Source organism: Acomys russatus, chromosome 11, assembly GCF_903995435.1.
Source record: "Acomys russatus chromosome 11, mAcoRus1.1, whole genome shotgun sequence".
Classification (NCBI taxonomy): Eukaryota; Metazoa; Chordata; class Mammalia; order Rodentia; family Muridae; genus Acomys; species Acomys russatus.
The window spans coordinates 38,456,325-38,599,174 of NC_067147.1; the positions used below are offsets into that span (position 1 = coordinate 38,456,325).

Below are 142,850 nucleotides of genomic sequence, written 5' to 3' on the forward strand. Positions count from 1 at the left end.
GAGAGAGAGAGAGAGAGAGAGAGAGAGAGAGAGAGAGCCTCAGACACAGAGGATGCCTATAAAGGACCCTGATGGCCAGGGATCAGGAGCGGAGCCCAAGGGCAGAGGTCAGGTCTCCTGAGCCTCACAGGTCAGAAGCGAAGGCAACCTGGTCACACGCCCACAGCAGCCTTCTACCCAGCACTCTCAGGGCATATCCAGTTCTGTGGTCATTCACCCACCCAAATCTCCCATTGCAATTCTGTCAAGCCCTGCCTTGCTGCGTGACCTTGGGCAGGTTGCTTAACCTGTCAGAGCCTCTGGCTTTCTGTCTCAAAAGAGGTCACTCAGATCTTTCAGGGCTGTAAGAGAAAGTCTGTGTCACCTGGGCTTGCTTGTTGGGCCTAGGAAGCTGAAGCCCCTCATAGCATCACCACCACCACCAACAACCCTGAGCTCTCCTTTCACGTCAATTTGTCTATTTGTGTTTTGATGGGTTTGGTCCAGGTTGGCTGCCCTGAACTCCCCCAAACCCGATTCCTCCAACCCATTGGCTCTATCTGGGGTTCTTCTTCCAGAGAACAAAGAGAAGAGGGCAGGGAAGGCAGTAACAGTTTCTAAACTGTCTCCAGACCTGCTGTAGGCAGAAGAAAATGAGCCTGGGATGGGAGATAGACCTGAAGGTGACACAATGGGGAGGGCTGTCAACATTCCTATTGGGCCAAATGCCTCCATCCCAGCAACACACTGGAGGAAGGCTGGAGAAGAACCAAGCTGTCTGCCATCCTTTCTCAGTGGCCCTCAGGACACAGGGCAGAGTAGAGCTATCAGCAAGATGGGGAGAGAGCAGGAGGGAGATGGGTGGCAACGGGTGGCACAGATGAAGAGGCAAAGAAAAACAACCCCCGCCAAATGCTGAAAGGCCCCCAGCACGCTTGCTTCCCAAGCCTGGCCCATGAATCGAGGGGTGACAGGCCTCTCATCTCTGATGCCAAGAGCCAGGAGCTGCAGGGAGCAGGCAGGTACTACGCCTGCACCTGCCAGTGCTTGAGAGCAGCGATAAAGCATCATAGCAGGGCCTGGAACACTAAGTGCCTGCAGCTGGCAAACAGGCCTGAGGATGGACGGAGGAGGGTGGGGCAGGGGCACACGCGGCCTAGCCCTGGCCTGGGGAGACAGACAGATGGACAGACAGGCAGAGCGATTCTGGAGAAAGCCCACTGGGCTGTCTCGGTCACTGAGGCCTGCAGAAAGCAGGGTGGTTTGCGTCACTAGTCCATAAAAAGAGTGGGGCCAGCCTCAAATGATGGCAGCAATGCCGTTTACACAACACCCGGGATGGCGGTGCCAGGCTATTTATCCTGAGTGTGTAAGAATGGGCCTCACTGCCACAGCCACCCTAAGAAGGTAGGATAACCAGTATACACATGAGAACACAGAGAAGGTACAGGGTCCAGAGCCAACAGGGGCCACGTCCAGGGGGAGCTTCCTAAAGTTCACTACGCCCATCAGCCACCCATGTGAAGATGTAGGCCCTGACTCCAGGATCTGGGTGGAATAGGGCCTGTCACCAATAAGTTCTCAGGCTGCTCCTAGTCCCACAGTCCCACATGGGGCCAGTAGGACTCTAAGCCACTGTGGTCGCTCCCTAGAAGCCCTTCAAGGGACCATGTGCAATGACAGCCTTTGTTTCAGTTCCTGGAGCCCCGTCCCACGTATCAAAACCGTGTGGGTGGGGTGCGGGGGTATGCAGTACTCATGTGACATCTTAGAGAAGGCCAGTGTGCCCTGGATTTTAGCTACATCAGTCAGAATCCCTGGGCTAGGTGTCATGGTAGTCCTGGAAGCGGCTGCCAGTGATTCAGGCATGGGCTGGGTGGAGCCCTGGGGGTGATGCTCACAGACAGACCCATTCACTATGTGACTTTCAGCACACAAAACTAAGCCAATCAGGCTGGAGAGATGGCTCAGCGGTTAAGAGCACTGGTTGTTCATCCAAAGGTCCTGAGTTCAATTCCCAGCAACCACATGGTAGCTCACAACCATCTGCAATGAGATCTGGCCCGCTGGCATACATGCAGGCAGGATAGTGTATAAGTAATAAATATACAAACAAATCCTAAACAAAACAAACAAACAAACAAACAAAAAAACTAAGCCAATCAAGGACCCAGAGGGACTCCAAAAGAAAGATAAGTGGCACGAACAAGAAAGCCATCACCAGACAGAGCCTCTCAACCTAGGGCTATCACCAAGAGCCAAAACAATCTTTCTTCAGGATGATGATCATCACTCACCTGACCTGTGGTACTTTGCTCCCAACCAGAGTGAATAGACTGGTACACTCTGCCTCCCCTACCTGTAGGGCCTCCAGTTTATTACGGATGTTACAAAACTCTGCTTAAATGTCTATCTTTGACAGCTCTGTGTGTGTGTGTGTATGTGTGTGTGTGTGTAAGTGTGTGTGTGTGTATGTGAGGAGGTGTGTGATATATGGAGTGTGTTTGTGGTATGTATGTGTGTGGTATATATGTGCATAGTGTGTGTGGTATATGTATGTGTGTGTACGTGTGTGTGATGTATGTGTGTGTGTGTGCATGTGTGCATGATGCATGTTAACATGTGTAAAGCCTTGGTTCTAAGCGCTAGGATACACAAAAAGACTACATTTCCCAGCTTTCTCTGTAGCTGATAGAGTCATGTGATTGATCTGGGACCAATACAATATAAAGAGAAGGCAGGTACAACTTCTAGGAAGTGTTCTTACAAGCAACAGGCATTTCCTCCTTTTTTTTTTTTTCTTTAGATTTATTTATTTATTATGTATACAATGTTGTGCCTGCATGTACACCTGCACTACTACAGAGGAGGGCATCAGATCTCATTATCGATGGCTGTAAGCCACCATGTGGTTGCTGAGAATTGAACTCAGGACCTCTGGAAGAGCAGCCAATGCTCTTAACCTCTGAGCCATCTCTCCAGCCCATCATTCCCTCCTTTCTGTCTTCCTACAGAAGCCACAGTGGCTGGAGCGTCAACAGACATCTTGGACTATGAGGTGACCCTGGACATGAGAACTACATGTGCTGAAGCAATCCACCTGCCCGAAGTTGAATAGGACGGAAAAATTAGCTTCCCTTGAGTCAGCTACTGCTGTTTGGAGTTTTCTGTAATTTATAGCTGCCTTAATGCTGTAAGAGTCATACCTTCACATAACTGGGGGCAAGGATTCTGGGTTCTTGCATGTACCATCACACAATGTACAGAACCACCATGCCCATCCTCTTCCCACAGGTAACAGCAGGCAATCTGAAGTATGGATTGGGTCTGCCCATCTCTGATCCCTTAGCCTGAGGAGGTATGAGATGAGGCCAGGGTACCACACAGATGCAGGGCGTCTGCATCAATACCCACATTCTCAGCATGTATCCCGCCCCCTCGAGCACCCCTAAGTATGGCCTGGCTGCAGCGTCCCTGTTCCTGTGAGGGAAACAGCTCTTACCAGGATGTCTGTGTCCTCGGAGTCCTCTCCCGAGGCCAGGTTGGAACAGTTGCGGAGTTTGAATGCCCAGTATTCCTTGGCAGTGACAAAAAAATTCCAGGGCAACAGGCCCCCAATCCCCAGGCTGAAGAAGATGATGTAGGCGCCATTGAACCGATCCTCCGGCCTCTGCAGGCCAGGGGCTGGGTAGTCTAGTACTTTCCCCAGCAAAGCTTCCCGGTCAGCCTCATGAGGGTTGCTTGAGGCTCTGTAGGCAGCATCTGAGCTGTGGTACACCTTGTCCTCAGAGGCGAGGGCCACTGTGGGAACAGAGAGAAACACAGACAGAGCAAGTGAGCAGGCATTGAGGCTGCAGACTGACCTATGCTGAGAGACATCTTCTGGTCTAACCTGGCCTTGATGTCTGGTTGGAGAGTTTCAAGTTTCAGAATCAGGAAGAAAAAAGATCAAACTAGAGCAGGTTATCAGAACTGTAGTGACCTCAGAGGTCATCCAGCTACACGAAGACAACACAAGGCAGGGCATAAGTATGGGGCAGGCAGTGGGTGTGGATTAAAGCTACTGGTGCAGGACAAGCCTGGGCTAATGCGTTCACATGGGAATCAGAACCGTTGATGGGTAAAGAAGAAGCCCCCACCTCTACGCAAAAAAGCGTAGAACACACTATTTGCATAAGGTAAGAGGAAACACACGTACATGTGCTCGTCACACGTTAGAAGACACACAGGGGCCTTCTGGCAGTGGGTGTCTTTGGAGGGAGCCAGGGCCCCCGCAAAGAAGCTTCACTGCTAATTTTTATCTTTTGAGCCTTTTGAATGTGAACAAAGTGCTTTAGATGGTCAATCAAGTTGGGCCAGTTAGGCGAGCGTGTCCCTGTAACCCAGTAGCACTCTGGCAGCGGAGGCAGGAAGATCAGGATTCAAGGTCATAGAGAGTGACCTCTGTTACACAGACTAACCTAGACTAAGAACTGCAGTACTTCAGAATACCACCACAGTGGTCACACCCAGGGCGTGAGCCGTGACCGGTGGGTGTTAGGTACTGAACACAGATGAGAAAACACAGATCTTTCTGAGGCTCAGAAAGATCAAGCCACAAAATAAATCAAGCTGGGTGGTAGTGGTGGCGGCGGCACATGCCTTTAATCCAGGGAGGCAGAGGCAGAGGCAGGCAGATCTCTATGAGTTCAAGGACAGCCTGGTCTACAAAATGAGTTCCCGGACAGCCAGGGCTACACACAGAGACTCTGTCTCGAAACAAACAAACAAATAAATAACAACAACAACAAAGATAAAGCCACTTGTCCAGGTCACAGTGGCATGAGATAATATAGTCAAGAGGAATGGAGAGACGACTCAGCCATTACAGGCTAGGCTCCCAATAAAAAATATAAGAGTTTGGTTCCCAGCACCCACGGCTGTCTATACACACACACACACACACACACACACACACACACACACACACAAATAATAATATAGTCAAGCTGTCTGGGTGCCTCGTGGGAATTCTCCACACTATCCTCCAGGGACAGTCTGGGAATGTGACTCTGTCTGCTGGTTCCAAGTCCCTTCAGACCTCCTTCCTGAAGCAAGAAGCCATAAGCAGAGATGGCCCAAGGGGACTGACCCTCACCAACACTGCTGAATGGAGTTTGCCGGGTCAGACATCACCCCCAGACTACTGTGGCTATGCCATGGAGCAGGCAGGCAGAAGTTCTAGTGTTCTGGCTGGCTGAGCAGGGCCTCTCTCTAAACTTAATTCACATGGAGAACAAAGATGGCCATCTGACCGGACAGGGCAGGCATGGAGCCAAACACACCTTTAATCCCAGCACTCAGGAGGCAGAGGCAGGTGGATGGCTGTGAATTTGAGATCAGCCTGGTCTACAAAGTGAGTCCATGACAGCCAAGGCTACACAAAGAAACCCAGTCTCAGTGGGGAAAAAAAAAAAAAAAGAAAAAAGAAAAAAGAAAGAAAAGTAAACAGGAACTAGAGCAATGTCTGTTAAGAACACTTGCTGTTATTTCAAAGGACCTGAGTTCGGTTCCCAGCGCTCAGGGCAGGTAGTTCAACTACTTGTAACTCCAACTCTATAGCATTCAATGCTCTTTTGTAGCATTTGTGGGCATCTGGGGGCCGGGGGGGGGGCGGCACATACCTGCACAAAGACAGACATATAAACAAATTTTTTAAAAAAAATGTAACCACAGAGGCCACCAGAGAACTGGCAAGGAGCCGTTCCTACAAGTTCAGCCTAGGAGAGTAGCTGCAGGGCCCAGCGTGAGTCACCCAGACCCACACAGGGCGGGAGGCCCTTCTCAGCTGCGGAGGCGGCTATTCATCAAAGACCACCCAGCCTTGACCAAGCACCTGAAGTTGCCAGGGATCCTCTCTAACTGGGTCACGGGCGGTGCAACAGACTGAGCAAAGCCTTATTACTCTTTATAAAAGGTGGCTGCGGCTTTGGATGACTAGAGAAAGACAAAGAAAGGAGGGGAGGCCACGAAAGCTTCCCCAAGCCAGGCTGCCCCTGCCTAGAGTCCTGGGGAAATCGCCAGTCAGAGCTGGAAAGGATAGGAGTCTGGGGACTGAGAAGATGCCTAGCCAGTCCGTGTGTGCCCCGATGGCTCCTGAGGACCCAGGCTGGGGACAAAGCGAGAATCCAACTGGGACATGTCCTCTCCACAGAAACAGCTGTGGAGCCCGATCTGGACCCGGAAAGTCTTCTGGATCCTTCGGGCTGACCTGTCCCCACACGCAGGACCAGAGAGTGAGGCGGGGAGGCCAGGTTCAGCCTCGGGAAGGGGAGACCCAGCCAAACATGGGGGCCGCCGCACCCGCACTTACTGTCGCTGCAGCTGCTACCTCCACCAAGTCCGAGACTCGAGCCACTGCGACCTGGGCTCAGCCAGGCCGGGCTCCGCCCTTGTCCTCCCAGCCCCGCCCAGCACTTCCGTGTTTTCTGACTCCTCCCACCAGGTCCCGCCCCACACGCGCGCCCCCACCTGGCCCATGGCAGAACTGCAGCGTCCATTCGCAAAGTGCGGACTGTGAGGCTCCCCAGCCAGGTCCTGCCCTGCCTCCCTGTCAGTAGCCGCCACCTGAGCCCTGGGAGAATCCCTTCCCCTACCCCGCCTCGTCCCCTGGGGTGCCACACCACTATCTGAGCCTCTACTTCCAGAGCAGGATGCACCCCCAACCCCCCAGGATGAACTTGACCTCCCAACTTAGGGGGCAGAGACTCAGAGCTTGAAGTTATTTGGTGGCAGTGAGCAAGGCCAACTCGCCCACTCACAGCAAGTGTGTGTGTGTGTGTGTGTGTGTGTGTGTGTGTGTGTGTGTGTGTGTGTGTGTGTGTGTGTGTGTGTGTGTGGAGAGGCAATCCAGATGCTAACTCTGCAGAAAAGAAACGTTTGTGAGGCTTTGAGATCATAGTTCAGGAAAGAGCTGAAGATGGCTCCAGCGCTTTGAAGAGCACGGCAGAATCGGGGCTAAGCAGCAGGCCTGCTTTGCTTTGTTTTGCTTGTTTGTTTTTGGTTTGTTTTTTGAGAAAAAAAAAAAAAAGTGGAGAACCGAAGGAAACACCCAAGAGTGACAGAAGTAGCTGGGCGGTGGTGGCGCACGCCTTTAAGTCCCAGGCAGAGGCAGGCGGATTGCTGTGAGTTTGAGTCCAGCCTGACCTACAAAGTGAGTCCAAGACAGTCAAGGCTACACAGAGAAACCCTGTCTCAAAAAAAAAAAGTGTGACAGAAGTCTGGGAGCTCTTTCTACCCATGCCCTTAAAGCTGGGTGACCTACAGCAAGACTCTTCCCCCACTGCCCTGACAGGGGTGTGGGGTGGAGATGGGAGGATCTGGGACCCTCGCTGGGGGTGGGGGGTTGGTGTGGGACACATACCTGTGCTCTCCCTCCGAGGAAAGGAGGCAGGGACAGGAGGGGCAGAGCAGGAGGTGGGTGCCTTCCTGGCCTAGACCAGAGAAAGGGTAGGCTCAAGCAAGGCTGGTATGAGACAGTCCCAGGGGACTTACTGGTGCCTGATTTAGCCAAGCCCCTTTTAATAAGTGTGGAGGGGAGAAAAAAAAAATTAGAATTTTCTCTATCCTTCATGGTTCCTATTTGGCAAAGGATCCCTAACACCGAAGACAAAAGTAAAACAACAGGCTTTTCAATAACGTGCAACACAGACAGACACATATACATACACATGCATACTTACAAACACACATACACACTCATCTATATATATATATGCACCCTGGACACACACATACACACATATACACAGACATGCACACGCACATACTCACATACTCACATACTCACATACATACATGCACACTTACAAACACACACACACACATACGCAACCATGCACACACATAGGCACACATGCACACTCACATACACACATAAAACGTAGTCCATCCTCCTGGCTCCACCAGCCTGTGCCCCACCCACGCCCTTCTCCTCAGGTGAGGGAGTACCTTCTTTGAAGTCAGCCTGGCTGGCTCAAGTGCATCCATCGGGGTTTACCGGTAGATGCTGCCATCTTGTGGTCATATTCGTCGACTGCAACACTCCTGTTTTAGGCTCACCATTCTTTCTTCGGGGTTCCAGCCCCACCCCACCCCACCCGCCAGTGTACTTCTAATATTCCTGCAATAACTACTTCTAATCCAAGTCCCTCCCCAAAGTTGACTCCTGTCACCACTCATTGATGTGTGCTGGTTCATCGGCTCCCTCAGGAAGTTCTGGCCTTTAAAAGGGGACTCCTGCCCTTGAGCCCTCAATCCACATGTAGGACAGTCCTTTACTTTCGTCCTGAGTCTGTTTAGAGCCAGGGTCTTAATAACGCCCTGAACACCCATGTCTCTGTTTTCCTGTTGACCTGGGCGGCTTACTTCAACCCAGTTTATGAGTGTCCCTGGAGAGCCACTAGCAGTCCGGTGGGTCCGCTGGCATCCATACCCACCAGGGCTTCCCAGCACTTCCACACACTGAGGCTTCTCCCTCACCTGCTTCGCACTCCAGGGGCACACCCTACCGGCAAGGTCTGCCCTCCTGTCCCCACTACCCCATTTCTGCATTTACATTGAGGAAGTCCCTCTCCCAATGCCTTCTTAGTTTTGTCCCCTTTCTGCTGCCCCCCCCCCCCACACTCCTGCTTCCCTATCCTGCTCCAGAATACACTCCCCTTTCCTGCTCAAGAGCCTCCTGGACTCACGGACCCATCTCTTTCTCACACTCTCCATCCCATCCCACCCTCTGCGCTGCTCTCTTTCTTTGCTTTCTGATCTCTCATGTTCCGGCTTCCTATGGAATTCTAACTCACATAGACATCTGTATGCAAAGCTCATATGTGAATAAGTGCGCATGATAATGACGATATCACCGCCCACATCCCAGCCAAGAAGCCCGCGTTAGTTACCTTTCTTATTGCTGTGATAAGATACTGGGCAGGGGCTGGAGGGATGGCTCAGTGGTTAAGGGCACTGACAGCACTGACTGCTCTTTCAGAGGACCGGAGTTCAAATCCCAGCACCCACAATGGCAGTTCACCACTGTCTGTAACTCCAAGATCTGACATTCTCACATAAAACATATATGTAATGCAAGATACCAATGCACATAAATAAAGGTAAAAAATAAAAAATAAAAATAAAAAGATAAAAGAAATACTGGGCAGAAGGAACTTAATGGGAGGCTTTTCTTGGCTCACAGTTTGATGGCTCACAGTCCATCATGGTGGGGAAGTCCTGGCAGGAAGGTCTTCTCTTCTGTTCACTATAGCTTAAAATAAATGCCCTTTACAAGCTTCAGTGTAAAGCGGTTATTATACCATGAGGGTGGGGGGTGAGGGTGGGGAGGTGGTGTGTAGGAGGAACAGTCGTCTCTGCCCTGTGGTTTCTGCAGCATCAGTAGGGAGGTTCAAAGGCTGAGGCTCCCACTGCCTTCCTCACCTGTTTGTGTGTCCGGCGGTGCTGACAGTCGCTGGGACCTAAGCTGGAGTCCCTGACCACAGTCCAGCACCTTCTGGCTGTGACTTCTTAGGCTTTGTTGCATTGTGGTGATGGTCTCTGAGGTTGATCATCCTTTTGTGACCCAGAAATTATCCAAGCAGGATTACCTCAAAGCTGACCTCTGTGACCCTCCCTTAAACTGGTCCACAAGGGTAAGGGGGAGGCTGGTGGGGGGGGGGGCGGGGAGGGTGGGAGGGAGCAGGGTTCAGATGACTGTGAGTAACCTTCCAGGACCAGCTTCACTGAGGCTAAAGTGCTTGGGGGTGTATCAAGGATTATTTAGTTCTTGGGGGTGGGTGAGGGGGTTCCCTGGGTAGGTGTATACTATTGGCTGGGGCTTCAGGTGCTAGGAATGCTTTATTTACATACCAAGAATTCCAGATTCCTGTCAGGCAGGTCCTTACCTCAAGACAGGAACAGTTGAAAGTGCATTTTAGCCAAGGGCTACAAGACTTCCTTCAGGGATGCGGGGTCATCCTTAAAGACACTTTCCAGAGAGTTGTCTGGACACGGCAGGACTTTGACCTTAAATAACAGGGTCTTCTGAGAGACATCCAATTCACTACGTAGAACGGCATTGAACTCTAGATCCTCCTGTGCTGGGATTTCGGATGCCCACGACCACACCTGCCTGATCGCCATCTCCAGCTGGAGGAGTGCCCATTTTGGAAGGAAATTACAGCCGATGGGGAAACTGTGTCAGAGACCCCAAGACACTTTAGTGCTGCAGCCCATGCCAGGTCTTGTGTAGCTGCTTAATTTCTACAGTATTTGAGGACTCCCTTGATGCTCTTTTTCTAGTCACAGCTGCTTCTATTTCTGTCCAGGTGCATTTTCCACTGCCCCCCCCCCCCACCCCTTTCCCATGCTTGCCTCCACCTGCAATTACTTCTGTTTTGCGGAGTTTGTTGTTGTTTTGTTTGCTGCTGTTGTTGTTTTGGATTTGTTTGTTTTTTTGACCCAGGGTTTCTCTGTGTAGCCTTGGCTATCCTGGACTCACTTTGTAGACCAGGCTGCTGGCCTGGAACTCACAGCTATCCTCCTGCCTCTGCCTTCCGAGTGCAGGAATTAAAGACAAGTGCCACCACGCCTGGCTCACTTCTGTTTCTATCAAGATTAGCCTGTTGGCCTGTGGAAAGACAGCTTCAGGGTGGCCAGATAACTCAGTGAAAACCAGCTCCAAAAAATTGTCCTCTGTGGTAAATGTGTGCTCCCTCTTATACACATTAATAATAAATACATACTTTTGTTTTGTTGTGGTTTTTTTGTTTTTGTTGTTTTTGTTTTGCTTTGCTTTTTTAGTTTTTCGAGACAAGGTTTCTCTGTGTAGCCTTGGCTGGCTGCAGTCATTTTGTAGACCAGGCTGGCCTTGAACTCACAGCGATCTGCCTGCCTCTGCCTCCCGAGTGCTGGTATTAAAGGTGTGCGCCACCACCGCTCGGCAATTTTTTTTTTTTTTTTTTAAAGGATCTCTTTCTAGAGTCTGGAATTCTAAGTTGGTTTTCTTTTCATTTTATCGATATTAATTCACCACCCCGTTCTAAGTCTCGCTGCTATTCTCATTCCAGACCAGAGGAGGGCGCGCCTGAGCTGCCTGAAAACAAAAGCAGTAGAGGTTCCCTAGGTGATCATCCTAAACAAGAGGGACTGTGGAGCTTTGGGGCTCCAGATCCTTCCTGGTTCTAACTACATCAGTTTCGGGCGCCATCTAGCGGCTAGTTTCTTATTGTTCCTGTGGCGCGTTGGCAGGTGTGTGGCTTAGCCGCAGTACCCACTGCCAGGTGTTCCAGCTCTCCTTTTACACCAAAGTCCATACGAAGCCCTACGGCCCCTGTTCTGCTGTGGCTTGGGGGGAGAGACCGTAGAGCATTTGTGCAGTTTTGTCAAAGTGGAGACCTGCTGCTTCCTCCGGAAGTGCTACAGCTGCTTCTCTTGCTCCCAGAAGAGCCTCGGCTTTGACTTCAGTCTAGATACCTAGTTCTGAGGCTGGCTTCTGTAACCTAGAGTTAATGGTGGGTTGGGAGACACCTCCGTCATCTATAAGTCTGTCATCCCTGCTCTCTCATGCTGCCAGCCGCTGGACTTCACTGGCCTCTCTACCCCCTACTAACTCAAAGACAACCACTTTCTCTCAAGACATGAAGGAACCATTCTTCCTGTTCTCACCCTGCCCTTGGTGTATCACCTGAAGATTTCATTTTTTCATACTCTGAATTGTCCAGCCCATGGATGTCTGTATCCATAACTTCTCACCTTAGACCTGCCTCGCTTGCTCTCCGAGTCACAGGTGCTGGGGAGTCAGAGCTGGCAAGAGCCATATTAAATACCTCACACTTGATTTCATCAGCATGAACCACCTGCTGGGAGACTCTTGCGGAGCACAGTGCTGTCTGTCATCTGTGTGGGACTGCTGCCACCCTCCTCTCTAGATGGGGCATTTGCAGTGTAAACCATTTGTGCCTGGTATCCAACCCACCCCCCCACCCCCCGCCCAATGTGCTCATGTCTTTCTGGCCCTGGCTGTGTGGCACCCAAATGGCCACTCAGTTGGGGCACATTCTACTGAATGAAAAGACAAATGCGTGCCTTATTCCATAGTTCCTCCCACCTATGCTCTGTGTTTTAAGCCTTGGCTGGTGAGCAAGGCATGATCCAGGGGCCTGACCTGCTGGGCAACTCTCAGGAAGCCCATTTCCCTCTTGACCCATTTTCTCTTCCATGGGATGAGGCCGTTGAGCTGGGTCAAGGGCTGGATCTCTGAACTGCTGTGGAAACATGAGCAGAACAGGACAGTCCCTCCGAACTGCCATTCAGATACCAAAATGACATCAGACCAGGACCTGGATTTTTTTTTATTAGACTAGGAAATATAATTTATTTCATAAAAATTAATCTCATTACAAGAAGAATGCTAAAGGCTATTTACAGGTTGTTTACAGAATGAATGGGTAAGGCTGGGACCATCCCCAGCGTATTGGAACCCTTGGACACAGAGCCATGTTCACACCCCTGTATCCAAGCTCCCAGCCACCTTCCCTCTGAGGATGGGTGGAAGGGGCTGACTCAGATGCCTGGGAGCTTCAAGATGGGGACCAGAGGGCCCTGAAAGATTCAGGGATGAGGAGGGTCTCCATCCTTCAGGAGGCGTCTGACCAGAGCTCAGGAACCTGGGCCCCATTGAGAGAGGGCAGGAGAGGCACATAGGAGATACACTGACTGACCCTGTGACTTGGGGACAAAAAACAGGCATGCCCACCTCCAGTGGCACAAGCCTGGGTACAGAGACCATGTCCACATGTGGGGACAGGTGTGTGCATTCTGGGAGGGGTGCCCTGATGTGTCCAAGCTGAAAAGCACAGGCATGCACGCATACATATGCACACACACACACACACACACACACACACACACACACACCCCACATATGCACACACTCACCCATACACTGGCAAACATACATACACCCAAGAAGACACACAAATACCCTGCAGAACCGGGCAACACCAAGCTGGTCAGGAGTGGGAAGGAGAGGCTCCATCTTATTGGAGGCAGGAGTTAAAAAACCCAACCCAAACAGCCCTGGCTCGGCCCAGAGTTGGCAGACATTACCTAGGCTGTTGCTACAAAACTGTCCAGTTGGAGCCCAAGCGTGGGCTCCATTTAGACCCTCTACTCCCCAGATGCTGGGCACCTTCTAAAAGTTAGATTGTAAACCGGGACCTACTCACTAAGTGCTCCGCCATCAGGCCCAGCCAGGCAGGTTTCTGAGGATGGGCAGAGGAGAGCATGCACACCTCAATCAACTTCTCTCTACTCCATTCCCCTCTGAAGCCCCCCAAAAGTCTGGGAACCCAAGGGGCCTCATGGAGCTTCCCAGGATATAAAGGACACCGGTGGCCATAGAAAGCAGTCATGTGCCCCAAAGTCACGCAGCACAGCTACAACTTGGCTCCTGGTCTTCCCTCTTCTGTACATGGGCTAACAGTGACCAGTAAATCTATGCTGCAGGGTTGGGCATCTTTGGCAGGAAGAGCTGGGCCCCACCTCTGGAGCCACGGCAGGTAAACCAGAGCAGGAGTTTGTTGGGTCTGTGACCATGACACCTGCTCCCTTTCAGAGGCCCCAACTTTCAAAGTCTATCACATGCCCAGGCTGGTCTCAATGGCAGTTCAGGGAAGTTTTAGGGCAAGCCCTGACTCTGGGGTTCGTACCCTTCAACAGGACATCTGTGCCTACAATGTGGTTCTGGTCACCCCCTGTGGGCTAAAGGGACAAGGATCCATCTCTTCCACTTGTGAGACATCCCAGAATGGGCCTTCTATTTAGAAAGGCTACCTTACCTATCTCCTGATGCCAGCAGGAGGATGAGAGGGTAAATCGAGGTGCAGGAGCACAGGCTGGTCAGTGCCAGCCTAGACACAAAGCCACCCAGCCTGGGAGAAAGCGGTCTCCAGAGGACCCCCTCCCTCTCAACCACTGGGCCATATCATCAGACCAAGAATCACCAGAGTACAGTAGACCTTAACGGTCGCCCTGGGTTACAGATGGCCTAGGCTTCCATGGAAACTCTCAGAAACCCAAGGAGGCCACAGAAGAGCATCTGCCTGGGGGCTCCGGAGGGTGGGAGGACTGCCAGGCCCCAGGCTCTGCTTGTGAATTTAGAACTCTGCCATGGTTAAAACACAACCTCAGCACAGCTGGGGAAACTGAGGTCTTGTCGTAGCAAAGCACTCCCACGTGTTGTCCATCCCATGCACTCAAGCCCATGGACACACTCCCCTAAGGCCCAAACCACAAGCATATCCACTCTAGACCACATTCAAGAATAAAAGTTTCCTTTTTTTTTTTTTTTTTTTACCCTTTTCTTACTTTTTTTTTTCTTAAAAAGGATCTATCCAAGTATCTGGATAATAAATCATTTGCGTTTCCTAGGAAACTGGGTTTTTTTCCTCTTCCCTTATGGTTTTTGCACTCTCATTGACTGAGTCTCAGACTTCTGATGCTTGTGTGCTTTCTTTCTTTCTTTTCTCTTCTTTCTTCCTTTCTTTCTCTTTTTGCTTATGGACAGGAGAAAGCAGTTTGTCTGCTCTGAACATGACCTATCAAAGAGCATGAGGGATAGAAGTCCCTAGCCGAGGACAATGTGAACACAGAACTGAAACCTGTGGGCCCCCAAAGTCACACGGCTAAAGGTGGTATGTTGTGTGTGTGTGGGGGGAGTAGGGTGGGGAAGCCTCTGGCCTTCAGCTGCCCCAGAGACCTCAGCCTACCCCAGTGTGAGCTGGGGAGACGGTGGGGCAGAGGATCCCGGCCTCTCGGCAGTAGAGCACAGAGATTTTCTAAGGCTGGTGGTGGTCTGAAGGTTGCAGCAGGGAGGGGAATCGGTAAGGGACCATTCCTGTGAGCCAGGGATGGCCGAGGCTGGACAACCCCACGGAGAGGCTACCAGGCCTCCCTGCACTGTCTCCTACTGGTCTGGTCCCCGCAGGCCTGTGGTCACAGGCACTCAGCAGTCCCCATCAGTGGCCATGGCCACCAGCATCTCGCTCTTGCCCATCTCCTCCAAGGCACTGGCCAGGCTGTTGAGGTCCCCGTCATCTTGCTGCTGAGCTTCCCAGAGGTCCAGGATTACCCCTGTGGGACTAGCTTTGGTGGCGAAGTAATTCAGGTACCTGATGGAAGGAAAAAGGAACGTTGGCTTCCTGGAGGTGATCGGCCCATGGGGTAGGAAGATCCAGGTGGTGGGAAGACTGTGGGTTCCAGAGTCCTACAGACTTGCGTCTGAATCCCATGTCCCCTAGTTATAGGCTATGCGGCCCTACGCAAGTCAGTGTATCCTTAAGACTCACCCCACCCCACTCCATCTTCTCCAGGCAGGGGTTTAGAGGCGGGACTCTGAGCAGGTGCCTGTATCCTGAGCATCCTGAGCATCTGCCTTCATCAATAGATTAAACCCCCGGAGGGATCAGAATCTGAGTAAGGGCTGGCAAGACACTTCTGTGGGTAAAAGTGAGTTCACATTCCTGGAGCCAACACGAAAGTCAAATGCACAGCACAAATGTCTCTCATCCCAGTGTTCCATGAGTGAGGTGGGAGGGAGCACAGGGGAGCCCCTAGAAGCTCCTGGGCTAGCTAGCCTGGCACACAGGGCAGAAGATTAAAGAGACCCTCTCAAACAAGGTGGAAGGTGAAGCCTCGCACCCGAGCTTATCCTCTGACCTCCACACATGCTCCATGCAGCGCGTACTACATACACACACATCCTAAGCACACGCAGGTGACATCTAAATAGACTGTTGGCTAAGGGTGGGCCTGTGGGAAGGTAGGCCATGGTGGGAGGAGAAGTCTACTTCTGAAGGGACTCTGCTCCATCCTAGCCTCCCGCCACAATGGTCAGCTTTGCTTTAGTGCACAGCAGTGGTGAAAGCTCTGCAGGACCAAAGCCTCTTAAACTGCAGCCCGAGCTCCATCTTTGTTCCTCTAAACTGCTAGATGAAACTTTACAGTGAGGAAGCGCTGACTCCCGTGTCTCCTCACACCGCTGATAAGGTCCAGGCTCACCCAAGGCACCCTCTCATCTTGCTCACCACCATCACTAACAGATGCGCCCCACCCCCCACCCCCAGAGACCTTCCAAGCTGGCATGCCATGGTCTTCGTTGACGTTCGTTTTCATTCTGGGCCTGATCCTGTTGCACAAGCTCCTCTAGGGTCGGAGCAGAGCTTTAGCCACCGATGCAAGCTCCTCCCATTTCTAGTAACTAGACGTCTTATTAAAAATTAATTTCTAGGGCTAGAGAGATGGCTCAGAGGTTAAGCGTACTGGCTGCTCTTCTTTACAACCATCTACAAGATCCGGTGCCCTCTTCTGGCATACAGGAGTACATGCAGGCAAAAACACTGCTGTATACGTAAGAAATAAATATATCTTAAAAAAAAAAATGAATTTCATGTGTGTGTATGTGTAGGTCGTCTCAGGAATACCACACCACCTCATCTGAGACACGGTTCCTCATTGGCCTGGAGCTCACTTATTCAGCTGGACTGGCTGGCTAAACAAATCCCAGAGATCTTCCTGTCTCTCTCTCCCCAGTGCTGGGACTGCCAATGAGTGTCAGCATGCCTGGCATTGTCACATGGGTTCTGGGGCCTGGACTTGGGCCCCCATGTTTATGAAGCAAGCAATTCGCTGACTGAGCCATCTATATACCTGCTCAAGGTTGGTGGAGAAGAACTTCTAGCAAGTGGCCACTTAGCAGGGTCACCATGTACCTCTGGCATTCAGCGCCGATGATGACATCTACCTGGCGTCAGGGCTGGGTCTGCCCTTGGTAGAGGCAAGGAAGAGCCTGGCTTAGGGAGTGGTGACAGTGTCACTTAAAGCCCACCTGGCTCCCAGGCCAGATCTCTGAGAGGGACACTGGGAGGAGGGACAGTGATCTCAGACTCAGTGCATACAAACCCAGCTGTGGATCTGTCACAGATGATGGCACAAGGAACATTGAGTTGGGAACTAGCCTTGCTCTGCCAGGATATGCACCCCACTGCCCTGCCAGATCTTGAGGACGAGGGCTGTGGGGGGTGATTGTGGCTTGGGATACTCACCGGTCCATGGATAGCTTCTGTGCCAACAAGCGCCAGTCGTTGCCCCGTGAGTTAGGGGCGTCGAGGCTGTTACAGATCTTCTGGCGGATGGACAGGGGTATCTTGAAGGCATAGGGTCCTAGTTGGGTGGTGACAGCATTGCCGGGGGCAGAGCAGAGCGCGTCCAGGGAGCCAGCAGGCGTCTGGAAGGGTAGAAATGAGAGTGAAACAGCCACCGTGCTGGAAGGGAGCTCATCCAGTCTTTCTGCCTGAGTAGTGCTTAAGAGCTTATACGTATTTGACAGAGTGCTTGCCCAGCACCCAGGATGCTCTGGGTCCTACACTCATCTGCATCTCCTCTCGGTTCTTTCTAGCTGCCCACTTCTGGAGGGCAAGGGTTGTCCAGTGTCCCAGGTCAGCTGTGATCTTGCTTGGGATCAGTCACAGCCACATGATGACTTAGCCTTGGGACCAGGGAGCCCCACGAGTCATAGCCATGGCTTAGCCCATGAAGACCAACTGTGATATAAGTGGCAAACAGTCTAGAGAGGACAGGTAACCTTCCTGGGGCAGAGCTGGCCAGAAACCTGTGTCGGGTGTTTTCTACTACACTGGTCACCTTAGGGGGCTGGGCTTTATCTGCGGCTCAGTTTGGATTTAGTGGTTGGGAGCCACAGGCCAGGTTCAAAGCCAGCCTTGCCTAGTGGCCATGCATAATATTTTTTGAGGTAGGGTCTCATGGAGGCCAGGCGGTCCCTCACAATGTAACTAGGGACTATCTGAATTTCTTATTCTCCTGCCTCAGCATCCCAAGTGCTGGGATTATTAGGTGGTGGAGTCCAAGGCACCATGCGTGGTACACAAGTACTCTACCAAGAAAGCTATAGCCCCAAGTCCTCAAGGCTCTCATCTTCCACATGGGGACCATTATAGGGGACCATCATAACTCTCTCTCCAAGGGCGTGACAACTATATGTCATGCGAACAGTGCTCACTCAAAGTGACCTGGCCCCTGCTGTTACTTGGGAAGTGAGGTCCTCGTGTACCAGGGCCTCAGCTCCCTGGCATTATCACCGGCCCTCACCTCGGCCAGCGTGGTGTGCAGCTGGAAAATCTGGCCTTCCCCTTCTACCTGCCGCACGCAGACCTTACAGGTGAACTCAGTGGAAGCCAGGCTGTGCCTCTCCAGGGTGAAAGTGCAGTGCAGGGCTTTCTGGCTGCCGTTCCAGACATGGTAGAAGGGAATCTCCTGTAGGAGAGGTGGTCAGGGCTACAGGTGAGACTGGGCATGTGAGAGAAGTGGGTGGGTGGGGACCAGTCTTAGGGAAGGGCTGGGCCTCTCGGGGGGCAGGTTCAAATCTCTCTCTATGAGAGTAGCGAAGGCTGGCTAACTCAGTGGTGCTGATGTCTGGGTGCTGGAAGGGAGTTAAGAAGCAGGCCTGTGTGGAAGGGGAAGACAGAAGCTTGACTGTGGGTGCATACGCAAGCTGGAACACGTAGGGCCTCAATGGTGGCATACAGCGAAAGATGGAACAGAGGAACCTGAGTACCGGTGACGAGCAGAATCAGTCTGCAGGTTTGCATTTGTTCACACGGCACTGGCTCCAGACCAGCAACTGGCAGTATAAAGAGTCTGCAGGGGGATGTGGAGGCGATGAGCATGTATTGGGGAGGTGTGAGAGAGGCTGAGAACATGGGGAATGGTAGAGTGCAGAGACCAGGCAGGCATAAGAGAGCTGGGAAAGAGGGATTCACCCCAAAGGATAGAGTAGTGGTTCCCCCCGGCCCAGCACTCACCTGGTACTTGGCCAGCAGCTTGCTCCTCCAGTGGGCATGGGGGATGTCGTGGAGGGAGAGGCGCAGGTTGTGGTAACTATCCTTAAAGAGCAAAGGCTTGGGCTCCTCCACCAAGTAGCCACCCAGAGTCCGCTCCAGCTCTAGCACCTCCTGTGGGTGGGGCAGTGGGAGGGACTTGTCGTCCTTGGCCCTGACAGTCTACAAGTTGCTGGTCTGGGGCCAGACCTGCACTGATCCAGTTAAGAAGGTGTTTCATGAATGGATAGGAAGATATGTAAGTGGGTGAGTGAAAAATTGGTGGGTGGATGACAGACAGACAGACAGTCGGACAGACCGACCAAGCAACCAACTGACCAACTAATGGGATAAATAAGTGGACAGACAGACAGATGAACAACCAGATGGATGGATGGATGGATGGATGGATGGATGGATGGATGGACGGACGGACGGACGGATAGACGGATAAAGGTTGGATGATCCCATTAATGGATTTATAGATAGCTGGATAGATAGATGAACTGATGAGGTGTATAAGTAGATAAACAGATAATCAATAAACTGGATAGATACATAGGTGGACAGAGAGATAGACAGATACACATAGAGACCATATGTTGGAAGGAGAATAAGATACATGTATAGATGGATTGGATGTGCAGGTAGGATACTGACTGACGATATGGATAGGCGAACACAAAGATGATGGGTGTGTGGGTGGGTGGAGGGATCACTGGATGGATGTGTGGGTTAGGTGGGTAAACAGAAAAATAGATGGATATACAGATGAGTAGGTGTATGAATAGAAGAATATTTGAAGGTTAGATAAGTGAGTGGAGAGACGGATAATAGCTGGGTGGACACATAGGCTGTTTACTGAGCAAGTGTATCACCATACTGAGTAAAAAGGTAGTGAGCAGGTGGATGGGTGAATAGATGGGGCTTGAACAAGCAAAGAACGTAATCGGGCCAGAACGTGACAACTCCCCTGTTCACCTTCACACCACCCTCTGGCCAAGATGAACACTAGCCGACACCAGTGCCACCAGATCCAGCTGCAGGGAGTTCCCAGCAGTGCCTGCCCGCCCCCCTTTTGGAGGCCTCTTGGAATGTCAGGGTAGCACAGTCCCCACAGGGAATGCTTCTCCTCCCACAGGGGCCTTTTCATCTATGTTGTATCAGTCCCCAGCATGTAGCCCAAGAAAGCCACATGAGACTCGGGGACAGAGAGACCAGGAGAGTCCACAACTCGGTGCCGGGAGGAGGCACTGGTGTGTTGGAAAGAACCGTGAGAGCCACTGGGAGGACGGCAAAGAGAGGCGGCTCTCCAAACCCTCTTAGTATTGTGCTAGGATGAGACTGGGAACGGGACAGCGTTTGGGAGGAAGGGACAGTGGCTTTGAGGCACTTAGAACAGGTGGTGCCTACACTAGGCTCCACATCAGCCAATGTTAGCTCCTTCCATCTCTGCCCATCATCTCTTCACTCCCCCACCCCCACCTCACTTCTGGTCTTCTTGGCATTTCTTTTGTGTCTGCTAGAAGTTTCTTTTGTGTCTGCTAGAAGCCTGGGCTAGCCTTGTTCATCCCATGTGTTCCTGGTCTGTCCATCCTTCTGACCAACCTCAAGGTCCAGCCTCATCTCCTGGTCTGCTGTCTGGAGCTTAGCTTAGCCCCAGCTTCCCAATGACAAGGCATGACCCGTGCTTACTAACAAGCTGCGGCCCTCTCTCACTTACATGGTTACACATACATGCGCCCTACATTGTTTACAATGCTGAAGTGCACAGAAAGTGGTTCTGTTGGTCTCGAATGTCCTTCCTCCTCTCTACCCAGAGTGACAACTTGCCATCCAGAGCTTAGGTATGAGGTTCACCTTCTCAGTCTCCTCATTTCCCTGTCTCCCACTTCTACCCTAGAGCCAGGCGCTGGGGCCCCCCATCCCTCCCTGACTGAGGGTCCAGTGCTCTTCTGATATTTGATGAAAGTAAGAGCAGCTGTCTGATGGAGGCTGGTGTCAGAGAGAAGCCCGGCAGGGACCATGCACCTGCAGAGGGGTGCTAGCAACTGATGGGCTGAGTTGATAGCCCTTTAGCGCCTCGGCATGCTCTCACCTTCAATGCTACAGGCGTATCCTCCAGACAGTAGACCCTGAGGCTGTATTCCAGGGAGGTGCAGAGGGCTGGGGCAAAGATGGCCAGCTGGAGTCTCTTGACTGCAGAGCGGGAGTAGGATTCGCCCGTGAACACGTAGGTGCCCAGCTGGTCCAGCAGGATGTGGCAGGACTTTGCCTCCAGCTGGCAGTAGCAAGGGGTGTTCAGGGTCTCCTCATCTAAGGTCACCACCTCCTGCAGGGGACAAAGAGGATGTTGTCATCCGGGCTGGGACCCATCAAGAGAGGGACAGTAATGAGAGCCTGTTACTCCACTTAGCACCTCACCTCCCAGTGGCCCTGATGGGCCTGGGTCTTGAGCTGGAAGACCCAGCCTCCGGCGATGACTTCAGCACAGTGGGGCACAGTGAGGATGACAGGGCGGCACAGGAGGAGGCCCGTGGGTCCACATGTCACCGACGGGCTCAATACTGTCTGGGTCCCTTCCGAAAGTGGGCTGGGTTTGGGGGGCAGAGGGAGACAGTGAACAAAGGCTGGAAGTACTCATTCAGCAGGGACCCACTCGACTCCTGAAGAACCCCAACTCCACCCAGGGCCTATGCCGAGGAGGCAAGCCTCTGCCCCTCATGCACTGGGACTGCCAGACCTCTGGGGACCGGAAGGGGAGATATAGCATGAATCAGGAAGTACATTCTAGGTTTTTGCTGTCACAATATTAAAACAGACTTAACCAAAGCTTTGCACAGTCTCAAAGGCCTGAGATTTTATAGAACATTGGTTTCTTTCTTTTCCTTCTTTAAAACAAAACAAAACACACACACAAAAATTCAAGGGTGTGGTGGTGTGCGCCTTTAATTCCAGCACTTGTACACGCAGAGGCAGGTGGATCTCTAAGTTTGAGGCCAGCCTGGTCTACAGAGTGGGTCCCAGGATAGGCCAGAGCTAGAGGAGATCTTGTCTCAAGAAAACAATAAAACCATTTGGGGGTGGTGTGTGTGTGTGTGTGTGTGTGTGTGTGTGTGTGTGTGTGTGTGTGTGTGTGTCTGATTTAGGGTCACCGAGGAGCCACACCCCTGACATGCCTGTCTATGAGGGTATTCCCAGAGAAGTCTAAGTAGGAGCGAAACCCACTCTGAATGTGGGCACCATAACCTGTGGGGTTCCTGACTCTGGATGCCTCATGCTCCTGTACCCACAGCTGGGGGTGGGGTACTCTCACCACGGGGAGCCAAATTAACCCCACCTCCTTAAGTTCTTACCGAGCATTGGCCACAGCAACGGGACATAAGCAATATCATCACTTACAAATCCCCTTTACATAAGGAGGGTTTGCCGTGGCTAGGTTTTACCCATCAGAACATGCTTTCTCTGAGGGACCCTGGGCATTGGGACCAAGCTCCGAGGGGCAAATGGAAACATCTGTGCCCAGTGTGGGCAGAGTAGGAGGGGGCGCTGCCTGGTCAGGGATGGAGTGTCTACTCACAGAGTGCTTTCAGCCTTGTTGATAAGTAGATACATCTCATAGAACTTGCCCTGGGGAATGGCTCCATTTGGTACCAACAGGCTGACCCCTAGGGAGAAAGGGACGTCATCAGAAAGCAGGAAGAGGAGGTAGGGCCTGGCTCCAGCTTAGGGAAGGGAAAGGTCTGCCCAGGAATACAGGGGTCTATAACATTGATGGGGGCTCAGGAGGCCCCAGTGTTATTCATGCTGGCTCAGAACAGAACCCTGAAAGGCTGCCAGCTGCTACTTTTTTTTTTTCAAAAAAAGATTATGTATACAATGTTCCACCTGCATGTGTGCCTGCCCACCAGTAGAGGGCACCAGATCTCATTATAGATGGCTGTGAGCCACCCTGTGGTTGCTGGGAATTGAACTTAGGACCTCTGGAAGAGTAGCCAGTGCTCTTAACCTCTGAGCCATCTCTCCAGCCCACCGGCTGCTACTTTTACAAGTTGGGATGGGCACCCTGGCCCTTCTACCACTCAAAATAGGGAAGAGCCAGTGTCCCAATCTGGCAAGGGAAGTGAGGCCCCTCCAAGTGGTTGACCCAAGGCTTCCCTGGACTAGACAGGCCCAGGCAGGCCTGATCTCGGGTCTTCTACCAGACTTCTCTATGTATAATCTCCTGAAAGCTTCACTTTCCCATCTGAGCAGTGGAACCAGGGACCTACCTGTGCCGGGAATGCTCAGCCTCCCACCCAAGCAACCAAAGGTGCCGCTGACGCTGCTGCTGGGGTCTCGGGGTAGGCCCAGGAGCTGTTGGGAACCAAGGCTGGCGCTGCGCAGGTGCAGGAAGTGGGTGTCCCTGGAGAAATCGCCTGGGTACGTGCCGGGTGGTAGGACACCCAGCAGGTCCGCTCCATCAGCCAGGCCAGATCCCGAGCCGGTGGTGCTGGAGTTATAGACCTTGATCTTGAGGCTGGGCAGCGGATCCAGGAGGGGTGAATTAGTCATAGGGATCTTGTCGGCCGAGTCCTGCAGGGCATACACGGGCCCTCGGTAGATGCCAGCGCTGGCGGTCAGGTCTGGAGGGGCGGATGGGTGCAGGAGCTGCGGGTTGCCTGCAGGGGTGAGTGTGACGGTCTGAGTCCCTTTCCCCACTCCTCACTATACTGGCCCTGCCCACTCTGTTCTCTCCAGGCCTTCTGTCCCACCCACGTGTCTAGCTACAGAAGACTCAGCTGCCGTCTGTCACAGGGAACTTTGGGGGGCTGACAGGACTCCGGCTCTGGTGATAGCTATATTACACCCCCCACCCAACCACTCCTGCTACCCCAGGCTTCTCCAGGTCCTTACTAGGCCTTGCAGTTTTGAAGTTGACAGGGTGGAAACCACCAGTGAGGGCAGCAGAGGAATCGGTGATGTCTGTGTCAAAGTCCCGGCAGTTCCTTCGGTACACGACCACGCCCACGGCCATGAGAATCGCCACAACCACAAAGATGGCCACCACGAGGCCTGCGTACAGCGCCACATCTCCGGAAGGTTCCAGGACTGTAGGGGCAGGAAGGTTAAGTGAGGGGTGGGCCCAAGGAAAAAAAACCTAGATAGATTCTAAGCTTAGCCTGCCAAGACTAACCCTCTGAGACCATCTCTTCCTCAATAAATTGCCAAAAACACCCCCACCCCCCACCCCGCCCCACACCACCTCCCACCCTCCTGGTATAGTGTTGAAGGTAACAGGACCAACAGGTCTGATTCACAAACTCTGATTCACAAACTCAGTTGTGGCTCATTGCTGAGGAGCCAGGGGTGTGAGGCTCGGAAACGTGAGGGTCCACCTAAACGGCAAAGCCTCGCTCCATGCCTACAACTTCCATATGACCAAGGGCCTCGGCTATGAAGTGAATAGGAGGTGCAGAGGGTGGAAGGAGTGGTGTACAAGGTGAAGCAATGGATGGAAAGGTGGTGAGCAGGTGGGTGAAAGGAAAGAGGGGACCCAGGGAGGCCACACCATGGCTACACCTCCTTCCTCCAGCAGGGGGCGTCAGTTGCAAATGAGTACTCATTGTCAGCATGGAATGTGTGGGAAGGGCAGAGGCAGGGTCCACAGACCATTCTAGAAGGATGGGAATATCCTGTCCGCACCATCCCTTGTGTGCCCAAGTAGACGTATGTGGCTACTGAAAACTAAAATGCGACTGGTGCAACTGAGCTGGGCTTTTTTTTTTTTTTTTTTTAAATGAATTTAGTTTTAATTAAGTGAAATGTGAATTTTAAAGGCCACCTGTGGTGAGTGACTGTAACACTATCCATCTCAGGTGCAGCCAAAATAGAGGCTGTCAGATAGCTGCTCTTTGACCTCATTTCTTTGGGGAGCTCCAAGAAGCACCTGTGCCTCATTAAAAACCGGGAACCCTGGGAGAAGTAGCCTGAGTTCCAGCTGACCTTCTGTATTTTTGGGTGAGCCCACACCCATGCCTCGTAGCATGGAAGGCCATGACTTCCTGCCCTGAGAACCCGCTCATTTTCAACACTGCCTTCCTACCTCACTAGGGTTCCCCTAGAGCATCCTGGGATACTGGGAGCCGCTACAGACTCTTCCTCAGGGCTGGCCTCCCACCTCTCCGGAGGCTCCTGTCCCAGCAGGAACAGGTTGTTCTCCAAGCTTGGCTCTGCACTAATGTCCTCACTCACACTGGGGGCCACTTGCTTGGTGATTTACATCCTCTAAATCAGCCACGGGCCTTGGCCTCCCAGTGAGCTGGGTTGAAGACTTCCCTGCAGATTTTATGATTCCAGAATGATCTGAAATTGTTCTTTAATTACCACAGGCTGGCTTGAAGAAGAGGCTGTGTTACTCTGATATTGCTGTCACAGCAGCAAGGGCCCTTGGGGCAGGAGAGGGGTCCTCTGGGAGCTGAGTCAGGGCAGCAGCACTGGTACCATGGGTAACTTGGGCAGTGTGGCCCAGCTGCTAGAGGTACAGTGTGGGGCACAGAGGTAGACAGGCATGACACTGTCTCCTGGCATGTCCCAGAGAGGAGGGACAAAGATTAAGACTATCTGCTTTGGCCACAAAAATATTTGGGTTCACCGGGCAGTGATGGCACATGCCTTTAATCCCAGCACTCAGGAGGCAGAGGCAGGCAGATCTCTGTGAGTTCAAGGCCAGCCTGGTCTACAGAGAGAAACCCTGTCTCAAAGATCCAAAAAATAAAATAAAAAAATATTTGGGTTCAAGTCCTGGCTCTGCTACTTCCTGGTTTGTTCCTTGGACAAAATTTCTTCCTCCTTTTGAGACAGTTTCTTGTTCCGTATCAGGGGTGTAAGGGGGAGTCCTGGGTCTTTCTGTCAGCCAAGAGTCGGCTGTGACAAAAGTGTGGCAACATGCATGAAATGCAGGAATTCCATGGAGCTGTACTAGGAGGAAATAACAGCAACTCTTCCTGCCTTGCACCCCACACCATGGAAAGCCAGCCAAGGAGAGCCAGGGATCCCCAGAAAACAGAGGACAGTCATGAAATAGGACTTACAGTGGCTTTTAGGGTCGTTTAGAGTTCTCTTATCTGTCAAGGGAAATAAAGGGAAAGACAATGACACAGGTGACAGGAAAAGGATGGCAGAGAAGGTAATGGGGGCATGGTATGGGTGAGATGACGGAAGTGGGGGCCAGCCAGAGGCCCTATGGGCTTGCTCTGCACAGGGTGGGCACAGTGGCCCAAGGCTGGGCAGGATCAGAGGGGTCTGTCACCTGACTCAAGAGCACTCACTCTGCACGCACAGCCCGTCGGTGCAGTTCTTGGAGTCAAGTAGTGTTCCACTGCAGTCACGGCCTCCGTTTTGGGGTGGGGGCGCCATGCATTCCCGGCTGCGCCAGTGCGCACACTCTGTGCTGCAGGCCGACCACTTGCTCCACTCAGTCCACGCTCCATCCACTGTGGGAGCACAGCACAGGCATGTACACAGAGTTATGCATTCAAATGGCAACACAGACACAGTGACAATAACAACAACACACAGCGATGATAACAACAACAACACCACACACACACACACACACACACACACACACACACACACACACACAGGCTACGTACATGTTCATCAGTAAAACAACACCACGTCTACACAGTTCCAGGCTAGGGGCAGTTAGATGCATTCAGTGGATAAACACAAAGCCACTCAAGGTTACTGGCACAAAGAGAGACCAAATCCCAGTTGAGAAAGCAGCACGCAGTCACATATGAACGACCAAAAGACAAGCACAAAGGAGCAGATAAATCCAGAGAAGAGGTAGGCAAGACAGTCAGCAAGGAGCCTAACAGGATGAGGGTCTGTGACCAACAGGCATCTCAACAGATACATGGAGAGAGCTCTCTGAGACCCCAGCAGCTCTGGAAGCCAGACTCAGCTCTAGCCAGCTGCAGCTCACCACCTCTGATTCCAGCTTCCTAGTGGCCTGGGACGGAGTCCGAAACTAGAGATCACAGAGGATGCTGCAGACCTGGGTTCTGCACGCTCTGCTGCTCAAGGGAAGATACGGCCCCCAAGTCTACACACATCCCATAGGCAGAAGAGCCTGGGTTGGCTTGTGGCACCTACCTGGGCACACAGTGGTGCAGGCTGTCTTCTGGAAAGCCTGTCCCTCGCAGAAGGCACCCCCATTGAGCGGGGCTGGGTTGGTGCAGGTCCGTGTACGCTTCTGCCAGCCTCGGCCACAGCGGTTAGAGCAGGGTGACCACTCTGCCCAGCTGGACCAGCCGCCATTCACTGCGGGGGGTGGGGGGCAATCATACAGTCAGCATGGATCTGACTTCCTTCAGGTATTTCCTGCCCATCACCCACCTATACCAGCCCAGCCACCTCATTGGAACCATTCACCTGTGGGGCTGGGCACTGACAGGCCACCATCAGCACCTGAGAGGGCCTAGGAAGTCACTGTCTAATCCTGGCCTATTGTACAGTGACCCAGGAAAGTTGCGAGAGGGGTGACACTTAACCACGGCCACCCGGTGTGTGATGGGGTACCCTAGGATTTGGCCTGCAACGGAATCTCAGGGTAGGACTCCCTACTACATTCTAGCCACCTCCGCTGAGATTCTTCCCTCCATCCTTGGGCCCAGGGAAATAGCAGAGAGCAGTATGCAGAACTGGATAGCACCTCTGTGGACAAATGTCTTAGGTGCATGGCTGTGAGCCTTCACTGGGCCTCACTCAGGAGAATCACATCTTTTTTTTATTTTAGAGGGGCCAAAGGGTCTTGAGATACAGGGAGTACTCCTGACTGGGGACCCAGAGTACCTGACTCGGCCACTTAGCTTTCCGGATGGCCTCTCCATACAGGTCAGGGGCCCATCGACCTCCTAGAGGTCAGGGTAGGTGGGATGTATTGTTTTAGGCCTCCCCACAGCACCCAAGAGCTCCCACCAGAGAGGACACCCGTCATAAACCACTGCACATCCCTGCAAGCACCTCCCCACCTCGCAACCCCACCCGCCATACCATAGACGATGACTGTGGCCGTAGTGCTCCGGCGCTTGGCTACAATATTCTTGGCCACGCAGGTGTAGTTGGCTGTGTCTGACAGGCGAGCCTGGCGGATGATGAGGTTGTGGTCAATAGTGAGCAGGAAGTTGGTGTCCTGAGTGGGGTCGATGACATCTTCATTCTTGAGCCATTCCACCTGTGGAGGAAGTTGGGGGGGGGTGATGGTGAGGACTCATTGTCTGCCTGCTAACACTGGGAATGGGCTTCCTGCAGAGGGAGGCATGTGGGGGGGGGCAGGGGGCATGGGTCGGAGGTGGGATGTCCAAGCATAACTAGGATAGCTGGCTCTGCCTGTGTCTATTCATTTACCAGCTGAGTGAAAGACCCAGGGCCTCAGCTTTACCGACTGTAAGATGGAACCTGAACGGCACCCACTCTATGGGGCTGGGGCGACTGTGACATGCTGGGCTCAGGCAAGCATAGGCTGCTAGTATCAGCTGCACCGCACCCTAAGTTCCTAAAGGCTGCAGCTCCCGCAGCAGGAGCCCCAGATCTTCTACTCACCAGCAGGCATAACCTAGGTGGTCACCCCATCCCTCCCATCTCTAAAGGGTGGCCTTGTCCACACTTCAGGGCTGCTGAGGAGACCAAAGCCCAACAGGCGGCGACCACTACCTAGGAGCCCACTGTACCCACTGCCCAGGAAGGCACAAGTAGAAGAGCCCAGTCCTTTGTTTCAAGGCCACATGTTCCCCTTGAACTCCTAGACCAGGGTAGGTGTGAGTGGGGAAACAGAGGAGGTGGTCTCTAGCTGATGGAGGGGGCACCCGGACATGCGCACTGAAACCTGGTGGTATCTATAAGTGTAGTTTCTTGGGCCTACATTGAGCGGGAGTGTCAAAGACTAGAGCTGGGGTCTTCCCACAGAGCCCTGGGGTCCCCTTCCTGTGAGGCTGGAGAGCTGGGTGGGGTCTGGTATGAGTGGGGTTCAGAAGGCAGAACCACAGGCAGTCTGAAGGCTGCTATATCCCAGCTGCTGGTAAATGCCCTGGCTGGCCGACTTGCTGGCTGGCCGACTTGCTGGCTGGCCTTGCCCCCCTCACCTCAGCCACAGGCACCCCCTCTGGTGGACGGCACTGCAGGAGGACTTCATGATCCAAGGGTACCTCCTTTGCCAGAGGCTCCTGGTCAAAGTTCTTGCGCAGGTCTGAGGAGAAGAATTCCAAGGATATCAAGTGAATGTTGGATGGGAGTGTGCAGTGCCCACTATGGCCACCAAGGGGCAGGGCATACCCAAGGAACTGTTTACAGGATGCCTTCACCTGGGAAACAGGGTCTCTACCCTGTCTCTGGGACCTTGCCTGGAAGCTTCCAGCTTCCTTTTGCAGGTGGCATGAGCTACTGGAAACCCTGGAGCCTGAGGAGGCCTGGCCTCTAGGTCTAGGAGCTCGTGTGGTCTTGCATGCACATGCTGTGGAGGGCATTTCTCTGACATCACTAAAGAGATGGGGTCGGGTAACATACAGGCAATTCGGATGTAGGCTCTGCGACTCTTGGTGGTTCCTGAAGAGCTCCAAGCCACGCACTGGCACCAGTAGTCCTCCAACCCGAAGAGTTCCTCCACCTGCTGCCGTGACACCTCGATCTGCACCTCTCGTACCCGCAAGCCTGGGAGGGAGAGGACTGGTCCTCAGTGGCGAGGGAAGACACCAACCACCTCATTTCTCAAGCCGTTGGCTCTCCTGCAGAATCCCACAGCCGTTCCATAGGCCAACAGTCTATCATACTTGCTTTGGTTTTTGTTTGTTTGTTTTTCCTAATTCTTCTATTTCTCAGAATTTAGATGAGAATGGGATTTCAAGTCTTTTATTTTAGAAGCCCTCAGTATTGAACCTCGGGAGCAGAGGCTCAGCGGTGGTTGAATCTGGGATGTGGCTTCACTTCTAGCCGGGTGGGCCTGAAATCAGGGCTTTTCAAGGCAAAGCCGAAAATGAAGGAGAGAAAAGGTCGAGGGTGATCAGAAGAAAAGAAAGTAGGAGAGACACAGACTGAGAAGGGAGCAACAGGCATGACTAAGGGAAAGAAATGGGAAAGGGAGAGGAAGGAAGAGCCAGGCTGGCTGACAGGGCTGGAGCAGCCCTGGCTTCAGGCTGATGGGCTCTCCTACGTCAAGGACAGGGGCATCTGTACTCCAGCTCTTTCTAGCCCTAACACCTTCTGGGAAAGGCAGTTTACCCAGGGCTCCCACACAGACAGGGCCTGGTGACAGGGCCCCTCACTGAGGCAGGGGCACTGGTGCTTGCCAGCCTGTGGGCCATGTCAGAGCTGAACCTCTGCCACGCAGCAGGGTGAGCCCTTCTGCCTCCTCCCACGCCAAGGTTCAAGTCACCGTCCTTCCTCCCTTAGGGTCTGGGCTCCGCTCTGGTACCACTTGCTTGACCATTCACGGAATATTTACAGGACAGAGCACCCTCAATCTGCAATCCAAAACATTTCCCCCAAATGAAATTTTACTATTTATTTATGTTTCATTTGTTTGTTTTGTCGAGACAGTGTTCTCTGTGTAGCCCTGGCTGTTCTGGAACTCATTATGTAGAGACCAGGCTGCCCTCGAACTCAGAGATCTACCTGCCCCTGCCTCCCCCGTGCTATGATCAAAGGTGTGTACCACCACTGCCCAGTGAAATGTTATTTAGAATATTTTTTTACATTTAATTATTGTGTGTGTGTGCGTGCACATGCATGTGTATACGCACGTACACCTGCAGGTGTGGGCGCATGTGTGCCACAGCACCTCTGGAAGTCAGAGGACAGTGTTTTGGAGTTAGTTTCCTACTGTGTAGGTACAGAGACTTGAACTGAGGTTAGACAGGCGCCTTTACCCACCGAGCCATCTTGCCAGCCAACTTGATATTTTATTTTCCTTTCTATTTTATTTATTTTTTTGCCATGTAGGGGACTGAACCCAGTGCCCTGTTAATACTGGCAAGCACCCTACCACTGACCTACAACCTCAGCCACTCATCTCAATTTTTGTTTTGTTTTTGTTTTTTCTTAAAGATTTATTTTATTATTATGTATACAGTGGTATGCCAACACATACACCTGCAGGCCAGAAGAAGGCATCAGATCACATTACAGATGGTTGTGAGCCACCATGCGGTTGCTGGGAATTGAACTCAGGACCTCTGGAGGAGCAGTCAGTGCCCTTAATCTCTGAGCCATCTCTCCAGCCCATTGTTTTTGTTTTTTCAAGACAGGGTTTCTCTGTGTATCCTTGACTGTCCTGGACTCGCTTTGTAAACCAGGCTGGCCTCGAACTCACAGCGATCCACTTTTTCTTAGCTGGGGGAGAGGTACTATCTGACTCATAATCTGAGCAAGTTAAAAGTCTAAAATATTCTGAAGTCTGAAACACTTCTGGTCCCATGTGTCTTGACAAGGGTCACACAACACATGTGAATCTTTTCTTTAATGCAAAGAACAACTTCTGCCTGCCGAGGAAACACAACATGAACGGAACTGGGAAACGATGCCATTTTCCCCTAACAGGAAGCTATGACAGGACACCAGCAGTATCGAAATCTTTTGTTAGTCTGTTTGTTTGTTTTTTGTTTTTTTGAGATAGGGTTTCTCTGTGTAGCCTTGGCTGTCCTGGACTCACTTTATAGATCAGGCTGGCCTCAAACTCACAGTGATCCGCCTGTCTCTGTCTCCCAAATGCTAGGATTAAAGGTGTACGCCGCCGCCGCCGCCACCACCACCCGGCTGCAGTGTCTAATCTTGCCTGGTGCGCAACTGCAAGACGGTCACTGTATGAGAGGGTGGGGGAGCCCCTCCTGGCAATTTGAGGGACACTGATGCCCAGAGGGGCATCCTGGCTGTGTGGCATCTCTGAGGAGCCCAGGCAGGGTTGGCCTCACCTGTGGCCTCATCCAGGCTCTCCTGTGTGACATGGTCATTCTGGCTGACCCACTCGCCGTTGCACTTGAAGTAGATCTGTGTGGCGGGGAAGGCGCGGCAGCGCAGTTCCACAGGCTTGTTCTTTACAATGTAGGCGTCCTGTGGCTCCTGCAGGAAGTGAGGCAGCTGCTCTGCAGGGGCTGATGGGAGGGAGTCTGGGAGCACCTGGCCACCTGAGTCAATGCCTGTGGGGGGCAGACGGAGAGTACCATGAAGTTTAGGCTAGACACCTCTCACCCTGGGGACCCGCACCATCACCCATACAAGATCTCCTAAGCCGGAAGCTTCCCCATCCCACCTCTGTAAGGGGCCTGGCCAGCTCTGGGATGTTAGTGGTCCTTTTCCCTTCTATCTGGAGAAGTCAGGGAGGCCAGAGGTGAGGACACACCCATTTGGGCCTGCCCAAGTCTCCTGCCCTGGCTCTGCCTGGCTTCAGTCATCCCTGACGGTGAAACCTGAAGCACAAACCAGACCAGGTCTGCACTAAAGCCACCACCGCCCTCTCCATCCCCTGACACAGAGGCATCCTGGACCTCCTGGGATGGGGTAGTAGTGCCAAGCCCAGAGCTCTGAGCATCCTGCAGCCTCTTTCCAGGCTCACACCCTTAGCAGGACAGAGGAGAACCTTCAGAGCTAGGCGGGTGGCCACCTCCTCCCCTACAGGACCTGGTGGAAAAGCCTGTGTCCCTGGAAAGAACAGCACCTTGGGAGGTGAGACAAACAGGAAGAAAGAAAAGCAGGCCAGGCCCATGATTGGTCACAATTCACTTAGAAAAATTGGCTCTACATCACAAATGCAGAACAATCAGGCGGCAGCTCGGGACAAGCAGTGGGGGGCCTGTGCTCTGTGCTTACTACTCCTGGGAAAGCAGAATCAGGTGCAGGGTGGCGTGTGTGTGTGTGTGTGTGTGTGTGTGTGTGTGTGTGTGTGTGTGTGTGTGTGTGTGTGTGTGTGTGTGTGTGTGTGTGTGTTTGTGTGTGTGTCCCCTCCCACCAGCCATGTGTTTGTAGAGGCAGCGGGGGTCCTGGGAAACCTAGACAGGGATCATGCACTTGTCCTTCAGGCCAAAGGCTTTGTGTGACCCTAAGGACTCCCCCTGTAGGCAGAGGGGCAGGTGACACACAGTTCTTTAAGACCAGATTTTAAAGTATGTCTGTTCTTTCTCTCTGTACACCAGGAGATTCTCCTAAGACTGGGGTATTTTGGGAGAGAAGACCTGGACAAAAGATACCGGCTTTAGTGGGCAAAGAAGCCAGGCAGTGGGATGTAAATCCATCTTCTATGTGACCCTGACAGTGTGCCTGATGGGTGTTCTGTTCTTTTGTTGCTGAGGAAAGTTGAGAAGGGAACACCAGCCTCCTGTCAGACTGCAATGAAGATCACATGATGGTCTGGAAGGGGGCCTGGCACTTGGTAAGTACTCATGGCCAAATGCCTACACAAGCAGTTACCGCATTCTTTTTTTTTTTTTTTTTTTTTTTTTTTTAAGATTTATTTATTATGTATACAATGTTTGGCCTGCACGTACACCCTCAGGCCAGAAGAGGGCATCAGATCTCATTATTGATGGTTGTGAGCCACCATGTGGTTGCCGGGAATTGAACTCAGGACCTCTGGAAGAGCAGTCAGTGCTCTTAACCTCTGAGCCATCTCTCCAGCCCAGGTACTGCATTCTTGCAGCAACCATTTAGGTGTGTTCTGTTGTCCTCATTTTAAAGAGAAGGAATTGAGGCTCAGAGACGTTGATCAAGTTGCTCAAGATCACACAGCAGAGCTAAAGTTTCAAGGAATTGAGGCTCAGAGACGTTGATCAAGTTGCTCAAGATCACACAGCAGAGCTAAAGTTTGAACCCAAGAAACAGAACATGCAGGCTGCGCCCCTCCCCTGCCCCAGGTCTTGGTGCAGCAGGAGTCCAGGTGTGGTAGCCTCAACCAGGTACCAGCCAAGGATGAAGTACTTAGGGTTCCTGGGAGCTACTTTGCCTCCCCTGCTAAGAGAATATTTCCTAGCCCCCCTGATATACACCTTGAGATCACCTCAACAGGGCCACCTATAGGTTCTAGTAGTTAGCAGATCAGTCAGTTTAGCAGATCAGTCCATTTTAATGGTATCACAAGACCACAAAGAATTCCAGCAAGCAAGGAATTATATACTCAGACTCAAGGAATTTGGTATGAATTTATTCCTAAAAGCTTAGTCGCCACTTGGAAAAGCACCTAGAATCTCACATCCATGTTCACCAGCACTTTACTCACAATAGTGAGGAAACAAATGGAATCAGCACAGGTGCCCATCAACAGTTGGATAGTGAGAACGTGGTACACACTGGTACACACACACAAGTAGAACTGCATCCATCCACAAAGAAAAGGAAATGCGGAGGGAAAAGGCAAGATCTGGACAGTATTATCTTAAGTATGGTAACCTAGGCTCAGAGAAACAAACTCTTCACATCATTTCTCATATGTGGGTCTACGGATCCTCACTTCCAACACACGCACACGCACACACACACACACACACACACACACACACACTTTTTTTTTTCAAGACAGGGTTTCTCTGTGTAGCCTTGGCTGTCCTCGAACTCACAGCGATCCACCTGCCTCTGCCTCCCGAGGGCTGGGATTAAATGCGTGCGCCACCATGCCCGGCACACACACACTTTTTAATCTCACTTCCACAACTTACTAACTGGGACGGCATGTGTGCACCTGTTGAGTAGAGAGCAGAGTATGCACTGTCCCCCTCACTATTTGTCACAGAGTCCTTACTTCTTGGTATCCAAAACCCAGCTTTGCAGTGACACAGTCAATTAAAGGAGAGCCAGGGAATGCTAGTGTTGAAACAGTGAGCTGGCTGATGGCTTCTGCTGCTACCGTTTCCCCATGATTTATATATATATTTGGGAATTTTTACCCATATATTTATATAAAAATATATACACACACATATATATGTATGTATACATACATATATACACACATATACATATATGTACACACACACACACACACACACACACACACACACACACACACACACAGGAATTGTACCCCCAAGTCAGGGTCCTAGTCTCCCTGTCTTACAGGGGCTTTTATGCCCAATGGATATGATCTGGTGTCAAGCACAGGCTAGGCTCACAGAAAGTAGGTGAGGCTGATCCCAGGCTCCTGCTGGGCAGAAGTGGACAGGTTGCCCAGAGGCCCCTGACCTGGTTCAAATCCTCAGTCTGAACCAGGAGATCTGAGAAGGTGGTTTGTCTCTCGGGCCTCAGTTCTTGCCTGCTAACTTCAGGGTGCTGCCAGGAAGCTCACCCAAGGGACTACATGAGAAATGTGCCTTGAACTCTAGGTCCCTCTGAGGTCCACCTTCCAGGTGCTGGGATCACAGATGGGCACCATCCAAGCCTCTCTCCTACGGGAGATGAGAGCTCTGTGGGGGTAGCTCTGTGCCACCCTTCCCCCGACTCCTCAACCAATTTTAACTCACACACATACTCCCAAGGACCCTGGGGAGACCCTCCTCTCCTGGGCTGCTTTGACGGACTAAGAGTTCCCCACAGATGCCACTGGCTGGCTGTTGTAGTCACGACACTAACCTTGGAGGTCACATAACCTCATGACATTAATCTTGGAGGTCCCATAGCTGCCCCACCTCCGGAGATCTCAGCCCCCCCCAGATTCTCACCTCTCTTTTGTCTCCTATCTCTAAGGCCAGGGTTGAGTCCTCCCACCACCCTGTTGTTCCCCTGTTGACAAGGTCTTTATTCTCTTGGTCACAGACACACAGGCAGGTGTGGGGCCAGTGGGCCTTGCAGGCACTATCTATTGGAGATCCGAGGCGCCTTAGCAGTTTAGTGACTGTTCTGGAGGAAAGGGATGTCCCTAGCTCTTCCGAGGGACCTCAGTGCTCATGTCAGGGTACCTGTTGGAGAAGGACAGTGGGGTTGGCAAGATTTTTTTTTAGTCCACAGACTTCTCCCCGGGAGCTGGGACTGGGCTGTGCCAGCAGTAAAGACATGGGCTCCAACTATGCCAGGACCTAAGACACTAGGGGCCAGCTTCCCAGAGGTCCCAGACTAAGCACTCTATTCTTCTTTTCTTCCTTCCTTTTTTATTTTTTTCCTTTTGGGTTTTTTAAAACAGGGTTTCTCTGTATAGCCCTAGCTATCCTGGAACCCACTCTGTAGACCAGGCTGGCCTTGAATTCACAAGAGAGATGCATCTGCCTCCGCTGGGATTAATGGTGTGCGCCACCACCGCCAGGCTGCCTCTCCTCCTTCCTTTAAAAGGATCTCGCTCTGTAGACCAGGCTACCCTCAAATCTGTGATCCTTTTGCCTCAGCCTCCTGAGTGCCACCGACCCTGGTTGCTCAAGCTTGCTTGTCACTTTTATGTCCCAGCCTCCTGAGTGCTTGAATTACAGGCACACCCACCTACCCAGTTGCTCAAGAATACTTAATTGCTTTGCTGAAGGGAGAATAGCTTTGCTTCTCCTGTAGTGACCTTGACCCCAGGCTCTGGCTGGGCAGTAATGGGCAGGTTGTCCATAGGCCCCTGACTTGGTTCAAATCCTCAGTCTGAACCAGGAGATCAGAGAAGGTGGTTTGCCACTCGGGCCTGCTAACTTCAGAGTGCTGCCATAAAACTTACCCAAGGAACTAGATGAAAACTTGCCTTGAAAACAATGGTGCTGCTCCTGGCCTGGGGGGGGGAGGGAGGATCTGGAGACCTGAGCTCCAGGCTCCTTGGTCCACCGTCACCCGAATCCCTTAAAGGAGTCCTGCATGTTACCAGCTCAGAAAAGGGGCACAACTAACAATATCACACAGCGAATTAACCCAGCCAGACCAGAGTTCTGTGTCTAGCTCAGGAAAGACGATTCAGAAAGACGATTCAGAAAGACGCCCAGCTGTGGCAGGATGCAGGTACTTGCCCACTGTCCCACATTGCAATATAAACACCCACCAATCCATTTCGAGCTCAGACTTTGCTCCCAGGATGGAGGTCCCAGTACAAAGCTGCACTTGGTGGGAGGGTCTTGGCACCTCCATTGCCGGCCTTTGTCCCTGGGGCCGAGGGACCCTGGCACAGTTCTAGGCATCTACAGCAGAGCAGGACCATGTGTCCAGGGCTGCCTGGCACAGGACAGGGAGGGGAGGAGGGGGTAAGGGAGGTGTGCACAGAGCTGCCCCACGCTGGGCACAGTTTATCATCAGTAATCACAGTGGCTCTTCGGTTTCTGGATACTGGCTAATTCTCACAGCCCTGCTTCCCACTGCATGGAAAATCTCTCCCATTCACTGCGGCCACTGTGCTCGGTGGGGAGCGGGCAGAGCTGGAGGAGACGAGCCAACTTATTATTATGTTTTAAAAACACAAACCCCACAGGCTAGCCCCTCCTTGGACACAAAGCCCTGCCTCCATCTGGCCCTGGCTTCTGTGGGGTTCAGGCTGCAGTCCCCCTCAGAGGCCATTATAATGTCCATTACTGATGACAAATGGGGGCTGGCTAGTTTGGAGGACACCAAGTTACTCCTAACAAAGAAGGCTTCTCACTCAGCCCTGTTCCTACACCCTCCACAGACCCATCTGTGGTCATGATATCATTTCCTGTGGTGCCCACAGGAAGTAGCCTTGCCAAACGGGCCAATGGGGCAGGAACTTGCAACCTGATTGGGGGGCTGGGGGGTAGTTCAGATGCTCCTCTGAGGGCTCCCTCCAAGGCTCATGCTACTCACAGAGTAGGGGGTGACACACAATCCTTGGGTCACAAGAGGAAGCTATGCTGCCTGCCCCTCCCCCCACTCCAAACCCTATCCATGAACCCTGGTCTCCCTGGACACCTCTACAGTCAACTTCAGTGTCAGATTTGGTAGGGCAGAGCCCTGAAGACAGTTCTACTTCCTTCTGTGTTGGATAAGGGAACCAAGGCCCCTCAGGCAACCTCTTCCAGAAAATGACCTTTGATCCCACTGACAGCATTTCAAAACCTTTGTGGTACCACACACAGCAGCCATGCAACAATCGTGCCTTGGTGCTCCATTTTACAGGGCCAGAAAATGAGGCTCAAAAAGTCAAGGGATGCAACCAAGATCACAGGGGACAGGGGGACAGGGGGACAGCGGGACAGCTGTGTCCGACTCCTCAGAAGCCTCAGTCTCAAGCCCAGCTCCCTTCCTCTTGGCCTGACCTTCCCATGCTCCAGACCTGTTTGTGGATATTTCAGCCAAATAGGCTCTGACCATTACCATCTCCCCAGTCATCAGAACCCTAGCCTGGCTGGGACAGAGAATTCATCCTTGGGGTCACTATGCTAATTCTGCTATTCCTTCTCAGGCGATGGCAGCTCCCCCACCAATCACTCAGCTGCTCACAGGGTGGGAAGTGTATTTCTGGTACTCTCTTCTTTCACCCCCACGGCCCCTCCCCCACACTGGATGGACCCAAATGATGTGGATAACCACCTGATGCTTCAGACAGTATGGCAAAGATCCATCCTTCCTGCCGCCTCCCAACCTGCAGGCCCTGCCAGACCTAATCCCATTGCACTTGAGGCTTTTGCTCTGACCCCTGGAGGCGCTCTACTCCCACCTCAGATGTTCACTCGCCTTCCAGCTCTAGAGCCATCAGGCTGTTTCCAGTCCCTGGGACACCCCTCCCAGACCTCTACCTCAGGGCCTCTTTGGAATGCAGCCCTTCCCCTGGTTCCTGGCTCTTGGGAAGCCACCTCAGCCCCAATGCTGTGAATTCAGGGCATTCAGAGCCAAACCCCCCTTCACCAGCCATTCTCAAACTCACACTACTGTGTCCTTGGTATACGGGGCCCTAAAGCTAGGTAGCTAGGTTACTATAAAGCAAACTCTATCTGTGTAGCTGGGCCCACTGGGGGGGGGGGGGTGTAGGCTTTTCCCTGGCTATGCTAGCCAGCTTCTTTGGAATCAGGGTGGCAGTTGGGGTACAGGGGAGTGCCTGGGCCACAGGAACAGGATTCTCAGAACTTATCTGATCATTGGCCTTGGAAACAGGGACCAGAGAGGGTGTGTTTTGGCCTTAGATCACATCGCACAGGAACAGTAGAGCCCCAGGGCCATAGCAGGGAGTTTGTTTTAACAATTTCTCCTTTGGGCGCTCTTGAGTGCAAGTGCATGTGTGCGTGCGTGTGCGTGCACACAAGAGCAAAGTTCATCAGTGGAGCATGCGTTGCCTAGCATGTATAAGGTCCTGGATTCAATCCCTGACACCATAGAAATAGGTAAATTAAAACCTTTCATTTGCTTCTAATGAAACTTTTCTGGGTCCATTCTGACTATAAAGGTAATCACACCCTTGACATTAAGAATGGTTTGGGGAAAACAAATATGAAAATAAAAACAACTCCATTCCCACCATTGCAGTTGATAACTTGTTTTTTTTGTTTGTTTTTTTTTTTTTTTTTTTTTTCTGTTTTGTTTTGATTTTTGTATGTTTGGTTGGTTGTTGATTGGTTTGGTTTTTACTGTTTTTAAATAGTTTTCATTATTTGAGAATGTCATACATGTGTGGGCATGGCCTCTTCCTCCTCCTCCTCCGTGAAGCAGGCATCGGCTTCTTATGCCTTACAAATGTAGAAATTTCTCATCTCCAGGCTCCCACCATCCTATGTCCTTCTTGGTCTGGAAGCCATTGGTGCTGTCTGGATCATGGCTGTCTCAGAGTCCACTTCTCACAGAGCCTTGACTTTCCCAGCTGGGAAACGGGATCATTTTAATTTGCTCTGTCAATTTCAAGATGTTGGGCTTATTGAATTCAGAAGTTGGAAGCTTTTTCTCATCTGGGCTGCCCTGTCAGCTGCCGATTTTACTTGTTGCCTCTAGAAGATAGAGAAGTGGCCCTCAAAGGGGTGCCAGGGTGCTGGTTAACAGCATTTGTTTTTTTGTTTTTGAGAGAGGGATCTTGCTATGTAGGCCAAGGTGGCTTTGAACTTGCAGCAATCCTCCTGCCTTCTGAGTGCTGGGATTTCAGGCATGCAATCATGCCTGCCTTGGGCTAACATATTGATAGACAGCCTAAGGGTTGCCAGGGTCCCAAGGCAGACTCCCGCCTCTACTGGGCCTGCTCTGTGATGACACGGAGCTGTAAAAGGCTGATGCAAGCTGGAAGGAGGGAATGAAACAGACTCCATGGGGCAGATGGAACTGTTGCCAGCCCCCGTGGGACGTGGGTCCCTGTTCCGCCTGCCTGTTTGCGCCTGCTGATGTAATCACCAGGCCTCCTTGGCTCAGGGCTGGGCCTGCTCACCTGGTTTTCCAGATGAGCTGCAGCTGGAGGGTGAGAGGACAACAGGGCCAGAGCAAGAGTCTAAGAACTGCCTGAGGTGCATTCCAGGTCACCGGGCTCACTGTCACTTCAGAGGAGCTGGCCCCATCTCTGATGTCCCCATGGCATAAACATGAGGCTCTTGATTAGTTCCCACCCATAGAGTTCTTGGGTGAAAGAAGGAAGGAAGGAAGGAAGGAGGGAGGGAGGGTGGGAGGGAGGGAGGGAGGGAAGGGAGGGAAGGGAAGGGAAGTGAAATACTTGAACAGTCTGACCACCTGCTAGCCCACTGGGTGACCCTGGGCCAGCTGCCTTATCTCCCAAGGACTCAGTGTTACTTATCTGTAAAGTGGATGTGATGGCAGCACTGTACCCACCTTTGAGGCAGTTGGGGGCCAGAGAGTGAAAGCATGACAGGTCACTAGGGCACTTGGGGACAGCAGTAGGGGTGGAGGAGTGCTTGAGTCCCAGGGAGCTCACAGGCTGGGCAGAGATGGAGCCCGAGAGCCCCACCCCCGACCCCATGGGGAGGAAAGCATGAAAGAGGAGAGCCAACTCCCCAGGGTCTTGGAGGAGCCACCAGAAACATGCTGGGACAGAGACCTACTAGGAACCCCAAGGGCAATGGCAACAGTAGGGCTTTGGCTTCATGGCGAGAGCTGGACCCTCGGGGAGTCTATGCCTCTGATTGCTGCTCTAGATGCTGGCCTTCTAGAACTTTCTCTGCCCTTCCCTGCAAAGGGGGAAACAGGGGCCTCAGATCATGGCTCTCTGCTTGGCCCTATATGGCCTCAGGGGACAGGAAGTCACTGGATACTGCCAGCAAAGTTGGTGCTGGGAGGTGGAGAATCCCTTACTTCCCATTCCTCTCAGCTGGGGGTGGCAGTAGGAGGGTAACAATGCCACTGGGATCAGTGGCTTCCCAGGCCACAGAGTTTGGGAAGCAGAGCTGTTCCCAGGCTCCACGCCCAGAGTCCTCTCACCAGTCCTTGCAGGTGGAAACTGGGCACGGGGAGGTACAGTGATTTGCACCAGTCCATAGAGGAGCCCCAAACCCGATTCCCTCTACCACATGCATTTTACGCCTGTTGGTGTTGTGTCAGAGTAACACAGATCAATTATGGTCAGCTCCTGTGCCGGTTGGCAGGAGACTTTTCAGAAGGAACCAAAGGAATGGGATGCCCACATGGTGCCAGCTCCGTTCCCTATGCTCACGCACACATTCCTTGTCCTCCCTGGGAAAAACATCTCCCACACTGTGGGACGTCCGGTGATGATGCAACCGGGGCACACAGGAGGACGGCACTCAGAGCGGCACCAGGCAACATCAGAAGGTCCAAGTCTCGAAGCCCCACATCTCTACTTCCATCCTCATTAATGTCTAAGTCTTATGCATAGTATCTCAATCGTTTCCATAACTTGGCAATGTGAACTAGCACAGCTGTTTACCTAAAGTCGTGTAAAGTCACATGGTTACTAGATGGCGGACTTGAGGGTCAAAGCCAGGCGTCCATGCCCCGGCAGTTGAAGTGCCACCAGCAAAAAGCAATCGTGACCCTCAGGCTGCTTCCCCTGGAAGGAACAGAGAGCTGTATGTATTTTTAAAATGTCCTTAACTTCCTTCCAGTTCAACACCTGCCCCTCATTAAGCGCAGGGCACAGTTGGTGTCACTGGGGAAGGGAGTCAAATAAGGGGCCTGGAGGCAGTGGACTTGGGTAGCCCAGCACATTCACTCAGGTAGTCCATCATCTGGTTCCGTCCTGGATACTTGCAAGGCTCAAGAGTGGCTCATGTCATCCGGGAGAGGTACAACCACCAGCTTCCCCAAGACCCCTGGGATCCAAAGTTCAAAACAATAGAAGCGTTGGATTGCCCTTGATACAGAGGTTTTGTAGGTGGCTAATTTTAGCTGAGAACTTCCAGCAGTTTCCCAGCCACGTCACTGGTCACTGTCTCAGCCCTGGCCCTGGACAAAAAGGCCTTGCTTTTCCTCCTCAATTGTTCTCAGCTGGGAGCCGAGAACTGCCTGGGGCTCAGGACAATTCCCTTTGTGCCTGTTTCCTCCAGGCAGCTCTTAAAACTCATAGAATGGTCAGCCTTGAGCTCCCAGTCTTTAGTTCTCTGGCCCCTCTAATGTCTTTCCTGCTTCAAGGTCATCCTGGTGGGTGCAAGGTCAGGGCAGAGTGAGGGACTGATGTGGTTGCCACAGTTCAGAGAGGGTATGAGTGGCCTGAGGTTGCACAGCACTGTGGCAAAGCTGATCCCGGACAATGCGTCCGTCTATAGATTCCTGGGCCAACGCTGTATGAAGGATGTGCCGAAATTCTACCGTTTCCAGCAGGAGTGCCAGAGTCTGACCTTGACACCATCTAGGGGTGAGAGGCTGCCTTACGGCTTTGCAGTCCTTTACAGCTGGTGACTCCTGCTTCCTTCTTCAAGCCTCACCTGAAAGTCTCCTCCTTAGAGCCCTGTTCTGCCTGCAATCCCTATACCACCACCGCCCTGCCATTGCCACCAGGGTCCTGCCCTTCCTCTGGCTTGTCTTTCTCAAGTGCACTGGCATGCTTCCCTGTTCACATCCAGGCCCCTCCAGACCGTAGGGTTCCAGAGGACAGAGTGCATTCAACACATAGCACATCAGAGGCTCTTAAGGCTTGGGACAGGGATGTCTTCAGATACATCAGAGGCAGCATGACCTCACAATGCTTTCATTTTGAAAGTCCCATAGCATGAAGGCACTTCTTTGTCTACTGCTATGCCTCTGGGTTAGCCTGGCACACAGTAGAATCTACCCACCTTTCTTTCTTTCTTTCTTTCTTTCTTTCTTTCTTTCTTTCTTTCTTTCTTTTTTTAAGGCAAGGTCTCAAGTAGCCCAGGCTGGCCTTGAATTCACTATGCAGACAAGGATGACCAGGAATTTTTTTTCTTTTCTTTTTTTTTTTTTTAAAAAGAAAGATTTATTATGTATACAGTGTTCTGCCTGCATGCCAGAAAAGGGCCCAGATCTCATTATAGATGGTTGTGAGCCACCATGTGATTGCTGGAAATTGAACTCAGGACCTTTGGAAGAGCGGCCAGTGCTCCTAACCTCTGAGCCATCGCTCCAGCCCCTGACCAGGTGTTTCTAAGCATTCTGCCTCTTCCTCCTGAGTGTTAGGATTATCAGCCTGCACCCACCACACCTGTTTATGTGGTCCAGGGAATTGACCCCAGGTCTTCGTATATGCCAGGCAAGAACTCTATCAACTGAGCCACATCCCCAGACACACACACACACACACACACACACACACACACACACACACACACACACACACACACACACACACACATATATATATATATATATATATATATATACTTAAGAAGTGCGAAGTACTGAAGTCCCTGAACTCTTTGCTCTGGAGGCCTCCTCACCTTACCACACAGACAAGAGGAATAGTGAGCCTTGGGGAGGGTACCCAAGGCCAAGGATAGCCCCCCATGCCCTAGCTAGTTCAGGGCACCTCTCTGTAGAGGCAGGCCATTTCTGTGGCCTGCCCCTGCAGCCACTCCAGCCGGGCCTGCACGCTGTAATTAGAGTGCTCCTTGCAAGCCCTGGTAATGAGGGGGTGTCTGGTGCCAGCCGTAATTACAGCCTGGTTGGAAGGCACAGGGGCCGCCTCCAAGCCACATTACAAAGTCTGCAGCAGGACTCCCCGCCCGACTGCTCCCTTTTTATGGGGATGGTTAAAGGGAGGGACAAGGAGTTGATGGAGAAGCCAGCTCAGGCTGGGGGCTGCGGTCTCAGAAGAGTTGAGAGCTGAGAGTCCAGGCCTGTACTGCTTTGAAATTATGCTCCTGCCTCACCCCTACCCACCCACGCCAACATTCCCATCCAAGGTAGAGGTCAGACAAGCAAGGACACCAGCTGAGACATCCATGTGACCCTCAGCTAGGCCCAGGGTCATAGGCCTTTGAGAACAATGTCAAGAGGACACAGCACACCTATTTACTTAATTAACTGTCAGGGCTCAGACAACTTGGTCTCCATCACATAGCTACTAAGGGCATATACTTGGCTGGGGCCTCTAGACCCTGTCCCCGTGTCCCTGATGGCAGTGGTACAGGGCAAAGTACAGGTGAGGCTCAGCCAAGCCCAAGAGCCTTACAGTTTGCAGCTGGTTCTCTGGGAGGCCCACTGGAATCTCCCTCTTTCTTTAGGAGATGAAGAACTTGGGCCAGGGTGTTGCTAGGTGACGGGGTGGCTTGTTTAGCATGTTCAAGACCAGATGCGGAGTTTGTTCACCAGGACTGGGTTCAGGGATTGGAATCCCAACCTCAGGTTTCTGCTGGCATCTCAAGATTTATCTCCGATTTAATTGGTCCCCACCCCACCCTCCTGCAACCCAGGGAACACCAACTGGATTTGGGTGACTTGACTTCCTTAATGACCAGTCTCCAAGGTAGGTTAGCCTGCTACCCTTATGGAACTGCCTAAGTAGGCTCCTGTTAAACCATAGTATAGACCAGGGGCCATTCTGATGTACAGACCCAAGGGCAGCTTCTGCAAGGAACATCGCGTATCAAACGCAGCAGCAGGCATCTCTGCACTCGGTTCCCATGGCCCCTCCCTTCCATAGCTTCTTCCTGGACTTCTCCCCCAGCTCAAATATCTGGCTCCAAAGACCACTGCCAACTTCCCACAGGTAACCCACAGTGATGCAGTTTCTAAGATGCCTCCCCTCCCCCACTCTACCTGGAACTCCCAGAGCCTCTTCAATAGCACCTCTAATCCCAGAGAGAGAAAGTGCCTGTTGCCCTGGGCTTCAAGGGCATGTAAATGCTGTCCTAGAGGATGGGACGGAACTGGACAGGCTGGACACAGCTCTGCCAACCCCAGCCTCACTTTCACATCTTGGGTCTTGAGCCTACAGGCACTGCATGGAAGACAAGGAGCCCCTGAAAGTAGGGGAGGTAACCGCTTCATCTGCTTGGCTGAGCCAGGACTGGAGGGCATTTTTCAGAAGGACACTTTAATTAGGAAACAGGGCAGCCAGCCACAGGGACTTACGAGCCACACCCTGTGCAATCAGAGGCCTATATAGTCTAGGCCTGGCCTGCTCTCTGACCTCAGGCAGCTTCTACCTCCTCTGTGAGGCTTGGGCAGCCCCCTCTGGGCCTTCCCTCCCCCCCACCCATGTCTCCTCAGACTGTGGCCTCTGGCATAGAGCACTGGATGCTATGACATGTTTTTCTCACAGAGCTCTGGATCTTGGAGGTGGGTCCAGTGTTGATGAGGTTAGTGGAGGCCCTCATGACAGAGGTAAGGGCAGTGAAATTCCTGCTCCTGCATGTCTCCACCAGCAGAGACAATGACAAAAGTCCCTTTTGGCCACTGCTTTGTTTCTCAGAGGTCTCAAGCATTGCTGTTCTAGGCCAGCAGGCAATGGCTTCCACCTCAGAAACTGCCTGCCCTGCTGTCTGTCCCAAATGAGTGGTGGGGACCCCTCACCTTGCCCCATCCACCTGCGTCATCAGCCTTTTCTTTCTTTCTTTTTTAAGATTTATTTATTTATTATGCATACAGTGTTCTGCCTGCATGTAAGGCCTGCAGGCCAGAAGAGGATACCAGATCTCATGATAGATGGTTGTAAGCCACTATGTGGTTGCTAGGAATTGAACACATGACCTTTGGAAGAGCAGCCACTGCTCTTAACCCCTGAGCCATCTCTCCAGCCCCTGTGTCATCAGTCTTAGGTCTCTGTGTCCTTATTTCCTCTCTGAGACTCCCAGGCCACTACTAAGGTAAACAGAGTCACAGTATGACAGCAACCAGGACAGGGCTGAGCAGGAAACTGGAGCTCAAGTCTTGTCCACAGACTCTTATCTGTCTGGCCGTGGGGAAGAGTTTTTTTTTAGTCCCCTAGTCTCCTCCATGGTCCTGGATAGGCAAACACCACATTCTCATGGATGCAAAAGTACTTTACAAGCTGTAAAGGGCTGTCCAAGCCTAGGATTAGTCATTTTAATATTTCTAATTATCTCTTTTACAGCACTGACTCACCTCCATCCTGCCCATGATGGCTACTTCTTATCCCAGCTCCCCTAGCAGGACTCCAGTGGCATCTGGTTTACAGGACACCCCACAGGCCTGCACCTTAAGGCCCAAGCTCCTCCTTAGATTGGGGAGGTGACAGTCATCCTTGAGCAGAGTGAAGGGAGAGGGGCTTTGAATGCTCCATTTTTTGGTAGGAGGATCTTTGCCCATCACTCGGGTGCTCTGCAGGCCCCGAAAGGAACAACCACATAGGTGTGAGAAAGACCCTGGTGACTGGGAGGCGGGAGGGAATATGGTAAGAGCTCCCTTCTGCCTTTTCTTTAGTTCTTTCTTTCTTTTTTGGTGTTTTGTTTTGTTTTGTTTTTGTTTGGTTTGCTTGTTTGTTTGAGGCAGGATTTCTCTGTGTGGCCTTGGCTGTCCTGGACTAGCTTTGTAGACCAGGCTGGCCTTGAACTCACAGCAATCCACCTGCCTCTGCCTCCTGAGTGCTGGGATTAAAGGCGTGTGCCACCACCGCCCCAGCTGCCTCTTCCTTATAGACATCCTGGAAGGATTCTCTGGGAGACCCATGCTACTTAACTTCTGGCAAAGTTTTGCCCATTGCGGACCTCCTTCTTCAAAAAATGAAGTGTTACGGTCATGGCTTGTCCTAAGACCTAGGTGCTACAAGGAGAGTTTCTAGGAAAAATGTACCAGCTGCTGGGGAAAACGCCAGGCTGCCTTGCTATGTGTGTGTTGTGAGGGAAGCTATAGCCCTGACCCTTTAAGAACAAGACTGAGAGGACCAGGCTCTGACCGGATTCCTTATCATGTGTGGCAGCAGGTGGACAGAGACAAGCACAAAGCAGTTAATGTGGATGCCTCCAGCCTCACCAAGAGGTGGGAGCCTGGCTCTGCTCTGTCCAGATTTAGGGACACCTATCTCACCCAGACACTATGGCCTTGTCCTTAGTGTAAATGGACCAACACACAGGACAGGAACTTGGTTTCAATAGCTGTGGGATTTTAGGTGAGTGACTTCCCCTCTCTGGGCCCTAGACAGTGAAGTAGAATAAACCCAATCACACTTGGTATTACTAGCTAAATGGCTGGCATGAAGAGGATGTTCAAAAAAGCGTTCCCAACCAATTCTTGTCAAAGACGGTGGCCTTTATTTCCCTGTCTACAAAATGGGTATATCTCTATGGGACCATCAGCAAGGCACTGATATAGAGCGGGGACTCAGTGTTTGTGGGAGCCACCGATACCAGGTGGCCTGGCAGAGTTCCCTGCACATCTGGCCATAGTCACCTCTCAGCCTTACAACAGGCACACGTTGTTGTCATGTCCCAGGTGGCTGCTGGGCCCCCTGCCAGAAGCAACACCATCCCAACCCACACACACACACACCTCGAGGAGCACCTGGTGTGAAAAGGAGGGAGCTTGCCGCCCAGCAGTGGGATGGCCAAGGAAGAGGGAAACTCAGCAGGAGGCCCTGGGTGCTCCCCACTTCTCAATGGGGTCCAGCATAGAGCACTGGCCACCTAGGTGACTGGTTCTGAGGCCGGGAACGCCTCCGGACCTTAGAACCTGGACCGCAGTCAGCATTAGTTCACTTAGAAAGCTCAGCTCCAGCCTCCTACCTTTCCCATGAGGTAATATTATCATCCCATTTAGCAGGTAGGGGTGGGGTGGGGGCAGAGGTGAGTGGCAGGCAGCTCACACACTGAGCTAGGGAGCAACTGTGTGGGACTCAAGGTGAGCAGTGTCATGGGGGGGGGGGGTTACAGTCTCTTCCTGCTTGTTCCTCAGTGCCTGACAGAGAGAAACCACAGGCTGCTCCAGCTAATGAGGGACTCACTTGGTTATAGGAGTGCAGTGTTCACCTCAACTAGCCTCCGCAGGACACTATCCTGGGTACTGGCTTTTCCCAAACCCTCTTATCCTTTGTCACCTCTGACCCTTCCTGAACATTCCTTACACAACTGTCCAATGTTCTCTTGGCTTCCCCAAGCTTATCTTCTCTGCTCCCTCACACCATGCTGGCTGGAGTGCTCCTGGGACTCAGCAGAGAGGCCTGGGCCTGGGGCTCTGGCCTGAGCCTGGGTAGCAGTGTGTGACTGGATGAGTCCTGACCTAACCCTCTCTCAGCCTTGCCTTCCCACCCGTCAAGGAAGGGTCAGATGAGACACTTAGTCTAGGATCACCGAAGCTCGCTTCCTAGACACATAAGGCTGGGGTGCCGCTGAGCACCTGGGACTTCAAGTCTTAGTTCACCTCTTGGCTCTGCACTGAGGAAGCTTGGTCTGAGGAATGAAAGACAAGGCCACTCTCCACAGAGGCCTCCTCCCTAGTCTCCATCTGCTCTCTTGCTCTCCCCCCCCCCCCTCCCCCAAGCTTTCTGGACTGGGATCGGGCCTCTGTCTGAGTCCCGTATGCTCCCCTATTCCACTCTTAACCTGCGGTAGCTGCCCCTGTCACTAGATCCATTCCTGGCAGAGTTATTTCCCTCTGCATGAGCTTCCATTAGGCAGGAAGTACACCAGTTGCAGGCAGGGCACAGGGGGGGGGATAAGGTGGCCATAAATCTCTCCCCGCACCACCACCACCACCACCAATGCTGCTGGCTCTGCAGCACCTCCCTTCCCGGAGCAGCTGCAGCTGGGTTGCATGCGGTTCTGTGGGGGAGCAGTTGTGTGGGTGCTGCTGGCACGCGCCACTCACAGAGTCACTTCTGAGTAGGCCCTTGTGGTTACAATAGTTCAACTCAACAGTGACACCTGGCTGTCCAGAGGGAAGGGCCAAGGTTGCAGACAGATCAAGTCACTGAGGGTGATGATTACCGCAAGCTCACAGACTAAAAATCTACCTCTGTCTCCTAGGAGCATGGAAAGAATGGGACTCAGGAAATGTGGGCAATTGCATCAAAGAGTGGGTGCAGGTTTGTCCCTTTTTCCAGCTACCTCTCTCACAATCCCCTTTCCCTTTTGGAGCATGGAAGGGAGAGTTCTTTTGTTTTGGGGTACAGGCTGCCAGGAGTGAAGGAAGCCTCAGCAGATCTTCTGGAAGTCAAACAGTGCTGGGAAGGGTGAGAGTCAGCCTGCTAGTTGGGCCCAGAGCCTCTGGCCTCCTCCGTGGACCAAGTTTGGTTGAGGAAATTAAACGAGATCACAGGGGTGATAGTAAAAGAGCAAATTACTTTAAAGGGCTTCCTCTTGGTCCAGATCTGACTGCAGATGGAGGACGCTAATTAGCAAATGAGGAGTGGCCTGCTCAATGAAGCTGGTCCTCACATGAAGCTGGTGTTTCTAGGGGCGCTAGAAGGGAGAGCCCCCAGTTTCTCCTTTACTCTCCTCGCCCAATTGGAGAGGTGCGGGTAAAGTATTGCTGTCTGTGTCCATCTGCTGGGACTTCTGGGAATAAAGGTGGGAGGTGGCCCTTATCCCTAATCCACAAAGCAACCTGACGGGGGCGTATAAAGTAGGGCACAACTTTTCACCTACACTTCCACTTCAGAGAAACTCTCCCAAGGGACTCCACTAACTGTGAGCAGAGCAAAATGCCCCTCTGGCTGAGTGAGGAACACCTATGATGTTAAATGCACGCACTCGGGTATGACATTGCGAGCTAAGAAGTCTTCGCAATTACTCAAGGACAGTGGGGGGTAGGGGTGGGGGAGGGGAGTTACATGAGGAGATCAGAGCGATGCTAAGTACATGATTAAACCATAAAACAAACCTGGGCATGTGCCTGAGAGGAAATGTATGAACAGGCAAGGAGGAGTCAGGTCAGGGTGGGATTATGAGTGATTGTGTTTCAGAACTTTTCCCCAGCGTTTAGGGGAAATGTGGGCCGCAGTTATCTGAACAATGTAAACAAACAAGCAAATAAACCTCTTCCTAGACTCCCAGATTGTGAGGACAGCAGAGCCTGGTGTTGTTTCAAAGGACCTGGAGATTCTGGGAAGTGACTGCCCCCCCCCCCCCCGCCCCGCAGACATACAGTCTAAGCATAGCTTTCCAGTGAGTGGCAGTCTGTGAAGCTGCCTCGGGGCAGGAGCTCAGGGGCTGCGGCTATCCACCTACCTGTTCCCACAGGAAAGTACCTCTGGTGACCCACATTGTTCTCTGTCAGTGAGGGGCAAGAAACAGAGCTCACTCCAAAGCCAGGAAGTCAATCTCCCCTTCATACAGGTCAGCTTATTTGATGGGGACCTAGGGGGTCTGTGGACCCGTGAGAAAAATCTCCCTAGGCTGGGCCCACACCATTGAGTAGACTCCAGGGGCCCATCCCAGAGGCTTCCTCTGGCTATTTCCTGGCATTGTTGACCCCATAATCCCAGCAGCATCAGCACATGCCACCTAGTAGTCCTCCCTGATCAGCAGACTGGTGGGACCCAGGTCTTCACAGACCGTGTAAGATCTGATTATCTGTGAGAGAGGAAATCCCGCTCCCCTCCATCAGCTCCTCTAGGACACTCCAGTCCCCTGGTGTTGGGTATAAGAAGCCATTTGAATTTGCATAAAATTTGCATCAATTTGCATAGCCACCTGCTACAGTGGAGAGAGCATTGAACCAAGACTCACACTTTGGAGCCCAGTCCCAAAGATATGATTAACAGGCTGTATGACCTTGAGCAAATCACTGTCCTCTCTCAGCATCGGTTTCCCTATCTACTGAACTGGGGAACTGCATTGCCAGGAAGTGTGGACCTGGCTGGAGGATGGATGGAGCAGCTGTGACATGACAGCAGGAAGACAGACATGCAAACAGCTGGGAGTGGGTCCCTGCTGTAATCTGTACTTTGGGCAGGTGCTTCCTGAACACTTCCTGGGAGACACCAATGAGACAGCCTCTCTCACATCCTGACTGCTACGCTTCTGCTCACTGTACCCCCACCCAGGCTGTGGGGATACCTAGGGAAAGACACACACCCCTGCTCTACCCAGCTGCTCCATCTCTCCTCCCTTACGCAGTCCCTGGGGGAAACAGTCACTCTGGCATCCTGCAAATGCTTTCAGCCAGGTGCCAGGGAGCTTGGTGGGGCCCCGGGGAGTAGGAGGTGAGGCCCCGGGTTGTCCTGGAACCATCTGGACATAGCACATGCACACAAGTACACATATTCATGCACACCCACCGCCTCCCTAGTTTAGACCACAACTATGATGGAGAGCAGTGACATCTGTTTGTCCCAGCCTTCCCTGCAGAATCCCTGGGCCTCCTGCAAGTTATTTCCGGGGCGATAGAAGGGGAGGGGTGGAAAGAAAGCTTCATTCCTGGGGAGCTGCTCTTACTGGCTCCTTGCGTCAGGATCTCTTGGGCATAGTGTTGAGGGGAAGGGCAGGGCAGGGCAGCAAACTCTGGAGAAGGTAGGCCCTGGCACCAGCTTCTCTGTGGGGTCACCAGCATAGGGCATCCATCAAGTGCAGCTGGGACCAGGAGCTGGTGAAAGAGGCAGGAGAGCTTTGGCAGCTGTGGCGTGGCACTTCTCAGCCTCAAGCTGGCGTGAGCCAGGCTTTGGACTGTCCCAAGGAATCTGCCGTGAGCTGTGTGGGCATGAGAAGCAGGGAGCACAGGCTGAGCTGCGGAGGAACGCGCAGCTGCAGTTCAGTTGACAGAACTCTTGCCTCACATGCACCAAGTCCTGGGATTCCTTCCCCAGTGTCCCATAACCTAGGAGTGGTGGTACAGGCCCAGCGTCCAGGACTAGGGAGATAGAGGCAGGAAGATGAGATGTTTGAGATCACTTTTGGGATATATGAGACCCTGTCTCAAAAATAAAGACAAAGAGCTAGGTGGGATAGTGAGGCAAGTTGCTTTACACCTTGAGGTCCTCTGCTGTCTGGTAACCCTCCTCTCCTCTCCACCTCACCCTCCTACTACCTCATGCCACATTCACAACCAGAAGATGGTAATGAATGAATGCATGCCAGTGCTTAGCTTTACCCTCTCCATTTTATACAACCCAAGGTCTCCTCTGCCAGGGAACGGTCCTACCCACCATTAAGATGGGTCTTCCTTTATCACTTCATGTAATCCAGAGAGTCCCTCACTAACATTCTCAGAGGCTAACTCCTTACTCTAACGATCCCTAAAATCCCTAACAGGTGCACCTGGAGACCTGCCTCCTGGTGTGGCAGCTGACACTGCCGTGTCACCTAGGTTGGATGTGCGAGGAAATGTGTAAGGCTTTTTAAGGTGAAAAGGTGGAAGTTCTCCACTTAATAAGGAGCCAGGGGATAACCCCATAAGAACCACTATCAAGTGGTAACAAGACTTGGTAATTTGGTCCTGGATCTATGACAGCCAATACCCAGCATGTCCCCACCCAAAAGTAGACATCACTAAAGGATGCTGGCCTTCACAAACAGGTCTAGATGTGGCCCTGGGACTCTCGGCTCAACACACCAGGCAACAGACAACACACTACCAGTCTCGGGCTTTCTGACATGAGCCGTTTCAGCAGGAGCTAAGCTGGGACTCCAGGAAACATGCTTCACTCAGGAGTGGGGGAAGAGGGCGGGGAGGTTTTGAGGGGGGCAATAATTGGGGCCTCTCAGGAGGGCTCGAGCATGCAGCCAAGGAAGGGGATACTGTTTGGGTCCAGTTGAATAGCTGGAAGCTTAGGGTCATTCCTGAAGGTCCCAGGGGGCTCTGATATATGCCTGGCTGGGACTGCCCCTCCAAAGGCATCTTGAGGACCAGTGACTGGGGCTCTGGTGTGGTTAAGAGGTCTTTAGCAAGCTGCTGGCTCAGACCCAGCAGACTCAACCCTGGACTTCCATACTCTGCTTTATAAAGGGGGACTGCCTGGCACCGTAGCAGACACCCCAGGGGGTAGGGGATTGGGCACCCTGTAGCCCCCACACTTTGTATCTGGCTGTGACGGAACTTAGAATGCTTCAGCACTCAGTCTAAGCAGCAGGACCAAAGCCACGTGTGCACTGGGATCCATGGCTAGATTCCCAAGGATGCAACCCTCCAGCCCGAGTGCTTTATCTCTGTGATGAGGAATACTCACTCCGCAGATGACTGCACAGCCGTTAGCTTGCAGCCTTCACCCTCCTTGCTGACTATGAGGGAGGCAGAAGGAGCCACAGATCCTGCCAGAGTACAGAACAAGAGCTGGGAAGCCACTCCATGGAGTCAGATCCAGGCCAAGCGCAGAGAGTATAAAATCAGGGTGGCCACCTACAGGGCCAGGGAAAAGTCTCAAGCAGGCGCAGGTGAGGTCATCGCTCTCTGTCACTATTGTCCTTAAGCCTGGAAAGTCAAGGGCCCTTGCACGCTGGTGCAGGGGAAGCTGGGCCAGGATTCTGGAGGCAGCCGGGAACCAAAGGTCCCAAATGTGGTCCCTTTGACAGCACTGTTATGTCAGGGCAAGAGCTCAGGCTGTGCCAGGCTCTAGTGCCAAGGTCTAAGCTGGCAGCATGCCTGAGAAGCCTAGTTGGAGCTCACATGTGGTGTCAGACCATGCCAAGTGAGCAAGCTGGACATGTGGCCGCCATCCTATATTTATGATATATTCAGTCCTACGGTCAGGTTGTCCATGCAGCAGAGATCTACGAGGAGGGACCGAATGCCTGGTCACCTGTGAATAGATAACTCCCAGAGGCCCAGTGGCCCCCCATCAGCAGTGGTAAAGCTGGGACAACAGGTGCCAAAGACAAACGTGTGTACTCATCACCTGCGGGAATAAAGACGGGCGGCGCACAGGTGCGTGTGTGCAGATGGTGTATCCGATGGGGTGAGCATGTATGTCTTTCTGTGAGAGTATTTGCCAGGAGGGACCCTGAAACCCTTGTCTCTGTGTACCTGCCTGCAATGAGTGTGAGCCAGCATTCACCATGATTACAGACAGCCTCCCTGTGCACGGGTGAAGAGTGCCACCGGCTCCAGCTCATGTCAATATGCATGTAAGGGAGCCACTTTTAAAACAAAGACCTGAGGCTGCAGAGGGGGGAAGAAAAACCGCTAAGATTCTTGGGACCACGGAGCTCAGCGGATCTTCACGGGTCTACTGGGGGCTATTACATGAAGCGAGTGTCCATTCTACCTAATGCATAAATTACTAATGTAAATTAAAGGATAATTGAAGCCCTTCAGGCCCCAAATTTAAATTATTTAGCAGGTAGTCAGGAATAGGAGAAAAAGGGAGGAAGAGCTGAGTTTAACACCCAGAGGGGGGGGGGGAAAAAGTGCCAGCTCAGAGGGAACAGGAAAAAGGCCCCTCCTCCCATCCTCTCACCAGCTTCCAGCCTTCTGCTCTGGGACTTCTCTGGGCTCTGTCTACACAGCCTTCCTCCAGGTCATGCAGCCTCCCAGGAGAGCATTCCTGCTTGGGTAAGCATTGCTGGGCCAGAAGCAAGCCTGCCTCCCCTAGGGGTGCGCACAGACTCCAGTTCCTTAGATGCAATATCTGCATCCTCCTGGGGGTGGGGGGAAGAGGTGACCCCCCCCCCCCGGGAGCTGAGAGCTGGAGCCAGAAGCTGGGGCCCTGGATCACTCCAGGAGAGAAGACAGCTGGAAGGGCTGGCCAACACACTGAAGAGTTCCCCATACTTTTCCGGAAGGCTTAAGATGGGCCTCCCAGGGGTCTGTAGGACACTGGGGATTGGGGGGGGGGGGTGGTCCTCCTTCACCAGAGCCCTGCATTCCAAGTACACCTAGGGAGGAAGAGTGACTTTCCCTGGACCTGCTGTGTATGAAGTATGGAACATTCCAGTTTGGGGATACAGCCGTTCTTTGCTCAAGCCTTGACCAAGGCTCCGGGGCATAATGATGGGAAAAAGCCCACACTCAGGCTCTGGAGTCAGCGTGGGTTTGGTTGAGGAGTAAATGCCAGGTAGAGTACAGAGAGTTCCGGGGACAGTGCGAGGCCACTGGACAGCTTAGCCAACAGCGGAGCCCTCAGTGAGTGAGAAGGACATGAGCCAGGGCTGTTGATACCTTCCCCCTCCAGTTCATCCCCTGGCTGAGAACTCCTCTTCATGAGTGCCCTTTGCTCACTCAGCTTCCATGATGCCCTGCCACCCACACCGCCATTTCCCCCAATGTCTGGGGTGTTTCCTCTTTGGCACTCCTGCCATCTCTGTGACTTCTCTGCTTTGGGACAGGGGATGTCCCTTAACTACCCTGATTGTCTCCGGGAACTTGTGCCAAATGGCTGGGGCTCAATTACTGGTCCAGTGACCGGCTTTCGGGACAACCTGCACCAGGCCTGAGCATGCCACTGGTGGATGGTCAAGGCCAATGATGCTCGCCATTGGCTTCATGCAGGAATCTAAACAGAGGCTCAGCCCAGACGGGTCGGGTCGCTGGCGCCAGTGCTCTCGGAGCAGCAGAGGCAGGATCAGGCAGGTCCCTGGTCAGGCGGGGGATGGGCTAGAGGGAAGCTGCAGAGCACGCATCACTGCTCCCCTGTCGGCCTAACTCAGTGAGAAGGACATGAGCCAGTACTGTTGACACCTTCCCCCCTCCAGCTCGTGCCACCATGGGCACTGCTGTGGCTCCAGGATCCGAGAGGGAGAGCGAGGGTGGGGTGGGGGGTTGAGGGGGAGTGGTCAAACAGGAGGTGGCTCTGACAGGCTCTGACCATCATTCACAGCTATCCACACAGCTCCCCACCTCAGCTGATTCCTAATCATTCACCCAGTGACTCCTGAAAGACAGTGTGTATTATGTCCCTTGGCTGCCCTTCAGTGTAGTCTGCCCCTCTTAGGAAGGCTCTCTTGCCAACCCCAACAGGCCAGATTCCAACACAGCCCACCCCCACCCCCAATCCTACTCTGAACTCACTTGCCCCTGTGTTAGACAGCCACCAGGCCACCCGGCTCCCTGAGGAAGGCTCACTGATAGATACTCTACCCTGGGGCCCTCCAGCTTGTTGGGACCTCTCCACGCCCCTTCACTCCCCTCTGCAGGGCACAGAGCACCCTTATATCTCCAAGACCCTAATCAGGACACTTAGTCTCTGTTTCTACCTTTCTTGTTTTATTTTTTGTACCCCAGTCTTGTCTCCAACTCCTGGTCCTCCTGCATCAGTCTCCCAAGTGCTGAGATAACTGGTACACAGCACCACGGCCACTTAGAGTCCAGGTTTTTGCCTAACTTTTCTCAGGTGGGAGTCTGGTCCCCCCAGCTAAGCTGTCAGTTAGTAGAGGGTCAGACTTTGGGTCTATCCTTAAGACACTTGTTATCTCACCTAAGCCAGTTGCACAACTCACTGAGAGCCAGGGGACAAGTCCCAGGCATACACGGGGCATCAGATCATTTACAGAATAGCCCTAGAGGCTACACGATTTGTTCTATGTATTAGGAGCCAGGACCGCCATCCAGGCCACATAGGGACAGAAGACAATTCCATGGCACCCCTGTAGAGCCAAGGACCCCTCAGCTGAGAAGAATCTAAGCAGAGGCCTTTCTTAGAGGACAGCTGAGGATGGGCAGACAACTAGAAGAGCCCAAATCTTCTTCACCAGGTCGTGTGGTCAGGCTGGTATGGTACCCAGCCTGCTGTCTTGATCAGAGCTAGGAAGGCATCAACTCCGGATATGTATACCCAATACACCCCTCTTGTCTCTCATCATCAGTGGCAGCTAGGCTGCCTCCTTCCTCCAGACCACCCAGAAGGGCAACTGAAACCCCCAAGCGTCTGTGTTCTCAGGACCTGCCTACGCCCAGGCTGGTGATGCAGGGCTCTATCCCACTGGACTCCACAAGGCAGAGCTGAGCACCAAAGTTGAAGAGGGAGCTCCAGGGAGCTTCTAGCTTGATCCTGAGTAGCACTGGGACTTTATACTGTTGAGCAAGCTTCCAGGTGACAATGACAGAGATGCTCTAAGGAGGTCCCAGCTGAACCTCAGCTTCCCTCCGCTTCTCCAGGCACCAGCTCCAGCTTCCCAGAGAGCCGGAGTCACGGACAACACATACACCATGCAGTATAAAAAGAACTCTTTTCAAAAAGTGATCCCCAGGGGTAGGGGTGGGGGGTTGGGGGAGAGGGAGGTCGATGAGAAAGGAGCCAGGAGGACAATAGTGAATAGAGTTAGGATTATTTCCTGAACTCTGACTCCTCGTGGGAACAAGGTTATGAAAAGCTTTTCTTAAAATGGTTATTATTTAGTGGGCTGCCCAAAATAAACATGCACATCCATTGCACGGAGCCAAGCAGGAAGTGAAAAACATCTGGGAGACATCTGGCTGCTGGAGAACAGGGAAGTGGTGGGAAGCTGGTTGGGGAGGGGCTGGCCGGAGCCGGACGGCTGCGTGCAGTGGTCACCCATAGCTACACACTGCCACACCAGCTAGCCTGTGGCCCAGCTCGCAACATAATAAACACACGCACAGAAGCACATGAGAACAGTCCCAGGAATCTGGTAAGACTCATGGCAGGCTGGAGAAGGTACACTCAGAAGGAAACACCTTTGTGCTCAGCATCCTTCTGCTCTGTTTATGACTTAAATGTTTGCCCGTTACCTGATTCCTCTATTATTCTAGGAAAGTAGAGTCTGCAGGTGACGGGCAAGCTGGAACTACCCAGTTCTGTTCAAAGCACAGGGAGACCTAGGGCAAGTTCTTCAGGCTTCCCTTAATACCAGCTGTGAGCAATGCTCCTGAATGGGTCCCCAAAAGGGAGAGCACATGAAAACACGCTGGGGAGGCTAGGTCCATACCCCAGCCTCCAGGACTAGGATGTTGCCATATACTTAAGAGGTCCCAGAGTAGGAAGCCAGCCTCTTGCAGCAAGGCACATGCTCAGGCTGGAGACAGGGGCATCACACTGGTCTATAGAGACCAGAGGCAGCCTGGATTCTACACCAGGAACCCTGCACCATTTCTGTGTGGTGAAGTGCATCATGTGTAGGGGTGTAATGAGATACTTCCTGCACCTGGGAGACTCTGAACGCCACTCACCCCACACCCAAACCTAGGGGTCCATCCAGAGAACAGGTTGCTGATGATGTTTCTGGTCTGCGGGGACATAGCCCCAACCCCTTTGAGGGGGCATGATGGTCTAGCACCATACCAGACCCTTTGAACCCCAGGGCTACCATCTTCCAGCTGCAAAGAACTTCTGCCATGAGCTGTGTCCACCCACACACACTGGCCTGTCTCAGAGGGCAGATGATAAAGCGGCTGGACGCTCTCTACCCTCCCAAAGAGGAAGTCCTGCCAGGTAGTTGTGATGCCTCCCCATCCCCAACCCTGGAAGCAGATGGGTTTCCCTCTGGGTAGAACTAGCCTGTAGGATTCCAAAGTGCTTCAGCTTCCTCATCGGCACAGATGAGACTGTCACACCCTGGTGACACAGAGTATGGTATACAGCAAGCAGGAGCTTATTACCTGCTCTAGAAGGCAAAGCCCCTCACAATTCTACTGGAGGCACTAGGGTAGCTAACTATGAGCTTCAGCCAAGCAGACCATCGGAGGTGCGGGGGGTAGGGGTGGGAATGCAGTTTCTGAGTGCCAATGGGGTCGCATCCACTGTGCTGCCGAAGGTAAAGGGCACAGTGGCCTAACTCAGGAGTTTGAAATCACTACAAACCCGGCCTTGCCACCACCTAGTAGCCCGGAGACACCACTGTGATCCTGTACCCTTGGGTGGCCCTGAACTTATAGAACTGCCCCTGGACTGCTAACAAGGAGGTTCCCTCCCCGCCCCCCCGTCTCCCCACCTCCCTTCTTGCCCCAGCTCTACCAGCCTGTGGATTTAGAGATGTCCTAGGGATGGGTCAGGCTAAGAAGACCTGCTGTCTCCCTGCCAGCGATGACTGCTAGTTTAAGTCCAGACCATCCCTGCACAGGAACAAAGGGAGATAAGCCTGAAACGGCACACCGAGTTCTAAGACGCAAAAGCTGGCGGCTCTCAGACCCACAGGGCTGAGCCGCACATGAGAGCACCCCATTATCTGAGGCCTTCAAAGCCTCCGTGACAGGTGGGGCTTAAGCAGTCCCCTGCAGGGGCTGCCTTGGCCTAGGTGACCCACTGGGGTTCTTGGACCTGCTTGGACTACCTGTCCTTCAATGGAAGAGAATCTCAGCTCCACAAGAGCTCAGAGGGTCAGGAAGGCAAGACGCACCACCCTCGCTGTTTGCTCATTTGGAGCGTGAGGACCTAGTTGTTGCTTCTATGCGGGCAGAGTGCTCAGAACAGGAGTCACCCAAGAAGCCTTTTGATGGACTCAGAGACAAACCAAGCCTAAAATTAAACAAAACCACAGAGCTAGCTTCGAGGGTCATCCAAACCTGCCCTCTAGGCCGATTCCTCACAAAAGACACCTTCTTGACTCCTGGAGAGTCTGCCTAAACCACAGGCACGCTCACCGACAGAAAGAAAGAGGAAGCCAGGCATGGTGGAGCACACCTTTAATCCCAGCACTCGGGAGGCCATGAGTTTGAGGCCAGCCTGGTCTACAGAATGAGTCCAGGACAGTTAGGACTATACAGAGAAACCCTGTCTCACTAAACAACAAACAACCCTCCCTGCTACCCCCCAAAAGAGGTCTCTGCATGGGCCTGTGTGAGGCCAAAGTCTAAGGGGTGCAGAAAGGATGAGAGGAGACTAGACCTACCAGGCCCTACCACTCACACCTTCCTGACCTGTTGGCCCTATGCCACAGCTTGGGCCTACCACAGGAAGACCATGGTACCAACTTCCATGGCTGGGCTACCAGCTACCCTCCCTCTGGGACCTACCTTCCTCTATGCAGCCTTAAAGCAGCAAGTGGCTGCTGGCCCAGAGCTGGGGAGGGGTAGGTCAGAAGATGGCGGTTTGAACATGACACGGAAAGCCAGCTTCCTGTCAGGACAGCAAGGCTGCATTGGGCTGCCTGTGAGGAATATGGCACTTGATTTCCAGGGCTACTGCTCTGAGCAGAACTGAGGAAAACACAAGGGTGCAGGGTTGGGGAAGGAGGGAGAGAACCCACCATTCCTTCCCTCACTTGCCTAAAGCACCTTTTACTGCCTCTGTTCTCACTGGAGCTCAAGGCCAGTCTTCCCACAGACCAGCAGCTGCCAGTGGCAGGCCTAGTAGCTTACACATGTATGGCTCATATTGAGCATTCATCCCAGACCTACAATCCTATTTATAATCAATTATTATCATTATCATTATTATTATTATTTTATGCACATGAGGGTTTTGCCTGCATGTGAGTCTGTGCACCACCTGAGGAGGTGGTGAGCCTCCATGTCGGTGCTAGGAATCGAACCTGGGTCTTTCACAATAACAAGTGCTCTTCTTAACCACCTAGCCAACTGTGTAGCTCCCAGACCTACACTTTATCACACGGAGGCCACAGGACAGACATTTAAGAAAATGACCCAGGGAACCTGTGCTTCAAGTTAGCCAGGAGCCATCTGGCACCAACTACCACACACACCCACTACATACCCTCTCATGGCCCTCTCACTGATCGTGGTGGCAGCAAGTAGGGCTGGAAAAAACATGTCTACGAGGTTAAGGGACCTGCCAGTGGCCTGCACGTGGAGCCCTTAACTGCTCAGACCTGATGCCTCACAACTCTCTTGTCCACTTAGCTCTTCATTTCCATGCTAGTCTCTAGGCCGCTTCTGAGTAGCTAGGGTGGAGCCATTGTCTCACGCAGATTCTTGTATGGGAAATGCTTTCCCCTGGAACCCAGCCACTAGTCCTAGAGGGGCCTGCTCCCCTCAACCAGCCTCCAGGAACTACTAGGGAAGAAGAAGCTGGGTACTTTGGCCAGCCTTCCCTGAGTTGCAGGTAGTCTGGGGGTAGGGGGGTGTGCTCAGGGTGACTTGCAGAGGGCCCCTCAGGCCTGACTTTGCTCTTCCTCCACCTGGGTCAGTACCTGAGAGTAGCACCAAGGCTGCTAGCCTCCATTTGCAACTCTTCCCCCGAGGGGGTCCAGACACTCCCCTTCAAAGCCTGGGAGGAGGCATGGAAGAGCCTGAACATCCAGAAAGAAAGGCCTGACTGCCATGAGCCTGCCCCAGCCCTGTGGGCAATAACAAGCTGAAATGATAGGATATTCACCATCGAGGGAAGGAAGGAGACCAAAGCCTGTGATCCACACAGACCAGCTCTGCCCTCACCCTCAGGGAAGCCCTGGGAAAATCCTGGCAGGTCCTGGTGGATTTTTCCTGGCTCCCCTGATCCCTTCTCTGAAACAGTCTACTCATGGGTTGTACAAACGACCAGTGCCTGGTGCTCCACCTTACAGAAAAAGGCTGGGGTCGGGTCCCTAACAGGAAGCAAAGGCCTCACCCATTCAGCCATCCATCCGGGACTGGGCCTGGGCCCACTGGCTTTCCTGACTCTACACACATTCACTCAGATGTTCCAGATTCCTTATCTGGGAGTAGGGGAGGTGGGGGAGGTGGGGGAAGTTGATGGCAGTGGCACCTGCACCTGTGGGATGATAGGAGAGGACACACACACACACAAACACACACACACACACACACACACACACACACACACACACACACACAGTTACCTGCACAGAAGGCCTCTCCCCACCTCCTCAGCTCAGGTTACAGCCAGCTCCCTCTGCCCCGCCCCCACTCCGACCCTCTGTCTGGCCACTGATAAAAATGAACTCAAGGTAAGTATTGGCATACCAGCTCACACCATTCCTCCCCGGTAAAGACACTTCTAGCTTCCAGACAGGGTGTGACACCACATAGCACAGGATGTATAAACATGTCTGGGAAGGCCGCGGCCCTTGCACTAACTGGTGCTCAGGACCTCCAGTGAAGTCATTCCAACCCATGTGAGGGCCCATCTACCCACTTTACAGACCAGAGAACTGAGGGCGCTTCAGATCCAGGCTCCAGCAGGAACACCGGGCCACAGTTTGTGGCAGTGTTACATGGCAGAATGCTATGGATTCCGTTGAAGGCTGGAAATCGAGGCTCAGATGGGCCCAGTAACTTGTCTTAAGGACTAAGAAATGAGAGGGGCGACTTGAAGCCAATCAGTTGTCAGAGCGTGTGACAATAAAGAGGGACCTCTGGCAGAACATGCATTTGATCCCAAGGCGGCCTCTGCTCATACCACCTAGTGTCCATCTCATACTAGGCTCCTAGCCTTCCTCCACTCCGGGCAGGTCCCTCAACCAGCCTGCACATACCCACTCCCATCCTTCCCCTAACATCCATCCCAATATCCCTCCCCCTACCTCCATAACGCTTCAGCTCTGGGTCATAAAGACCACAACTTCTGAGCTGTTGAGATAGAAGAGATGCTCTCTCTCTTTCTCTTTCTCTTCTCTTCTCTTCTCTCTCTCTCTCTCTCTCTCTCTCTCTCTCACACACACACACACACACACACACACAGAGAGAGAGAGAGAGAGAGAGAGAGAGAGAGAGAGAGAGATATTTTTCTCTGTGTAGTCCTGGCTGTACTAGAATTCACTCTGTAGATGAGGCTGGTTTCGAACTCAGAGATCTGCCTGCCTTGGCTTCCCAAGTGCTGAGATTAAAGGCGTGCGCTGCTACCACCACTTGGCTATAGATGAACTCTTTCTCTTAGGAGGAATTCTGGCAGCTCCTTGGATATGGTTTGGGTAGTTTGGGCACAGAGAAAAATACAATGAAAACAGGGGCTCACTACTGTCAGCCTTGTGGTCTTTGCCTCAAACTTGAGGAGACCCTGAGCCTAGATTTCCTCTTTCATCTCCCCAAAGAAGACAGCAGCGGTCTTCCTTTGCACAGAAGTCAAAACAAATCTGGGAGACCCAGAGCGTATAGCAAAGAGCCCATGGCCAGGGCGGGGCGGGGCAACCTGGCTCCCAGAAGCTCCAAGAGGTATGTTACTAAGTGGGTGCTTTGCTGTCGGCTTAAGGGCAGTTCCGCCTGGCCCTAGACTTTATGAGCTGAAAGTGGGGGAGGGCGGCACTCAGGAGAAACCCAGCCCCATACCGCCAGATTCTAAGCCTTCTGGCTTCAGGTCCAGGAAGCCATAAAAGATGATCTCGCTGTGCTTCCCCCTCCTCCAGCGGGTGTTTTAGGGGCTAGGGAGGGGCTGGGCAGGGAGGCTGGGGGCAGGGAAGGTAAGGAGTCTTGGGGAAAGCCTGCACAAGCATGGAGTGGAACGGCCTTCGCTTCCTCATAGGCTTTGCCCTGTACCAGGGGGTTCCTGGCCTGAGTTGTACCATGGACTGGACTTATAATTATGGGTGTCTCCTCTAGCTACTCTGGGAAGTTGGAAGGGTAGGAAAAAGTGGTATCTGTTTCCCAGTGAGGCAGGGCTTGTGATTCAGGTACTGGGAGACAGAAGACCAGACTGCTAGCTTGCTAGTGGGCTTGGTGTTCCTTTCTGTCCTGAATGGGTCACCCTCTCTGTAGACTGCATGTGAGGCTAGACGCTCTGGGGCTAGGGGATGGGATTCTAAGGGTTGGAGCTCTGGCTGAAGCCAGAAGCCAGGGCATCTATCTCGGGAGACTACTCCTCAAGAGTCTCTGGCTGGGCTCTGGGAGACCTCTGGCACCCCCTCTCCCCATTTCCAAGTGTCCTGAGCCCTTGCCAGGCCAGCTGCTCCCACAGGATGTGGATGTCTGGCTCACTGCAATTTCTACCACATCCCCTCTGGGCACTATCCAGGCCCAGTCCTAAGGAGTGCTTGACCACAGAAGTGACCCCACCCTCCGTCTCCATCTTGGCCTGTTCAGGCCCAGACTCTAGTATATATAAGCTTCTCCCTGTGAAACCTAGTCAGTCCTACCCTTAGGAAACTAGTCCTAAGCTTGGGGCTAAACCTCCTGTGGAGTGAGCTCCACAGGGAAGCAAAGACACAGATGGTTGAGGGGCTAGGGGAACGGGGAGGGGTGATGGTAGCTGCCAACTGGTCCCACCTCTGTCTTGCTCTGAGCTCTCAGCACAGTCCCTGGTGGCCCCCCGGAGAGGGGGCTGTCTGCAGATAATCAGGGGACAGATTTGGAAAGAAGGAGGAAAAAAAGCACCCAGGCGCCAGACAGGATCCTTATCTGCTGGGGCGGAATGTCAGAAACAGCACAGGCAGTGCAAGAGGCCGGTAGGAGTCCGCGGCTACATCTGCAGCTTGGGAGGGCAGAGGGGACCTGCCTGGGTCCTAGGGGACAGACGTGGGGTGTGGGGAGGGAAAGCTTTCTGGCCCAGACAGGCAGGAATGTGGCCTACCGGGAAAGGACTAGATGCCACATCCTGCAACCTCCTCTAGCCGCAAACTCTCACCTCCCCCAACCAAGAAAGGAGAGGCATCAAGGCTCCCTACGGCAACCAGACCACGATGTCCCTGACTGGCAACAAGGGACTGTGTGAGTCACAAGACTAGCTGGGTCCTCTGGCTAGCTGTACTTCTGTTCCCCAGAAACCCCATGCAAGTCCTGTCCAAATTTCTAGGACCCTCACCCCGCCCCACCCCCACCCCACTACATGCAGACCGCGAGGAAAATGCCTCACAACAGGCAGGACCCAGCAGTCCCAAGAAGGCCACAGAAGTGTATTAGAGTCCGTGGATTGCTGTCCGTGAAACCCCAGGTGCAGGAAGGCAGGTTTCTGCTGGGCACTGTTTCTCGGTGATGGATTCCCAGGCCAAGACTTCCCTGAGCCTTTTCCTGTGTCAGGATCAAGGGCTCAGGCCCCAGGTCCTTGCTTAAATCCAAGACCTGCCACGGTGAACCTTGAACAAGTAGTCTAAAGCACCCACTCGCTGCCCCAGGTTTCGGTATCCTTATCGATACAATGGGCTTTCCAGCTGTAACATTCCATGGCTCGCCACTGGACCTAACAGCCCCTAAGAACCCGAACTAACTAACAGAAAAGCTATGAGAAACACAGCTAACTCTTAAACACAGGTCACAGAACATCAAACAGTGCCCATGTGTCCTGGGACATCCTTGCGCTTACCTGTGGGCCCTGGTTCTACCTTTCTGGTGACCCCAGCCAGGGGCAGTTAGCCGGCCTATGTCACTGGGAGGGAACCACAGGAGGAAACAACAGGAAAGGTTCTACAATAGGTGGCTGAGCTAGAGGGCATCGCCTCCGTGCCACACCGCCAGCCCCAGGAGGACTCTGCCTGGCCTGTCCCTCAGCTGTCAGCTGCAGAGCTTGTCCCCATTCGCTGCTCTGGAGGCAGCCGAAGGAGCAAGGAGCAATGGAAAGACTACAAAGCCATGAACAAAAAACCAGGCCAGGGCAGTGGCTGCCCTTGGGCTTGAAATGATGGACCGGGAGCTGGGGACTCATAGGGGAGGTGAAACAATAGGAGTGGGTGGGAGTCCAGGCAAACAGGTTTGGCCAGTGGAAGGGACATTGAGAGAGCTAGCAGGAACCTCCAGCATTTTCCGGGCTGTTATTCTAGGCAGCTTTTTATTTATTCAGAGGTTGGGGATGCAGCTTAACAACTGTCAGCTCGATATTTATTACAGGTGCATCAGCCTGGACCGCGACCCTATGATGGGGCAACCACAGGACCCTCCCCGCACACACACTCCACCCCACCCAACCACCATCTCCTTACTGTGGAACATACTTGAAAACCTTCAAGGAAAGGGCCTTACTTTTCTGAAAGTAAAGCTGGCAATCCAAGCCAGCTCTTGGATTGCTTGGGGGCGGGGGGGAACTGAGGTACTATCCTAGCTCAAGGTCATAGAGCATACTGGACATTGTAATAAACTAACACACTGGGAGAGAAAAAGATTCCAGACCACATTCAGAGATGTGGGAGCAACCTGCCTGCCAGCCCAGGCAGGGGTAGGCTGAGATAGCCCAAATCCTGGTGCAAGATTGCAGCCTTGCCTCCAAGGGGCCCAAACCCCCAATGCCTCCATTTCCTCCTCCACACATCCAGGGTTATGCCACCCACCTCATATCCTGGCTGGAAGACTACAGGAAACTGAAAGATGCCCTGGAACTGGAATTTGTTTATTTACTTCTATGTGATCCGGGATGTGCCCAGAAGAGACTTGGGGTGGGGGCTTATGTCTGTCTATAGTCACCAAGTGCCCCAGGTTTCTATCAAAGGCTTCTAAGGAAGGCAGCAGCAACCAATAAATCCTCACCGAGTCCCTTCCTAGCTGACTGAAGACATGTAAATGACCCAGTGCATCGCTGGGAGTGCCAACTGGCGGAAGTGGTGGTGACATCATGCACCCATCCGGCTCCAAGCTTTCCAGAAGCCTGAGGCCAGCTCGCAGAACCATGGCACCTCCCCCAGCAGCCCCACGCTGAGCCAAGAGGAGCCTGGCACTGCTGGGCCTGGGCTGGGCTGCCAGCTCAGATTCCACGAGTCCCTCCTTCTTCACGTACCCGCTCTGTGATGGCTTCTCTTCACGTCCCGGTCCGTCCCATCCCTCCCCCTCCATTTCCATCACATCCCTGAACAGCATCTCCCCCCCACACACACCCCACACCCGACAAACAGAGAGATCGCTGCTTCTCATATAACACATGAGCTGTGGTGTGAACTCTTCTGGTAAATGAAGATCTTATTTAAACTGCATGCTATCAGGGGAAAGGAGACAGGTTCCAACATAGCTCAGCTGTCTTGCCAGAAAATGGAGGTGCGAGGGGTGCTGGTGCCCAGAGCCAGTGTTTCTGAGAAGTGCTGGGAGAAGGGCAACGGGAACCTGGGCCGCACTCTGCCATTTATTTGGGAAAGACAAACAGGGTACCAGTTTCCCAGTTGGGTTTGGCTAGGAGGTTATCCCACCAGGGAACTGTTTGCTGTGTGGGGCAAAAGAGTAGCCTAAGGTCACAGAAAGCAAAACTTGGGTGGGATGTGAGAGCCCAGAGCAAACCTGATCCCAGCCCTCTGCCTTCTTTGCACAATATAACTTACAAAGGAGTTCTGACAGCTCCAGCACCCAGGGCCAAGGCTACAGCCGCTGAAGCTGCAACCTCTGAATGGATCTGGGTGCCCCAGGATCCCACTGTTCAGCTAAGGTCAGGGAATCAGGCTAGAAGAATCACCTGGGGCCTTGCCAAGACCCAGTGTCTAAGCCAGACCTAGATCCGCAAACCCGAGTGGAGACAGCCAGGTGTGTGAACTTGGGCAAACTCCAGCTGACACTTCCATGACACATTTAGCAAGTACCTGTTCACTGTGGCCCGCTCTGTGTGGGATGCTGTGCTGGGCAGCATTGGGACACAGCCCTGCCCTGTGCTGGGACAACCAGAGAACTTCTGTGTACACACACACACACACACACACACACACACACACACACACACACACACGGTAGTTTCAGATGGTAGCAAGTGCGGACAGGTGGTTAAGAAGGAGCTTTTTGAGAGGGGACATCTGAGCTTACACATGACAAAAACGTCAAACTTGGGGTCCCAGGGCTCCACACTGGAGCAGGTTTCCTTCTGTGGAAACAGGGGCTCTTCTCTATGAACTGTGGAATCCACACTCCTGTGGAATCCACACTCCTGTGGGCACCATTCATATTCACAGGGCACCCGTGGTGATTCCCTGCCATGTTCAAATAGCATCTAACCGGGCAGGAACTACTTGAGGCCAATGGGCACGACAGTTGCTCTCTACCCCTCAGGCTCCTGGACTACGGGGACATTTGAAAGTGTTTAACAGGAAGAAGGGAGGAAGGAAGGGACTTGCGTCTATTAAGCTAACCCTCCATCTACACAGGTGGGGAAACTGAGGCCCAGAGAGAAGTGAGTGGACTGATCGAATGTGGCACCTCTATTTTGAAAGGGTTAAGGGCAACAATGCTGCCCTGTGCTGTCCCCCGCCATGCGAGCTTGCTGCCTTCTCAAGAGTTTTCACCACCACCAACCCGCACCCTTGCACCAAATTTGCACCACGTCTCTGTCATGTGGTTGCTCTCTGTGCAGACAACCTGATCTGGCCATGGTATACGCCTGGGATACACTCAGGGCACCTCCATGGCTCCCCCAGTTTTGAAAGTGGATAGCCTTTCCTCTCATACTATCAAACCCACCAAAGCCCAGATGGAAAGGTACCCCAAGATAAGGCTAAGCAGTTTCAAGTTTGGTGGAATCTGGAGTCTCCCTTGTAGGAAACGTAGGTCCCAGCTGTCCACCCCTCAGTTACATCAAGAAAGGGAACAGAACATAGTCACGTACCCAGGAAGAAGGCAGATGGATGTCTTCAGACATTCCTGCTCAAGAAAAGCAGGTTGGGTCACTGGTCACTCAGTGGACAGGCAAGTGAAATTCATTTCTAGCTTGGCAACTGGCTTATGGAGAGGCATTCCTGTTTCCTACCTTTGGGGTCAGGCCTGAAAGCTGGCTTCTGTGGCCTTGGCTCTGCTGGACACGTGGGGACCAGTGAGAAAGGCGTGAGTTCTGCTCAATCAGTCAAATGCTTGCCTTGAGTTTGCTCTCCAAAACTCAAGTAAAAAAGCTAGGTGTGGTGGCGCATGCTTGCAATCCCAGCACTGGGGAGGCAGAGGCAGGCGGATTCCTAGGTGACTTCTGTCGACTAAGTGAGTACCACGCCAGTGGGAGACCCTGTCTCCAACAGAGAAGGTCCCTGAGGAATGACACCCCACATTGTCCTCTGGCTTCCCAACACATGTGCAGCTTCACACACGGGAATCCATACACCCACAAAGCAGAGAAACACTGGATAGTGAAAACACAAGGCTTGGGAGGTGTGCAGCAGGCCCACCTCTCCACATCTCAGGACATATGTGGACACCATGAAGTGATTCTCACACTGGCTCACTCAAGTCCAGGGGACACCCTTATGAGCTCTGTGGTAAGTCTGTTGTCCCTAAGAAGATATGAGGACAGTTCCTTCTGCAAGGCCTGCTAAACACAAGAATTCTCAAGAAAGAGCCTTGGAAAGGAAGTCGGGGGGAAGTGACATGAGAGAGCCCTGGGGATTTTGTTTGGTTTCCTTTTCCAGCAGACACCAGGGTGTCCTGGCAGTGGGCAAGTGCTTTGGCACAATGGCCAAGGCGGGAAGTGGGGAGGCTGGCTTACCAGACTCTGCCACTGCCAGTGGCCCTCTCAGAAGAGGCAGACTCTCAGCCCCGCCCCTTCCTCTGTAAAGCCACGGGATCCAGGGCAGGGTGGTCTGCACCATCAAGGTGTTATAAACACTCACTGACCACCAAACAGGGTCCTCCAGCCTCAGCATGCTCGTCCAGTCACTGGCTCTGGGGCCCCGTGGCTTGCCAGGCCCTGCTCCACAGGCACATGAGGTTGTTCCGCCTTGTACCTCCTGGACGATGCTGGCATATTCCTATGGCTACTACGCCCTAGTAAACATGCTTTCCCTGGCCAAGGCCTGCCTGAGGCTGGTGGAGAGTCTGCACTTCAGAGGACAGAGCACCCATCACTCTACAAGTAAGCACCAAGCATTCAACATCTTCCTCTGGCCTCCGCATGTATACCCACATGCATGTTCGCAACTGCAACTGTACACACTTACATGCTCATATGTCACACACACACATACACCATACGCAAATAAGGAATAAGAGAGGGTGGATGGGCTGGAAAGCTGGGTCAGTGGTTAAGAGCACTGTGTGTTCTTCCAAAGGTCCCAGGTTCAATTCCCAGCACCCACATGGCAGCTCACAACTGTCTATAACTCCAAGATCTGACGAATGCACATCAATTAAAATTAAATAAAAAGAAAAAGAAAAAGAAAAGAAAAGAGAGGGTGGAACTGGACAGTGATTGATCGTAAGCACAGCTATGGGATGTCTTCTCTGACCTCCATATGAGTGATCTGGTTCAGTCCTTTGAGGGCTGTATGAAAGCAGGCTACATTATTCCCGAATCTCAGATGAGGAACCAGGCCAAATGGCAAAACCACCTGGCCAACAGTAGGGTGCTGGCAACTGAAGGATCTTGGGGGATCCCAGAGGCTCCTCCCCAGCCCCCAAGGAAATGCATTCTTTGTCTGAGATTTTGAATCATTTACAAATGCTTTGCATCTGACCCAAGATAGGAAGCTGGATGGTCTCAGAAACTGGAGGGGGGGGGGGCCCGCCCTGTGTCACCGCCTATAGGCTCAGCCCTGGGGTGGTGCGGTGATACCCAGCAGCCAGGCATGCAGTCAGCAGGCACTCTGTGTATCTCCTGGAGTCCACATGGCAAGACCCTCCCCATACACCTTCCAATCTCAACGTTCTCCACCCTGACCTCTCTATCTCAGGCTCTGGACAGCCTGCGATTGGCTGTCTGATGGACCAGAAGGGAACAAAATGCATAGGCTTGCCTGTCCGTTTTCTAAGAACGGGTGGCCGGGAGAAGCTTACATAACTCTACAGGGCACAGCAGATGGTGTGCTGGCTCACGTGCCATCCAAGCCGGAGCTGACACTAACCTGCCCTGACATGGTACCCAGTCTCCTCTGCTCATGAGCACAGAGAACACACCAGGGCATGGGGGCATGGAGAGGTGTGGAAAGTGGCCCAAACATTCGTCATCCAGATCAGTATCCATGGCCCAGCCAGGCCAGCGAGAAGCCAGGGCCCACTCACTAGCAGGCAGGTTCTAGCCATACAAGAAGGAAACATGGTCATGTCCCCACCATCGTTGTCCCCCAGGCCCCCTTAACTCCCGTGTCCTTCTATCCTTGGGTCCCATCCTGTCCAGTGCCCCCCCCCTGCCCCCTCCCACTTTTTGGGCTACGCAATCCCTGGGTCACAGCCTCTGGAGGTTCAGACAAGTTTCCAAAGCAAGGGGCCTCTGGGAGTTGCAGAAGCTGTTTGCTTGCTTGGCTTTGCCCAACTAGGTTACTTTTGTTTCTTTTTCTGGTGGGTTGACTGAGAGCGCTGGAGTTCTGTTATCAGAGACTCTGTCACACAGAGACCTGGCCTTTGAGCCAAAGCTTCCAAGCTCCTGGAAATTACTCAGCTACTGCAGCCCCCCCCCCCCCACCCACTCCCTCCCCCCCCCCCCCCCCACCCACCCACTCCCTCCCCACCCCCCCACCCCCCACCCCCGCTGATAACCCTTGGGATTTACAAGTCACTTTGTGGGCCAACTTGGGTCTTATCCAAGATAGCTCCAAGAACTCCCTAGGGTGCTCCTTCCCCCTTAGGTCTAATACGGCCTGTCAAGAAGTACTTTCTAGGAAGAAGAAAGGCAAGCTGGGCTTTTATGAGTGGGCTCCCGACGTTCGATGGCGCTGTCTATACCACTCTACCTTCCCAACAACGTCCAGGCCCACCGCTTTAAGACAAGAAAACCCCAAGGTCAGGGAACTGCACTTGGACACGGGGCCAGGACTTGAACCTGTGGTTTCAGATTCCAGCCAGGGTGAACCCTGCTTATTTGACTAGAGAAAGCACAGAGAGGGAAAGAGGCTGCCTAATGCTAGGCCGCAAATCAGCTTTGAGAGTGAGATTAGAATCAGGCTTCCAGTTTCTCCCAAGGTTTTTTGTTTTTGTTTTTGTTTTCCTACTGCTCCTCTGAGTGTGGGAGAGGGGAACATGGGAAAGAGAAAAGAGAGAAAAAGAGAGGATGGAGGGGAGACCAGACCAAGCAAAACTGGCAAGCCAGGAAATGTGAGGCCAGATGAAATTTTTAGCAGGGGTCAACATGCCCAACAGCCCTGGCTGCTTAAGCTTCCAGACAGTAGTTCAGATCAGCCTGTGACTCCTGGCAAGGGCTAGTGGGTACCCAGCTGTGAGGGTGGTAGCTGAGCCAGGCATCTTGCTGCCTCAGCCAAGGGCCTGGGGATATTTATCTCCTAGGAATGTTCTTGACTATTAGTGCTGGATGCGCCATGGACAGCCTTGAACAGCCTGACCCTGCAGCCAAATCTGCTATCCTCACCAGGCCCCAGTCATGCCAAGAAGCTAGGGGCAGTTACTGTGGAGGGATGGGGCTGGGGCTGGCCCTGTGCCTCCCCACATGCTGCCTAGACTGCACCTGCTGCAGGCGGCAGGGCCAATGTCCATGTGAGGGGCACTCTGTACGGCTTGCTACAAGCAGTAATCAGTGGGGCCTGGGCATGCAAATCAGATACAAGCTTTTTTTTTTTTTTAGATATTCGCGTCTCACTAGGCAGCCCTTGGTGGCCTGGAACTGGCTATGTAGACCAATTGGCCTTGAACTTATGATGCTCCCGGAGTTTCAGGTGTGTGTCACTATGCCTGACCACATGCAAACGTTTCACAGGCCAGCATTTGTCTAGTGTGCTCCCTCTACTCCCTGCACTGCATGGACCAGGATACCTTGAAGCAAAACTTGGTTAATTCTTTGTGGCAACAAATTGTTTCTTAGCCAAGAGCCCTGGCCACTGAGTACTTAACACTTACTGCACCTGATTTTGGTAAGCGCTTAGTGAATGAAGAAAGACTAGAGGAAAAAAGAGACTCCAGCAAGGCAGAAGGGAAGCCAGGAGCAAAGGACCAGGAACCTCCCACCCTCCAGTTATTCATCCAGGCAGACAGGCACCAGTTAGAGCTCCCTCCTGGCCAGTGGCGCCTGCCATAGCTTTCTCGCTGTCTCGTTTTGCAGCTACTGAACACCTGACACTGTGTGGTCCTAGAACATAGCAGAGAGTAAAACCAGACCCAGGCTCCACAGACACTTAAGTGTCACTGCGGACAGCCCTGCCCCCATCTCCTGGTCATTTCAACCCATCACATTACACCTCCCAGTCCCCAAGACAGGTGTGATGTTCCTCCTGTGAACTCAACTCCTGGTCACTGTCGGCTCTGCCTCTGCCCTTCGGTGTCACAAAGGGACTTGCAGGGGCTTGGAGCAACTTTCCTGGCATTTCTGACTCAACTTCCTATTAGCTCTGCATCTCCAGCTAGGTGCCGAGGCCCCAAGCAGGGGCAGCCAGGCGCCTCTGATAGCATTACCAGCCGCTTTACTTCAGCTCCATCTCTTGACGCCAGTAATGCCTCCAGGCGCCACACAGGGCCTCTGGGGATTGCTGACTAGTGGGTGATCAGAGCTGGAGATGCCTCTGAGCGACCAGGCAGCAGGGTGGCCACCAGAAGCAGAAAAGACATTCCCTTCCTCAGCACTCCCACTAAGGGAGTGGCTGCCACTATGGGGAAGGGGGTAGCGCAGGGGGGGGGGCAGAGGACTCAGCCCCTTGTGCTCCCAAGAGTCCACACAGGAGAGCAAGGCCTAACCCCATCCCCCCTTAGCCAAAGGAGTAGGGGCAAGGCAGAGAGAAAGCCAAGGACTTCAAAGGACCAGATGTCAGATGATGCCACAAGGCTCACCAGGCAACCCAGAGCAAGCACCAAGAGGCTAAGCTACCTGGCCCAGGAACTGGACAAAATCACATCCTCTTAGCTCCAAAGCCCTGGGGCTCTTCCCTCAGTGCTGAGCAGGGACCCCCAAGGCCCCTGAAGTCTTCTCCTGGGTCAGACATGAATCTACAGCATAACCAGAGCCTTTCCTAACCGTGATAGACTGTAGAGGTGTCCTTCCCTCCATGCCCAAACACAAACAACCCCTCCCAGACATTCCCTCTTTTCCATAGCCCAAATCACTGATCCTTCACAGGGCAGTCAAGAGCTACCCTTGCCTCCTCCAGGATGCCTTTCCTGACCCCAGGCCCTTAACACACATGCCCCAGGCCCTTAACACACATGTCCCAGGCCCTTAACACACATGCCCCAGGTTCCTAATTCTGATGGTAATGAGGACAGTGGCAATGAAGAGCTTAGCACCTGTATCAAGCATAGGGCCGGGCTGGGGTTCCTATATCCAGTGTGTGTGCCAGGAATCCTCACCTCTACCCCGAATCAGCTCCCCTTACTCCTGGGAAGTGAAGAGAATGGGGCCAGAGCCAGGCTGTCGCATTAGAAATCCCGTTGACCCCTTGAGCCTTGGTTGGTGGGGTCCCTTCTTTCTTCCCTCCTTCAGTCTCCTGAGGCCTGCTAGTACCCAGGGCTCTCAGCCTTTGAGGCAAGAGATGCTTATGGAGCAGAGAAAGTGAGCTCAAGTCCTAGAAGGTAATTTATAGGCAGGCAAACAGAGAGGGAGTGAGAGAAAGAGAGACAGAGACAGACCAACCAGGACCCAGGGCTGCATAATGCACACACAGGCATTTCAGTCAATAAATTGACTTTCCAGATGGGCCTCTATGAACAGAAATGAAGTGAAATGGTTCTGGGTCTTGGCTACCTCTGTCTGCTGCTGACTACAAACTAGGAAACCCCACAGCCCTTAAAGATCTCCCGCCTACCTCTTCCAGACTCCAAACACAGATAAGGAAGGAGGTTAACCAAACCTGACCCACAGAGGGAACGGTCGTCCAGGGTCATCATAGAGCAGTGGGATAATAAAGCCCAGCCTTAAGTTCATGGTCAGGAGGTGCTGGACCACTAAGCTCCCGGCCTTCTCTTTCTGAGCTTGTTAACAGTGTGAGAGGCTGCTACATGCTAGGAACCCCCACAAAAGCCTTACCAGCTCGTACGACCTATAAAACAATCATATGAGGGCACTGCCACCCCTTTCTCACAGATGAGAGAACTGAGGTATGGCAGTTAGGCGAGCCAGTAAATGACAGCAGGGGCACTATGTTAGCCTCCTCAGAATCCCAACTGGCCACACTAGGACCCCCAGCTAAGACCTTAGGAATTGGCCTCTGCAGAGGAGGTGTGTGAAGGCTGGGGCTGGGCGAGGGCAGGGAACTCTCTCTTAATGCCCTAAAAGAATTCCATCCCTACCAGCTAGGTTCCAGCAATTTCCAAGAGACAGAGGTGCAAGAAATCTTTCCATTTCAACCTCCCACCCCAGGTCCTGTCAGGAGCCAGAGGCACTGGAAGGGGCATCCTCGAGGCGCCCCCCGAACCTGGATGGGAGTGTCAGGAAGGTTGGGAGGGCAAGGCTCTGGCTGGCTCATCACGGAAGGCCCCAGCCTTTGAGGATTTTTCTGATGTGCCCTCCTCTATGGTCTTCCTACAGCAGCATCTGAGACTTCAAGAGCCATTTAGCGGTTCTGGAGTGGACACTGGAGATCCCCTATAGACTGTGACCTTGTTGGGAGCCAGGGTTAGGGCCTCTGTGACCGCTCTCGGGCCACCCTGACTCTGGCTTTCCAGGAGAGCATCTACCTCCCACGTGGAATTCTTGCAGGCATGATGAGTCCCATACAGAAAAGGGTTTGGTAAACTATCAAGTGCCACACACGTGGGCTGGGGTGTGAGTCTCCCGTCCCCAAGTATCACATCTCATCTGACAGTGAGAATGGAGGCACACACAGGAAGACAAGGAGCCCTCGTTGGTCCCTATAGGGCACAAGACTTCATCCTTGGCTTCTGGGTCTGAGCCTCCTTGCTTTCCCAACAGCAGGTTCTAGAACTCAGGCCAGACCTTGCACACAAGCAAGATGGCATGAGGGCTTCTAGCGCTGCAGGGCAAATGGCAGGTCCTGTCCTGAAGAGGACTCCCCAACAAGATAACAGTGGATGGAGTTTCCTGGGCCTTCCATGACTCATGGTGCCTACATCTCACACACACACACACACACACACACACACACACACCTATTTCTACCCAAACAAAACACAACCACACCCATATGACATTGCACACTTCCCACAAGTTCAAACATCCACACACAGATGCACACATGCCACACCCTCCTATACAAAAGGTAGAAACCACAGCACACTCTGGTCTTCCTACACACTTCTCTCTCTCTCTCTCTCTCTCTCTCTCTCTCTCTCTCTCTCTCTCTCTCTCACACACACACACACACACACACACACCACCTAAAAGCGACATAACATCCACCCCCTCCCCTCCCCGCAAAACCGTTCCACCTGCCACCTTCCCACAGCACATCTCTCACGGCACAAACACTCCTCAGTGCACAATCTCACACCCACAGGCCCGCATTGCTGGAGCTGGGGAAGTTGTGATGCACTGGGGGCAGCTTGGGGGGAGCTGAGAAAGAGGGGCATCAGAAAGGAGGGGGATACGGTGTTCAGTGGTTAGGCGGTACCTTTGACCTCCTAGGCCTGGGCAGATCCTGGGGAGTGGGGGGGGGGGGGGAGCTGTAGGAGGTGGACACAGGTAACAGGAATGGCTTTAGTGTAGTGTAGTTGGGTCTTGGCCACACCAGGTGACTCTTAGTACTAAATCTAACCCCCAAGCTTCGGAGATGCTAATCAGGCGGCTTTGCAGAAAAGGGACCAAACAGGAGCTCCCAGCAGCTCAGAGCTTTGGGAAGGAAGAGGGAACAAAAGGAGGGAGGGGGTAGACAGCTGATTTATGCCTGCACTTCAGATGTTTTCCCTGCCATTAGCCTCGGGAAGACCAGGAGCCAGAGGAAGGCAGGCGCGTGGGGGGTGGGGACCTGTGGCTTTAGGGAGCTTAGCCTGGGCTTGTCAGCCTGCGGGCGGCAGCGGAGTTCCGTTCCGATCCACAACCTCCAGATCCTACGGTCCAGATTTGACTTGTCCACGAACTCCCTGGGAACAGCCGGCAGTCAAGCTTCTGAGTGCCAGTCTTTTCCCAAAAGGCTTTAGGAAGGGCTCACTTACTGTTCTAGCTCACCAAAAGCGTCCGGGTGCGTGCTGGGGAGGCGGGGGGGGGGGGGGGGGGGGGGGGGGGGGGGGGGCGGGAGCATCCTCCCCAGGCGCCGTGCCGTGCAGGCTCCAAAAGGGCAGGAGGTGGCGCTCCACCCCAGACTTCAGGACCCAGCCAATTCAGAGGGGAGCAGGGTCCTCCGTGCCTTTGGACACATGCTTTTCCCTGAATGATTCTCATTATGGTACTTTAAATTTCCGTTAAAAGAGAGGGGAAAAAGCACAGCCCGCACTTGTTTGGGTTCATTCTGCCTTCACAGCTTTAATGACTCCATTTGTGGAAGCTGTTTAGGAAGCTGGTGGAGAGGCAGAGAAGGATGCCAGTAGAAGTGCCAGCTCAGGCCTGGCAGCAGCCTTTCCCCTCCCTTCCCCTTGGGGGCCATCTGCCTAGGTAGCAGTTTCTCTGGGCCCATAGCCACCAACTTCATCGTCGTCGTCGCAGCCCAATACCCAGCCCCTTGCGCTTTCTTGCATACCACAGGGCTTGCCTTCTTTCTACCTAAATCCCACTCAGAGTCCCAGGACAGTACGGCCGGCCGCTAGCCGGCAGTGGGGAGGAGTCTTTTCACTCAGAAATACCAAGTTTGCTGCCCAAGCACCTGGGATGGAGGTACCACAGGTCTCCCTGCTTGCCTCCCAAAGTCCAGGGCAGCCACAGCCACTGTAGACATGGGGTGAGACTCAGGATATGGGGGCCCAAACCTTATCTTAACCCTAGCAGACAAGAATGGGGACATAGTACCATTCTATAACCAAACAGTGGCAGTGGCAGGAACACGGGTTCCCGAAGTGTCCCCAACTCTACAAATAAACGTGGCCCTCTAAAAGGCTGCCATTGGACCCTGTAGGCCATGGAGCTTAGCCGGTGGCCTGTTTCCACTATGACCAGTGCCTGAGGTTGGTGTCATTAGGTGCCCAACTTAGGTGACGTCTCAGTTTCATTCAGGATCCAGACAGACACACATAGGTGAGGGTGGAGGGACAAAGGAGCCCGAAACATTAGCGGAGGCAGACCCTTGAGCCCTGAGTTCAAACCCTGACTCTATTGGGCTCTACTGTATGACCTTGGGTAACTCCAAAACACCTTTCTCGGAGCCCCAGCAGTTAAAAAGAAGGGAGCTGTTAGGTCCTACGGAATTCCCCATTGTGTAGGGGGAGGGGGTTGGGCCAGAGCGGGAGAGATTTCAGGAAACATTCCTCTCACGCCTGGTTCTTCCACTTTAATGAGAAAGCCCATTAAGACACTTGATTTTCCATTTGTTTAAGCGAGGATGGGTGCTTAGTGCTGGGCAGGGGGGAGTTGAGGGTGAGACACCAACGAGCCACACCAGCGGCACCAGCTCAGACACTAGGAAAACTCCCACTTTAATTGCACCTTTAAAAGGCTGATCAAGAGCTCTCAGCTACTTCTCCACCGTCCCAGCCAGAGGCTTTGGAAGGGCTGGATGGGGTGGGGTGGGGTAGAGGGAGACTCCCAAGTGCTTTTGAAGTGGCCTCTCCCTGCCAGTCGTTTACTGCCTGGTGTCTTCCTATGGGTCTGACTGCCATATTCTCAGGAGAGAGGAGCGAAGTGCCTGTACTTTGGAGCCTTCCCTGTAATCTCTCCTACCTCAGCAATAGTCATCTCATCACAGCCAGGTTGAAGGGGGTGGAAGGGCAGTCTCCCCGTCCCCCGCCCCTCCAGCTGAAGTTGGCCCAACTAACATAAAGAAGCCCAGCATACTAGTCCGAAAAGTGTGAAGTGAAGACAAGATGTGGGGGAGAAAACCTGTGTTCTGGCCTCGCTTTTCCCCATCAGTGAAATGGGATCAGGAGGGAAGCACTGGAAAAACCCAAAGAGCATTCTGGTTGAGAGATGCTTTGTACCTGGGGCACAGGGGAAGCCGGGGCTGTGTGGGAGGAAGAGGGATATCTTCCTCCATATGGTAGCCTCCTAAGGGAAGCATATTCTGGGCAAAGGAAGGCTGCAGGCAGACCCCAGTGGCTGGCCCTTCTCCAGCCTGGTGGGCAGGAGGCTCCCACCGCGCTATGTAATGAGCACAATTTCAACACTGCCTCTGCTCACTCGGGAGAAATCAAAGCTGGGTATTAGAGGCCACTTCTGACTGGGCACTGTTCGTGCCCAAATCCATCAAAGCCCTGGGCCTGGGGTTTCTTCCGGGAAAGTCGGGGGGGGGGGGCGGAATGCTTTGTTAAGCAGAAAATGTAAGCCATCTCCAGCATTCCTGGCCTAGCCCACCCACCCAGAGAACTCCAGACCCACCAGTCCCATTTTTCTCCAAGTGCAGCCCCACCCCCAGTAACCCTGGTATCTATTCCAGATCCCACTACCCTGCTGACACACACACATACATACACACACACACACACATGAAAAAAATGTCTCCCAAGTTGCAACCTGGCCCGTGTGCCATTTCCAAAGACTTCACTCTACCCTCCAGTCCACCCCAGACACCCTCAAACAGAAACTAACACCCAATCCAGCATCTCCCACATCTAACTGCACCCTTTAAAAAACGAGGCTGGTCATTTCACCTACCCACCCCTTCCCCCATCATTACCTTCAAACACTGCTTTAAATACCTGAGTCTGCCCAAATCATAATTAACTTGGATCAAATGATTTAGTGTTGTAACTTTACAGCACAAGGCTTGGGGAAAAATAAAAAGTGGGGGATGTGCTAAAAGCAAGCTCTGGCCGTGGGAATCATTAATTCCAGAGGAGGGACCTTTAGCTCTTGAAGGAAGAGTTGGGGAGGAGGGGGAGGCGATGTCATCATCACTGAGGAAGGTGGGATGGGAAGGGAAGCGTCAACTGTAGCACTTTCTGCTACAGTTTTCTTGCCCGGTTCTCAGCCTTTGCTTGGAGAAGTCTTTGTTTAGGGTGCCCCTCCAGCTCCCGCCCCCCGCTGCGGGAGTCAAGTCACCCTGACCGTAGTTCACCTGCTTGGGTATACTAGAGAGGTTGGCGAGAGTTGTGTACTTTTCCTTCCAAGGAAGACGCGGCTCACTTTGCAACGCCTAACCGAGCTACTACAGGGCCAGCAAGACACCTCCACGTTCGCAGTAAGAGAGGAGGATTAGAGACTTTATAAACTTACGAGTCCACCAAACCCTCTTCGAGCATCTTGCTGGGACCAGGTGCGATGCAGAGGCGCGAGCTCACCTGGTCTATTCCCCCCAGATAGTGAGAAGATTGCCAATAACCTATTTAAAATTGGGAAAGTCGACAGGGGCCATTACATCCCTCCACTTTCTGCCAACACTCACCCAGAAACAATTCACCAACCACCAAACCCTTCCAAACCCGCCGGCGCCGCACCTCAGAGAAGCAGGACTCGGCCCCTCCCCCCTTCAATAGCTAAAGCCTTCGGGCCTCAGCTGCCCAAAGGCCGAGGGGATCAAGCACTTCCAGGGTTGTTCCGCAGTCCCCAGCTCTCACCCTGTGGCCCGCAGAATGCTGTGCGAGCAGCCCGCGGGCGCCTGCGGGAGCTGAGCCCGGACTCAGACTTAAGTTGCAGCCAAACAGCGGCGAACACACAGACACCTGGCCCTGGTGGCGACAGTTTTTCGGTGGTAATCAGGGGTCACTTGGAAATGAATCAGACCCCATTTCAAGAGCCAAGCTACGATCCCTTGAAGGCAGGAGCAGGGAGCTTTGAGCTTACGCAGCACCCCAGGTGGCAAAGCGTCGCCCCACTCCTGGGCACCAAAGCCTCCTTTTAACTTGGGCGCGTCCACTGCGCTCTCGGAGCGCAGCGACTCCGCCAAGAACCACCCGAACTTGCAGTTAGACACCTGGACGCGCCAGGTCCGCATCCCATTCTCACTCGCTCTTACCTGCTAGGCTCGGTGTCGGGTCCCACCAGAGCAGCAACACCAGAAGCAGCGCGCCCCGCGCCCCGCTCCGGGCCCTCATGCTCCCGTCGCCCGGCCCGGGCGCCTCTCCCTCGGGGCTCTTCCCGGGGCCCCAGCCTCTCCGCCTTCGCCTTCGCCTCGTCGTCCTAGCAAGCGCCCGGCAGCGCCAGCCCGTGCCCTCCGTAGGCGCAGTCGCAGGCACGCTGCGCCAGGATCGCTCGGGGAGTCGGATGCCGCTAGGGATCCCGGAGGCTCTGGTGCGCCCTTTCCGCGCTTCCCCGCTGCGAGCGCCGTCCGCGCCCTACTCCGAAGTTGTGCGATCCCAGTGGAGTGAGCTCAGCGGCGCTCACAGCGGCCGCACCACGAAGTCTGTCCGAGTGGGGTAAGCACACCTCTCCGCGACCTGCCGCTCCCAGCGGCTTGGCGCCTACGCCCGCCCCGCCGCCGGCCACAATGCCCAGCGCCGCGGCGCGCTCGCCCTAGAGTCAGCGGGCCGGGGCGGGGCCTTACGCGCTATGAGGCGGGGCCTAGAAGGCAGGGGCGGGGCCGCGGGGCCCAGCGAGGGGGTTACCCTACCACTGTGCTGGCGCGTCCGAGCTGGGGCCTATCAGAGGGGATCTTTGAAGAACGTAGACTCCAGAGCACCCGGAAACCTGTCGAATTTTCTTCCCGCAAATAAAGAACATCAATATTCGTACTCTGCTTAGTTTAGAAGAGTACAAATCAGCTTTCGCTTTATTCTGTCTCAAAAGGGGGTGTCGGGGAGGGTTAAGAAAAATATCTAAACCTCAAGTCCTGGTGGAGCAGGGGGATGTAGGTAGGGAGTTGCGTGAGTTCCAGTCATGATTGGTTCCACTTGTCTACATGGCCTAGGACAGTACTCTGTTTGTTTGTTTGTTTGTTTGTTTGTGACAGGGCTTCTCTATGTTAGCCTTGGCTGTCCTGGACTCAGTTTGTAGACAAGGCTGGCCTCGAACTCACAGCGATCCGCCTGCCTCTGCCTCCCGAGTGCTGGAATTAAAGGTGTATGCTACCAAGCCCAGGCTTTAGGACAGAACTCTTTACAGGGGATCTGAAAGGATAGCTCATCCTAGGATATGGTGAACCAGCCCGAGTGAAAATGGGAGGTGTGTGGGACAGGGCCTGCTGCTGTGTTTGGCTCAGTGTGTGACCTTGAAGGAGCTACTTACCTGTTTCTACCACTGTCACCTGTGAAGTGAGGAGTAATGATGTTAGTTGTCTCACAGGAGTTCGAGGAACAGAATGTAGGAAATAGAAGGAAAGTGGGGCACAAATGGTAGCCTCTGTTCCCAAGATTTTTGTAGAAAGTCCTCATCACCCAAAGGTGGACTCACAAGTTTATGTGACCAGATGAGACTTGGGGGGGGGGGTGTCTTGTGCATCAGATGATATAAACAACACCTCAGCGTGGCAGTCCACTAATGGGCATCATTTCCCCAGCCAATTCCAGGACTCTCTGGAGTAGGTACCATATGTGCTCATTTTTTATAGAGAATGGGGGCACAGGGATGTAAAGCCATTTGTCCAAGATGGCACAGCTTTGAGTGAAGAGCGAAGGGGAGAGGGGTGTGTTCCCGGTGAAGGCAGGATCTCTATGAGTCTAAGGCAAGCACTACTTGGGGTGGGGATGGGGAGTGGGGGGGTGCTTGGAGTCGCCTCAGCAATCCCCTGGGGCCTAGATTGGCTTTGAGAAGGGACTCACCGATACCAAGTGTCTCCCTGCTGCCACCTAGCCCTGAATCGCCTGACCACTTCTTTGCAGAAGTGGGAAAGTCCTCACATATGGAGGCAGCACACTTCTTCAGGCAGAGAGCAGCCTAGCCAGGCTCTGAAGTTGGTGGGAGGTGTGGGAGGTGCCTAAGGTGGTAGTGGTAAGGACTTCAAAAGAACCAAATATTCCCACATTGTTCCTAGATTGGAAAACAAAGGGTTTGGGAGCCATGGTTGCTGGCCAGAAGGTTGGTAGTGTGAGATCAGAAAAGACCTGTCCTAGCTGTGTTGGGGGAAGGGGCAATGGCAGTGGGACTTCCGACCCAACTCCACATACTGAAGACTGGAAGTCTATAGGAGGCAGTGGATGTAGGCAACACCCTACATCATGGCTGGCCACCAAAGGCAGGGGTGGGGGTGGGGGGTGGGGTGAATACAAGTGGAGTGAACGCCCAAGGCAGGACTTTGGTTTCTGTGGGCAAAGGTAAAACTGGTTATTTTTAGTCTGGCCTGGCACAGCATGAGCAAGGGTAGTGGCTGATCACACCCAGCCAACTCCACCCATCCCAGACCACAAGCACGCAGCCATACACACCCCCTGGACAGTTACACATACCTGCAAAGGAACATAGAAGAAAACATACGACAGAGAGACACAGGTGCAAGATGACCTTTCCCCAAAACACCCTGTGTACAAATAGACGTCCACCTAGAAACACACCCACAGACCAAAGCCCACAAGATTAAAAATCCCAAACACACCGCCGGGCATACACACACAGGCATCAGACTGGAAAGACAAACAGGTATTTGGATATTTAAAGACCAACAGGAAACACGTGTGGGTGCATGGACATCAGCACTCACATCTCATGCTTAGACCTGAAACAGGGACACAAGGGCAAGGGTGCTATGCCTGAGAGCTCAGTGGGATATTACAGAGTTTCCTGCTGGGGAAAGAGGTCTGATGTAGGGGGGGGGGGGGTTGGGGGGGGGAGGATAACAAGCATTTTCCTCCCTCCTACCTAGCCTTGCTCCACTCCTCAGTCTGGAATCTCTCTCTCTACTTAAAAAAAAAGAAAAAAGAAAAAAAATCACCTTATTTTAATTAACTCACAAATGAAAGCATCACACAGCCAGCTTTTAAAGCAGCCAGTCTAACCCTTGCGGTAGGGAGTTGGGATGGGGGTTGGAGTTGGGGAGGTGTTCCTTGCTCTATGCCTCAGTGGACCTCTCTGTGCTTAGAGCAGCCATGCTGAGGCCATGGAACTTCCTTTAGGCTCTGCACTTTTACTGTCAATGACATTTTTTTTTTTTTTAATTCACTAATTCACCACACAGAAACGAACAAATACATCTACAACAGAGGTGAAACTAGGTAAAAATTAGAGCTATATTACATTCTTCTTTTTCATGACTCGTGTGTCCTTATGCCCTCTGTGTTTTCTCATCACACAATCTCTCCATTCTTTTCCTTTCTTTTCTTTTCTTTTTTCCCCAGACAGGGTTTCTCTGTGTGTAGTTCTGGCTGTCCTAGACCTGGCCTGGAACTCACAGAGATCTACCTGCCTCTGCCTCCCCAGTGCTGGGATTAAAGGCGTGTGCCACCATGCCCGGCTTAACCTCTCCAGTTTTAACATCTGCTCCCAGAGGTGCGGCTCTCTATAACTAGGGTCAGTTTTGAGGGAATCTTCTATATCTCCCCTGGGCCCCTTCCTGTGTTACATCTCAGGAAAATGCCTTTCCCAGCTACCTGTAGATAGCCCCCCTTTTAGCCCAGGTAACCTCATCTTGGCCCTCAACTGGGAATGACTACCTCCCTCCCATGCCCAAGGTCTACAGCCCCAGGGATAGCACAGTAGAGAAGTTGTACAGAAATTTCCAGAAGTGTCTCCACACTCTGTGCCATGGCACTCAGCCAAGGGGGGAGGCAGGGAGAGGGGCTGCTTCTGGTTAAGCAAGAGCGAGGTCACTGGTTGCCAACACTGGTGTCTGCTTTCCCTATTTATCATGGCATCTTCAATGCTGCTGCTTCTTGAACACTGTAGGACACATTGAGACAAGAGAAATAGAAAAGTTACTGATCCAAGGCCTACCCTGGCCATGAGAAGACCCTCCATGTGAGGTGGAGGCCTATGCAGAGGTGTTTGGGGGATTGTGGTGAGGATGTTTGAGGCTGGAGGCAGGACAATCTTTGTTGGGGGTCACAACCACTTTGAAAGCTTGGGCCAGTGTTGACCCTTGATAGAAGCTGCAGATGCTGGGGGGACCACTCGCATATCTTCCAAACAGGATAGCATGTTGGACTGGAAAGTGCCGAGCTGATAGATGTAGCGCCCATTGGGGGGGCACCCCATCCCCACTCCCTGCTGTTTTTCTTACCTCCTGGGAGATCTCAAGCCATTTAGTTACCCTTTCCGGGCATCAGTCTCCTCGTTGTAAAAGGGAAATAATCACCACTTCTCGGGACTAAAAGGAATATGCATACATGCTCTAATCTAGCTGAATAACAGCTACCTATTTTAAAACAATTATGATTTGAAAGCAGCCTTTGGGGCTCCCTGCAGGAGCGGCTGGCAGCATGCTCACACGTGGCGACTCCAGCCCTGGCCATGCTCGTAGGTGCCACTAGGCGGCGCACTGCAGCCTCAGCCTCTTCGGCGCCTCAGCAAGTTCTGGAAGGCAAAGTAGGCTGCGGAACTGTCCCCGGGTCCACCTTTCTGAGACCCTCCCAGTAGAGATTTCTGTTTCCTCGGGGAGAGGAGTCGGGGATATGCGGGATCGTGAGTGGGAAGATTTGAAAGTTTAAGTTCATGAGACCTTTCCTGATTAGTGCGGGGCAGAGGGACCCCTAGAGGTTTGTAAACTGAGTTATTGAATTCCTTCAGTTTGCAATAATATTAGCATAGCCAGTACTGATCCTGGCCTAAGTCCTTTACACGCTAACCACACACATGGTAGATGCTATGGGGACCCCAATCACAGATGAAGGTAATGAGAGACCCAGGTAGTAAGCTGACCGAGATCAAGGTGAGTCCCACCCTCCAGAGTGGGTCTCAAGATGGAACTCACTGGAGAGATGGCTCAGCCAGTAAAGTGCTTGCTACAAAACCAGAAAATCCTGAATTCAGATCCAGAACACCCAGTAAAAAGCAGGGCCCAGTGAGTCCTGAAGTCCCTTTGCTGTTGGAGGATGCTCAGACCCTGCGTACCAGAGCACTCCTGGGACTCGCTGTCCAGTCTACACAATAGATAATCGCCAGGCTCAGCAAGAATCCCTCTCTCAGAACACAAGGTGACAAGTGATCAAGAAAACGTCAACCTCTGGCCTCCATCTGCGTGCACACACAGGTGCACACACAGGTGCACACACAGGAACGCGTATACCACACACTATACAGCAACAAATACAGCTGGTGGGACGGCTCAGTGGGTAAAGTCACTTGCTGCCATACCTGGCTGCCTCAGTTCACTCCCAGAATCCCAGAGGGTGAGAAGAGACAGCTGAGACACTACACTGTCTCTAGTTTTGTTTTATTTTGAGACTAGGTCTCCTGGTCTTCCTGTCTTTCCTGCCCAGTTGTCTGGGATTGCAGGCAAGTGCCACCACGTTGGGTGTCAACATTCTTTTATTGATCATTTTTGAAAGCAGACTTTATTTTGGTGGAGATTTTTGATTTGCAGAAAAATTTTAAAGTACAATATAGAAAGTTTCTCCATGTCCCTTAGGCAGTCCCCTTTGTCATGTCTAACACACATATGGAATGTTTGCTTCATGTCATGAGCCCCTGGTGGTACATCATGATGAACTAGCATTAACCCAAGTTACCTTGGCACGGCCTTACCACCACCATCCTTGTTCTATGCTGGGGTCCCAGTGGAGGACCCATCCCATTGTGACCCTTTAGGGTCCTGTTGGCTGTGGCAGTTTCTTAGTACCCCACCCTCATTTCTGATGACCCTGACAGCTGAGGATGACTGGCTAGGTCCTTCAGAAGATGTCTCTCCCCTGGGATTTGCCCATCTTGACCTTCACAATCATCTCCGACTGGGGGTTCCAACATTCCTTACCCACAACACTTCAGCTTGTATAATGGGCACTGGTTATGGGCAAGTATAGCCTAGGTGGGTTCCAGTCCCAAAGCCAGGGTGCTGGGAGGTATCCCCAGGGGTAAGAGAATGAAGCCGTAAACACGGAAGATGGGTAAGGAGGGATTCCAGGCGTTAAGTCACAGGGACAAAGGTCCTGAGGTAGAAAAGTGAGAGGCAGAAGGGGTGTATGACCGGACATTAGGGAAGAGAGAGAGAGGAAGGGGCCACCCCAGCCAGGGCTAGCCCTGCGTGCTAGAGCTGAGATCTGACTAGGGAGATAGGATGGAGTCACAGCAGCTGACTGACTGCAGAAGGCCTCATGGGTGCTGTGCCAGGAGCATCTTTGGGACAGCAATCTGAGAGGGAGTAGACAGGGAGGGAGGTGTTCTAGGACTGAATGGTCCTAGAACAAGAGGACCTTGACCCAGGTCTACATGGAGTAGGCCTTGGGGACACATAGAGGGAGAAAGAAGTCTCTCTGGACTTTGTGCCACAACTTTGGGGACTTGGAGTCAGTAGGAGAGATGGTGAGGTGATGAGGGGGTACATACAGGTTGGGGAGAAATGGTGAGCTGGGGTTCAGATGTTGAGTTCAGAGTCTCTGTGGACTCCTCAGGACACAACTGTGGGCGTGGCACTGACTCGTGTGCTTAGAAGTGGGCAACACTTAAACAACAAGGACACTGGCTGGCGAATACATTGATTGCTTCAGACCTTACAGCCAGGAGCGCCACATGAGTTAGTTGTCAATCACTGTGATAAGCAAGATGGGGAGCCCCGCCCGTTCCCACTTTAAAAACAGGAAAACTGAGCCTTAAATGACCCCGCTTAGCAAGGCTCAAACCCAGGCAGCTGGTTCCGGAGCCCATGAACCTCTTGGCCCCTGACACGATTTGCTTTGAAGGGCTATGGAGAATCCCATGCTCTTCTGCCCTTCTGTTTTAGGACGTGCCTTCCCACTGGTCCTCTAGGTTGTTCTTGGAGGTAGAGGTGTGAGCACATTGAAATGGAAACCAAGGCATTGGAAGACAGCTCTGTGGGTAAAAGTGCTTAAGAGAAACCTGAGGATCTGTGTTTGCACTCCCAGCATTCCCATGACAAGATGGAGACAGACAGGGAAATCTTGGAAGCTCAAGGACCAGCTAGCCCTGTATATTTAACAGTAGACAAGAGACCACCTCAAATAAGTTAGATGGTGAGGTTTTCCTCTAGCTATACAGAGAGAGAAGAGAGAGAGAGAGAGAGAGAGAGAGAGAGAGAGAGAGAGACAGAGAGAGAGAAGAAGAAGGAGAAGGAGGAGAGGGAAGGAGGGAAGGAGGGAGGGAGGGAGGGAAGGAGGGAGCAGTTGAGGTTGAGGGAGAGGAAAGTAGCCCTGACTGTCCTAGAACTCGCTCTGTAAACCAGGCTGGCCTTGAACTCAGAGATCCACCTGCCTCTGCCTTCCAAGTGCTGGAATTAAAGGCATATAGCACCGTGTCTAACAAGAGAAAAAATGTCTTATGCTCACCAGCTAAGGGCACCTATTGCAAGGACCCACACTCAGTTCCCAAAGCCACATCTGGTAACTTACAACTGCTTGTAACTCCAGTTGCAGGATGATCTGATGCCCTCTTCTGGTCTCTGTGGGCACATACAAATAAGCAGGGACATACACACTCACCTTAATAAAAATAACTGAATTTTTTAAAAATAGAAAGAGAAATTCTCAAAGGAAAAGAACTTACCTAAGGTCTCTGTTGAGGACTCACTGTGTTCTCATGACCAGACCACTCAGTTTCTATTAAGTCATGAATGGGAGTCATCAAATAAATAAAAACAAACAAACAAACAAATAAATAAATGGAGCAATCTTTTTCTGCTTGCTCATAGTTGACTATTGAGACACTCTAATTCCAAGGCATTCAGGTGAACAGTGAAATACCTTATTTAATAAAAACATCTTGAGTAACCTTATTCTGTATTTACCTTAAAACTGTAAGAACCCAGCTCTTGGCAATACAACTTCCTTTTGCTGTGCCAAATATGTCCAATTTCAGTATTGCTTACATGATGCTTCCAATATTGTTCATGCCATAAAAGATGGCTTATCAAATTAAATGCAGCGTCTATCCTTTTCAGAGAGGGCAAGACTCCATAAATAACCCACTCCATGAGGTTCATATTTAAATCAACTTCTTTACAAAACGCAGCTTTCTTGGAGAATTGTGGGTTTTGTATGGCTTGCATCGAGGCAGACGGGCAGTCGCTGAAGTTATAGTTGTCGCTTAAACTAAAGGCAAGAGACAATTCAAAAGGAATCTGGAATGGAGACAACCTCCACTGACATGCTTCTTGTGGTTCAGAGTTTTCAGTAGTGCTGACGGTTCTTTTGAAGACTGAGCCAGCACTGAAGATAACGGACTGTCATTGTCAGGACTAACGCCAGACGCGTCCTCCAGCGGGAACCATTCCTAGATGATTCACACGCGCTTTCTGGGAGGGCAGGAGGAAGGAGGGCCTCCTGTAGAGAACGGTCCCTTGGGATGTGCTGGCATCCAAGACCATTTTACTTTTCATTTTGGCGAAAAACATACATTAAAAAGCCTCACTACAGTAAGTGAACAGTTTGGTGACCGTAAGTACATTTTAGAGAAAATAAGTTATGCCAGGGAGGGAGAGAGAGAGAGAGAGAGAGAGAGAGAGAGAGAGAGAGAGAGAGAGAGAGAGAGAGAGAAGTAGGGGTGACATTGTGAAACCCCTCCATTTTGAACTCTAATGCCGACGAAGCGCCCGCATCTTTTGTCAGCACTGGAAGTTGTTTAGATGGAAGTTAAGTAGTCAGTGCATCTGCTTCTGAGTATTTAGATTTCCCTCGGCTTTGCTGTTTGGCCACAAAATCTCTTCCCCCCTGGATTGTGAATTTGGCCCTCTTTAGCTTTCTTTGGTGGCTGTGGACGGGCTGCACCGAAACTGCTTTGCAAATTGGCATGTTTAAGCGGGATCGCACTGTCACTATATGTGCCTATTCAGAGACGCGCGCTCTCTCTGAGCATGGCTCCGCTTTCTTTGAATTGACAAGTTGTGTGATGTGATATTTTCCACAAGGAAAAACTTGAGCTGCAAATGAAGGGAGCTATTTAAAAAAAATATTCCACTGACCAGAGCTAGCGCTATCACTCAAGCGTGTGGAAATTAAGACTTCGAAAGATGGAGCTAGAGAGATGGCTCAGTGGGTAGGAACACTGGCTGCTCTTTCTGAGGATCCAGGTTCAATTCCCAGCACCCACACGACAGCTCGCATCCACCTGTAACTTTAGTCCTGGGAATCCGGGACTCTATTCTGGCCTCCAGAGGCACCAGGCATGCACACAATCCACATACACACATGCAGGCAAAATACCCATACACGTCAAACCCAAAACAAGACCTAGGGAGATGCTGCTGTGTGTGGACACTCAGTGAACCAGGGAATACTGATGGTGCAGGTCAGGGCTGCCTTCTCTCTCTCTCTCTCTCTCTCTCTCTCTCTCTCTCTCTCTCTCTCTCTCTCTTTCTCTCCCTCCCTCCCTCCTCCCTCCCTCCCCCTCCCCTTCCGTCCCCCTCCCTCTCCCTCTCTCTTCTTCTTTTCCCCTGCTCTTTTGACTGTAGGTGTTTGGATTGCTTCCCGTTTTCTTCTAGTGTGAACAACGCTGCTGTGAATATTCTCGAGCAAATACAATTTCTTGTGGACATATGTTCTCATTTCTCCGCAGTGAACACCTATGGGGAAACAGCTGGGTCAACGGGTGAGTATATATTTAGCTTTCTAGAAAATTGCCAAGGGGCTGGAGAGAAGGGGCTGGAGAGGTAGCTCAGCAGGTAAGGGCACATTTGCTGATATTGCAGAGGAGCTGGGTTCAGTTCCCGGCATTTACGTTGGCCAGATCGCCGCCCCTCCCCCCGCCCCCCACTCCAGCTCTAGGGGATCTGGCGCCCTCTTCTGACCTTCACTGGCACCTGCACACATATGGCACACATTTACATAACAAAATTTAAAGATTTCTAAATTTTTATTTTCATATGTAAGAGCATTTCATGTGCATGTATGTCTGTGTACCACATGTGTGCATGGTATCTGTGGAGGTCAAAGGAGGGGTTCAGATTCCCTGGAACGGGGGTTACAGACAATTGTTAGCTGCCATGTGGGTGCTAGGGATTAAACCCAGGTCCTCTAGAAGAACAGTCAATGCTCTTGAACACTACCCCACATACAAATTTAAAAACAAAGCATAATTGGCAAAACTTTTTATAAAGTCACTGCCATTTTATACTCCTATCGTCAGTGTGTGAGAGCCCAGTTAGTCTACACTCTTGACAAAATTTATCAGTTCTTCCTCCCTGTTAGCCGGGAGAGGGAAGTGATGTCAATTTAGTTTTAGTTGATACTTCCCCATTGGCTGCTGAGCTGATGCTGGGCACATTTCCACATGCTTATCTGCCATTTGATAACATTTTTCTAATGAAGGGTCTGTTAGGACGTATTGCCTCCTTTTATTAAAAGAAAAACAATTTTTGAAAATATTAATTTGTTTGTTTTTGGTTTTTTGAGACAAGGTCTCTCTGTGTAGCCTTAGCTGTCCTGGAACTCTCTTTGTAGACCAGGCTGGCCTCAAACTCACAGAGATACGCCTGCCTCTGCCTCTCAAGTGCTGGGATTATAGGCATGTGCCACCTTGCCTGGCTTTATTTATTTGTTGTATGTGTGAGTATACTGTCTTCATGCACACCAGAAGAAGGCATTGGATCATATTATAAATGGTTGTTAACCACCATGTAGTTGCTGGGACTTGAACTCAGAACCTCTGGAAAAGTTCTTAACCACTGAGCCGTCTCACCAGTCCCTTTATTGCCTCCTTTCAAGGGGGCTTATTGTTTTGCTGATTTGCAGGCGTTCCTTAAATATCCTGTGCACACAACCTGCGTCAGCTAGAGGTGATGCTGCAGGTCTTCTCTGGAGTCTATCTTCCCATGTTCTTAGCTGTGGCTTTCAAAGTGCCAGCATCTCAGTTGTTTTTGTTTGTTTGTTCATTTGTTTTGAGAGTGAGTCTCATAGAGCCCAGATAGCCTTTCATCCCCAATCCTCCTGCCTCCACCTCTTACCACTTCTCATTTTTAAAGTTTGGTAGAGATGAGTTCTTTCTGCTTCTTTTGTGATCATGGTGGTTTGTGTCTCCAGGGATTCCTTCCTGATAATTAGCCCTATGTTTGAGTGTGTGATGCAGTCCTAATTGTCCTTCCTGGACAGGGAAAGGTGGCCTGTTTCTCCACATGATTAACCAGCAGCTCTAGCACCATCTTTTGGAAATATTTTCCTTCCCTGTTGAGTTGCTGTGGATACTTTGATCAGAACCAGTGGGCTATGTTCTGTTCTGGACTCAGGAGGGTGGTACCTAACTCCACCCCAATACCACACTCTATATTGTAGTAGATTATTATTTCATTATTATTATTATAGTAGATTATAGTTTTAAAATTAGATTTATTTATTTGTTTGTCTGTTTCGTGTGGGAAGCACATGTGATATGATGCATGTGTGGAAGTCGAGGACAGCTTGTGGGAGCTGGTTCTCTCCTTCTACCTTGTAGGCCCTGGGATTCAAACTTAGGTCTTCAGGCTTGGTTACAAAAGCCACCTGGTTGGCTCTACATAGGTTTAGAGATCATCTGCGGACCTCTAACCCTGAGTACAGCTTTCAATATTATTTTGACATTCTAAATTTCTATTTATCTTGGAATCAACTTAAGTTTTTACTGTGAAAATTAATCTTAAAATGAATGGAATGCGTACTTGTCTAAATATAAAACAGTCAAAGACATTGCCTTGTATATAGATCCCATGGCCAATGACAAGATGATAATTCCCCCAATTTACTTATTTTTTTCCTATGCTAAAAAGACAAATCAATTGATATGATGTCCATATACAATCCAAAATATGTAACAAACTTACGTCACAACACGTTAGAGGAAGCAGCAATGTCTGAAGGTTGGATATCATGTAACCAAGTGGGAGTGATTCATGACCACATGACATTTATCTGTTTACTGTGTGGACCCTCACTCCAGCTCCTGCATCACAGCATATGCCTGTAGGTAGGGGACACTCATCATGAGCTGGATTTCTCTTCTTCTACCATGTGGGCCCAGGAATGGAACTCAAGGCTTCAAACTTGGTGGCAAGTAGCTTTTTTCTGCTAAGCCATCTTTCCAGCCATCAAACGAGTAACTCTTGTGTCCTATTATGTTCCTAATCATGAAGTCGTATGTGCCTTTCATAAGATAGATATCCAATCCTGACACATATGTATTTTCATACTATACTTTATGGGTTCTAAATTTTATTTAATATTGTCATTATGGCAGGGGACATAGGTAGAGGTCAGTGGGTAACTTTGAGAGTGGATTCCATCCTTCTATCTTTTATGTGGGTTTCCAGATGTGGAATTCGGGTAACCTGGCTTGTGCAGAAAGCATCTTTACTGGCTGAGCCAACTTCCCAGCTCACATGTGGCATTTCATCTACATTTCAGTGAAACAAAATTCATGATGTTGTTTGTGTGCCTCAAGGGCCTTTCTCATGATCATCAGACTTTATTATTTATTAACACAAAACATCTAAAATCACATGTGGAAGACTTGGAGATGTCATCAGCCTTTCAGCCCAGTAGGGCCGTGGGGCTGGTCTCAAGATTCACATTTACTCACAAATCAGGGATCCCATGATTAGAATGTAGGGTGGGCCTGTCTCCCTCAGTGAGGAACTCTGCAGTTTGGCTTCATTCCAGGTTAGGTCCTATAAGGCAGAAAGGGGCTGGAACAAGCCAGCCCTCAGGAAGAAAGACACTGGCTGTGAGGTTTGAGATCCGCCCTGGGGTGTGCTGATACCCACAGAGCCAGGTAAGCTCAGAGCTGCTGCAGGTAGACAGGGCCTGCACCTGGGCTGTGCATGGATAAATTGCCTTACACACGACACATGGAAAGGCATCAGGCTTTTACAGAATGGGTTATGTCCTGAGGTACTGGGGTTCTGGCTGATTGCTACCCACAGGGCTAGTCCCCAGGTCTTTGGCAAACATCAGGTCTCTACTAAATCCCCCGTCCAACATCAGGGGACCTTTGTCTCTTTCCCAAATGGGAATTTTGTTCATTTTCTAGACTGGGTCCTGTTCAACTAGTCTGGGGTCCTTGGACCTGTTTCTCTTCTTCCTGGATGTCTCCCACTTGAGCTGAACTTTAATTCTGAGGGTCCATTGAGAGTTTCAGTGAATGTCTTCAACTGACAACTCCCAAATGCTATTCCATGTGGTCACACAGGGAGCTGAAGTTGCAGGGGAAAAAAAAAAAAACAAAAAAACAACCAAAACTCAAAATGGGATGCCAGCTGTTCCTCAGAGCCCAGAAACATTAATATTAATGTTATTATCAATGAAAGAACTTGGGGGACTCCAGGAGGATAGAATTGAATGGAGACATCAATTTATTAATGTCACATATTAATATCCAGTCTCCCAGACACAAACAGCATCTCTCTTCATTTTCTTATATTTTTCGCCCTCAGGGTTGCTTTATAACTTGGGACAGAGATTTTTTTATTACAGTTATTAATATGTTTTTAATTTTTATGCTACTAAAATGCTTTAAATCTCATATCCTAATTGTGTGGGGAATGCAACTAATTTTATCCATTGACCTTGCAAGCCCTTCAACTGACTGTGGCAGCTAACCAGCGCTGGCCATTTTGTTCTCAAGTGCTTTGAATTCCGGGACTGCCTCATCCAGCTCGCCTCAGGGGCCTGACCTGAGAGAGGCATGGAGGGAACGAAGACCAGACAAACACAGGGAGGCGTAGAAAAGCTGGGACCTGGCTGACTGCGCTCCCTGATAGAGCCACCTCAGCACCCCAGAAGCTCTAAGTGTTTAGTTTACACAGGTAGACAGGGAGGCGGGGCTATTGCATACAATCCAACAAGGAACAGGGATTGTTATGAACAAAAAAGGAGGTGGGTTTAACTAATCTCTGAGTGCAGTTAAATAGTGGAGGGGTAGGGGTGGGGTGGGGTGGGGGTCGGGGTAGAAAGCTATGGTGGTTGCTTTCTGTGCAAGCTGTCAACATTTGCACTTGGACCAGAAGCCTTCGCCATCTCTCTGAGCCTCATCTGGGAAAGGCTTTGCTACTCTTGTGGGGTTGAGGCACTTGGAACTATGTCTAGAATACACATTCATTCAGGACTTCCTTTCCCAGACATACACGATTGATTGCCTTTCAATTGAAGAAAGCATTTTTTGTTTGTTTGTTTGTTTTGTTTTGTTTTTGTTTTCAAGACAGAGTTTCTCTGCGGGGCCTCAGTTGTCCTGGACTCACTTTGTAGACCAAGCTGACCTCGAACTCACAGAGATCCGCCTGCCTCTGCCTCCCGAGTGCTGGGATTAAAGGTGGGCGCCACCACCACCTGGTTTTTTTTTTTTTTTTTTTCTGTTCCTTTCCAATTCTCTTTGCAGGGTATTTACTTCTCTTGCCTTGTGCTGTCATAACTCACTTGGACAGAAGAGCCAAGAACGGGCATCTTCACCTGCTCTAGATCCGAGGGGACAGTTATTTATAATGTTTGCACCCCTACAACATTCATATTCTGAAGTCTCGTTACCAAGGCAATGGCAACAGAAAGCCACGCAGGTGATTAGGAAGTAACTGGCCTTATGGCATTAGGTCACCAGGACTCTGCCTTCCAGAGAACTGCCTTGGCTCTCTTGGCCTTTCCATCTCTTCTAACAAGTGAGGACCGAGTGTTATTGTTTCTACCAGGTGAGGATGGTGCAAAAAACTGCCAGCTTTGAAGCAAGCCCTGCCTAGACACCATGTGTGACCTTGAACTCTCCGGGCTTCTAGAACTATAAAACATGTATTTCTATTATTTATCATCTAGCCAAACCTCAGGGATTTTGAGATACTATAGAGATTTGTACTAGGGGGAAAATTGCATAAAAATGTGTTTTCTTCTAGAAAATGTATAGTTGTATGTTTAACATTTAGGTCAGTGATCCATTCTGAGTTACTGTGTTTGTTTTGAACTTTTATGTGTATGTTTGCCTGCATTGTACATGTGTATCACGTATGTGCCTGGTGCCTGAGGAGGCCAGAAGAGCGTGTCAGGTCCCCTAGAACTGGAGTTACAGACAGCTGTGAGCTGTGGGCACTGTGGTACAATCCCAGGTCCTCTGGAAGAGCAGCCAGTGCTCTTAACCACTGAGCCATCTCTTCATCCCCTCAGTTACTTTTTATTTATTTATTTAAAAAAATTTTTTTTTCGAGACAGGGTTTCTCTATGTTATCTTGGCCATCCTCGACTCAATTTGTAGACCAGGCTGGCCTTGAACTCTCAGAGATCCACCTGCCTCTGCCTCCCAAGTGCTGGGATTAAAGGCGCGCGCCACCATGCCTGGCTATTTTTTGGTTTTGAATATTGCACAAGGCTCTACGTTATGGGCCTCTTCGCCGTCCCCCTCCTTGTTCTCTGTCTCCTCTCTTCTTTTTCACCATCTTCCTCCTTATTTTTTCCTTTGTTTTTTACTATTCAATCCTCCTGGCACAATTTGCTGAAAAGACCATTTTGCTCCCCTGACTTGTCCTTGCACCCAGGTTGGATGTGCACTCCTGTGCAGGGTAACCCCTGACCTCTTCATTCATCTGTCTTTATGGCATTCAGCTCTGTTTTGATTGTGCAGGCTCGTTAATAGGTCTTGAAATCTTGCCACGTCAGCTCCACAGCTTGGCTCTTCTCTTGTAAGGGAGTTCTGACTACTCCACACCCTGTGCTATTTCCATGTAAATTTCAAGACAGCCCGTGGGGGTCAGCTAAGAAGCCTGCTGGGACTATGATTGCTTTCCATTTCTACATCAACTTTGAGATCTGATATCTTAACGATATTAGGTGTTTAATTTGTATCAGCAATGTTATCTACGACATGTTCAGAAGCATCACCTCTCTTGTCAGATTTATTCCTCTGTACCTTATATTTCAAAGCTACGATACATGCTACTTAAATGTTTAAAAATTTCAGATGTTTATTGTCAGTATGCAGAAACACAATTGACTTTTTAACATTGATCTCTTCTGCAACGTTGTGGAGCTTATTAATTCCTCTCTCTCTCTTTTTTTTGTAGATTCATCAGATTTCTCTTTCACACAGAGCAGTGTGTCATTTTTTAGTAGAAATAGTTTTATTCATGTCTTGTCAATTTGGTTGCCTTTCTGGTCTTTCACTTGCCTGAAGGGCCTGCCTAATATCCGAAAGATGCGGTGCTGAATAGCTGAGCACTGGGCTGAGGAGAGGACTTGTCGGGTAAAGGGCCTTGCTGTCAAGCTTGAGGTCCTGAGTTCAAGCCCTGGAACCCACAAAGTAGAAAGAGAGAACTGACTCCCGAAGATTGTTCTCTGACCTCTATATGTGCACTGTGGCATGTGTGCACCCTTTCCCATACACACAAAATAAATAGAATGTTAAAAAAAAAAAAATAGTGCTAAGAGGGGGCGTGCGGTATTTGTCCACTGGAAATAGACTTATGAGAGGACACATGATGCTTATCCACTAGAAGAGGAACTGCCTTTTGCAGGGCCATGGTCTTTGTCAGCTGATACACATCCTAGTACAGACTCTCTGAGGGGAGATGTGTGTGTGTGTGTGTGTGTGTGTGTGTGTGTGTGTGTGTGTGTGTGTCTGTATGGGACTAAAACCAGAGGCTTGGTTTTTTTATTTTTGCATAGTTTCCTATGGTTTGGCTGTTCATTGCTCTGCTTTGAAATGCTCCGGAAAGAAACACACCAGAGAATTCTTTGAGGTTCCAGGTGTCAGCTGTTGCAGTTGCAGTCACTTTTGCTGTTTAACAGGTCTGCTGGACTCCTGATGACAAAGAGTGGAATCGTTCCAAGGAACTGAGTCAAAAAGGTCTACTTCTCCTGTCCCCAAATAAAATAAGTTTGTAAACGTTCAAAACCTACACCTCCTCCCTAAGAGGCACATTGAATTCCTCACCTTGGACTGTCACCTTATTTGGAGATAGGTCTGTGCAGCAGCATCCACGTTTAGATGTGGTCATAGACTAGCTCTGATCCAATGTGACTGTGTCCCTGCAAGCAGGGCAAGCCTGGGCACAGCTGCACCCAGGGAAGGCAGTGTGAAGGCTTGTGGGCGAAGGTGGACAAGCATGGTTTGGAGACTTGTAGGGAAGACAACTTGACCTCAAGCTTGGACTTCTAGCCTCCTAAACTGTGAGATCCTGTGGCTGTTTAAGCTACCGAGTGTGCCTGGGACCTCTCCTTAGAAGCACGGGTAGGCTTCTAAATATACAACCCAACACTCAGCTTTATTGTGTGAGTGCTGAGTGGGTCCTCACGCTTGCATGGCAAGCACTGTACTGACTGAATCATTTGTCCCATCTCTGGAAACGCTACTTCTTTATTTGTTAAAATTTATTTTATCGACCGATTGATTTTTATAAACTCAATACTGATCATGGGAGCATGTGTGGGCACCTGTGCCACCATGCATATGTAGAGGTCAGAGGACAACTTCCAAGAGTCACTTCTCCCCTATCATGTGGATCCTGGGGATTGAGCTCAGATTTTAAGACTTGGCAGCAAGTGCCTTTACCTGCTCAGCCCTTTTGCCAACACTGGAAAAATTGGCCCTGCTATGCTGCCACAAACAAGTGTTTTACTGCCTTCTCGCAGCCTCCTCATCTGAGTGCCCCACCCTGGGTTGCCCTAGCCCCTTTCAGAAAAGCAGCTCCCAAGAACCCTTTCTTCCTCTTTGGCCCCATCATCCTCCAGTCCTGTCCTACCCTCACTCTCTGAGCTATCACCTCTAGCCCTCCCACAGGAACATCTGTCCCCACAGGGAAGCACACGTCCCTTTATCCTCCTGGTTCCTAGCTGGTAGACCTGGTTCCATGGTATTTTTCTACTTCCTTTCTGGTGGTTTGAGTAAAAATGGTCCTCATAGGCCCTTAGGGAGTGGTACTATTAGGAGGTGTGGCCTTGCTAGAGTAGGTGTGGCTTTGTTGGGTGGGCTTTGAGGTTTCAAATACTCAGTGTGGCAGTCACTTCCAGCTGCCTGTGGATGTAGAATTCTCAGCTGCTTTTCCAGCCCCACGTCTGCCTCCATGCCACCACGCTTTCCGCCATGATGACAATGGACTAAACCTCTGAACTGTAAGCCAGCTCCAGTGTTTTCCTTTATAAGGTGCCAGGTGGTGGCGGCACACACTTTTAATCCCAGCACTCAGGGAGGCAGGCAGATCTCTGAGTTCGAGGCCAGCCTGGTCTACAGAGTGAGTTCCAGGACAAACTCTGTCTAAAAAAAAAAAAAAAAGAATTGCTGTGGTCATGGTGTCTCTTCACAGCAATAAAACCCTGACTAAGACACCCTCCTTTACCAGGAAGATGCCCCAAAATCTACTTAGAACTTGAGGCTACTGGAAGTCAGATGACCTGCTACTGGTCAGATGGCTCACCTGGGTCATATGATATATCAGGTACCTCTGAGACCAAAACCCTGCCTCTTTCCATTCCCTGGGTCACTCTGTCTACTGCTCACACACTGGGCTTCTGGCCTCTGTCTGGTGGCCTCTTCATGCCATTAGACACTGTGTTCTGGCTGCAAAAACAAGTCTTCTTCTTAGTGATGATACAGTCTCGGAGCTGGTCTGGTCTTTTCCTGTTCAACAGTCACTATGTCTCCCATAGAGCTACTCAGGGGAAACATGCATGAAAGCAAAGGTTCAGCTGTGAAGACAGCACCTCCTTGGGTATCCGCTAGTGACTGTGTAACACTCCGTTCATTTCCCCCTCTCTTCTAGCACTGGTCTGAAAACTGCTGATGCTAGGGCACAAGGGACAGGGCTCCGGGAGGTCTGGCTCCCAGTGTGACTCAGGCAGGTGACTCACCCATGGTGCTCATGGTGGTGGTGCTGTCCACTAAGCTCCTGCTGCCTGCTGGACTATGTGCTTGTGCCAATCCATCTTCTGCCAGGTCCCCCCAGGTGACGAGGAAGGCTTGATGTTGCCTGGCGGGAACTCCACCTAAGCCAACATGGACAGCAATGAGGGTTCCTGTGGAGATGGGCTATAGGTTCCCAAAGCTGCTGCCGCCTCCCCCTTCTGGGTCTCAATTTCCCTGGCTGAAATGAGGGACTAGATGGTTCTTGGGCTTCTTTCCTGCCTCTCACAGTGGCTGGTACAAGCATGGTGAGGCAGAGCACAGAGGCGGGCCTATAGGGTAGCTTGGCATCCCAAGGCTGTTCCTGCTGAAGAGTCAGCCTTTGCTTCTCACAGGCCCACACCCTCAGCTGTCACTGGTGCCCATGTGTGCAGACACTAGCTCCCTTTTCGCCAGCTTCTTGCCTGATCTGTCCTGACCTTGCAGAGACACACACCTGTATCTGACAAGATCTGGGCAAAATAGAGAAGGCACGCAGAGCCACGGCACAACTTTACATGGAGGGGAAAGGTATGGGATCGAGAAGTGGGAACAGTTAATATCTCAGTGGGACCTAAAGTCTTTCTGGTTTGTAGTGTGACTCACTTCCTGGAAGATAGCCACCTGAAGGGATGTGCAGCCTCCTGAGCCACCTGTTTTGGGAATGGTGGTGTCGTTGTCCTGTTTCTGTGAATAGCTCCATCCATACTGACCTCCTCGTTTGATGGACAAGAACCAGGAGCTCTTGTTACGCACCAAGATGACGGCCTGTGTTCCACAGTCTTTCCAACTCCCGGGCTTTTCCACACTACAGTAGTTTACAAACTGTATTCTAGGGAGCCCTGAGCTTTTCTCAGCAGCAGCCCAGAAGTGGCTACAGAGCAGGGTAGGGAGAGGGCCCAGGCTCCTTCGCCATTCACCTCCTTCAGACAAGCTGGTTTGTACAGCACAGCCTCTTTAAAGGAGACATGTTAGTGTGCTTCAAGATAGATGTTTGTTAACTAAATACACTGATGAAATAGGGTGGGGCTAATCTGGTTTTTGGTTTTTTTTGTCTTTTGGATTTTTCATTGTTGTTTGGTTTGTTTTTGTATTTTCAGTGCTAGGGTGGGGCCCTAGGACCCTCCCTATACCAGGCAAGTGATCTGATGATGAGCTACACCCACCGCAGCCCACTTTGGGCTGTTCCTAAAAGGGGAGACTACGTTCAGACAGGAGTGTTTGGAAGGAAACAGGAAGGAGAATGTTTAAATCTTTTGCTGTCCTGTGAGGTCACCCAGTCTAAACTCCCCTGTCTAGATGTGATAGCACCATGGAAATTTATTTTCTATCTCTGATGTACACTGGGTGTGGGATGAGGGGATCCATGTAGAATTTTGTACCTAGGAATTTTCTCTGTGACACGGACCAGCTCAAAGGTGATTTCAAGAGCTGTAGTAGCTCTCTACTTTCCCTACTTTCTCTCTCTCTCTCTCTCTCTCTCTCTCTCTCTCTCTCTCTCTCTCTTCCCCCTTATTCTTACTGTCTGTCTCCTCTGTCTCTCTGGGGTACCCCTTCCTCCTTTCCTTCTTCCCTCCATGCTCATTTAATAAACTCCATCTTTAAAAAAAAAAAAAAAAAAAAAAAAAAAGAGCAGTAGTAGAATCTCCCATCAAAAGTACACAGGGGCCGAGCGCAGTGGTGCATGCCTGTAATCCCAGCACTCAGGAGGCAGAGGCAGGTGGATCTCTGTGAGTTCGAGGCCAGCCTGGTCTACAAAGTGAGTCCAGGATAGCCAAAGCTACACAGAGAAACCCTGTCTCAAAGAAAAACAAAAACAAAAAACAAAACGTGCAGAGGAGGGGGGGAAGGGAAGGGAGAGAGAGAGAGAATATATATATAACAGACCAGGCCAGCCAATCAGGTTCCTCCCTTGGTCTGAGAAAGACTGGACCCAGCTTCCTTTCACTGGGCAGATCTGGGCAGTGCTGGGCAAGTCTAGCAGCTTTTCATTTCAGCTGCTAACCTGAGCGCTAACATTTCTAGTTTGAAATGGGTTGTGTTTTTCACTGGGCTGTGTCCTCCTCCTGTGGCATCAGAGCTAACAGGTGTTACACATCACATCTGGGGAGCTGTCTAGCTTTGTGCTCTCCTGGGTGCTAGGAAGGCCGCCATGGTGGTGAGGGGCGGGGAAGTGGGCAGGTGGTGACGCTTGCCCTGTACCTGTGCTGATTCTAGGTTGAGCAGCAAAGGGAGTAGACACCAAAACCTGAAGCCAGACCTCCCAAATCCATACATGGAAGCTCTGGATTTTGGGTACACTTTTTTTTTTTTTTTTTTTTTTTTGACAGAGTTTCTCTGTGTGGCCCTGGCTGTCTTGGAACCTGATCTGTAGAGCAGGCTGGCCTTGAACTCAGAGATCCTCCTGCCTCTACCTCCTGAGTGCTGAGGTTAAAGGTGTGCGCCACCACCACTCAGCTGAAGAAAATATATGTCTGATCTTAGAATCAAAGCCCTTGTTCCCCTCCTACAGATGGGATCCTACATGCCCTTGGGATCATGAAGAAATCCTAGGGTCACATGCACCGAAGCCACTTAGTGGCCAGTGCCTACTCTAAGGAGGCAATGAAAGGCAGTATTAGAGATCTTCAGCACTGTCAAGTCGTAAGTATAGTGCTAGTGACATGTCATCTTCCTTATCAGTGATATTAGCAGGTGCTTTAGAATGAGGAAACAGTTCTAGCATGTGACAAACTCTCCAAAGAATGGGAAAAGTAACCAGCTTGTTGCCACACCTTTTGCCAGGTGGGCAGGAGACAGGTGATAAAGTGAACTGTGGACAATGGAAGGCGGGATGTTCATAGCTCGATCTCAAGTGCAAACATACGTGTGCTTGGGATGAAAACACATGCAAGGCAAGTCTGACAGGAAGAGAAATGAGAAGATAAACAAGAAAAGGTCAGACTCCAACTGAACCAAACCAGATGCTGGAGAGGGGCGGTTATTGGTAGCTGATCCCTGGAAAGCATCCCCCTTCAACTAACTGACAACTGCTCGGAGAAAGAAAAGCAGCGCACATGATGTAAGGGAAGAGCCTGAAGCTGCCATCAGTACGGGCTCCCCAGCTGTTAAAGGAGGCCATGCATGTCATCTTAAAGTTCCGTGTGTGTGTGTGTGTGTGTGTGTGTGTGTGTGTGTGTGTGTGTGTGTGTTTCATGTGCATATGCGAGTATGGGTGCACAGACATGTGTGTACATGTGCATGTGGAGACCACAGGACAACCTCCAGTGAGGTCCACCTTGTCTTCTTGAGACAGGGTCTCTCGCTGGGCTCATTAAGTAGGCTAGGCTGGCCAGCAAGCCTGCTTCCATCCTCATCCCTAGTGCTGGGATTACAAACATAGGACACCATGCTCAGCTCTGGGCATCAAACTCCAGTCCCCTAAGCTTATGTGGCATCTCCTCAGGCCCCAACTTTACATTTCCTACTGGTCACATTACAAAAGAAAAAGAAATTTAAGATGCTGTTAACCTGGGTAAATCCTCACATGCTCCAAATATAATTTATTTCAACATGCGATTAATATAAGAATGATTCCTAGATATTATATTCCTTTTGTGCTGTCCTTGAAACCCCATCTCAATTTGGACACTATCATTTCATTAGAATTATTTGATCAGTGTTTAGATTTCATAAAATTTATCTCAATAAAGTATTCACATTCCTCCAAACATATTAAAAAGTTTTTCTAATAAGTGAATCAGGCAGCCGTTTTACATTTTAAATGAGTTAAATTAAATAGAATGGGAAAACTGGGCTCCCTCATGACTCTAGTCCCATGTCAGGTGCTCAGTGGCCATTGGTGGCCATGGCTGCTGTTTTGGCAGCATGCCCCCCCCCCACCTCGGCTAAGGTCTTGGTCCTTCTCACAGACTGCTTCCCAAGTGTCCTTGGTCCTTAGGGCCATCTCCCGACCTTGTCTCCTCTTGAGGTGTCCCTCTGTGAAGAGATCACCATTCATTCCCTGAGAACCCTGTCTCCTCATTTCCTGTAAGAGGGGTTAGGCTAAATATGTCTCCACCCAACAATCCGTCTCTCACGGTGGCCTGCGTTATTTCCTGTTCCTGCAGCTCATGGGGATGTGTTCATCAGCAGTGGGGCCAAGACAAGACCTAAACATCTATTTGCCCAGATCTTGGCCCATGTCCCCTATTTGGCCCTTCCTCTGGCATCAGGCTAAGTGCGCAGACAGACAACTGCAGATACATGGAGTGTTACAGCCAGCCTATGTGTGAGACCTTAGCCTTGCTTTCTAACTTCAGAGACCTGAACCACTTAGGGGCTGAGGACAGAGTAGCCAGGGTTTCAGAGAACACCAGCTCAGTGGCTGGCCTACCCAGGGTAGGCCAGCAGCTCCACAACTTCCCCCAAGCTTTCATAGCCTCAGTTTTCCCCACATGCCAAATAAGCTCTTTGACTATGGTGATCTTTGAAAGGACAGTTGGGGTGGGTTACTCAACCTAGCACACACCTGGAGTGCCCCCTAACAGCCCAGGAGCAGTCAGTCACTTGGTCATACTTAGATACCATCTTCAGTCAGTGATAACTGAGGCCCCTTGAATCATGGGCCCTCCTCCTCCTCCTCAGGTTATCTTCCATTGATTGCCCATCCAAGGAAAGACTGTCTCACTGCCTGTCACTCCTGGCTTTGGGGAGGACTTTCCTTCTTCAGTCCTGTGAACTTGGAGACTGTTCTGTGAGCCTGACCATCAGATGGATCAGGGTCCTCACTCTCCCTCGGCCCCGCCACGGCTGCTGCCAGCCAAGGGTTCCTTGCCCTCACCAGACATTGCAAACACAGCAGAGTTACATGTGCACTTTCAAGTGGGACAGGTCCACCTCTGCCCAGGTCTACTGGTGCATCCTCCCTCTCTCATGCTCTCAGAAATGCATATATGACAGCACTGAGATGGGGAAGCAGATGCCTTGCACCTGCCGACACATCAATCCAGAGTTATTCCCCGGAAGAGCATGCCTGAGATGCGTCTCCCAGGGCAGATACTCAGGGAAGAGTGGAAACAAACATGACTGGAGGGTCCAGAGGGGGAGACCATCCTAGAGATGCCCCAGGGTACTGAATGAATAGTATGACTTTCCCAGAACCAATATCAGGCTTGCCCAGATGCCCCGGAGCTGTCTGTTCATAAGAGACTGCATAGAGCAGGACAGTGCTGGACAGGACCACCTGAAAACTACAACCAGCCACAGCCTTGCTCCACCACACTCAGTTCATCTTTTCTGTTGTGGTGGGGTTTTGTTTGTTTGTTTGTTTGTTTGTTTTTGTTTTTTTGAGACAAGGATTCTCTCTGTAGCCTTGGCTGTCCTGGATTTGCTTTGTAGATCAGCGATCCTCCTGCCTCTGCCTTCCCCAGTGCTGGGATTAAAGGCGTGCACTACCACACCTGGCTCAGTCCATTTTTATAGTTCTGTTGATTGTGGGCAGAAAAGACCATCATACAAACCAACCTGCCTGGCCTGCCCTTCCCTACCTAGTGTTGCTGCTAACTCATTTCCTATCCTAACCATTTGGGGGACATTTCTCTGTAAGTCCCTGAGATCGCACGAGCAGGCGGATTTAAACTAGCACAACTGAAAGGCCTCATTGTAAAACTAAAACGGGCATGTACATCGTGATGGGTCCACTTAGTGTCAAGACAACTGTGCTATTTCAGGTTACTGTACAGAGCTCTCCAACATTCTACACCCGTGCGATATGCCATGGAAAGCTGGGCCTGTCTGTCACCCCAGCCATTTGGGACTCCGAAATAAAGGGCTCCCTTGAGCTTAGCAGTTTGAGACCAGACTGGATAGCCTATCAAGATACTGCTTGTCTCTTGAACGGGGAAAGGAGGAAGGGGAGGAGCAAGAGGAAGGATAAAAGGAGAAGAAGGAAAAGAGAAGAGGGAAGAGGGAGGGAGAGGACAGGGAGGAGGAAAAGGGAAGAGTAGAAGGGGAGGGGGAGGGGCAGCAGCAGCATTGGGGGATGTATCATAATTTGGTTTAGCTGGACCTCTGGATGGTGTGTGTGTGCGTGCATGTGTGTGTGTGTGTGTGTGTACATTTGTGGTGAATTTAGAAAATACTTCAAGACCACCTAGGCCAGTCATCTTTGTGAGACAGGAAATGCCATCCCTTGGTTACACTTAGTGTCTTTGACATCAGCCTTATGACAGAGGCTGGGGCATGGATGTAAGTGGGGGGGGGCAGGGTGTCTTTTGCTCACCACTGACAGCATGCAGCAGCATGCAGCCTCCCTCAGTGTGACTCCTATCATGGGTGCTGGCTCCCTCTCGCCCCACCATGCTCAGGAGAGCCAGGAATACAGAAGCAACAAGCAATTTCCCTCGTGCGCCTTGCAGATGAGCTTAGAGCAGCCCTGTCAGGGAATGCTGCCGAGCCCTGGGCAACCTGGCAGCAGGAGACAGGGGTACAGGGTGCTGGAAACAGCTCACAAGAGTCCCTTCTACAGGGCTAGTCTGGCCTTGGCCCAGCTGCCAGCCCAGCTGCTGTGTGCAGATAGAGTCTAGGGTGAGATGCCCAGTCCCTGAGGAGGCAAAGGAAGCAGCCAGGCCTAGCAGAGATGGGAGGGAGCTGCCCCTCTGATGCCTTGGTCACAGCTCTTAGCTTGGACCAGGTGAAGAAAGAAGATGGCACCATGGAGACATCCTCTACACTGCAAGCAGGACACACCCCTCTCCCCACCCTGCTGGGGACCAAGCTGGGCTGCCAAAGGAGGGGGGAATGGTGGGAGAGGTTAGAGGCATCCAGGGACCCTGGAGGAGAAGAGATGCTATTAAAAATATAATTTGCTATGTGTGTTTTTTCTGATTACAAAAGCAATGCATATTCATTGTAGAAAATTTGGAAAATAGAGATAAGCAGGGGGAAAAAAAAGCAAATAAAACTGGCTTCTAATCTCCCCACTGGGAGACAACTACTCATACAGCCAGTGTGATGGTCAAGAGCACAGGCAGAGACTGCAGACGCAGTGCATACAGTCTGTATAGTACAGAACGCACCAAGTTCTGGGTTCTGCCACCATGTAACAGCAGGTATGGTGCCACTCAGGTGGCAGGAGGAGTAGGAGTTCAAGGCCATTCCTGGCTACAAAGGGAATTTGAGGCCATCTGGGCTACATGACACACTGAACACACACACACACACACACACACACACACACACACACACACACACACACACGGCTGGGGCCTGACTCTCTGGGCTGGAATCCCAGATCTGCTATAACTGGATATGTGATCCTGAATAAACACCTGATCCAGCCATGCCTCTGAGAACAGTGGGTCTCCCCTGGCTCTGCTGGAAGAACTAAGCGAAAATTTGTGAGTTCTTGGCATATATTAAGAGCCCAGTGAGACTGGGTATGGTGGCAAGCACCTGTGAACCAAGCACCTGAGAAGTGGAGACAAGAATTCATGGTCATTCTAAGCTATATCAGGAATTTGAGGCTAGCCTGTGCTACATAAGACTCTGTCTCAAAAACAAAACAAAACAAAAAAAAAAACAAATCAACAACAACAAAAATGAGATAGTTGGCAGCACCATACACCTTTAATCCCAGCACTTGAGAAGCAGAGGAAGGCGAATGTCTTAGTTGGAGGCCAGCCTGGTCTACAGGGTGAGTTCTAGGATAGCCAGGGCTACACAGAGAGACCCTTCCTCCAAAAAATAAAAAACATCTAAAGCAATCAACTAAACAAAAAAGATAAAATCCAAGAAACAACAATAATTACAAAAACCCAAGAAAGAAGCTGGGTGTGGTGTCACATGCCTTTAATCCCAGCACTGGGGAGGCAGAGACTGGTAGATTGCTGTGTCTACAAAGCGAGTCCAGGACAGCCAAGGCTACACAGAGAAACCCTGTATCAAAAACCAAACCAAAACAAACCAAGACAAAATAAACAAACAAACAAACAAAAAACAAAAACTAAAACTAAACAAAACAAAACCCAAGAAAGAAAGAAAAAAAGTGATCAGTGACTGTCAATCATGCCTATGATAATAGGGACCCAGGCCACTTCCACTGACTGACAGATGTCTCAACAACCTGAGTAGACTGGGCGTTTCATTGTATCTGCTAGCTTTCTTCTAGCCTGAGAAACAGGACCCCAGCCCCTGGGTATCTGGGCACTTAGAGTTGCCCCAAGCCTCAGTGGATACCTACTAGTCCACAGAGGTGGTCCTTAGTGGCCATCTTCCACATCAGCAAATTTGAGGAGCAGGAGAAAGGAGGGAGGCTAGGACTGGGCATGAGTGGGTAGGGAGAGGTGGGTAGGGTGAGAAGGAGGGAAAAGAAGACTGGGCAAGGAAAGATGGAGGAGGATGAGAGGCCGAGAGAAACACTCGTGTTTATACTCCCTGGCCCTTGATCCTCCTGGCTAAACCACACACCTTCCCACAAAGTTATGAGGCTCTGCCATGCCCACCACCGTACCCTCACCTCCGGGTCCCTCACTAGCCGTGTCTCTGGCCTGTCAATAATTCATTGCTAGCAGGATAGCCTCGCCATCAATAATGCATGCACAATAATGTTCTACAGCCCTGAGCAAGATTGCGTTACTTCTAATGTATGAGGATCTGGGTTCAGCCCCCAGTAGCTCCCCTAACAGGAGCCCCCAGGGCTCAGGAGAAGAGTGGAGCAGGCTAAACCAGAGCAGCATGGGCTTCTTCTGTGGGACCAGTCAGGAGCCCGAGAGGGCTAACCAGCTCCTGCCTCTCCTTTTTAACATGCCACCCATAGGCACAGAGCACCCCCCAAGCCCAGCCCTGCTACCGGCACTTAAATGCTTAGTTCCGATCCCACCATCCCACCTGTGAGCCGGCAGCCTCGCTGTGTTCTACTCCCTGAAGGCTCTGCTCTGCAGAGGAAGCTGGGGGAGCATTTCACGCATTGGCGGGCTGGACAGAGGTCTGGGGTTTATTCAAGCAAGATGAGAGTGTCATGCAAGGGTGCTCAGAAAGGGGCTTACTGTAGAGGACAGGGAGCCAAGGGTCGTTCTGTGAGTGGGGCTGGCTGTGTGAGACTGTAGGAAAGAAGTGGGGGGGGGGCGCTCATGCCCTGTGTTATCTGAAGACAGCATCACATGGGTACTTGGGTCCAGGGTGCCACACTCAGTGGGGGAGGAGGTCCCCCTCGGTCTTAGACCTAGGGGAGGGGAATAAGGTGAAGGCAGGAGGGAGGGAGGAACGGGAGGATACAAGTGATGAGATAACAATTGAGTTGTAATCTGAATAAATTTAATTAAATAATAAAAAAATGTTTTTCTGGCATTACCAAAAAAGAAAACAAAAAGCAGCTTTATTTTAAATCGGCGAAGAACCCTTAAAGGCAGGCTTCATGCCTAGCCATAGATGGCCAACACAGGTGAACTTGATGGTATTTTTGTAGATTTTTTTTTCTTAGATTGGTTTGTGCATTTTTATTGTACTGGTCCTTTGTTTGCGTATTATGACTTTTGATTTTGGGGCATTTGAGGTTTTTTGTTAGTTTGTTTTATGTGTGTGAGTGTTTTGTCTGACTATATGTCTGTGCATTGTATACATGCCTAGTGCCAACTGAAGTCAGAAGAGGGCACTGGAACCCCTGGAACTGCAGCTATGGATGGTTATGGACCACCATGTGGGTGCTGGGAATTGAGCCCTGGTCATCTGTAAGATCAGAAAGTACTCTTAACCAGTGAGCCATCTCTCCAGCCCCCTAATTTTGTGTTTTGATGGATGTTGTGGTGTGTGTGTGTGTGTGTGTGTATCTGTGTTTCTTGTTTTGTACTTTTTTTCTTAAAAAGAATTCTGGTTTGTTTGTTTTATTTTCCTTGTTTTGTTTTTTAATAAAGTGAAAGAAGGTGGAGTTAGATGTGTGGGGAGGTGGAGAGGATCTGGGAGGAGATGTGGGAGGGGAAACTGTTGCAGAGGCAGGTGGATCACTGTGAGTTCGAGACAAGCCTGGTCTACAAAGTGAGTCCAGAACAGTCAAGGCTACATAGAGAAACCCTGTTTTGAAAAAACAAAAACAAAATAACAACAATATTAAAAAACCAAAAAGATTTTCAATATAAATAAATAAAAGCTAGCCAGGTGTGGTGGCACACACCTTTAATCCCAGCACTCAGGAGGCAGAGGCAGGCAGATCGCTGAGAGTTTGAGGCTAGCCGAGTCCAGGACAGCCAAAGCTAACACAGAGAGACCCTGTCTCAAAAAAACAAAAACAAAAACACCCCAACAAACAAACAAAGAAATAAATAAAAACTAGCTGCAACTGTGTCTGAGGAGTGCTCCCAAGCAAACCCATCTGTGTGCTACTGGTCCCAGCTGTCCCTTCACAGGTTGCTGTCTATGTTTTCCTAAGAAAGGAATTTCTCGATGAGTCCAGAGGGGCATGGATCTAGAGAACTTGGTCTCTGCCCCCTGAAGCCAAAGAGGCTGAGGCCAAGCATGAGACTCTAGTGAGGCCCCAGCCTTCAGCTTTGGGGTCCCTCCCCACCCTGAGCAACCCAGCCTCCGATGAGCACTGAAAGCTGAAAGCCATACCCCTGGACTTGAGAGCTGTGCTATGTGCCAGCATTCCTGCTTCCCAGGAGAGAATGGGGCTCTGAGGGCAGGGGTAGGGTCGGGGGTCAGGGGGAGTTGCCCCTGTGGGGAGACTTCTAGGACTGAGTGTGTCAAAGATCAGCTTCTTAGGCTAAGCTGGGCCTAGGAGCCAGCCGGAAGTCAGTCTATGGCATCTCCTGATCAGAGCCATATGTGAATGACCCAAGTCAGGGTCTAGTTGTAGCCTAACCTCAGGGAGCAGGTGAATTAGTGATGGGACCCAGACATTCAGCAGTATGAATCCTGGTCACACAGCACCAGCATCAACCTGGACCCTTAGTTCTCCGGCAGCTTCCTTTTAAAACACACTGGCAGTCTCTTCCTTTTTGATTCTCTGTATCCAGGAGGGGCACCTCTCTCCTGCCCACCTGTGGCCCGACCCCTCCTGAAATATTAACCTGGCTCTTTATCAATGTTTCATCCGTTCTCTGCTCCACATCACCCCTGCGACCCATTTCTCACATTCGCGCTCGGAGCATGAAAAATGGATGCGCCTGCTCCACCCTGCCCTGGCGCTTTGGCCCAGGTTTGGGACTTAACAGGAAGTGATCTTGTTCTCGTGGTCTTCCAATCATCCAATTCCCCAGCCCCTCAGCTCCCCCTGTCCCGCTGGGCTCAGCATTATCTTTCATTTTCCACGTGTGCCTCAGCGCTGTCTGCATTCCTGGCAGGCAGAAGGAGCCACGTTTGACCCACGGCCGTGCAGTGAACAGTCAATGGTCTCAAGGAGCCAAGAGCCAGCTCTTTGGGTTATTTTTCCTCTAATTTCTCAGCACAGGGGACCCCCCCCCCCTCGCTCTCTCCTCCACCAGTATTCCCCCTAACCCTGAATTCTCTAGAGCAGTGGTCCTCAACCTTCCTAATGTGGCAACCCTTTAATACAGTTCCTCATGTTGAGGTGACTCCACAGGTATAAAATCCTTCGGTCGTGTGAATTATAATGTGAATATCTGATCCCTGTGAAAGGGTCAACCCCTAAAAGGGTTGCATTGCGACCCACAGGTTGAGAAACATTGCTCTAGAGAAGCATGCACTTGATGGCTCAGGGTTTTTGTTGTTGTTGTTGTTTTAAACGAGTGATGGAAATAATAAAATTTAAGAGAAGAAGCAGGAGGAAGCAGAGGTTGTTGCAGTTGGTCCTCAGTTTTATCATACCATGGCCCTCCTCAAAGACCTTCCATGGCTCCCATGAGCATGCTTCCACACCCCCACCCTACCCCTCATTGTTGTAAGAAAGTTTCTTCAAGACACAGCTCACCTTACCTTATCCCTGCTGTCTCTCACTGCATCCTCTCCAGCAGGTGGTCCACCTTCCCTGAGGTGCTCTTTTTGTTTGTTTGTTTGTTTTTGTTTTTCACGACAGGATTTCTCTATGTTATCTTGGCTGTCCTGGACTCACTTTGTAGACCAGGCTGGCCTCGAACTCACAGAGATCCGCCTGCCTCTGCCTCCCAAGTGCTGGGATTAAAGGCGCGTGCGCCACCATACCCGGCTGCTGAGGTGCTCTTTAGAAATGTTTTCTCCTCAGCCAGGCATCTGTTTCTGAAGTCACTAAGGAAAACTAATGCCTAAAGCCTGTAGGCTCAGGGTGGAGCCTAGGCTTAGGCATCATATCTGGTAAGACTTTTGCCAACCCTCATCTGTAGAAACAGCAAGACCTGATTGGGGGGGACCCGCTTCCCCACAATGGCTGAGGCAACCTTCCCCACTAGTCATTTTTCTTCTTATTAGTCTGGCCTAGGAGGAGCCACAGAGAGTCATCATCCGTCCCTGGCTGCTCCCCTGCCTCTCCCTGCCAGGCAGCACGTCCTTTTAGAGCAGGGGGCCCTGGCTTTGGCCTCAACCTCTCAGCACAGAGCTTGGTATGTACTAAAGGTTGACTGAACTCGAGATTACGGCCCAACCACAGCATGGAGAGGAGACTAGATTCCAGGAAGACACTGAAGTCTGGAGGGAGCCGAGGGCGGGGCTGGGCCTAGAACCCATCCTCCTGAGTTTGCAATGAAAGCCTATGCTATGCCTGAACTCTCTTCTACCTTGCTTCTCCATCACAGGGTCTGGGATCCAGGAAGCACCCAGCGTTGTCTTCCCATTGACAAGAAACGGCAGCACTGATGTCTTGGGGACCACCATAGCACTTGCTCTCACTCACTTGTGCAACTGAACAAAGCTGCATGCATTGAAACAGAGGGAGAAGGGTGGTGCCAGAGACTGGGGCCGGGCACACAGGTGTTGTCCTGCGGCGTGGTAGGTGGCTATAGTTAACAGTGCTGTATAAAATAAATAAATAAATAAACCTGAAAGAGGGGATTTAAAACAATGCCACCACAAAGACTCAGTGGGTACTTGAGTGGCAGATATGCTGACTTTCCGGATTGGATCATTGCAATGTACACATTCATGTCTTAACCATCACATATGCCCCGCAGATAAGTACACTTATAGTATCAATTAGAAATAAAATAATGGGCCTGGGATGTTGTTTAACTGGTAAAATGCTTGCTTAGTACTCACAAGGCCCTGGTCTTAGCCCCAGGTCTGCATAAACTCCAGATGGTAGTGCATGAAGATGTGCAGGCAGACGAATCAGAAGTTCAAGGTCATCCTCAGCTGCACTGTGATTTGAAGTCAACCTGGAACACCTGATACCCTGTCTCAGGAAAAAATAAAACAAATTGGGCTGCCCAGATGGCTCTGAGCATGGGTGGCACAAGCCTGTAATCCCAGCACTCAAGAGGCAGAGGCAGGCAGATCACTGTGAGTTCGAGGCCAGCCTGGTCGTGTGCCAGCATGCCTGGTTACTAAAGTCATTCTTGTCAGGTAGCTCTAGAGAATCAAGAACAGCAGCTGTCTGTCAACATGCCAGGTCACACGCTAGCATGCTGGGTACCACCTGGGGATACACCTAGGAGAGTGTTCCCCAGGTCCTGTCCAGACCTAATGAGTCAGGGTCTCTGGGGCTGGGGTCTAGCAATCATATATTAGGCCTCCAGGTGATTCTAACGCCACCACAAAGTTTAGAACAACCGATCTAGAAGGAGGCAGGAATAGCTGTCTATAAAAACCTTCCTGCAGAGCCCTGCCTGCCTGCTGCATTCTGCCTGCTTGCTGTATAATGCCTGCCTGCCCGTCTGCCTGCTGCATACTGCCTGCCTGCTTGCCTGTTGCATACTGCCTGCCGGTCTGCCTGCTCCATACTACCTGCCTGTCCATCTGCCTGCCTGTCCATCTGTCTGCCTGTCTGCCTGCTGTATACATACTGCATACATACTGCCTGTTGCATACTGCTTGCTGCCTGCTTGCCCACCTGCTGCATACTGCCTGCTGCGTACAGCCTGCTACCTGCTTGCCCACCTTCTGCCCACCTTGGAGAATGTGTCTCTCTATCCAAATCTCAGACTGAAGCAGGTCTCCAGTGAGAAGCTGAAGTGATCCACATTCGAGTGAGCCAGTAGGCCTCTTGGGCTTCTTGTCCATGGGCAAAGAGAACTGATTCTATTGAAGAAAGAGCCCTACCTGGCTTGGGCTGGAAGAGACTCTGTGACACATAAATGCTGAGGGCTGATGGGAGTGAGGGTCTGGAGGAAGCTGTGGCCACCAGACTTGGTGTCACCTCAACAAGGGCTAGCAGGGAGAGGGTAATTGACTTATTGACTAGCTGGGGCTTTGGGGCTAGTGAAAGGATCACTTGCCCTCCTCATTATCCAGTGGCCAGGGATGGGAAAGAAGCTCATGATGCTCAGACAGCTCCAGGATCAGGCTGGAGGGGAGAAGGAAGCTGGCACTCTGGTAGCCTCTGGTATGGCCTGGGAAGCAGGCCGAGTGGGAATGAAACAAGAGCTGGGAGATAGGATGAGGCTGCCATGCGGGTGCTGGGAACGGACCCTAGGCCCTCTGGAAGAGCAGTCAGTGCTCTTAACCACTGAGCCATCTCTCCAGCCTGAATACCACACATTTCTAAGGGGCCAGGCAACACTGTTCTGGAGCAGAGATCCTAAACCTTTCTAAGAACAGGACCTCTATTGACATAGGTGACGGGGGTGGCGGGGTGCTGGGGCTCCACTCCTCTCAGCCAGACGGGTCTGGTTTCCAAGCCTTTTTTTCTTCCCCAGTCTTCTACTTGTTACTCAACAGCACACAAGTGGAATAAGACACACTGTGAAGTACAAATGGCTTTCTCTGATGACAGCTACTCCTGAGTGAGATATCCAGGAAATGAAATCAAATGAAACATCTGCTTGCGGATGGCCATTCTAAGACAGAGTTTTTGCTTTTCACTTCTTATGGCTTAAATTTCCTCCTGGAAGATGATTTTCTTTCTGGCTGACACGATTGCTGAGGGAAGAGTCCCTGCCCTGTAGAGACTGCCCCTTGCTATAATTTTGAAGAACGCTTATGCTAAATCTACAGAATTATCTCCATGTTAGAGACCATTGGAAATATTATAATAAGATGGAAACCTGGTTCCCATATTTCCAGGAGAAACATAATTGGGCTTTTCCAACTCAGGGCACTTGACACTGTCACCTGCTGGGACATTCTAGGATCTGGGACTAGTTAGCTTGTATGAAGGAAACTGTGGCAGTGGGTCCCTGGTTCCCGTGGTCTGGGTCCTGATGTCTGTTCCTTATGCCTTTGTGAGCTTCCAGCATGACACCCCAAGTCTCGTTTGATGCCGATACTGGTTTTTCTTATGTGCTGATTCCAGAGAGCTAAAGGTCATGTTAGGCATACGCAGCCATGGAAGCAAGTAAGTGTATCAAGCTCTAATGATCTTCCTGGCAGAATAGGTGAGACCCTGGGGATTGAGTTTGGGCTAAGTATAAGCGAGGAACGCCAGTTAGCATAGCGGTGCCATTCACTGGAGAGGGGGAAAGCGGATGGAATGTTAGAAGTCCCAGGGACTGGTAAACAGGACCCCAGGGAGAGGCTCAAGTATTCAGTGTTACAACCAGAGGAGTGCAGTCATGTGGGCTAGTGTTTGGGACACTCAGGTTTCAGATTCATGGGAAATAAGATCATTTCAGTCCTGGGCAAGCATGCCTTATGATGCCTCTGGACCATTGGACTCTGGACAGCAGGGTCTGGACAGTGGAAGTTGCTCCTACGCTGGTGCCAGGAAGATAAGCCCCAGCTAGGAACTAGGAAGAAGAGTTACAGCTAACTGCAGAGATGTCAGAGGTGCCAGAATAGGCTGTCAAAGAGCCCAGTACTTGATGGCTAGGAAAGAGCAGGGGTGAAGGCGCAGAGAAGCAGGGGGATGGTGGCCAGGTGGGCACAGGGGAGCTTCAAGATAGGTCACGTGTGGAAGGGCTAGTGAGTCTGGAAAAGGGCATCTATGTGGCTTACCAATGAGTGTGGCTTGTCACCCTTCAGAGGCTGTTAAATTAATGTAACAGAAGCTGGATTTAAGACACCAGGATGGAGGATAGATTGCTTTAACAGAATGGGGTCTGGTGGCTTGCTGCCAGTAAAGCACTCCTCTTGGGAGGACGTGGGGATATGACCTGTTAGAATTAACCTTAAGGCCCAAATGGCTTTCCTTCTCTGTACTCTCCCTACTGTCTTCCTTCCAAGCCCAATCCTCTACTTTTGGTCTAACTCAGGGCATCTTTTTTTTTTTTTTTTTTTTAATTCTTCAGTGTCCTCATATTTATTTATTTATTTATTTATTTATTTATTTATTTATTTATTTATTTTCCAAGACAGGGTTTCTCTATGTAGCCTTGGCTGTCCTGGAACTCACTCTGTAGTCCACAGAGATCCACCTGCCTCTGCCTCCCAAGTGCCGGGATTAAAGGCCACCACCACCTAGCCTTCTCATATTTCTTATGAACTTGTACCTGGCTCTACCAGGTTTAAGCTTGGCTATTGAAGAGACCACTTTGTAGGGAACTGAAGGCCTTTCAGGAGTGTATGCCATCTGGCCATTACTCATCAACATGGCTTCCTGGCTCTGTTGGTACCTGGTTCCACTGTCTAATGAGGGACTCCAGCCTAGCAGCATTCTATAAAACCTAAAAGCTTATCCCACTTGTCTATCTTTTATTAATTAACATTTTTCTAAGTTAAAATATAATTCCATCATTTTCCTCTTCCATTTTCTTGTCTCCAAACTTTCCTGTATACCCCCTTTTTCTCTCAAATTTATTGTCTCTTTTCCCTTTCTTTCTTTGTCTCACACACACACACACACACACACACACACACACACACACACACACACACACACACACACACTCCTAAATACATAAATATAACCTGCTGGGTCTATATAATGTTACTTGAATGCATATAATCTTAGAGCGGCCACTTGGTATTAGATAACCACCTGAGGATTCATCTCTGAGAAAGACTGGTTTTCCCCACTCTCAGCATTCCTTAGTTGCCTGTAGTTCTTTGTCCAGCTTTGGGGCCCCATTAGATCTCCTCCTTTCATGTCTGTTGGTGTTTTTCTTGTTCAGCCCTTGAAATAGGCAGCCATGTGATGAGACTACATGGGCGCGGCTTCTCTGACATTTCTAGAAGATGTAATGTTACAGTGAACTTCCTGCAATGTTCCCTGAGCCTTCAGTGCAGGATCATCTATCTTTTTAAGCCAGGAAGAACTCAACTTTCTTCTTACACCTTGGCCGAACATTTTTGATGCTAGTCACTACAGTTTCTTGCCTAGTGAACAAGGAGAATGTTGTGTCCACGGTGATGGGTCTGTTCACAGCAGATGTCGTGGAGATGGTCATTTGTCAGTGACTAGATGGGGCATTGCAGATGCTGAAACTCATCCAGAGAGCACGGATGGAGAACCTCTAGATGAACTCACAGAGCTGACTGCAGTGGAACTATCAGCTTTTGATAACATAATGGGCAGGAGACAAACCTTCCCTGAATAATACTGCCGGTTTTAAAGAAGGCAACTTCTGCAATATCAATGTTTAAAATAACAATACTAAGGAGGAGTCAAGTCTGGTGGGATAGGTTTGTAATGCCAACACTCAGGGGGCTGAGGCAGAATACTGCTGAGTTTGAGGCCAATCTAGGCTGTGTAGCAATATCCTGGCTTTAAAAAAAAAATTAACAAGTTTCTCTTCCGGTCCCAGGTGCTGCAGGAGCTGCAGGTTACCATACAGACATTGCCAAGTCCAAGAATCACACTACACACAACCAGTGCTGCAAATGGCACAGAAATGACATCAAGAAACCCTGGTCACAAAGATATGAATCTCTTAAGGGGGTTGACCCCAATTCCTGAGGAACATGTGCTTTGGTAAGAAGCACAAGAAAAAGCCTAAAGAAAAGGCAGGCAAACAACGCAAAGGCAATGAGTGCCATACAGAGGCCACTAAGGCCCTTGTGAGGCCTAAGGCCATTAAGCACAAGATGCCAAAGGGTCCCAGATGCAAACTCAGCCGGCTGGCTTTCATTGCTCATCCCAAGCTTGGGAAGAGGACTCAAAGCTACATGGCCAAGGGTCATAGGCTCTGCTAACCAAAGCCCAAGGTTCAAACCAAGGCAGAGGCCGCAGGTCCAGCCAAGGCCCAGGCTTCAGCCCCAGCTCAGGCTCCCAAAGGTGCCCAGGCCCCTGTAATGGTCTCATAGAAAAGGCTTCTGCCAATGTGAAGACAGATGGACTGGTGTGACACACCTGCCTACACAGTACTCACAGATGACCAGGGTCCTATGCTGTTTTTACAAATAAACCCAAGGCAAGATCTGTTTAAAAATTTTTTTTAACAAACAAAGTAAATTAGAGAAATAGTTCTCCTAAGCCAGGGTCATGTTGGTTCTGACTCCTGAAGCCATAGACTAAGCTGTATTGTAGTTCAGACACGGACATTTGCTAAGTTCTAGTCAATAGACTATGACCAGAAATGACTTCTATTTAAAAGCCTCCTGCCCCCCGCAGTCTTGTTCTCTCACTTATCTATAGTGAAGACTGAGGAAGCAATGTAGAGCAGAGCCACAATGTAGAAGGAAGCTGGGCCCCAGAACAGGTGCTGGGGATCTAGCCAGGAATGTCTGCATTATTCTGATCGGTGAAAGAGCAACTTAGCCACCGAGATGGATTAAGACAGCTAGTGCTAATTACAACAGGTTACATGAGCCAGTACTGCTGAACATGCACCAATTCATTTCCTTTAAGTTTGACTAACTTGCTGTTTCTGAGATGATTCATTTTCCAATCTGATACTTTAAAAGTAAAATTGTAAAGCCTCAAAGTGACTTCGAAGGAAGTTAAGTCCAAAACCATGCTAGGTGGTTTGATATACTTTGACAGAAGGCTCCAGGATTGAGGCAGGGAAGTGAACTTTGGGAAATGCTATAGGATGTGAGTTTATCTGTTGAGGAACAGGAAGTTCAGGAATATGCACACCTGTCTCAGTGTGTTTTCAACAATACCACGGTAAAATAGTTCTAAAGCGTGTGCCAGTTGAGCAGGTCCTGAGAATATTTTTGAATGATAGAAACTTCTAGTGGTGGAGCTTTCTGAGGATTCCCTGGACTCCTCTCTGCCCCAGAGGGGGCAGTTCTAATGGGGCTGAAGGGCTGAGTACAGTGTGAGAGATACTTTCCTGCTTTAGGGCTCCTCTGTGCCAATTTACAAAGCAGTGGCCACTCTTGGGACCTCAGAGCCCACAGCCTATGGAGAACGGCACCTGCATACCTGTGCCCAGGGAAGAAGACAGCGATAAGGGTGGGAATCAAGAGGCCAGTGGGCCTGAGTGTTGCTGAGGGCTCCGTTCTTCACTCTGGAAGGCTTTGCTTGCCTCAAGCTATGTTTTACATGGTGCCTCAGGGCATTTTTGAAAACTATCAATTTCTTGGAACCAAATCGCGTTCAAGATGCAACACACCGCTACTTCCCTTTGTGACTTCCCGGGGCCTGTCTAGAGTGGAGCCAGTGACATCATGGCTACAGGGTAGAGACAGCTTGCCAGGTAAGGCATGGCACCTGTGTATAGAACATGCTTCTATTGAAACTCAGGTCCACTGGGTGGCCCTTTATCTTTGTTTCCCCCCTTGAAGGCTGGCACCCTACTAGGGAGATGTCACAGCATTGCCACTTACCCCCAACCCCTCATGTGCAAACTCCTTAGGGACATCCTGCTTCTATTCAAAATAATCCCCACCTGTGAAGGCTACGCAGCATTCTGGGTTGAAGCAGCCATCAAAACCCCATTGGCTCGTTAGAGCGCAGCCTTCTTAGCTTGCTTCTTGAAGTCAGATGTATCCATCAGGGAGGCCATGAGATAGCTCTTGGTTTTCTGTTCACATTATGCAGCCAGCAAAGGCCCAGAGACCACCCCAGTCTCCAAGCCTTGCTTAAGGGGAAGGAGGAGCCTGCAGGGCTGGGCAGACTCTGAACCGTTTCCCCTTCCAAGAGTGCAGCTCCCGTCTCAGAATGCCTGTAGAGGAAAATATAAGCAGCTGCTTGCATGTTGCTGTCTTTTCAGACTTAGCTTCGGCATAGAAAAGTGCACGCCTGCTCTTTCATTGGACCTGACTGTTCAATGGCCTATATGTCCAATGGTTCCCACCACCCCCCTTTTAAGACAGGGGTTCTCTGTGTAGCCTTTGCTGTCCTGGAACTTGCTCTGTAGACCAGGCTGGCCTCGAACTCACAGAGATCCAGCCGCCTCTGCCTCCAGAGTGCGGGAATTAAAGGTGTGCGCCACCACCACCTGGCTGGTCAATTCTCTTTTAACTCAATTCATATTCCCCTAATTGTACCAGAACTTGGTGTTGGTGGACTTGAAAGGCTTATTCTGTGGTTGTCTATGATCATTATGCATAAGTAAGAGGGTGACTTTGGAAGTTACCTGCAGGGGTATCCGGTGCTAATTGATGCTGGGATTTGGCTCTGGGAGTGTGTAACTGGGCCTAGCAGCCATTTGGGAGAGCCTGCTGGGAACCTCAGGGGAATGTGCAGTTCCAGCCTGGGCTACATTGCTGGGCCTCTGATGGGGATGCTCTGGGTCTTACAATGTAAGTGGAAGCTGTACTAGGCTCGGTAGCTCATTGCTGGATCAAGCCAGACTTGCTGTCATGCTGGTTCACTTCTCGGCAAGGCTCCCTAGGATCTGGCGAACAACTTTTCTCATGAACCTCTTTTCTTTGCTTAAGTGTCGCTCCACCCAGGTGCCATAAGAGATTATGATAGTGCTGTTGACCCCACTATGGGTCTTTGCTTGTCTTCAACAGTGTTTCCTGGGCTGCTGCACGGCATGCATTGGGGTCTCCCACCTGAGACAGTTGCTCCCTTCAATCAGGCAGTCCTATGTTTGCAAGTGCTGACAGGTGGAGTCCAGACAGTGCACAGCCTTGTTGCTGAAGCAGAGATCTGAAGCCTTCTGGCAAGGGCTCCTCTCTTCCAGCCAGGTGCCTTTGACTTCTGAGTGGCAGCTTTCAGCAGTGAATGGGGGTGGGGGGGTGCATCTGGGACTTTCGAGAACCAGCTGCAGGTACTATGCCTGTGATTCAGAGTGAGGGCTGGATGCCTGTCACCGTGGTACTGGTTTTTGAATCAAGAAAAAGCTTTACTGCAGGTCAGCTGACAAGGAGGCAGGAGACACATACAGATCTGTCTCCCTGGTAGGCTGGTAGCAGATAATCTGAAACAGCCCTAGGGAAAGGATGGGGGGCTAGCAGGAACGGGGAGCTAGTGTGTGACTGAGATCAGAGAGAGTGCAGTTTTTATCGTGGTCCCTCCTGTGAGATAGACACACAAGGCTACATTTTGTATGTTTATTTTTCGAGACAGGGTTTCTCTATTTAGCCTTGGCTGCCCTGGACTCGACCTTACAGCAATCTGCCTGCCTCTGCCTCCTGAGTGCTGGGATTAAAGGCATGCACCACCACCACTTGGAAAGGCCTCATTCTTGTGGCTTAGGTGATGTGGGTGAGACTTTTGCACCACCAGGCTTTCAAGGTGCTAGTACAGCCCAGCTTGACTCCATGTTGTTAGAATGTTTAGGTTCATGGCCAGGCTATTGGCCAAAATGTGTGCTCTGGAGGCTGGAAGTGCAGTGAGAGTGTGCTTCGTGGCTGATGGTCCCATGGTCTGATGGCCCCTTATACAATCGACTGGACTAGATCTCTGATCTACATCTGGCTAGATGCGCATCCTAGGAAGTAGCTATGGCTTTTCTTACTTGGGGAGCTGGAGGGCTAAGGGAGCCGTGGCAGTGGACAGTTTCCAGAGTTAGCCAGCACGAGGCATTTCAGTGAGCTCTCCTCTGCCTGTATCCGTCTTATTGGGTATTTTTCTCATATCTAATCCCAGCCTCTCCTAAATCCAGGGTCCTGAGTGATCACATGATTCCTCAAGAAGAAAATTGTACGCTTGACCTTTCCTCACACAGCACCCCCAGTGGTCTCAGAACCCTGGCAGGCATGCCACGGTGACTCTGAGAAGAATACTCTGGTCTTCACATTGATATCCCTGGATTGGTTCTGAAGAGATTGAAGGCCTTATCCTTGCTGGGGATGCAGTCCAGACAACCACAGAGAAGATGTGAGGAGAGACACTTGGACCTGAGGTCCATACTGGAGGCCTCATGTTCTCACACACAGGGGTGTTTGTGTGTAGGAATGACACCTTCCTCCCATCTGTCCTGGTCCCATGTATTTCCAAGATCAGACAGGCTGGTCTTCACCCTTGCTCTGTGCTGATACCATCTTAGAGATGACAGGAGCCCTGTGGGTCCATTGTGGACATCCGCAGAGCTCATGTTCTGGCTTCTTATTGTTGACTGGAGGCTGTCTGTAAGGATTCTTTTTTATTTGTTTGTTTGTTTTTCAAGACAGGATTTCTCTGTGTAGCCTTGGCTGCCCTGGAGTTGCTCTGTAGACCAGGCTGGTCTCGAACTCACAGCGATCCACCTGCCTCTGCCTCCCGAGGGCTGGGATTAAAGGCATGTGCCACCACGCCCAGCCTGTAAGGATTCTTTTGTCTCATTTTCTAGGATTGGTCTCTCTGCTTCTACCTGATCCTGCATCCTGGGATTCTTAAAGGAAAGAGTCATGAGAGCTGAGGCCAGTCATGGCTCTGGTCTTTCTTTGGCTGAGTCCAGGATCTGTTGACTCCAGGGAAGTCTCTCTTGGGTTCTTATAGGCCATCTTATTAACCTGTGAGCATGGATCCTAAGTTAGGCCCCACTTCAACTATCTAATGACTCAGAGTCAAGTCTGGTTTCCCCAACATTCTAGACCCAGAGGTCTTCCTAAGACCTTTGCTGAGAAAGGAAGTTCTCAGCAGAGCTTGCTTCTGTTATCATGGTCCAACTGTATGTACCAGACTCTTCCTGTGCATGTTAAATTGCTGGAGGTGACATCAAGCTCCATAAACCAAAGTTGCATGAAGTGGACCGAGAAGACTGGCCTCTCTGTTCTAGAGGACAGAGGCTGAGCAGAAGGCAGCTTCCTGGAAGGCTGTGAGGAGGCTCTCTCTGCCCAAGGCTGTCAGCCTAGTTTAAGATAGTTTCCTAGCCTTATTTTCCTGTAGAAAAATCACCCCAGCTGTCACTGGCTCATACATGTCTATAGTCTGATTTCTCATCATGAGGACAGCAGTTACATTATACTCCAGATCACTCTAATGACTTTAAGTTAACTTGATTTACTCTGAAAAGCTATGACGTAAAGGAAGATCATATTTTTGGGTGCTGTTGGTTAGGATCTTGTAGCTCTGGCAAGTCTACAGCTAACCTGAAAGCATGACTCAGGAATAGCAAGGGCTGTTAGACTTCCGATCCAGCCAGGGGCCACATTGAGGCTCCATTAACTGTTCAGCCTCAGCTCAGCTCTGGTCTGTGGTGATGATTCTATAATTTATCTGGTCTTACATCCTTGGCTTTGGTGAGACACCCCTAGAATACAGACTGGGGTCAAGTTGATCAGTTGTGTAGACAACATTAAAAAGTATCATGTGCTTCAGGAGCCCCCTTTTCATCATAGGTCACCACTTCTTGCTCTTTGTCACTAAGGCTTCTGGTGAACTTGCCTTGGTGTGGCATAGTGATGCCTCCTTTTCTCGAAGTTCATTCCTGACTAGTTTTGTCCTCTTCAGCTTCTGGAAGTCCATCTGTGGTGTTTCTGGGCAACGCATGCTGCTTTTCCTCTAGCTCCCATGTGGAAGTGATCCTGGAGAGGTTGATATGCCTAGTGTCTGCACTTGGGCTGGGGCTGGGCCTGGGCTGTACCTTTCTGGCCCTGTTGACTGCCTCCAACTATCTGCAAGCCTTGATTTCAGTTATATGTGCTGAGCTCAGGGAAGCTATGAAACTCTTCTCCTTAGCTTCAAAGTCTCAGTGTGAATGCTCTAGGACCTGGTCCAGGTACAAAGCTAAGCCCTGTTGGCATAAGATATCATCATCTTCTTAGCAGTTGGACATGCTATAGGAACAGTGAATGCTTCCATGAAGGGAAGGGACTCCAGGAGCCTGTTGGGCCTGAAGGTAATTAGGAAAGTCCCAGTCACTTATTGAGCTCATATCATCTGCCATGGTCCTCCAGACTTTTATAGGCTTGAGATCCAGATGTCTCTGGAGCACCTGACTCAGGTGAAAGGTTTCCAGCATGTTCACAAAGGCAACCACTGGAATTCCAGTAAGAAGGTGTCAACCAGCCATAGGCACCTTACTTCTGCCACTGAGTAGAGCTTGAGATGTGAGGCACCTGGATGAGAGATAGGTAGACCAGATAGTCCTTTTGACATAAGGATCATAGATCATAATGTCTCCAACAGCTGGCAATTGAAACCTGGCTTTGCCTCCAGCTAGGGATCTTTCAAGACTAGAGTCTTTCTCCATTTTCTGTCTTTGTCTGGCCTTGTCGCTCCCTGGGCTTAGCATTTCCCCCTATTGCCCAGCACATATAAGAACAAAGACATCAGATTGTCTTTCTGGTGCCCTGTCTGTCATTTCCTTGGGGGTAGAAAGATCCTCTTGTGTTTGTTTGGGGGATCTCAATAATCTAATATCTCCCCAAAGTTGGCCTTTGCTTATAAAAATTACTTCTCCATTACTGGCTCACTTTCCTGTCCCAAATATAGGAACATCTGGATTCTATTTCTTTACTCCATTTTGTTTTGTAGGGTTATAGTTTAATTTTCCTTCTAGAGTAGATCAGAGGAGACAAGGCATATGGCCCCATTTTCACCCCATCACTTCTCAAACACAGTTTATAGCAGAGTTATCCACGATGTATCTTTTAATTGGAGTGGGTCTCCTTGGTGACTGGCCCTGTGTGTTACCAGCCTTGTGGCTTCTGAAGTTCCTCTTAGTGATGGGTAAAATCTTCCTAGTCCAATTCAACTTTAATCCTGTGGGGATTAAGTCTACTGGAGAATTCTGGCTGGGAGATGGGTTAGTCACTTGTGCCTGGAGGGACAAGACCATCCCAGGAACACAGTGATCATAGACCCCAGGTGTCTCCAACAATTGATAGTCAGAGCTGTGTCTTCAGTCCAATCCAGGACATCCTGGAGCCTTGTGGGGACTTTATGGTGTTGTATATCCCAAGAGTCAACTGAGTGAGGCTGACACTTTATGGTCCTGTATGGTCGAGCTTGAGGACAAGTCTGTGGTTAGAGGCTAGGCCAGGGCTCATAGAGAAGACAAACAGAGGGACCAAGGCATGCTGAGAACTTACTAGCTAAAGCAGAAGCCACACACAGGGTGTGTCTCCAGAAGATTGTCTAAAATACAAGACTGTTTCCTCTTGGAGGACTTGATCGTTCCATGGTCTTAGATGTCTCTCCCTGTAGCTGTAGCAGGAGAAACTGAGCCTCATGGCCTGGGTAGACCCGGAGCTTGGCTACAGAATTCTCATCTGGCATAAACCCATTCTCTCATCTCCCTAGGTTGCCAGCCAATGACTCATGGTAGCTAGATGCCATGTAGATTGATCTGTGGTCTACTAAGTTCAAAATGTGTGATTTTCTTAGCAAGGTCTTTAGTTCTATGCACTGCTCCCTAGGAGCCTTTCACTGACCGTCAGTGGTATCAGACCTTCCTGTTCTTCAGAACACACAATATCCTAGGACTCATGGCTCATGGTGGACAGTAATGTGGCCATCTCTAGAGAAGTCATGGGGTGACAGACCCACTCCTTCCTTCTGGTTTACTGTTGGCATCACTCAAACAGTTAGGACTCTACAGGTTGCAGCCCCATTTCCCTGTCAGGAAGCTGTTTTCTGCCCATACCCTTACTTAGGGGTCCCTCCTGTCATATCCCCATTCTCCCTGGACAATGTCTCTGTTTTCTTGTGTTTTGACTTGAGCTCTACGGCTGGGCTGAGATGGCTCCATCCCCATGCTGCCCTTTCAATAGCTTATAGCATCAATGCTCAGCCTTCTTAGTAAGACAACTAGGAGTGGCTTCAGTTCTGCCTGGCCAGGGGCTTTCCAGTCATATCTAGCTGGAGGCTCTCATGTTCTCTGGAGATCAGTCTCTGAGTCTGGTGGCCCTTCTGGGGTGGGGTAGGGGCGGGGCTCTATTTTGAAGTCTGTGGTTGCTGTATTGTCTGCTGTTGCTCCATCTGCATGAGCACTGGGGAGATGTCCATCTGTCTTTGGGCTCAAGTGGCGAGTTCCACATGTGATGGCTTAAGGAGCATCCTCGCTCTTTCTCTGGAGGTGTTGGCTGTTCTCCCAGGGGCAGTAGAAACATCTTTCTATGGGAAAGATGTTTCTAGAAGAGGATGAATGCACATGAATATTTTAGGAACTCATGGCTATCGGCTCCTCAACAATTCACATGCACTATTATTGTGAAAGAGAAGGATGGTAGCTGTCTTCATATGGACCACACCACCCCAGATCTTCTTTATCCATGTAAAACTATAAACACTAATCTCTCTGAAAAGTGCTGGCCAGTCTCTCAAGAGGCCTATAATGGAAATGTCTCTCCTGTGTGACGAATTCTTGAAATGATATCTACAAGCATTTGTTAAAGGCACTGTCAATGCACACTCTCTATTACAATGAAAGAAAGAGTTGTGCCCGTGTTTACATTAGACATAGCCCCAGGATCTAGTTCACATATACAGTTCCTCAAACCACCCTCATAGTATGTGACAGGCGACTTGCTTACAAGTGTTAATCCTGTGATTTCTTCCGAGTTGCTGGAGACATATTGACTTGCTGTGTCATTGTTGATGCTGACCTCCGTAATGGACAAAACATGTCTATAAACACCTTTCTGTCTCTAGACTGCCTCCTGCTTGCTCAGTCTGGTCTGCTCCTCCCTCTGTCCCATGAGCCCCTGACCAGGTCCTGGAGTCCACTGAATCAGACTCACAGACCTAGTAAGGATGCCTGATGCTCAGACTTTGACATTTGGCTCAGCTGTCCTAGGCTCATGGGACATGAGACCCGTACAAGTAGCAGCAAATGTATCTCTGGTAGACCTTGGACTTTTCGTAGCAGCAGATGAACTGACTTCGGGCAAGTCAGTGCCTAGTCACTCACCACGGAAGTGTCAGTGGTAGTCACTGTCCTGGGCTGCTCTAATACAGCTCTGGCATCACTAAAGCTGAACTAGTCATGCCACTCGGAGGTTGGGATCAGGGTGGATCCAGGAAGAAATGACAAGCCCCGGATCTACTTTAAGCCCTGGGAACAGGGCATAAAGGATACTGTGGTAGAATGGATGCTGGCTCTCAGTGACTGGAGCCAGATGAGTAAACTATTAGAATGGACAGGGTCAGCTGAACCCAAGGTTAAGATCTGAACTCCCTGAGACAAAGCAAGGCTCATGCCGAGACCCTGCTTTGGGACTTCATCCTGTTTGTAGGAACCTAATGTCTAACTAGGTATAGAACCATCTCCTCTAGCTTAGGCTCCCTGAGTCCGGAGCTGCAAGGTTCCTAATTATGATGCCTTCCCCAACCTGCCATGGTAGATTTGCAGGTCACTGTGAGCAAACTCAGCTGTGAGCTGAGTGGCACATGGAAACCAGTATGCTTGATTTTTCCTGACTCAGCATGTCGATGTTCATGCTGCGGTGGGGCAGGACCTTGGCCTCAAAGCACAGGCCAAGATGGAGACCCACGGATTGTCTGTTGTCTAGAGGAACTATTTGTTGACTGCATGGCAGTGTGAGAGGCGCATGGTGTCACAGCTCAGAAGGCTTCTAACTGTGACCTGGTTTTCTTGTGCCTGTCTGTCTTCTAGTCCTTCATCCTGTAGCCATCTTTCTTTGGGTTAGGACAGTCCTATCACTTCCTGTCAGTGCCCATCTGTAGCTTCCAGCAAACTCCTTCAGGTGCCAGCAACTCCCTCAGGAACCAATGGGGAAAAATATTTTATAAGTTGTTACACATTGCCCTATCTCTTTCCTGATGGGCACCCCCCGACACACACACAGTGTGTGTGTGTGTGTGTGTGTGTGTGTGTGTGTGTGTGTGTGTGGCTTACTGATCAGCTGCTGTGTGAGACACTCAACGGCATGTTATCTCAGTCACTGTTCTATTGCTATGAAGAGACACCCTGGTCAAGGTAACTCTTAGAAAGAAAGCATTGAATTAGGGGCTTGATTCCAGTTTCAGAGACTTAGTCCATTGTCACCACAGTGGGGAGCATGCCATGCCATGCAGGCAGGCACTGGAGCAGTAGCTGAGAGCTACATCCTGATCCTTAGGTAGAGAGAAACTCTGAACTTTGCATGGCTTTTGAAACCTCAAATCCCACTCCCAGTGACGTATTTCCTCCAACAAGGCCACACCTTCTAATCCTTTTAATCCTTTCAAATAGTTCCACTCCCTGGTGACTAAGTATCCAAAGATATGAGCCTATGGGAGCTATTCTTATTTAAACTGCCACAGAGGTCATCTCACCACGCCTTGCCTTCCCCTGTTCCCCTACTGCATGTCCACTCAGATGCCTCCACCTCTCAGTACAAACTGCACTGAGAACAGCCTTGTCTTATCTGCCTCGAGGACCAATATTTTGGTTTCTACTCTTTAGGTGAGTCAGATTGGAATAGCTGCCCACAGCATATTCCCAGGGCAAGGGAGCCATATTCCCATCTCCCTGAGTCCCTATTAAGATTCCACACAATCCAGCTATCTAGCACCCAGCACCCTACTTGGTAGGAAGGGATTCCATTGTGTTACTGGCATTTCTGAGTTTGAGCATTTTCTTAGGAAGCAGTTTGTGTAGTCTTGACTTTGCCTTTCCATCTGAGGCTTCCCCTTGCCTCATTTTTTCCCAAAAGATTTATTTATTTATTATTATATATACCATGTTCTGCCTGCATGTACACCTGCACGCCAGAAGAGGGCATCAGATCACATTATAGATGGTTGTGAGCCACCATGTGGTTGCTGGGAATTGAACTCAACACCTTTGGAAGAGTAGGCAGCATTCTTAACCACTGAGCAATCTCTCCAGCTCCCTTAGTCTCATTTTAAAAGACATTTTCATAATCCCAGATGCTGACCCCTTGCTGAGTTTAGATAGTGCATGCCGTTCTGGCTTCTGTAACCTGATTTTGAGCTCAATGGAAGCGGCTTAGTTATTCTGACCAAATTCACTACCCTACTCTATGGTTTTTGCCATTAGTCTTACAAAGTTCTTTCCTAGCCCACCACCACATAATACAGAACTTGCTTTCCCTTCTACTGGGTTTTAAATAAACTTGAGCTCTTCCAAAAACAGCTGTATCTAAGAAATTTCTCTAGATGTATTGAGGAATTTTAATTCAGAACATGGCTGCTCTGGCAAAGATCACATCCAAGGACCTTCTAGGTCTGTGTGATCACACTTTTAATCCCAGGAGACAGAGGTAGGTAGACCTCTGAGTTCAAGGCCATCCTGGTATAGAACAAGTGTGCATCTGGGCCTTGCTGCTCTATTTTGTGTGTCCTTGTGCAAGACCTCACTAGCTTTATCTCTCTGGGCCCTATTGACAGGGTAAGTCCCCGTCATGTTGTTTTGTGGTTGACTTAGTCCTTTGTAGACTTTTCTCCATATGAACTTTAGAGTAAATTCATATTTAAATAAAGGAATTTGAGAGTAGGATGACTTTGTAGACTAATCTAGAAATAACTAAGACTTTAAATAGTTTATGGTCTTAAACTAATTCTCTTATTAGACTTTAAGGGAATGCCTTAAAAACCTTACAGAATATCCTTTCCTGGCTTGCTAAATCTGCTAGTTCCTAAGTAGGAGACTCATTTAGAGGGAAGAATACCACTTGATATTGGTTTTTAATTTAAATATGCAAATTAGAACATACTGGGGTAGATTTTACTGAAATCAACTCTCATTTCTAGAATAAAAGGCACTGGATCATGGCATAATCCTGGTTAGGAACCTCTTAGTACATTGTGTTCTTGTTTACAGGGGACACAAACTGAACTTCCCTGGCTTGGATTTCAGTTACCCTCCATAGCAGTTAGAGATTCATTCTTGTAGAAAGCTGAAGAAAGTGAGACTCACACAGGAACGTGTCCCCCAAAAGGGACAGCATGTGGTGCCAAATAGTATGTGGGTCAAGGTATCCACACTAGGAAAATCTCTTGGCATGAGTATGAAGAGACTTGGTTCACACATATCTCTGATATCGGCTTATACCTTCTGGAAAACCCAGACCATAACAATATTAAGAAAGACTATAGAGCTGGCCTTTAATCCCAGCACTCGGGAGGCAGAGGCACTCACTGTGAGTTCGAGGCCAGCCTGGTCTACAAAGCGAGTTCAGGACAGCCAAGGCTACACAGAGAGACCCTGTCTCGAAAAACAAACAACCCCCCTCCAAAAAAAAGAAAGACTGTATTTCCCATCAAATGTGCAGGCCCATCAAAATGGACCTCAGCAGACTGTGTTGGTAAGTCTGCACATCTGGCTGACTATGATGAGGGAACACTCCCTTTCTATCCCTTTGTGTTTGTTCTACTAGTAAGCATACTTTCAGGTCTACATGTAAACATCTTTCCTAGCTGAAAGGAAAAGTATTGGCTCAGGACCCCGAGACCAAGTTCTCAGCACAAGGGAAATGTATTTGCCCCAGAGGGACAGAGGGCCGGGAATAAGAGACAAAGACAACAGATAGAGGATGAGGGGGGAGGGGAAGGGAAGAAGGGGAAGTAGAAAGGGGCACTTGTCTAGGAGGACAAAATATTGCCTCTGGGCTGGGCAGTGGTGGGATTTGCCTTTAATCCCAGCACTCAGATGGCAGAGGCAGGCTGATCTCTGTGAGTTTGAGGCCAGCCTGGTCTACAGAGTGAGTTTCAGGACATCCAGGGCTACACAGAGAAACCCCGTCTTGAAAAACAAACAAACAAACAAAACCCCAAAACTAAAAAGATTGCCTCTGGATAAAAAGGAGACAATGTGGCATGTAGGCAAAAATGCCACTTATAAAGTTAAAATGGGAAACCCTATGTTAAGATGAGATGTTTAATTTTAATTGGACAAACCAAAAATAAGTAAATAAGTAATAAATAAATAAAAGCTGGGCATGGTGGCACATGTCTTTAATCCCAGCACTCAGGGAGGCAGAGGCAGGCAGATTGCTGTGATATTTGAGACCAACCTAGTCTACGAAGGGAGTCCAGACAGCCAAGGCTACACAGAGAAACCCTGTCTCAAAGAACATATAATATACATATTGAACAGGTTAATTAGGTGAACCAAAGGGGGGTCTTTGATAGCCAAACCTTTGTAGTCAGCCTCACGAGGAGGAAGTAAGTAGTTAAGTAAGGGAGTAGACCTAAAGGGGCAGCTTTAGGAATGTAATCTAGTGGTTTCTAGCAAGGTAGAGGGAATTGGGGAGAAGGGCAAAGCCTGCCAGAACCATGCTTTCCACACTCGAGCTGGCCAGAGTCCCATCACAAACTGTTCTGGTCTCATCTCTATTGATGTGATAAAACTCTCTGGCCAAAAGCATCTTTGGGGGAGAAGAAAAGGATTTAATTGGCTTATATTTTGAGGTCACAATCTCTCACTGAAGGAAGTCAAGGCAAGAAGGAATTTCAAGCAGAAACTATGGAGGAACGCTGCTAGCTGGCACACTCTCTGGTTCATGCTTAGCCAGTTTTCTTATTCCATAAGCCTAGGGATAGCACCGCCCACAGTAGGAGGGGCCCTCCTCCATCAATTAGCAATCAAGACATACCCCACAGATAGACTCATAGGCCAATCTGATGGAAACAATAGTTCATCTGAGGCTCTCTCTCTCCAAATGTGCCAGTGGACAACTGAACTAATTGGGAACCAGCTGACACTTGGTAGCCTCTCTTCCTGAAGAGCTCTTCAGCAGTTCTCACATTCTCTCTGGCTGATTCCCACAGGATCCCCCCCCCCCCCCCCACTCCCCAGGAGACAAGCACTGTGCAACAGGTTATTCTCAGAGCAGAACTGCTGGCTCTCACTCTCTAGCCACGTAGGAAGTCCACGTGGTAGTGTGGATTCATCACTAACTACAGAGGGGATAGGCAACCTGACCCACATTCCAGATGAAAACTGTCAGGGACAGCAGTGTGTCTCCCTGGTTTAGGAGGCCAAGGCTCAGAGGAGGTATTACAGGGGCCTCTGTCAGGTTGGGTTCTGCCTGTGGGATCCCCAAGGCTGGCTCTAGGGACTAGCTTTAAGTGCTGATGCTTTGGGCCGGATGTCCTCCATGTTGGAGGCTGCTGAGGTGTGTGTCCTTCATAGACCTGTTAGGCTTGGCACACCACACTGATAGGTCTCACCTTGGTGTTGGTAGGCAATGTCCAAAGTGGAAATACTAGAAGCTGCTCATGAAAGCTGCTGGCTTCCAAAAGGTTCTGCTCTTCGGGTATCCCTCGACAACTGACAGCTACCCTGAATGTGAGGTTACCATTGCCATCCCTAGAAGGACCCTGAGAGCTGACTTTGTTTAGGATCAGTCAGTGTGGTAAGGCTGTTGTTTCTAGTCTAACACATGATGGCTGTGACAAGTGTTCAGGTACCCTGATGTTAACAGCACTGTGTCTACATCTATGCCTTCTGTTCCTGGTTTGCCTTACACTATCATCTCACCCAAACAACCCTCGGCTTGATGTGGGTGGAACTGGAATCACTTCTGACTCAAGGCTGTGAATGGAGCTGTGCATCTCTCATGCTCGCTCCTCACAGAGGTAGCGCTGGGGCCAATGTGTTCACAGAAAATGCACATTTGTTCTTGTGTGGAAACCATAGCCTAGGCCCTTGCCGTTCAGCCGTCATTATTCCTGAGGACTCTTCTGACCCCTCCCTCTACTTGCCCTCAATAGTCAAGGCCACTTAGGAAGCCCTGTGCACTGTCCCAGATGCCTCAGGATTATTACCATGAAATATGTCACTTATGGGTCTGCTCACCTCTCCAACCTGAACAAGAATTCCTGGAATCCATCTGCTGGTGTAACTATCTGCCATAGCCTGGAGGCATAAAGAGAGTTTAGTGCTTGTCTTTAGAGTGAGCTGGAGACAATGAGTGACAGATCACAGGTGGTGTGTGACAGCCCTGGCCTATAACAGAGGCACAAGCTAGATAAATCCTGAACTGGCCTGGGAGGTGTCCTATGTGTTGTTATAAAAATAGAAAAATCCCAAACGTTCAACTCTACTATTAAAGACTCAGGAGCCAGATGTTGGGGTGAAAGCCTGCTAGCTCAGAGAGGCAGAGAACGCATCCAGCTGACCTTGCTACTCAGCTCGTGTCCTGATGGAAAAAAAAAAAAAAAATCCAAAAGCCCAAAGGCCAAAAAGCAGCCAGGCATGGTGGCACACGCCTTTAATCCCAGCACTCGGGAGAGGCTGGTGGATCTATGTGAGTCCGAGGCCAGCCTGGTGTACAGAGAGTTCCAGGACAGCCAAGGCTACACAGAGAAACCCTGTCTCAAAAAACAAAACAAAGCAAAACAAGACAGGCCAAAAATCTTGCTAGCTCACCTGAAGGTCAAGGAGGAAATGGCCTGCTAACTCACCCGATAGCCCAGGAGGATAACGCCAAAAGTTAAAAGCCAAAGAGCCAAAGAGCTAAAGAGCGTCTTCTCCTCCACACTACCTTAAACATCCTTCAACTCAAAGTCCTTCCTTTTGTTTAAGCCCTGTCAGCTGGTTTCTTCCTCTGCTTCTTGACCTAGGATTAACTTTATTAAATCCTGTGTTCAAGAAGTTCTTGGATTAAAGGTGTGAGTTAGCTGGGCGGTGGTGGCACACGCCTTTAATTCCAGCCCTCAGGAGGCAGAGGCAGGTGGATCTCTGTGAGTTCGAGGCCAGCCTGGTCTATAAAGCGAGTCCAGGATAGCCAAGGCTACACAGAGAACCCCTGTTTCAAAACAAACAAACAAACAAATAAACAAACAAAAAAATAAAGGTGTATGCTAGTGCTGAGCCACACCATAGTCACCTGCTTACAATAAACAGAAGGCTCTTGGATTAAAGGAGTCTGTGGTTGAGGTTGCTGTGCATAGACTGGAAATCTGCTGCAGAAATAGGACTTCAGCCTCCTGGTTCCTGCTCATCAGAGGGGAGGTCAGTCTTCCCGCCTCTGCTCCTTGTGTACTTGTTATGGTTCATGGACTTCAACCAGGTAAGAAACTCCCATGACCTGTGCAATGTGTGTGTCTGCACACACTTTATTGGTGGGCCCTGACCCAAACTACACAGGGTCTTCAGGACATCCACAAGCCCTTTCCTGGTGGCGGAGCCAGCAGCCAGAGCCCTTGTCTTCACTGTCTTAAGAGAGACTTGGACAATAGACTCAGGCCAAAGTCATTTTGAGGATTCCCAAAGCGTCCCAAATACAAACCTGCTAGAAGTAGATTGGGGTCTGGGTCAAATGTGCCTCGCCTCCTACAGTCTATGATGGCATGGCTAGAGACCACAGGCCCTGCATAAAGGTGGGTGCCAGCCCCACTTGCTTTATCTGTGGTGGAAGGGGTAGGTTATCTGTAAGTCCCATGTAGGGAAGTAGTGGATGATGGGATAGGTGTATGGGACAAAATGTAGACCCCTGCTTTTGAACTAGCTGGGATGTGTGTGACAGAGAGAACACCAAGCTTTGTTCCAAGGGATGAGAAGCTGAGGGCTGGTCATTATTGTGCAGACTCCCGGGTATGCCATAGGCAACACACAAAGGCTGCTGAGACTCACTTGGCAGTAGCAGTGCCCGGGGTCCCAGGATAAAGCACCTTGAAGCTGGGAGGCCAGCCAGTTTACATGACAGTGCAATGGGCTCCTATTTTGTCATAGGTGTGTGTGTGTGTGTGTGTGTGTCTTAACTCAATCTATACCTTTCCCTGCCTGACAGGTTTGGTTTTTGTTTGTTTGTTTGTATTTCCAAACAGGGTTTCTCTGTGTAGTCCTGGCTGTCCTGACTTGCTTTGTAGACCAGGCTGGCCTCCAACTCACAGAGATCTGCCTGCCTTTGCCTCCCAAGTGCTAGGATTACAGGTGTGCACCACCATACCTGGCTCAGGTTTGTTTGTTTGTTTTTTGAAAATCACCTAAGAGTTTCAGTGACCTTAGCCTCAGTTCTCATACAGCCCTGAATCTGACATAATCTGTACAAATGAACCCTCAGGGGGAAGCTCACCTCAGACACTACTAGCTTCGTGGACCACTGAAAAAAATTTCTGGAGCCTCTATCCTGGGGCTGCCTGTGAGAGGCTGGCACGGCAGGCACGGCAGGCACACCCAGCCAGCCTGCTTAGACGCTGCTGAATCCAGCAGAAAACCAGCCACTTCTTTAGCCTAGATTTACCAAACTAGATTCCCTTCCATCGGCTCCATTTCTGCTACCCAAGAGGCCTTTGTCCCGGAAGAGAAAACACTTCTATGCTGGAGTATAGCGATGTCACTGAAATAGAGGCTGCTGATCCTCTGTGCCTGTTTTTGAACAGAGAAAGGGGAGGCTTGCAATGCCGCTTGGGATGGATGATGTCAGGATGAGGTCACTCAGTGTGATGGGCTCCTGCTGAATGTAAAGGAGACCCAAGCCAGGGAATCCACAGTCAGCTCCACCAGACTTAGACAGGTGGGTGGAGCCCTACAGGCCTGATGAAGGTAAGTCCCATCAATGACAAACTTGGGCCATGCAACCATTAAGGAGTCCCACCAGTTGGATCATCAGCAGAGAAAGGAAATCCAAGGATGGTTGTTCTTGATTGTTTACGTTGGTCTTCTGAAGGGTGGGGTGGAGATGATGGGATTGGGGCGGAGTTAAAAACAGACAGGAAGTCACACCAAAATAAGGCAGGGGCGGGCGAGGGGGCCTGGGCGAGGGGGCTCTCCTAGCTAAAGCTGGGTAAGTGACTTAGGAAAAGAGAGAGGTAGGGGTCTGGTGGAAAAGTGGGTCACAGTGAGCATCTGAAGTGTTTTTCTTTGATCATAGCTCTAATAAACCTGGTGTTTCTGTCCCATCTGACCTTGAGGCTTTGTGGGAGTCCTTTCTTTCTTTCTTTCTTTTTTTTTTTTCTTGTTTGTTTTGGGTTTTCCAGATAGGGTTTCTTTGTGTAGCCCTAGGTGTCCTGGAACTAGCTCTGTAGACCATGGTAACCTCCAAACTCAGAGATTTGCCTGCCTCAGCCTCCCAAGTGCTAAGAGTAAAGGTGTGTGTGTACCACCATAGCCCAGCGTAGAAATCCATCCTTTAAACCATCCTTCTCGGGTAGTCTCCCAGCTCATACTGTGGCAGATGTGGAGACAGGGGACACAGAGAAACCTTCAAGAACAACTGGGACAGGACTTTCTAGATGTTCTGGATCCTGAATGCATGGATTTTGGGGCCCTTAAATAAACGTCTCGAAGTCTCTAGCAAAAAATACTCTGGATGTGTGTTTCTTGTCCTCTCTTAGGACCGTGTGGTCTCACCGAGCTCCTCTGGGTAATCTAAAACAATCTGTTTATCCAAGATCCTAAACCACATCGGTAAAGTCCCTTTGACCAGGTGATGACAAAATGACAGAGTCTCAGGCTTAGCACGTAAAAGTATGCGGGCAGACTATTTTCCTGTCTACTGGGACCTGTGTAGCAAGGGCTATCAGGGCGATGGGCAAGCCTGAGGCTCAGGGATAAGGTGGCCTTGGCTGGATTTGGTTTGGTGGAGAAAAGGCTTGGTTGAGGGCAGAGACGGGAATACCCCAAGTCCTGCCAAGTACTTATCTACACATCGGACTTAGCACTGAACAAATACACAAGAAAAACTTGCAAAAAGAACAAAGGTGAGTGAGCCTGGCTGCTGACTGGCATGCGAGAGGTAGAGCATAGCCTAGCAAGCATAGCCCAGCTCTCCCAAGGGGATGGCGGGGGGGGGGGGTGGGGGTGGGCAGGAACTCAGCAGGAAGGTGGGCCCTCTCCATGCAGTGTGAGAGTTAAGATAAGTCTATTACTGTTTCCTTGTCACTCTGTCACCCATCTAATGGCCGTCGATAGTACTTGAATGAGAATTGATGGGGAGATAGATTTAATTAACCTCAGTGTCAGCAGCTGCTGGGCTACCGGTTTGTGTGTTAATAGAGCGGCCACCCTGGCTCTCCAGGGCTTTGCTGGGAGTCTGAGGCCAGGGGAGCAATTGTGCTTGTCAGCATAGGTGGCTTGATGGGGACAGGCAGAGCAGTATTCAGCCTGGACTGGCCTCTTTCTCCCCCTAAGACCCACCATTCACCTTGTTGGTCACAATGGAGCCTCCTGGTTCAGTTCCCTGATTGGGAGGTCTGAACTGGGCAAGGATAAGGGCTGAGACAAGCCAAAGTACCCTGCTGGCTCCAGCAGCAGCAGAGGTCCCTGATGCACTCTACTCTTGGTGGACCCCTGGGTTAGGGCTAGGTGTGAAGCTTCTTGACATAGTATGTGTTCTTTGTGTTCGGCTCTTCCAATTTCCTTTGTCGCTGTGGTGGGTGACACCTATGCTCATAGCTGCACCCTTGGGCACTAGACCTTCGAGGATGTCACCAGTCTTTTTCTTACTAGGATGTACTCTAGCTAGCTGCCCTGGGTTCTGGCCTTCCCTTTAGTCATACATAAAGCTCTATACAGCCACACTCAAGGCATGTCCTTGGTTAATGTTAGAACACTGGGCCCTAGGTCTAGTACTTTCCCCACAACAGGTGTGCCGGGGAGGGGCTTTGGAACCTGTCCCTTGGATCTGGTGCCCTAGACCACCACAAAATGAGCACTGACCCCAACATAGATGGTTAAGAGTCAATCAACTAACACATCTCACGTCTGGGCCATTTCCTTGTCATTAGCCCTGAGCTGTTCCTGTTCTATAGGGTGAGAGAGGTAAGGCTTATGATACTGACTAGCTACCTGCTTCCCAGAGGACCTGGGCACCGTGGTGGGGTCCCACAAAGACCTAGAGGCAGCTGGGCAGCAGCCAGTGCCTGTCTGGCAGTCTCCTTCCTCACTTCACACCTCCACTGCCTTTCATTTTCAGCTCTGATTGGTTTTCTTGTTTTAACACATACCCCAGGCCCCGTGTTTGACCCCACTGATGGATTCAATGCTCCCCAGGACTCCAGCTGCCAAACTCACTCTCGAAGCTGCTGGCAGGTGGGGTAGGGAGGGAGGGACAAGGGCAGGAATTACCTTTCATGTCCCTTGGCTCCATTGACTGTTCTTCCCAGAGCCCTGGGGCAGCTTATGACAGAGGAAGGGAGAGTAAGGCTTGGGGACTGTCACAGTGGCTATCACAGCAAATGGCTATTCCGTCTTTGGGCATCTGATCCTCCTTCTATGTAAGAGAACAGGGGCTGTGGGCGGCTCATCTCTCAGTGATGTGAAGTCTGCAACCTTGGATGAAGGAGACATTGATTTCCCTTCATGTCCCTGGAAGTGGCCACTGCAGGAATCTGCCTGTTGCTGCCTGTGTCCTGAGAGCACAGACAGAGACCTAGCATGAAGTGGCTTGCTCTGCCACACTTGGGGAGGGAAGGAAGGAGGGAGGGAGAGTGCATACCCTTAACCAAACAGGCAGACCGTGTACAAATAAGATCCATCCCAGACCTGTAGGGCCTGAAGCGGGAGGGAGCCCTTCCTACTCCCAATTCGAGGGATAATAAGCCGATAGAGAACAGTCTGGAATGACAACACTTCAGATGGGGGAGGCGGGGTCTTCCAGCCCAACTGGACATTTGTGTGAGCAGTCTGTGGCTGTGTGGAAATATCAGAAGTCTGGCTGCCTGGTCACGCGTCCATCAGATGCCTGTAACTTCTGCTGAGCTCTATGTCCAATATGGGAGGTGGTCTGGAAAGGTAGATGGGGCTGCTAAGGCTCCATCCCACTTCTTTTAGGTGGATGTGGTTTTTATTCTTAAACATTTACACTTTGGGCCAGTGAGATGGCTCAGCAGGTAAATTGCCTGCCATCTGGCTGGGTGACCTTAATTCAATCCCAGGACCCATATGGTAGACTGAGAGAACTGACTCCTGCATATATGCACGACGTAAATGTTTTTTTTTAAAAATATTTTAAAGGGCTGGAGAGATGGCTCAGAGGTTAAGAGTGCTGGCTACTCTTCCAGAGGTCCTGAGTTCAATTCCCAGCAACCACATGGTGGCTCACAACCGTCTGTAATAGAATCTGAATCCCTCTTCTAGTATACATTAAAAACTTATAAAAATATACTGTTGTTGTAAGAGATAAACCAACCGAAGACTAATGGAAACAGTAAAATATTTCATTCTCATTTAAACACACACACACACACACACACACACACTCATTCACACACACACACAGCATTATAAATTTATTATAGTCAACATTTTCCCTAGTTGTAGACTGAAGCTCAGGGAAGCTGCATTTACAAAAAAGTCCTCAGAGGAAGAAATTGGGGGTGACATAGGATCAGAAAAGATGGGCACTGACCCCACAGTACTAGAGAGTCCTTATAAAAGTGGATGTCACAGAGCTCAGTACCTCATGCACATGCACACCAGTGAGAGTCGGGCTGAGGACCAGGTGAGAAGGTGGCTGGCTAAAACCAGGAAGAGGCTGTCATCAGAAGCAGGGTCAGCTGGCACCTCCATGTTGAACTTTCAGCCTCCAGATGTAAGAAGCACATCTGTCCCTCAAGTTGCCTCATGCATGGTATTTTACAGAAGGGCTTAGAATTTACTTAGCTATAGATTGATTTAAAAAAAAAAATAAAAACAATCAAACAACAGCAACAACAACAACAACACCTACCAACACCACCACCTACCTACCGAGGGCCATGCATCACCCTGCAATGTTTTGTTGGGAGATGCTCATAACACCCCAATATTTCATTATAGACATGGCAAGGCACCCTGTGGCCACGCATGTGTAACTCGTCGCCTGGAAGCATGCGTTCCCTCTCTCACATACTGTCCTTCTTGGTTTGTAAATGTGGCATGACCTCACATTTGGGGCTCAGGACCCCAAGTTCTGGCTCTTCTATGAGTTACTAATCTGGCCTTAGGCACACTGCTATCTCACCCTCCTTCTTCTGTGTCTGCCAGGTGGTGGGTCCATCTCTAGAGGAAAAGTGGGCATCTTTAAGAGTGTTTCATATGGGTGCACATCTTGGCAGCATGAGCCTGGTATCCAAAGCTATGTGACCTGCAGAGGCTGCTGATGGAAGGGGAAGCAATCGTTCTTGTCCCATCTGGATGTGATGTCTTACAGTTACTTAACACACATGGGCCACCCATTTGCTTGCATTTGAGGATAGCAGAAGTTTATAATATTAATAGATATAATACACAGAGACCACCCGAGAGCATCTTTATTCTGTGTGGAAAAAAACAAGTTCAGAAAAGCCCGAGGCACCAGATTCAGGAAGCCCCTCCGAGTCCCTGCTTTGTCCCTCTGACAAACAGATGGGGCGGGCGTCACTGGGAAATGACTCCTGAGCTGTGAGTGGACTTTGGGCTTAGGGGACAGTGTCGGAGGAAGATCAGAAGTGAGGCAGGAAGCAGGTGCCCCCGGGGTGGGAGGAGACGGGGAAGGCCTGCGCTAACCGGTGCCCCGCTGCAGAGTGCCAGGAAGTGACCCAGTAGTGGGAAGTGGCTGAAGGTGGGGTGTGCTGGGGCAGTTTGATTCAGGATAGGAAGTGACCCTGGTTAAAAAAAAAAAAAAAAAAAAAAAATCAAGCTGACTGAGCTCTCAGGAGAACTTGTGGGGTGGAAGTTTCTAGAAACCCAAAGCTGGCAGGGAGGAACAACAGACACAGAGACCCCCCGGGGGACTGAGTGTGTGTGAGATTCAGAAGTCTCTCTGGCAAGTGAATTTTGAAGGCTATGAGGACCCTGTCACCCTGGGTGTGCCACATAGCTTGGCCTCTCCAATCTGAAAAGGAGAACCCAGGATGGAAGACAGAGTTTCTTCCAGAAGTCAGCTCTGGAGTGCAAAATGGCTCAGCAATAAATACACTTGCTGACCAGCCTGATGACCTGAGTCCGATGGCCAGAACCTATAGCCAAAGAAGAAGACTGACTCTTGAAGGTTGTCCTCTGACCTCCACATGTGCACACATGACACACATGACACACACACACACACACACACACACACACACACACACACACACACACAAATTTGAAAAAATGTCAGCTCCCTTCCCAGTCCCTCTCCCCAGGCCTCCCTGACCCAGACTCTGCTGGGCTCATCCCCTAGCTGCTCACAGTTTGAGAGGAGATCCCAGCTCCCAGTACTGAGACTTCTCTGACCAGACTAGTAACAAGCCTTGGGATGTCCTTGGGATCCCAAGGATAGGGTCAGGAGGTCAAAGGTACTTATGAGCACAGGTGGGGAGAAAGGGGGACAGGATTTGTGTGTGGGGTGGCAACAAACCATCCAAGAAAGCATCAGGGATGTTGAATCTTTTGATATCAAGACGTGATGCTGGGGGGCTAGAGAGATGGTTCAGTGGTTAGGACCACTGGCTGCTCTTCGAGGGGACCCTGGTTCAATTCCCGGTACCCACATGGCAGCTAACAACTGTCTGTAACTCTAATTACAGGGGATCCGACACTCTCACATAGATACAATGACAACAAGTGGAAAATAAAGTAAATAATCATTTTTTTAAAAAAAGTAAAGATGTGATACTGCCATTTACAAAGTAGTTCAGACTCACACAGCGGTGTACTCAAGTTACAATTTATTTTCAAAATTTTTAAGTTGGTGATTTTATGTTGGGGTGCACTCATAGCCACCACTGTCTGCACATGACCTGCCAGCTATAGTTGGATGTACATGCTAGGGCTGACTTTGAAGTTTTAGTTGGTCATTCAGGGACACTAGGGAACCTAGCAGAGGTTAGGGGGCTCCATTGGAGGGGAAGGGTCTCTAGGTGTTCCTGTGTGGGAGACAGGGACAGCTTACAGTGGGTTTGGTAAAATCCTCATGCTCAGGGTAGGACCAGGGGCCTACCTCAAATGCCGTCCTTTCCCTGTGGGCTGGCCCATTGGGTTAGGGAGACGGTATGTGGACATTGCAAGAGGTAGCCATGGCATGAGTATCTGAGCCTTTCCTACCACTTGCTTGTGCAACCTTGAGTTTGTCGCCGCTCCTACCCTCTCCATCCACCCTGGACCATTTCCAAGACTGTGCCACGAAGGCAGTTGTAACGGAAGGCCTCTGGGAACTTCCTCGGTCTTACCCAGTCAAGGAACTCAGGAAGGAATGGGACACTGGGAATTGGACCAGGGCCATCTGTGAGCTCAGCAAGCACCTGCTCTCCCTGGAGACCTCGGAAGATCTACATGACCTTGAACTTGACTCTCAGAAGCACAGATTCCAAAGCTATAGTAGAGGGCACCTAGGATGGAGGTGACCAGGCAGTATCTAGCCTCACTGGACCCTCCCACCCAGGGAAGGCCCCTGGGTAGAACATTTTTGTGAGTCTCCATTTTCTTCTTTATGGCTACACCAGCTAGGTCTCACCTGGTCATCTGGAGCCAAAGTCACTTTGTCTACTTTTGGTTCTCAGGCCCGACCCTGCCACAGCTAGGGTCCAGCATCCTGCCTCCACATCCCCCAGGGTGGGTGGGGGTGGGTAGGAGGTGCAGCTTCTCTGAGAACACATCTTCCTTTTGGAACTGTTCTTTCTGACAAGCGCAGTGCAGAACACAGCAGAACGGGTCTCTCTGGGGACCTGAGACTTTTCTTGGCAGCCAGGCACATCTTGAATTGGCGTGTTTTTTTCTGCATAAACTACCGCTTTTAGCTTGCATCTCCCCCAAGCTCCCCTGACTCACACTCTTTCTCTCAGCAAAGCACCACATCTCACATCTCCCTTTCCATATGTACCCTGTCTCAAGCTGTCTGTTTTCTCCTATCTCAGTTCCAACCTGATACGGTATCGCCGTTCCCACCAGCCTCACGTCCTCCATGTAAGCTGTTAAATGGCCATCTGTGCACTGGTAAGATGTGGTCAAGTTCACAGAAAGCCGGGGAGTCTCCCGAGACCCTCCAGATTTGGTACCGACTTATTATTAGATCTCTTTTTTAACAGTCATTCAGCCAGCCAGCAGAATCCCTGGAGTATATGTTGGGATGCAAGACATCAACCCTTATGTACTGAAGAGCTATAAGATCATCAGTCTTCCCATTGTGAGACAACCATGTATTGGACTACCTGGACTATAGCCTGTAAAGCTAATAAACACACACACACACACACACACACACACACACGTTTATCCTATCAGTTATGTTCCTTTGGAGAACACTGACTAACATAGACTGTAGGGCCACAAATGGTTCTAGAGAAACAGAATCAAAAGGACAAATTTTTAAGGTATCGGAAGAGCTTTTCCAGTTTGCTGCTATCTTCAAAGACTCCCCTGATAGCACGACGACCCCTGAGAACCCATGACTGGAAATATTTGAAGGCCTCGTTATTGTGGGGAACAGCGGGT

At 50.8% G+C, this 142,850-nt stretch overlaps 2 protein-coding genes across 3 annotated transcripts in view; both read right to left on the minus strand.

Annotated features, from left to right (window-relative positions):
- Nucleotides 1-6,418, minus strand: part of Slc29a3 (solute carrier family 29 member 3) — a 33,501-nt gene extending 27,083 nt beyond the window's left edge. Inside the window, exons 1-2 of the mRNA XM_051153101.1 lie at nucleotides 6,332-6,418; nucleotides 3,482-3,780 (exon numbers count right to left, since the gene is read on the minus strand). Coding sequence (XP_051009058.1) covers nucleotides 3,482-3,780; nucleotide 6,332 — 300 coding nt within the window. The 5' untranslated portion in view covers nucleotides 6,333-6,418. The remainder of the gene's footprint in view (nucleotides 1-3,481; nucleotides 3,781-6,331) is intronic.
- An 8,305-nt stretch (nucleotides 6,419-14,723) lies between these two features.
- Nucleotides 14,724-80,681, minus strand: Unc5b (unc-5 netrin receptor B). Of its 2 annotated transcripts, XM_051153104.1 has the most exons (17): nucleotides 80,531-80,681; nucleotides 31,850-32,074; nucleotides 29,451-29,594; nucleotides 29,030-29,133; nucleotides 27,942-28,122; nucleotides 27,042-27,209; nucleotides 26,210-26,374; nucleotides 25,973-26,005; nucleotides 23,796-23,990; nucleotides 23,171-23,560; nucleotides 22,480-22,567; nucleotides 21,324-21,492; nucleotides 20,998-21,231; nucleotides 18,885-19,034; nucleotides 18,172-18,336; nucleotides 17,109-17,290; nucleotides 14,724-15,176 (listed from the first exon to the last, which is right to left on the minus strand). In XM_051153104.1, exons 1-17 carry the CDS (start codon nucleotides 80,607-80,609, stop codon nucleotides 15,011-15,013), a joined length of 2,838 nt encoding a protein of 945 aa, XP_051009061.1. In that variant the 5' UTR covers nucleotides 80,610-80,681; the 3' UTR covers nucleotides 14,724-15,010. The 2 variants fall into 2 exon arrangements, with proteins under 2 accessions (XP_051009061.1, XP_051009060.1); XM_051153103.1 differs by lacking the exon at nucleotides 25,973-26,005.
- Between the last annotated feature and the right edge of the window lie 62,169 nt (nucleotides 80,682-142,850).

What these genes read in the sequence shown, in the direction of transcription:
- Unc5b (XM_051153104.1), bottom strand. Translation starts at nt 80,609, where the DNA reads ATGAGGGCCCGGAGCGGGGCGCGGGGCGCGCTGCTTCTGGTGTTGCTG. An exon ending in CGACGGGCTGTGCGTGCAGA is followed by an intron (nt 26,006 to 26,209) that starts GTGAGTGCTCTT and finishes TTCCCTTGACAG; the next exon opens with ATAAGAGAACTCTAAACGAC. An exon ending in GCTGAGCATTCCCGGCACAG is followed by an intron (nt 22,568 to 23,170) that starts GTAGGTCCCTGG and finishes CTTTCTCCCTAG; the next exon opens with GGGTCAGCCTGTTGGTACCA.